The sequence below is a fragment of the Hippopotamus amphibius genome, chromosome 7 (assembly GCF_030028045.1).
Source record: "Hippopotamus amphibius kiboko isolate mHipAmp2 chromosome 7, mHipAmp2.hap2, whole genome shotgun sequence".
Lineage (NCBI taxonomy): Eukaryota > Metazoa > Chordata > Mammalia > Artiodactyla > Hippopotamidae > Hippopotamus > Hippopotamus amphibius.
This window is the reverse complement of record NC_080192.1, coordinates 91,409,132-91,553,310: the sequence shown is the minus strand read 5'-3', so window position 1 is coordinate 91,553,310 and position 144,179 is coordinate 91,409,132. Positions and strand designations below refer to the sequence as shown.

General features: G+C 38.8%; 3 protein-coding genes and 1 pseudogene across 3 annotated transcripts; 2 read left to right on the top strand and 2 right to left on the bottom strand.

Moving 5' to 3' along the window:
- Positions 1-21,132: 21,132 nt before the first annotated feature.
- On the top strand, positions 21,133-21,232 carry LOC130857898 (U6 spliceosomal RNA; annotated as a pseudogene).
- A 17,952-nt stretch (positions 21,233-39,184) lies between these two features.
- On the bottom strand, positions 39,185-65,917 carry DNAAF10 (dynein axonemal assembly factor 10). The gene is made up of 8 exons (XM_057743040.1): positions 65,631-65,917; positions 55,747-55,847; positions 53,129-53,259; positions 50,803-50,904; positions 47,783-47,898; positions 46,950-47,084; positions 43,821-43,918; positions 39,185-40,131 (listed from the first exon to the last, which is right to left on the bottom strand). The coding sequence occupies exons 1-8, from the start codon at positions 65,811-65,813 to the stop codon at positions 39,924-39,926; spliced, it is 1,074 nt and encodes a 357-aa protein (XP_057599023.1). The 5' UTR covers positions 65,814-65,917; the 3' UTR covers positions 39,185-39,923.
- Positions 65,918-66,282: 365 nt separating this feature from the next.
- Positions 66,283-75,650, top strand: PNO1 (partner of NOB1 homolog). The gene is made up of 7 exons (XM_057743014.1): positions 66,283-66,543; positions 66,779-66,928; positions 69,053-69,136; positions 69,326-69,386; positions 69,627-69,744; positions 74,114-74,184; positions 74,850-75,650. Exons 1-7 carry the CDS (start codon positions 66,337-66,339, stop codon positions 74,915-74,917), a joined length of 759 nt encoding a protein of 252 aa, XP_057598997.1. The 5' UTR covers positions 66,283-66,336; the 3' UTR covers positions 74,918-75,650.
- Positions 75,651-79,211: 3,561 nt separating this feature from the next.
- Positions 79,212-136,968, bottom strand: PPP3R1 (protein phosphatase 3 regulatory subunit B, alpha). Its single transcript, XM_057741078.1, has 6 exons — positions 136,393-136,968; positions 105,377-105,416; positions 88,377-88,553; positions 87,294-87,353; positions 86,007-86,191; positions 79,212-81,335 (listed from the first exon to the last, which is right to left on the bottom strand). The coding sequence occupies exons 1-6, from the start codon at positions 136,393-136,395 to the stop codon at positions 81,288-81,290; spliced, it is 513 nt and encodes a 170-aa protein (XP_057597061.1). The 5' UTR covers positions 136,396-136,968; the 3' UTR covers positions 79,212-81,287.
- Positions 136,969-144,179: the final 7,211 nt, after the last annotated feature.

Genomic DNA, 144,179 nt, shown 5'->3' with positions numbered 1-144,179 from the left:
TATGAACTCCAGATTTCCCTCATCAACTCCTGTCATCCTGTTACAACTTGTAGTTACACAGCTATTTCCTCACACAGTCTTCAACCATATTTTGATCTGCCTTTGGTGCTCCTCACCAGAGCTGATAGGGTCAGAACTTCAGCTGCCACAGTTTTCACTTATAAGGTGAGGCTGATAGTACCAACCATCCCAGGTTTGCTGTGGAGGGTAATGAGGTGATGCGTGAAAGCACCTAGAAGCATGCCTGGTGCACGTGTCCTGCAAATGTGGGCTTCACCCTCCTTTGAGCTTCTACCGATAGCTATAAAGGAGACGAAAATGAGTCTTTTCAAAGAGGCAACCTCTAAATGAACGTTTCCTAGAGTCTAGTATTTTGACAGCCTCTTTCAGTGGAAGCTTTCTGTGAGAATATTGTAAGTGAACTTGTATATCGAGAAAGTGGTGGTTTGCTATGGTAATGGATTGTTTTCCATCTTACAGACATAATCTGAAGCAGGCCTTTACAGAAGATGCAACTTAGGGCACAAAACCCTTGGGACCACTGAGATGGGCCAGATTGCATTTAAAGGGTTTGCCTCAAAGCTTTAGACATGAGACACTTCCTGATTTATTTACTATGAGCAATAAATTGGCGTAGTGGGTGGTAGGTTTTAAAAGCACTTTTTTCTATGAAAAATTTCAAACATGCACAAGAACACAGTAGTACCATGGAGGGAGTTGTTTTTACACAGCTGAAGTTATATTGCAACACAGGGAACAGAGTGATCAAAGGAAAATGTTTCAACCCTAAGTTTATGCCTCCAGTAATGAAGTAACAGCTTATGTCATAGTTGTAGGATTCCGTTTTAAAGTGTTGTATGATACTCTCTTTTGTTTTATTTTGCTTTTTGTATTGTACTCTCTTATCAGCAGTGATTATCATGAACCACAGTTAAAAAAACATTTTACCTCGTGATTCATACTTTATGTATGACCAAGATCAAAGTTTTCTAAAAGAATCCTTACCATTTGCAACGAATTCTGATTCATTTACTTATTCTTCTATTTGTTCAGTATACGTTTATAAGGTTATATAAAACAGATGGTGTAACGTCTGTTCAGAGCACTTGAATATAGAAAAGAGAACAAATACACCATTTGTCTCTTTTGACCTTCTTTCTGAAGATCCAACTAAAATTATCCAGGGGACATAATTTCTTTTCTGCCACAGACCAATAAGAAGCCCACAAAACTAATGTTCGTGTAGCCTGTTTACTGTAAAGGAACTTTTAAGCATTTTCATCACTGTTTTGAGAACTGGAGAACCTAGGCACATATGTGTCATTTAAATCCCGTGACCTGTCCTGGGTCAAAATGCATAATCCTAAACGGACAGCAGGTCTCCTGCCCCCAGGGAACAGCCTCCACTCCAGTACTCTCTGCTGCCCTCTCCTGGTGAGTTTTCTGCAGCAAGGTCCACATCCAGGCAGCTCAGAGTCCCATCCTAGACAATTAAACACATCTTATGCTTAAGCAGTGGGCAGACTACTTGAACTTCCATTCACCCTGGACCAAGAAGAAAAAAGAAAATGAAAAGAGTAAGGAAAAAAAGAGAAGGAAACGTGGATATGTCTAGCTTTGGTAATTCCAATTAAATTAGAATTATTCCTCATCTACCACTTAGTTCCTTATTCCTTTTTCTTCTCTCTTCCTTTTGTTCTCTTTTCAAGAAATAAACACAAAATAGCTCATCAAAATAGCAATGACTGAGGGGTTTGGAAGAAGGTGCACAAGTTTAATGTTGCTTTGTTCCTGACAGAATGAAAAAAAAAAAAAATCCAAAATCCAAACCCTATAATTCAATCCGACTTGTGGCTACCTTCTGATTAAAGCATTTTTTAAAATAACAGATAGGAAGTTGAGATCTGCATTGAGATAAGGATGGTTAGCATAGATCAAAAGAAATTGTACATATGTCAGTTAGATTAAGTGACAGGATATGGGGAAGTGGTGGGTCCCATATCCAATTACTTCATGCAAGAGTACATTTGCTGAATGCAGGTACTCTAATGGGAGCCACACACAGACGGAAACCAGGGAAATTAATGGAAGGCAATCTATAACAGTTAGAGTGTTTGTTCTAATACAGACCCAAGGCCACATTTCTCCTAATTAGTAATATTACTGTAATTTTTTTATAACTGTCTGTCTTGCCCTGCCCAGGGTAGTAAATTATCTTTGAAGCTTTCATCTGGCATTTCTGAGGGGGTCATTGTGTGGTAAGTACTCTGTAGCCCACATACATAAACGTAATCATTAGATATTGACAGACTATTTCCCCAAGCCTATTAGAAGGAAAAATATTTAAAATCCACCCCCTCCACACACACACACAAAGATTCCATCTATGGGATTTTAGGGAACAAAAGGGGCAAGTAATGTAGAAGAATATCAATGTCAATGGCTCCCAGAAAAGAATAGTCAGTTGGTTTTGGGGTGAGGTGGGGCTGGGGAGAGGAGAGGATGGGAAGGAGGAACAGTAAAATGGGAAATTCACACCATGGTTATTTTTCTGGCAGGGAAATTTGCAATAAAAGTGTGTTGCTAAAGAGCACAGTGAATGCCACATATTTCTTGGGGATGCCGTTCACACATTACATTTTATAATGAAGATAATCTTGGCTATCCAAAACCAGGCTATAAATCAGAGAAGTTAAAAAGCCATGTTACAGAAATTCTATGCAGTTTAACACAGGGGTTTTTCCTTATTTAACTTAGTCACCAAAATCTAAATTTCTAGAGTTGGAAAAGACCTTCTCATTTATCTCCATCAGGCTTAACTACCCCCAGCTTAGTAATAACCAAATCAAATCACCTTTTAGCTGAAACAATTCCACACCCTTGATAATCCAACAGGCTAGGTGAGGGGACTGAGGTCCTTGCCTTGGGCACAAAATTGAAGAGAGGTGCCCCAAACCTCAGTAATTGAGATAAATATTTTAACTTCCTCTACCCAAATTCCATCTCTGTTGGATGCTGTCTTGATTTAAAATTTTGATACACTGTTCATCATGAATTTGTTGCTCTGACTTTTTTTAAATATTACTTATCTTGATCACTGAGGTTTTTGACACAAATTATGCACCCTGAGGCCAGTGCTTCACTCACCCCACAGTTGTCCTGGACCTGCAAACCCATTCCAGTATTTATATAACTTCGGGTTCAGAAATTTCTTTCTTACATCTAACCCAGGGTTTCTCAACTTCAGCACCATTGACATGTCTGGCCCAGATAATTCTTCATTGTGGGAGTTTGTCCTGTTTATTGTAGGATGTTTAGCAGCATTCTGGGCCTCCACCCACTAGATGCTAGTAGCACTCTCCCTTTTCCCTCTCCCTGCCATCATTGCCAAATCACCCCTGGTTGAAAGTCACTGATCTAACCAAAGTCACCTCATTTCTTCCTGCTGTGTTTTCAGTAAAGACAGAAAGCAGCTTTTCATCATCTGCTAAATAACAACCCCATGAGTCTTTGCTTTGTAGAGTGTGTTTACTTTATAACCTGATTAGAGTAATGATAATCATATTAGCATGTCTAGACTTACCAGGGTCAAAACTCTGGCCTCTGTATCTGACATCTCAGTAGACCACTTGGCCATCTGAAGCAGTAGCTTCTTCCAGAATTTCAGAGATGCCTTGTAATTATAACCCCTTTGTCAAACTGCAAATTCAACTCTCTCATTGCATTAGTCTGGAGAGATGTGTTACCCACCCACCACATTTCACTCTCTTCAAAGTGAATTCCATCTTGGAATTTATCAGTGACTTTTTTGTAAGCTATCGTATCTTCTTCCATCTCAGAAGCTAAGCCTCTAATGAGTCAGATTACATTAAATAATTCGGCAGTTCAACTTCCTCTGTGATCTTAGTTTTGTAAGAACTGCAATTTGGGGAAGCCATTTTGCCTATAATAGTAGGAAAGATATGTAGTAATTTTTTCTTATTATTCAAAGGCCAAATTCATCACCAAATTTTTAAAGCAGAGTTAGACTTGGAAGTCAAATTACACTTGGAAGGTAAAAGTCCACCTCTGGATACCGGTTTTGTAACAGCACACTGAAAAGTCCCGTAGTTGTCCATGGAAACTACAACGTGAGTCATAAACAGTCAGATCAATGAGCTAGAGATTGTTCCCAATGACCCACCATCTTCCAACTTTACACTCCAATCTGTTGAACTCTCACAAAATTCTGGGTCCGTGTGTGTTTTTTCTTTCAGGTAGGAATGTTGGAGTCAACCTACATTCAAGATAATGAGTCTATATATTATACCAGTCAGGGTTTTTGACTGCAAGCAACAGAAACTAATTCAGAAAACCATTAAGGAGAAAAAAAGCATTTGTCAATGAGTTGTGAAATAGTTCCAGAACTTTCCAATGTGACTGGAATAAGGCTAGAAAAGGAGACCGGATGAGGGAAGCTGTGCCACAGATGGACCCCAGTCAAAACACATCACCTAACCCACCTAGTGGGGAAACCACCACCACTGACCCACCACTGAGAAATGGAAACTGCAGGTTGCCTGGCAACCACAGACATCCGACTTTGGATGGTGCTGCTCCTGCTACCTCCCCCTCAGTGCCTTTGGATTCTCCACTGTCTCTGCCTCTTTATGTCACCAGTTCCCAACTCAAAGTCTCTAGCAGAGGCAACTGTGTAGTCAAGCCCAGGTCACCTGCCTGCATTCTAGCTGCAAGGGAGGCTGGGACAATGTCTGGGCTTTTCAGCTTTTAAAGTAGGAGGCAGGTAGCCAAGGAAATGACAAGCATCCATTAGAGGTATGATAAAGGGAGGTCGTTAATAATAACAGGTGAAGTCTTGGGCTCTGGAGTCAGACTATGTGAATCTGAATTTATGCTCTATTACTAGCTATGTGACCGTGGGCAACTTGCTTAAACTCGTAATCATTTCTCTTTCCTTGCCTCTAAAACAAGTCCTTGTGAGGATTAAATTAAAATATCCACATAAAATTGCCTGATACAGTATATGGTACATAGTAAGTAGTTCTATATATCTATATGTGTGTGTGTATATATACACGTGTGTGTGTGTGTGTGTCTGTGTGTAAGCCAGCATGCAACATTGATAACAGAGATAGAATTTCCCCACCTCCATTCCCTTCTCCCCTTTTATAAACACCTACCAGGTACTGAGACAGTAATTGCCTATCTCAGACTTTTCATTGCAGGACTTAATGCAGGACAAGGCAACTCAGTTTAACTTTGGTCTCCACAGTTAAAGCATATGTAATCTAGCAGAGTGACACCAATGAAGATATAATTATAATTCAACATATGCTATAATAGCATGAAAATGAAAGTTCAGAGAAGGATAGGATTTTTATCTGGGGAGCTAGAAAAACCGCCTGCCTGGGAATATAAAGAATGGGTAATAAGACTTTTCCAGAGAGTAGAAAAAGAAGGATTTCTTCCAGGCAGTGAGAATACCCTCAGTACAGCCGTGTAAGTGCAGGCTGGGCCTGGGAATGGAAAGAGTTCAGAAGGACAAAAGCAAGGAATTGATGGGAAGGTGGGAAAAGATGAACTGGGAAAGATAGACTGAGACCAGATGGTCAAAACCCTCATGGTCAAACCAGAGTGGTATCTTTTCTTCTGCTGACACATATGCCAGCAAGGCTGCTAAGAACTGATCAAAAGCCCCAGCAGTGTGTCTCATCATTGGTATCAGTATCTTAGGTCAATATTTATTCCTGGTAAGATTTTTAATTCATTATTCAGAAGTTCAACCTGTCACCAGAAAAAAAAAAGCACAACCTGATAGTTGAGAATTATATTTTATTCGGCAAACTTGCTGAGGACTTAAGCCTGGGATACAGCCTCTCAGATAGCTCTTGAGGGACTGTTGTAAAGAGGTAATGGAGGAGCCGGATATATAGGAGATTTTGCAATGAAAAAAACAGATGGTCAGAACATCAAAAGATTACTGTTAATTAAAGAAAAAGCAGACATCTCAAGGTAATGAACTTAGCACTTTTCTACATATGGGAAGAGGCAAGAGTATGAGATCATTGAAGTCATTCCTTTGATATGCACATTAGCTATCTAGGACCAATGTCCTGCTTTTCTCCATCCTGAATCCTCTCAGAGTGCACAGTTGTGGGTGGCTGCAGTGACTGATGGCTTGATGGCCACACCATCCTTTGTTTTACTGATATGGCAGGTGACAGTTTCCATCCACAAACCCCAGGGATTAAGGTTGGCTTAAGTGAAACAGGGGAACAGGCAAAGCTTGTCCTAGTCCTTCATTTTGTTGAGTCTCCCTGTCCCTCCTAACCTAGGTCCCCAGGCCCATCTGGAAGCCTCTGCCTGTGCAGGACACCCAATGCTATACTGCCCGTGGATTCAGGCCCTCACTTGTGCTCCCAGCCTCACGCCCTGCCGTTCTTCTCCCCCCACCACTCATCAGAGCCCCGATTTCTGTTTAGGGTGAAGTTAAGAACGGGCCAAACAGATAAACCATCCTTCACTGCCTGCCTGGACCCTTCTTAGTAACACATTGTGTCGCAGGGGACACGCCAGAAACACCATGAACAAACAGTTCCCCACCCTCAGTTTCTGTTTGCTTCTAGACCTACATTTTTCCAACCTCTCCACCCCCACCCCTGCCACAGTTAGAACATGTGTTTTCACCAGACAGAAGAACTTCTGTTGACCATAGAATAAGGGTGCTCAAAAGAGTGTTGTTCCAGAAAGCCTGAAGAAAGTGGTTGCTTCTTCATTTCTTCTCAGGAAATAGAAGCAGCTTTGGGCTGGAGCTGGATCCTCTCTTTCCTTCTGACCTAGAGTTTGGTCTCAACTTCTCCAAGCCCATTAACCCAGGGATCTGAGCCCAGCAGCTCCAGCCTCCACAGGACAGGGAATGGAAAGGTTTGGCCCCTTGCTTTGGAGCGGGGCTTCAGCACACTGATTGCAGAGCTGAGTGGATTTATTTCAGCTTTTGTTTCTTTCATCTGCCAAGACCCTAGGGGCTCATGTCCTGTGAGAAGTTCAAGAATGTCAGGGAGGTGGGGTCAGCCCAGCAGAGGCAAGGAGGCCTGGGGATGAGGCCCATCCCACAGAGCTGAGGCTGAGAGGCCTCCCTGTCTCGGGGCCAGCCTCTCTAGTCACCTATTCTGGTAGGACACGAGGGATGGATAAAAATGAGCAATTATACGTGAGACAGATCTGTTCCTCCAGTGGCAATATATTTTCCTCACATGCTTTTCTCTTCACAGCAAGTAAACGCATGTGAAGCCAGTGACTCTGAAGTCGGTCATATTGAATTTACTCAGTTTTCCTCAAGTCTTCAAGCGTGAAGCGTTGCAAACCTTCATATGTACACAGAGGAAAGAAAGGATGAAAAAAAAAAAGCTCCAAGGCAAGGCCTAAGGAAAAGCCTGTGAAAGAAAACGGTAAGATAAAGCAACACAATTTCAAATCTTTATCTCTTGAAATGGTGCCTTGAAAGCTGCACTTTCCACATTTCTGAGTGGGGCCTTCAAAACTCCGTGTCAAATCATGTTATAACCTTGCTTCTTATCTGTTGTGAGAGCTTTCAAGGGCCCGTAATTCCCCCAGATGTGGCAGAAAAGTTCACAGTAGAGATTTGCACACTTGACTAAGCTTCCTGCATTGCTTTTTGTGGAGGGCTGGTGAAGGAGAGAGATTTATTCTCCCTTTCAGGACTAAATCATGCCACTACCAAGGACACAGTCTCAAAGCCGACTGGAGTCACTCCCTTGGTCAGATAATCTCCAGGACGATGGCTTAATATTATATACTCTCTGCTTTGGTCCAACAAAACACATAGCCGAGGAGAATGCCCCTGCATTTTTTTTTTACCAGTAAAAACCAAGAGATAAGACCCCATCTATGAGGGAGGCCTTTGGGTATCCTCTCCCCAGACACTCTCCTCTGGCACCCATCCCATAACCAGTGATGGCCTGGATTTGGGGGCACTGGCTGGAGGCTGGGGTGATGCCAACGCAGAGGGCTTAGGAGAGAAGAGTCACAGGAACACTAATAGCTGTAGAAAGAAGGTGTCACCTGCCGCAGGAAGGGTGGGGGACAACTTACTTTCTTTTCTCCTCTACCCACCTGATGGCACTCTGACTGGCCTGAGGCTTCCACAGGAAGAGGCAGGCGTGATGAGCTCTGAACAGCATCCTCAGGACCAGGGGTCACCAACACAAGGGTCAACTGGGGCCAGGCAGATAATGTCAGTGAGTGACTCCCCTCAGTCAGTGACGTGTAAGGGTGTGAAGATGCTTGGGGTCTAAGAAGAGAAAAGAAAAAAAGACCCCATCTACTATGTTATTTGTTTGTTTTTAAAAATAAAGACAACTTTCTGAAACAAAACCAAGATTAGTTCCTCTTGGCAAACTAATAGGCTTTCTTGTATTAGGCATGACTTTTGTCATTCCCTTTTCCTCTTTTATTTTTTTATTTTTGGCTGCTTTGGGTCTTTGTTGCTATGCCCGGGCTTTCTCTAATTGCAGTGAGTAGGAGCTACTCTTTGTCGTGGTGCATGGGCTTCTCACTGCTGTGTCTTCTCTTGTTGTGGAGCATAGGCTATAGGCACATGGGCTTCAGTAACTGTGTTATTTGCATTTTTGGTATTCAGCTGCATAAGCTGCTTGTATATTTTAGAGATTAATTCTTTGTCCATTGCTTCATTGGCAAGTATTTTCTCCCATTCTGAGGGCTGTCTTCTAGTCTTGTTTATGGTTTCCTTCACTGTGCAAAAGCTTTGAAATTTCACTAGTTCCCATTTGTTTATTCTTGATTTTATTTCCATGATTCTAGGAGGTGGGTCAAAAAGGATCTTGCTTTGATGTATGTCATACAGTGTTCTGCCTCTGTTTTCCACTAGGAGTTTTATAGTGTCTGGCCTTATATTTAGGTCTTTCATCCATCTGGAGTTTATTTTTGTGTATGGTGTTAGGAAGTCTTCTAATTTCATTCTTTTACATGTTGCTGTCCAATGTTCCCAGCACCACTTATTGAAGAGGCTGTCTTTTTTCCATTGTATACTCTTGCCTGCTTTGTCAAAGATAAGGTATCCATATGTGCTTGGGTTTACCTCTGGGTTCTCTATTCTGTTCCATTGATCCATATTTCTATTTTTGTGCCAGTACCATACTGTCTTGATCACTGTAGCATTGTAGTATCGTTTGAAGTCAGGAAGCCTGATTCCACCAACTCCATCTTTCCTTCTCAAGATTGCTTTGGCTATTCGGGGTCTTTTGTGTTTCCATACAAATCGTAAGATTTCTTGCTCTAGTTCTGTGAAAAATGCTGTTGGTAATTTGATAGGGATTGCGTTGAATCTGTAAATTGCTTTGGGTAGTACAGTCATTTTCACAATCTTGATTCTTCCAATCCAAGAACATGGTATGTCTCTCCATCTGTTTGTATCGTCTTTGATTTCTTTCATCAGTGTCTTATAGTTTTCTGCATACAGGTCTTTTGCCTCCTTAGGCAGGTTTATTCCTAGGTATTTGATTCTTTTTGTTGCAATGGTAAATGGGAGAGTTTCCTTAGTTTCTCTTTCTGCTTTTTCATTGTTAATGTATAGGAATGCAAGAGATTTCTGTGCATTAATTTTGTATCCTGCTACTTTATTAAATTCATCAATTAGTGCTAGCAGTTTTCTGGTAGAATCTTTAGGGTTTTCTATGTATAATGTCATGTCATCTGCAAAGAGTGACAATTTTACTTCTTTTCCAATTTGGATTCCTTTGATTTCTTTTTCTTCTCTGATTGCTGTGGCTAAAACTTCCAAAACTATGTTGAATAATAATGGTGAGAGTGGACACCCTTGTCTTATTCCTGATCTTAGAGGGATTTCTTTCAGTTTTCACCATTTAGAACGATGTTGGCTTTTTGTTTCTCATATATGGCTTTTCTTATGTTGAGGTAATTTCCTTCTATGCCCATTTTCTGTAGAGTTTTTATCATAAATGGATGTTGAATTTTGTCAAAAGCTTTTTCCGCATCTACTGAGATTATCATATGGTTTTTATCCATCAATTTGTTGATATGATTATCATATTGATTGATTTGCATATATGGAAGAATCCTTGCATCCCAGGGATAAACGCCACTTGATCATGGTGTATGATCTTTTTAATGTGCTGTTGGATTCTGTTTGCTAGTATTTTGTTGAGGATTTTTGCATCTAAATTCATCAGTGATATTGCCCTGTAATTTTCTTTTTTTGTGACATCTTTGCCTGGTTTTGGTATCAGGGTGATGGTGGCCTCGTAGAATGCATTTAGGAGTGTTCCTCCCTCTGCTATCTTTTGGAAGAGTTTGAGAAGGATAAGTGTTAGCTCTTCTCTAAATGTTTGATAGAATTCGCCTGTGAAGCCATCTGGCCCTGGGCTTTTGTGTGTTGGGAGATTTTTAATCACTGCCTCAATTTCTGTACTTGTGATTGGTCTGTTCATAGTTTCTATTTCTCCTCGTTCAGTCTTGGAAGATTGTGTTTTTCTAAGAATGTATCCATTTCTTCCAGGTTATCCAATTGATTGGCATATAGTTGCTTCTAGTAGTCTCTCATGATCTTTTGTATTTCTGCAGTGTCAGTTGTTACTTCTCCTTTTTCATTTCTAATTCTGTTGATTTGCGTCCTCTCCCTTTTTTTCCTAATGAGTCTGGCTAATGGTTTATCAATTTTGTTTATCTTCTCAAAGAACAAGCTTTTAGTTTCATTGATCTTTGCTATTATTTCCTTCCTTTCTTTTTCATTTATTTCTGATCTGATCTTTATGATTTCTTTCCTTCTGCTCACTTTGGGGTTTCTTTGTTCTTCTTTCTCTAATTGTTTTAGGTGTAAGGTTAGGTTGTTTATTTGAGATTTTTCTTGTTTCTTGAGGTAGGCCTGTATTGTTATAAACTTCCCTCACAGAACTTCTTTTGCTGCATCCCATAGTTTTTGGGTTGTTGTGTTTTCATTGTCATTTGTTTCTAGACATTTTTTGATTTCCTCTTTGATTTCTTTAGTGATTTCTTGGTTGTTTAATAGCATATTGTTTAACCTCCATGTGGTTGTATTTTTATAGTTTTTTTTCCTGTAATTGATCTCTAGTCTCATGGCATTGTGCTCACAGAAGATGCTTGATATGATTTCAATTTTCTTGAATTTACTGAGACTTGATTTGTGACCCAAGATGTGATCTATCCTGGAAAATGTTCCATGTGCACTTGAGAAGAAAGTGTATTCTGTAGTTTTTGGCTGGAATGTCCTATAAATATCAATTAAGTCGAGATGGTCTAATGTGTCATTTAAAGCTTGTGTGTCCTTATTTATTTTCTGTTTGGATGATCTGCCCATTGATGTAAGTGGGGTGTTAAAGTCTCCTACTATTATTGTGTTACTGTTGATTTCCCCTTTTATGGCTGTTAACATTTGACTTATGTATTGAGGTGCTCCTATGTTGGGGGCATAGGTATTTACAATGGTTATATCTTCTTCTTGGATTGATCCCTTGATCATTATGTAGTGCCCTTCCTTGTCTCTTTTAATAGTCTTTACTTTAAAGTCTAATTTGTCTGATATGAGTATTGCTACTCCAGCTTTCTTTTGGCTTCCATTTGCATGGAATATTTTTTTCCATCCCTTTACTTTCAGTCTATATGTGTCCCTTGGTCTGAAGTGTGTTTCTTGTAGGCAGCATATAGAAAGATCTTGTTTTTGTATCCATTCAGCTAGTCTGTGTCTTTTGGTTGGAGCATTTAATCCATTTACATTTAAGGTGATTATTGACATATGTGTTCCTATTACCATTTTCTTAATTGTTTTGGGTTTGTTTTTGTAGGTCTTTTCCTTCTTTTGTGTTTCCTACTTAGAAAAGTTCCTTAAGCGCTTGTTGTAAGGGTGGTTTGGTGGTGCTGAATTCTCTTAACTTTTGCTTGTCTGGAAAGCTTTAGATTTCTCCATCAAATCTGAATGAGATTCTTGCTGGGTCAAGTATTCTTGGCTGTAGGTTTTTCTCTTTCAGGACTTTCAGTATATCCTGCCATTCCGTTCTGGCCTGCAGAGTTTCTGCAGAAAGATCAGCTCTTATCCTTATGGGTTTTCCCTTATATGTTATTTGTTGCTTTTCTCTTGCTGCTTTTAATATTTTTTCTTTGTGTTTAATTGTCGTTAGTTTGATTAATATGTGCCTCAGTGTATTTCTCCTTGGGTTTATTCTGTATGGGACTCTCTGCGCTTCTTGGACTTGATTAATTATTTCCTTTCCCATGTTGGGGAAGTTTTCCACTATAACCTCTTCAAATATTTTCTCAGACCCTTTCTTTTTTTCTTCTTCTTCTGGGATACCTATGATTCAAATGCTGGTGCACTTCATGTTGTCACCAAGGTCTCTGAGACTGTCTTCCATTCTTTTTATTCATTTTCCTCTCTCCTGCTCTGTGGCAGTTATTTTCCCCATTCTATCTTCCAACTCACTTATTCATTCTTCTGCCTCAGTTATTCTGCTGTTTATACCATCTAGAGTATTTTTAATTTCAGTTATTTTGTTGTCCATTACTGTTTGTTTGCTCTTTAGTTCTTCTGAGTCCTTATTAACTGTTTCTTGTATTTTATGTATTTTGTTGTCGAGATTTTAGATCATCTTTACTGTCATTACTTTGAATTCTTTTTCAGGCAATTTTCCTATTTCCTCTTCATTTATTTGGTCTTGTGGGGTTTTTACCTGCTCCTTTGCCTGCATGATGTTTCTTTGTTTTCTCATTTTGTCTAATTTATAGGACTTGCTGTCTCCTTTCCCTATGCTGCCTAGTAGTAATTCCTCTTGTTTCTGCCCTCTGCCCCCTGTGGTGGGGTTTGTCCAGTGTCTTAAGTAGGCTTCCTGGTTGGAGGGTCTGGTGTCTGCTTTCTGGTGTGTGGCTCTGTGTCTTTTCTCTCTGATGAGCAGTGCCGTGTCAGGTGGTATGTTTTAGGGTATCTGTGAGGTTAATATGGCTTTAGGTAGTCTGTGTGCTGATGGGTTGGTTTGTGTTGCTGTCTTGTTTGTAGTTTGGTGTGAGGTGTCCAGCACCAGCAGTTGCAGACAGTCAGACGAAGCTGAGCCTTAGATTCTGATACAGGGCTCTGTGAGAGTTCTCTGCAGTTAATCTTCCCTGTGTCTGAGGACTCCTTAGTAGTCTAGCATCCTGGATTCAGTGCTCCCTCCCCAGAGCCTCCTACTTGACTTCTGATGGAGTAGTCCAGACTTCAGAGGTTGCTTGTCCCGGCAATAAAGGGCTTTAAAGAAGACTGTCCAAGCCCCAGACTAATTGCAGAGTGTTGAGTCAAACAACTACAAAGTCAAGGAAACACATACATGTATAAGACACACAAATACTGAGTCCAATAGTACATAAGGCACTAAAAAGACCTGACAGAAGAACCCCAGTATGCCATCAGGCAATCAAAGAGAAAACCAACAGAAATTCAAAATCAAAAAAAACCCAAAACAAAACAAACAAACAAACAAAAAGACAGAAAAAAAAACCCCCCCACACACAGACACAAATTCAGGGAGATTTTGAAAGCTAGGATCAAATATAATAAAGAACGAGAGTACCACCAGACAGACTGAAGATTCTCAGAATGAAATCAGACAATTATACTAACAATTAAGATAAAGACGAAATCTAAAAATAAAAACCAAAGCAGTGTGTCATCTGGAGAGTAAAGCAAGCAAACAGAGCAGACCGATAATATTGCTTATAAGTATATTAAGATAAAATAAACTAAAAAAGGATAGAAGACAGGGCAACAGAAGAGTGTAGTGTGACTGGAAATATGAATAGAAAAAGAAAGAAATAGAAATGTATAAAAGATAGAGATGAAAAGAAGGTAGGAGAGATACAGTCAGCACTACAAAAAACTTAGCTAGAAATAGAAATATATAAAAAGGCTAAAAAATAGAATAAAAAATAGAATAAAAAAATATGTTATGAAACATGTAGATCCCTGAGGACTACAATCATAATTAATAAAATAAATAAAATAAATAAATAAACTAGAAATGACCCCAGAATGGACCAGATCAATAGAATTAATATTTCTGTTTCCTTGCTGTCTCAGCTGTAAGTGACCTTCTATGCACCTTGGGCTTTTTGTATTATTCTCCGACCAGCAGAGCTTCTTTTATTGTTCATCTGTAAGTGCTGGTATGTGGGGAGAGAGAGGGTACAATAGTGGCTCCTTCCCCTGGGAGTGAGTGAGCAGTGGTGTGCTGCCTTGGTCACGGCGGCTCAGGCACCTCTGGCCAAGAAAGCAACTCCAACCGTGGCTCATACCCCCTGCTATGACTCCGCTGGTGCACCCTGCCTGGGTCACAGCAGCTCAGTCGGCCGTGGCAGTGCCTGTTGCAGAGGGAGACCAGTGGCTCAGGTGTAAACAGAATGTCTCCAGAGCTGGGCCACTCTTCGGGCTTTTGGCTCTCGGCTGCAGGCACTGTAGGCCATCCCTGCCTGGGGACCTTTGTTATCCCTGAGTGCGTTAGTCAGGCCCAGAGGGGTCTTCCTTTGTCCTTCGCAGACTCCGAGAGAGAGGCTACACCTGTGGCTCCTCCCCGCTGCTTGAGAATCAGCAGTATCCAGCCACCACTATGGCCTCGCAGCTTTCTGCGGTAGGCACTCTCCACTGCAGATTTCTTCCCTCCTGTCCTCTCAGTCCATCTCCCCACTGCCAAAAGTGTTTCTCATCCTGAACCAGTTCTCCAGTTCCCACGTTCCAGCTCCCAGACCCCCTGTTCAGCTGTGAACCAATGTCTCAGTCCGGACACGCTGAGCTGTGGTGCGGACCCTCTGTGTGTTTCTCACTCTTTCCTGTCTGCCACAGCTCAGCTGCTTCACCCTCTTTGAACAGTCCCAAATGCCTCCCTTCTGACCCAGGGAAATTCCCCATTGGAGAAGGGGTTTCCCCATCAGATAAGGGACATTTCCCCAAATTTGGCAATCTCCCCTCTGTTTCAGATCCCCCTGCCCCAGGTTGTGGGACCTGTCCCTTTCCTTTCTTCTCCTCCTCTTTCTCCATTTTTTTTTCCCTCTGTCCTAAGCAGTTATGTTGGGATCTTTGCAGTCCTTTCTCGTGTCCAAGGTCATTTGCTGGTGTTCAGCTGGATCTCTGTGGGAATTATTGTGTCTTTTGGTGTATTCCTGATGCATCTGTGGAGAGGGATGAATTCCACATCCTTCTACTTTGCTGCCATCTTTCTTCTCCTATATTCTTTTTTTTTTTTTATAGTCATTTTATTTTATTTTATTTTTTGGGGGGGGTACATCAGGTTCAATCATCTGTTTTTATACACATATCCCCGTATTCCCTCCCTTCCTTGACTCCCCCCCTCGAGTCCCCGCCACCCTCCCTGCCCCAGTCCTCTAAGGCATCTTCCATCCTCGAGTCTATATTCTTTTTTTATATTCTCTTCCTTTATGGATTATTATAAGCTATTGAGTATAGTTCCCTGTGCTATACAGTGGGTCCTTGTTAGATATCGATTTTATATAAATAGTAGTGTATGTGTGTGTGTATATATATATATTTAGTGTGTATATTTTAATCCCAAACTCCTAATATATCCCTCTTCTCTTTCGCCCTTGGTAACCAGAAGTTTGTTTTCTATAACTTATTTGTAAAACATAAATAGACTTACAGACATAGAAAGGAGTCTATGGATTAAGAGGAGGAAGGTAGAGTGAAAAGCACTGCTAACAGTTTTGCCTGAGAAATTATGCCCCTCCTGCCCTCCCACCAAAGCCAGGGCAGCCCACAGCCAATGAGAGCACAAGAAGCTCACCCCCCTCTTCTCAATTCTGACCTGAGGTTTGTACTCCAGAACTGCATTGTCCAATAATATTCATTAGTCATATGTAACTATTTACATTTTAATTTAATTTAATTAAAAATTGTATGTCATTTACACTAGCCATATTTCAAATGCTCAATGGCCCTATGTAGATAGTGATAATTGTACTGGATTGTGCCAATTATGTAGAACATTCCGCTCGGTGCATAACTTCTACTGGACAGCACTGCTCCAGAGTCTACCCCTATGGATCACACATAGGCCTGTCCTGCTTGCCTATCGGACTTCCCTGCCTCCCTTTTATTTTTTTAATTTATTTTCTGAAGAGCACTCCATCAATGAGTCATAAGCACCCAAATCCCTGAGTCAAGCTCTGCTTCCAAGGAATTCTATCCAAGACACCATCTATATTGCTTTCAGCTCTAGACTCATTGTAAACCAACAACTAAACACTAACATTTGGAAGCCTTAGATGTCCTTACCCTAAAAGATACTGATGCGTGCTTGCTTTCTAAAGCATAGGCCTGTAGGGTCAATAGGCCAGGCTTTTGTAAAAGGAAAAGTGTTCTGGGATGACAGTGAAGTAGTTTTAAATTGCCCAAGATTGTGACTGAGGAGTGTGAGTCTCTACAAGAGGCATGAAATGCCTGGATGTGGGGGGTGGGGGGCCTAGATGAGCTGCACTGGTGGAGCAGAACAGTAAGTGCCCTGGGTGTGCAAGCAGATAACTTGAAGACGAGCCACACTCTCAATGTCAACTTTTTCATCCCAAACAGGAACTAAATATCAAACAGACAAAATCCAGTATCCCCTGCTCTTTACTGAAAGCTTGCCCGCTGTCATTTGGCATGACTTTTGCCTCCACTTTTGGTACCTAAGTCTTCCCTTTGAGTCTTCAAATGAGTGGTTTCCTCTTCCTGAATATTTCAACACAGAGCTGTCTGATAGAAATATAATGCAAGCCACTTATGTGATTTAACATTTTCTGGAAGTGACATATTTAAAAATAAAAAGAAACAGGTGAATTTAATTTTAATAGTGGATTTTAGTTAACCCAATATATCCAAAATATTATCATTTCAACATGCAATCACTATAAAAAATTATTAGTGAAACATGTTACATTCTTTTTATCATATTAGACCTTCACAATGCAGTGTGTAATTTACATTTAGCATACAGCTCAGTTCAGAGTAACCACATTTTTTTTTAATCGAAATGTAGTTGATTTACAATGTTGTGTTAGTTTCAGGTGTACAACGAAGTGATTCAGTTATACATACATATTTTCTTTTCGGATTTTTTTCCCTCATAGATTATTACAAAATATTGAGTATAGTTCCCCAGACTATCCACATTTCAAGTGCTTGCTCTCACTGTATCATATATTGCAGTTCCAACCATGGCCTTAACTCAAAATCTATCCATCTGTCAGTATATCAGGAATTAGTTCTGTGAACAAGGACAAATAAGTTTGTCTCTGGGGCCTCATTTAGAACTACTTGATCTCTAAAAACTTCTCAAGCTCTAAAATTCTTAAGTTCTGGGATCTCTATTTCCAAAATCTCCTCCAGCTTACTTAACCAGTGTGACATACTGTCTATCAAACCAGCAAGATGTGAGGTAGTGAGCGATTCATTTGTGTATGTGTTTGGGCCTGTGTGCAAAAGGCCTGTTTTCAGATGGCATAGTCTGTCTGCAACTGGGAAAGGAGACTGGCCTGTGAAAAGAGAACAGTTTGGTTCATGGCTTTTAAAGATAATTGAATTAATTTTAAAACTATTTTTTTAAAGATTTATTTTTTTATTTATTTTTGGCTGCGTTGGGTCTTTGTTGCTGCACACGGGCTTTCTCTAGTTGTGGCAAGCAGGAGCTACTCTTCGTCATGGTGCAAGGGTTTCTCATTGCAGTGGCTTCTCTTGTTGTGGAGCATGGATTCTAGATGTGCAGGCTTCAGTAGTTGCGGTGCATGGGCTTAGTAGTTGTGGCTCACAGGGTCTAGCGTGGAGGCTCAGTAGTTGTGGTGCACGGACTTAGTTGCTCCAAGGCATGTGGGATCTTCCAGGCCTAGGGGTCGAACCCGTGTCCCCTGCATTGGTAGGCGAATTCTCAACCACTGCACCACCAGGGAAGCCCCTAAAACCACTTTTTAAATTTAGTTTAAAAGCAATGAGCTCTATCCACCTATGTGTGAAATTTAATTGTATATCCACACACATATTAAGTAAATATACACATACACACAGAGATATTCATTGCAATAGTTTTTAATATAGCAAAATATTGGAAATTAATTGTGTCTACCCAAAGGTAGCTATTTAAAAAAATAAAATAAGATGCAATTCTATAGGGACTTCCCTGGTGGCGCAGTGGTTAAGAATCCTCCTGCCAAGGGAGGGGACACGGGTTCAAACCCTATCCAGGAAGATCCCACATGCCGCAGAGCAACTAAGCCCATGCACCACAACTATTGAGCCTGTGTGCCACAACTACTGGAGCCCGAGTGCCTAGAGCCCGGGTTCCACAACAAGAGAAGCTACTCAGGCACTGCAACGAAGAGTAGCCCCCACTTGCCACAACTAGGGAAAGCCCAAGCACAGCAACGAAGACCCAATGTAGCCAATAAATAAATTAATTAATTAAAAAAAAAAAAAAGAGGCAGTTCTACAAACTAGTGGTTACCAGTGGGGAGGGTGGAGGAGTAATATGGGGTGGAGGAGTCGAAGTGCAAACTATTGGGTGTAAGATAGGCTATAAGGATGCATTGGACAACACAGAGGCCATAGCCAATATTTTGTAATAACTGTAAATGGAATGCAACCTTTAAAAATTGTATTAAAAATTGAACACGCATTAAAATAAAGCCATAAATCAACTAAGAAAAAAGTGAGGCCATTCTAGACTGAAGTGGAAAGATCCCCAAGAAATTTTATAAAGTGAAAAAAAGCTAGATTCAGTACAACATGTACTCTCATGTATGAGGGGAAAAGAATATACAGACACATTGCAAATGCATGGAACAGTTCTAGAAGGTTCCAAAATCAACCAATAACAGTGAATGGTGGATGCCTCTGAGGAGGGCAACTAGTTTCCTAAGGAATAGAAAAGGGAGGAGATTGACTTACTCTTGCTGTATACGTCTTCATACCTTTAAATTTTGTGCATGTATTATCTACACAAAATAAAATGCAAATGATTAATTTTAAGTGAGGTTAGAAACAAAATAATTTAGAACAAATGTCTCCAAACAATTAAACGTGTCCACCTTACAGGGGATTTTAAGGTCAAATAATATTGTTCACGTGGAGGCCCTGCACAGCCTGACGCAGAGTGGATGTGAAATATATCATCAATAAGCTTGAATTAAAACAAGAACAATTGCAGCTGCCCTCATGAACGTTACATAGCAAGTTGGTTTAAAATCTATGATTTTCCAACTGTCATGACACTATTTCTTTGGAAGGAGCATCACAGGCTGGAAAAAAGAGGGCGGTGGGACAGGAAGGCTGGACTGGAATCTCACTCAGCTGCTTGCTAGAAGGGTCGCTTTTGACAAGGTAATTCGCTTTCCTTTTAAGCTCCACACCACATTTGGGGAGAGGAGGGGGGGGCGGGGCGGCGGCGGTGTGAAATCTGCCAATTTTTGGCTTAACCCATTCTGTGCATGGGTTTAAAAAGATAGAGCCACATATGGAAAATCTCACCCTCTCTTAGGAAAGCCAAACTGGATACACTTAAATGTTTTCAACCTCACCCAGATACACGCTCCGTTCATTTCTCCCTCTTGCTTTCTCCTACTCTTCCTCAGTGGCGGTCCTTTGCCATCAACGGGGCATCCAGACTGGGGATTTGTATCAGAACACTACGCTTCATCCATATGATAATGGCTAGGTTTGTCTGTGGAAAGAAGGAAGAAACAGGTAAAGCAAGTGCGGCGAGACAAGGAGGGCAGTGTAGAACCCGAATTATCTGGACAAAGAAACTTCCTAGTCACCAGCCCAGGAGAAATGAAATCTGGATAGGACAGTAATGAACTCTCCTTCTACAACAAAAAAGGGTAAAGAAAAGCCTCTGGATTCTCTTTTGCGACCTAGTGAACAACATTTCATATGGTTAGAGCATCTCCACTGGGATCGTCCCCCAACCACATCACAATGGCCCTGAAAGTGGCCCAGGTGTGAGGAGCAATCTCACTGCCAAGGCTCTGCCTGTAGACTGGTCCATAAGGTCATGGAAATAAACATGTTTTTCAAAGGCTGTGGTCTGAGACCATACAGAATGCAAGGTATTCAAAAATTGGAAATAACATGATAAACTTTAAATAAAAATAGATTAGTTACTTTTTCAAGAATCAGCTCAGTATGTTTTCAGGTGAAATATCTCTAAATTTAAAGCAAATGAGCCCAATTCTTAATCTGAAAAAATTGCAGTAAGAACTCCATTTTTTTATGTTTCTCAGACCTTTTGAACACCCTTAGGACTTCCTGGAATGTATTCCCTGTAGTCCCCCCCTTATTCATGGTTTCTCTTTTGAGGTTTCAGTTACCTCAGTCACCTGAGCTCTGGAAATATTAAGTGGGAAATCCCAGAAATAAACAATTCCTAAGTTTTAAATTGTATGCCATTCTGAGCAGCATGATAAAATCTGACATCATCCCTCTCCGTCCTGCCCAGGGGTCCCCAACGACCACCATCTTCTGCTCCTGCCATGCAAGCATCAACATTATCATGTCTTAATGATCCAGGATCACCTAAAGTCATTGATGTATCGTCAGAAGGTCAATAGTAGCCTAACGCTCCGTCACAATGCCTACATCCTTCACCTCACTTCACCTCATCAGGTAGGCATTTTGTCATCTCACATCACCATGAAGTAGAGTAAGTCCAGTACAATAAGATATTTTGAGAGAGAGACCACTTTCACATAACTTTTATTACAGTATATTGTTATAATTGTCCTACTTTATTATTCATTACTGTTTTAATCTCTTCCTGTGCCTAATTTATAAATTAAACTTTATCATAGGTAGGCATGTATGGGAAAAAGCATGTATCATGTATATATACGGTTTGATACTATTCACAGTTTCAGGTGTCCACTAAATAAGGGGGCTATATTACGTTTTTTTCAGAATTGAGTTGAATTGTTGGACGCCCAGCTGGTGTCTGGAGCATTGCTTGGTGGTGTGGAGGAAACCCCCTCCTCATGTTGGAATTGGTAACAGAATCCCTTTAGTAAATTAACAGTAAGTTTATCCTATAATTCCTGACTTTGCAGATATCCTATTGAACCGCTTGGTTAAAAATGCAGACTCCTAACAATACAGAGATTAGCATGGCCCCTGCACAAGGATGACATGCAAACTCATGAAGCGTTCCAATTTAAAAATAATAATAATAATGCAGACTCCTAGGCCCACTCCAGATCTACCGGAAGCAAGTTTCTGGGAGGGTAGAAATTTGCTGAGACTTTCACCACGGGCTCCCCCCATTCTCACGCCTTTGGGTTGAGGCTGGAACTACCCCACCAGCTCTTCTGGGCCTCCAGCTTGCGGAGGGTCGATGATGGGATTGTTCAGTCTCCATAATCATGTGACCCAACCCTTCATACTACAGCTCTCTCCGTCTCTATAGATCCTATTAGTTCTGTTTCTCTGTAGAAACCTAATACAGACGTCAACGTGTCTTTTTAACGGGACACAAATCAACGCTTCATTACGTGATGCCGTGGCAACCGCCAAAGACGAAAATCTGAGGAAGAGTTGGGAGCTGGCAGCCATGGACAGAGAACCACCTCAGGCATCAGGCATCAGGCTGTGGACCGAATTTCCTGAAGTTAAGGGTTTGGAGGAGAGTGAAGGTGGCTTGATATGAGTGTCTCTTTCTGTCTGTCTCCAGCCAAGGAAGCCAACTGCAATTCCAAAGAACACAAAGGGAAGGGCTCCAAAACTTGCCACAAAACGCCCAGTTCCTGAGCCAGACGCTGTACCGGAGCTAATAAAAAAAGAAGAACGCGGGGGCAGAGGGTGGCTTCGTACTTACCCTCCTCCAGTCCCAAAGGCACAACGAAAACAGACAGTTTTAGCTGGAGACTTTTGCTGCTGAGATTCTAGCAAGGTTTGTCAAAATACCCCGATCAACTGTGCTTCCATTATTACTTGGGAATCCCAGTTTCTTAGGCATTTTCCACAGCCCATTCAAACCCCATCAGTAACCAAATCCTCCTAGACGGATGTATCTTGATTTTATTTCATCAGAGCTGAATGACCTGGCTGGAGCCCTCAGGATGCATCACTTAGACATTACGCATTCAGAGTTTCATAGAAGGCCAGAGAGAACCATCCAAAAACATTCTGAAGCACAAGCCACCTCTGCTGGGCCTTAACACAAAGATTCTGGCCTTGCATACTTAGGATTCCCTTCTTAGCATCCATATACGTGCTTTTAAATGCTCTGTCGGACAAGCCCTGGCTATCCCTCATGCTGATATTTGTGAAGGGGGGCGTGGAGAGGAGGGGGTCGGGATGCAGGCATTAAAGCTGAGATGCACTGGGGCCCTGGAGGTGAAAATGAGTGAATTACACCCTGACACATGATCATCAAGGAACTTGACTGCACACAGTGACCAGAGGGAGGGGATATCCAGAAACAAAAGTAATAATAATAATTGCTCCTTACATTTACTGAGCATTTACTAAGTGCTCTGCAAGTAGTATCCTATATAAGCCTTTAGGAGATAGGAACTTATTGCCCCCATTTTAAGGATGAGAATATTGAGGCTTGAAGGAGCTAAGTGATTTACCCAAGGTCATACAACAAGTTAAGTAGCAGATTCAGGACTGAAACCCAGGCAATCTGGCTTTGAAGCCAGCCCTACTCTCATTATTTTTTATGCTATAATAATTGATACAACGTATATATAAGGTACATGTGTTACAAAGCATAATAGTAACATAAATACTCATAAACCCACCACCGCAGCTTCAAAGATCTGTCACTACCAATATCTTTGAAGTGAACCACACGATTCCATAAGCCCCATCTCCTGCCTACCCACCCCCCAGCAGAAACCACCATTCTGGATTTTGTGTTTATCACTCTCTTGGTGTTGTAAAATAGCTTTTATCTAATAGGTAAATATCCTTAAAATTATAGTTTCAGTTTGGTTTTGAGCTTCAAGAAAAGGGGTTATTACTTACACTCTTTTATGACTTGCCTTTTTTCTATTCAACATTATGTTTCTAAAATTCATCGACATTGTACCAGTTAGCTGCCCTTTCCTCATTCCCACTGGTGGGCTCCATTGGTGTAAATAGACCACAGTTATTTTTTTGGATGAATAAGTGTTTTATTCACATTTTTAATTATAATTCACATTTCACTGCATGGAGAAACAAAGATCTTATAGTGAGAAGGATAATTCAGAATTACCTGCTTGAAACTAATTTACTAAGTTCAACCTATAATCTCTATGCAATTTCTCTTCTTTATTGAAGTACAGTTGATTTACAATGCTGCTGTTATACAGCAAAATGACTCAGTTATACACATATATACATTCTTTTTTATATTCTTTTCCATTTTGCTTTATCCCGGGGTATTGAATATAGTTCCCTGTGCTATACAGTAAAATCTTATTGTTTAGACCACAATTTATTTATGTATCCTCCTATTAAAGAACACTTGCATTGTTTCCAGTTTTTGCCATTACAAACTATGCTGTTATGAACATTTCTGAACTTGTCATCAGGTATGCAAATGCAAGAATTTCTCTAGGTAATTTAGGGCCAAATTATCTTCCAAAATATTCACATCAATTTACACTCTTCAGAAGTGTGTAGGAGTCCTTGTTTGTCCACATTTTCACCAGCGCTAGGTACTGTCAGTCTTCTCAGTGTTGCTAAGTTAGTGGGTGTGTATAATGGTATCTCATCTGGTTTCAATTTGTACTTGTATGTTATTATTATTATAAATCATATCCAGACAATGTTTGTTTACATTTACCTCAGTTTAGCCTTCATGTTTACTAGGTATTTTTTCTCCTCACTCCTGCTTATATTTCTGACCTTCCTACTGAGATAAATATTTCTTCTTCTTGCGTTATATCCTTTAGAAGTTCATGTTGTTAGAAGCCATTGGTTGTAAATCCTCTCATTCTTTGTTACTCAGAAGATGTCTCTATTCCTTGTTCTTAAAAAAAAGAAGGGCTTCCCTGGTGGCGCAGTGGTTAAGAACCCACCTGCCAATGCAGGGGACATGGGTTCGAGCCCTGGGCCGGGAAGATCCTACATGCCATGGAGCAACAAAGCCCGTGCACCACAACTGCTAAGCCTGCACTCTACAGCCTGTGAGCCACAACTACTGAGCTCACATGCCACAACTACTGAAGCCCGAGTGCCTAGAACCCGTGCTCCGAAGCAAGAGAAGCCACTGCAATGAGAAGCCCACGCACTACAATGAAGACCCCATGCAGCCAAAAAAACAAAATAAAATAAAATAAATAATAAAATAAATCTTAAAAAGAAAAGAAAAAAACTCTCCTGGAACACAATCCTATTTTGATAGTATGTTAACCCACTTGAAGATATTCTTCTATTGTCTTTTTCCCTTTGTTATTATTGAGAAGTTTGCTATCAGCCAATTTTCTTTCCTTTGTGAGTGATCCTTTTTTTCTCTGGCTATTTTTGAGATCTTCTGTTGGGCTTTGGTATTTTGTAGAATCATATGAAGATGTGTCTAGGGTAGAATTTTTTTTATTCTGCTTGGTATATGCTGGTCTTCCTGTAGCTGTAGATTTGTGGCTTTCATCATATTTAGAGATTGTTATTCATCATTACTTCAAATATTGTCTCCTCTCTTTGCTCATTCTGTCGTCCATATTGTTTGACTTACCTGTCAGACTTTTCATCCCTCCATGTCTCTGTACAGTATTATAATTCCTTTAGCCCTTTTCTATATTTTACCAATTCTCTTTCAGCTGTTTCTAATCTGCTGTTTAACCCATCCATTGTGTTATTAATATCAAGATTATAACTTTCTATTTCTGAAAATGGATTCCGTTTTTGATTTCCAGGCCACTTTTTATAATCTGTTCCATGCATATTTTTAAAGTGAATATTTTTATCTTTAACTTTTCTTTCAAATGTCCAGTATTTGATCATTACAACTTCTGAATTCTTTGGTTGGAGGAGGGGCTATACTTCTTTTTAAGTTCCGCTGACTCTCACTTTGTATTACATTTCTATGACTGCTGTAACAAATCACCACAAAACTGGTGCCTTGAAACAACACAGATTTGTTCTTTTAAAGTTCTGGAAGGGACTTCCATGGTGGTGCAGTGGTTAAGAATCCGCCTGCCAGTGCAAGGGACACTGGTTCGAGCCCTGGTCCTGGAAGACCCTACATGCCGCAGAGCAGCTAAGCCCATATGCCACAACTGCTGAGGCTGCATGCTGCAGCTACTGAAGCCCATGCACCTAGAGCCCCTGCTCCGCAACAAGAGAAGCCATCGCAATGAGAAGCCTGAGCATGCAACAAAGAGTAGCCCTTGCTCTCCACAACTAGAGAAAGCCCATATGCAGCAACGAAGACCCAACACAGCCAGAGGTCCAAAATCACTGCCAAGGCTTCGGAAGGGCTGGGCCTCCTGGAGCTGCCCTCATTCCTTGGCTCAGGGCCCCTTCCTTGTGTCACTCCAACCTCCTGTTTCCGTCATCATATGTCCTACTTTTGTAGTCAAATCTCCCTCCTCTTCCCTTTTATAGGGATACTTATGATTACATTGAAGGTCCACCTGGCTAATCCAGGATGCTCTCCCCATCTCAACATCCCACATGATGGCTGCAAAGTCCCTTTTGCTGTGTAAGTGTAAGGTAACATTCACAGGATCCAGGGAATGGGCCCTGGATATTTTGAGGACCCATTATTGAGCCTACCACACACCCACTATGTCAGAGACTGCTGGTTGCCATAAATATCCCTTCTCCCCTCCCTTTCTAGTAATGAAAATACTAATTTTTATCCAAATTTCTTGCTGGCCAGTTAAAACTCCCTAGTTTTTTGGCTTGTTTGGGGGTTTTTTTGTTGGTGGTGGCCATTAGAATTAAAATTTTGCCAATAAGTTGTAAGTGCTAATGTGTGAAGCTTCCAGCATATGTTTTTAAAGAGAATAGGCATGCTCTTCATGCCCTTCCACTATGACCTGAGCGTACGTGTCTGGAGCTCCAGCAGCCACTTTGGATCACAAGAACAAGGGCGTTAACTGAGATCTCAGAGGAAGCATGGACTGGAAGGAAGTAGGTCCCTGACAAATTGGTGTTGAATCTGTTCTGGATACTTGCTTGCTGACTTCTTTTACATGAAAACAAATAAGACCATGTATGTTTAAGTCACCATGATTTGGTTTTTCTGCCATGTGAGGCTAAATTTTGTCCTAAGTGGCATAATCATTGTGTCTCGTTTCCTTGTGTATGTGGTTTTACATATTCTTTGGGAATCCTGAAAGCCTGATTTAATGACACTTTCTTCCAAAAGGGATTTGCATTTACTTTTTCCTGGAGTCGTGTGTGTTCTACCAACAGGGGATGGCTTTAAACTTCTTAATGCAGGCTTGGGCCGTGGGAGCAGGATCAGGGCTTAGGGCTCAGTAGTCATGGCTCGCGGGCTCTAGAGGGCAGGGCTCTAGAGCTTCCAGATTGGAAGCTCAGGGCTTCCAATCCCTGCATTTGGGGCTGACATTGGCACTGATTCTCCAAGCCTTGCACTTTGCTTCCTCTCTTGATTCTAGTTTTAGCCCACTGTGCATGTATGTGTACATTCTATTATTTTGTTTATTGATATTGGAAATTTCCCTCTGTTTCTTATGAGAGTTTAATGTATTACAAAGCATGTTATCATTTAGATCTAATGCCATTGTAGCAGAATATTATATCAGGGCACCATTCTGCCAGCAGTGTCTCAGCTTCACCCTTAAGATGTGCTACAAAGCTTTCATATCTAATTGGCCCATCCAACATTGTGGTGCAAATTTGGTCCAAGAAGAACTCTTCTGGTAACCAGGTTGGTACCACTTTCTCTGACCACAGACTTGATTCTTTTATTTGTAGCAAGAGATCAGCTCACAGTCATTAACTATGATTTTTAGCATTTCTGGCAGCTCTTTCAAATTACACAGGCTCATATCTCTGTCAGCTAAGACTCTGATACATCTCCAAGAACATGTGTAATGAAATGTTACAAATGGGATTATACTATACTTATTACAATATGTATCAATATAATGTCCTGTAGCTTGCTTTTTGATTTAAGAACATATCCTAGGGACTTCCCTGGTGGCTCAGTGGTTAAGAACCCACCTGCCAATGCAGGGGACACAGGGTCAATCCCTGGTCCAGGAAGATTCCACATGCTGCGGATCAACTAAGCCCGTGCGCCACAACTATTGAGCTTGCGTTCTAGAGCCCAAGAGCCGCAAGTACTGGGCCTGCACACCACAACTACTGAAGCCTGCGTGCCTAGAGGTTATGCTCTACAACAAGAGAAGCCGCTGCACTGAGAAGCCCGCACACCGCAACGAAGAGTAGCCCCTGCTCACTGCAACTAGAGAAAGCCTGTGTGAAGCAACAAAGATCCAACACAGCCAAAAATAAATAAATTTTTTAAAAAATGAACATATCGTAGTCCATCTCAATACTTACAGTCACCTCATTCTTCTTTCATGTCTGCATACTATTCCATTGTTATCACAGTGTTTTGAACAGTTGGATAATTGATGGACATTTAGGTTGTTTCCAATGTTTTGATACTATAAATAGTGTGTGCTGTAATAAACGTGTGTGTACACACCTGAGAGTAATCTATACAAAGGATTTCTAAAAATAAATTTTGGCGGGACTTCCCTGGTGGTCCAGTGGTTAAAACTCCATGCTCCCAATGCAGGGGGCCCAGGTTCGATCCCTGGTCAGGGAACTAGATCCCGCATTCCGCAACTAAGACCTGCTACAGCCAAAATATTCAATAAATAAATAACTAAATAAAATATTTTTAAATAAATAAATAAAAATAAATTTTTTGGTTCAAAGAGCATGAGTATTTCCCTTTTTGATGGATGTCACAAATTCGTCTTCCCCAAAACCATGTTAATGTGTAATAGAAAGTACTAATTCAACTCAACATTCATTTTTCCCTAAACAAAATAGAGATTCCCTGTTTTGTTTCAGAGTGGCGGTATGCCTAACTAAAAACTGCATTTCACAGCCTCACTTTCAGTTAATTGTGACCACATGACTACCTTCTGGCCACGGAACTGTGAGTATAAGTGTTGTGTGGAACATTCTGGAATACTGCTTACTGGAAATTTTGCCACTTTTTGGCGCTTCTGCTTTTATTCCTCCTTCCAACCTGCTTAGTGGTTGGATGGCTAGCATCCCAGTAGCCATCTTGGACCATGAGGTGATCTTGAGGATGGAAACCATGCACTAGACTTTGTAGAGAAGAAGGAAAGCAGGCGGAATCATGGCGCACTGCCCTACGACCCTGGACTGCCTACAACTTGACAGCCGTTGTATTGAGACTAAATCCTGGATTTTCTGGGTCTTTGTTACATGCAACTGAATGCAATTCCTAAATAACGCCATTCCTTCCAACCGTGTAACCCACAAGCCAGTCTTTGCTAGGTACTTGCTATCAGTCTAGTCATGTGCTGTGGGTTATCACCACAGTGCTCTTGCCCATCTCCAAATCAGGCCGTCCTTCTTGGAGGGGTCAGTGCACCCAGCTATGTGACCTTGTACACTGACTTCTCATCTCCTCATCCCTTCTTCCCCAAAGGTGATCTCAGTCCACGGACTAATTGAGCAAACTTGACATTCCCGTCTTTGGTTCAGATCACCTAAGGAAATCAGTCTGTGGACACATGCACACACACACACACACACACACACACACACACATCAGTGCATACAGAAAACCAAATAGCTTCTCGTAGGATCCACAAAACTTCCTTGTCTTCCAGTCTAGGAATTTTCCAGAATAGCCCATCGGCCCTCTTTAAGATACATCCTGCCTGATGAAATGTGACAGCTCTGTGGATAAGAATTTGCGGAGTTAATAATTCAAAATCACTATGAAATCAATGTGCTTCTTGTTGCTTTGTCACTATGGGCTTTTTCAATTAGGCAATTTTATTATCGTGATGCATATCAACAGCACAGTTAAGGGACGACTGTTCTAACCTGTGGTCGGTTTTGCCTCACAACCCATATTTGCTATTGAATCAGTGTGTTGTCCGCGGCCTTCTGAAGACTGATGGGCCTCTCCCGTCCCTGGTGAGAAGCAGGTAGGAGTGACTTTCCTCACGTTTCCCCGTGGGATCCTTCCTGACGTTGTAGTGGCCCATCACCACCCCTGCCTCCCAGGGTCCCCTATCCCCCATGTCAGGAGCCCCCACCCTGCTGGAGACATGTCACAGACTGTGCCTGGCAAATAAGCTCTGAGTCCCAAACCAAATCCCATCTTTTCTGGTAAATAAAGATGGCAAATAAAATTCCTTTTTAATCTCCTTGGGGTCTTGTAGAACTTGTCAAATGGCAGTCATTTGAGCTCACAGCCGCCTCAATCAAACCCAGGGGATCTCTGTTCTGAGTAAATGCTTCTTTGTCACCTGAACCATTTAGCCTGGTTTGTAGGGGAAGGAACATGGATATGGAGCCAGAAGTCTGGGGATCGAGGCTCACTGGCCTGGCTGTGCCCAGGCCCTCCTGAGCGAATTGGGATGGTCAGGGATGGTCAGATGCTCCCATCTCATTCAGGTTGATAAAAGAAATGCTCATAGACTGAGGTCTGGGGAAAGTCATTCTGGCTTATCCATGAGTAAACTTGAATTTTATGTCAACTAAAACAGCCTGTTTGTGACCTATCAAGTATACAGTGCACATCTGCTTTAATTACTAAAGAAAAGGGTACGTAAAGAATGTCCATGTTAAAAATAAAGATTAAATGCCTCCCTTTCTGGGGCACCAATGCTGGTCATCCTTCTATGATAAGACTCCTTTCCCAGGTGCCAAGGCCATACTGACTCGCTGTGTACATGCTGATCTGGCGTTTTTGAAACCTCAGTGGCATGTATCCCTGACTTGTTTAATGCTCTTTGTTCTGACAAGATATAAAACTGTGCTGGAAACCATGCTTCTCCGGAGCAGTTCCTCTGTTATCTGAGAGGCTGTTTCCAGGCTACAGTCCTCGGTTGGCTCCAATAAAACTCTTCTATCCCTATTACAGATTGTTTATTGATTATTTTTGTCCACAGGGTCCAATCATGGGCCCACACATTCCAAGCAAGGTGAAGGTTGGGGTGGTCCCCACAGTGAAGACAGGCTACATCGTCAGAGAAGCAGGCTGGCAGCTGGGTGGCCAAGACCACAGATGTGTGTGGAAGGCTGGGTCCCAGTCTGCCCTGTGGACACCACGCTCCAGCATCAGACCTGAGGACAGTGGCCTTACGGAGACTGCCTAACCAACGCCTACAATTGCATAAGGTCAAATCCCTGTAATGAGCCCGCAGTGACTGCTTCCCTGACTGAACACCAACACCCACCCCAAGTCCTCCTAACAGAGTCCTCTTTAGTTGAGTCATCTGGAGTCTATTTCTGTTGCTTGCAGCCTCCAAATCCTAAACCACACACATTGCATAATGCATGTGAAAATGTTTTCAAATTACAAAGCCCTACACACAGACATATTCCTGTTCCTGTTGCTAGTAGAGACCGTGCTACAAAGATGAAAACTCCAGGGTCAGATGGACTAACGCAAATCTGAACTCTTCCAGGAAATACTTGTGTGACTTTTTCTCTTTTGCTTTTTGGGTTTTTTTGGTTTGTTTGTTTGTTTTTTGCTGCACTGGGTCTTTGTTGATACACTCAGGCTTTCTCTAGTTGTGACAAGCAGGGGCTGCTCTTCGCTGTGGTGTGTAGGCTTCTCAGTGCAATGGCTTCTCTTGTTGCAGAGCATGGCCTCTTGGTGCCCGGGCTTCAGTAGTTGTGGTGCACAGGCTCAGTAGTTGTGGCACACGGGCTTAGTTGCTCCATGGTATGTGGGGTCTTCCCAGACCAGGAATTGAACCTGTGTCCCCTGCATTGGCAGGTAGATTCTTAACCACTGTGCCACCAGGGACATCCCAATACTTGTATGACTTTGGGTAAAGATATTTACTCTTTCTGAGCCTGAGTCCCTCTTCGTAAAAAAGTGGGTGAAAGTTAGTAGTTAGCACTAGTATCCATGCATACAAGAAAATCCCAAACTGTCACTGGCTTAAACAAGAAACAAGTTCATTTGTCTTCAGGCAGAAGCAGTTAAAGTAAACAGGCTGGGGCAGGCCTGAGGGCCTCTGGTCATCAGGCCCCAGGCTGCTCATGCTCTAGGCGCTACCATCTTCCTCAGGGTCCCCTGCTCCCCGTGGTGACCTCACCTACCTGCGGGGGAGGCTGACAAGTGTAATCTCCATTATGTGCTGTAATGAAGACTGGGCTCCTGTTATTGAGGAAGGAGGAAATTGTGGGCTCAGGCTGTCGTTAGGTGGGTAGAAACTGGTGGCCAGCCCATCCGTGAGGGGTAGCTTTCCTTCTCCCCTCCTTCCCTTACCATGCTCTCCACTCCCTCCTGCTCCCACCAGAATCCCTCCCAAAGTCTCCCTTCACTTTGATAACACTTTTTAGTAGGACTTATATCCTTAAGTTAAATGGCAAAATTGATGGGGGAAAAATGCACTAACAGCTTCCACCTATAAATCAAAAAGGTGAGGTTCAGAGTTTGGGTTCTAGAGTTGGACAAACCACATTTCTACTTCCAGATCTCCTGCTTCCTGGCCGTGGGGCTTTGGGCAAACCTCCTGACCTCTTGGAGGCTGTTCCTCAGTTGCCGATGTCCATAGCAACAGTGCTGACCTCAAAGTTCTGTAGTGAGGATTGAATAATCTAATGCAAAAGGGGAGACACTTAGTATAGTGCCTGCCTCGTGGTGCGCAGTAAATATTACCTGCTATTATTGTCAATATTATTATCTTTATATATGTTATCTTGGTCAAGTCTCTCTAGAAACAAGCTAATGGTTTTCCCTCTGGGTTCACCCTTTGCAGCCTTCTTCAGCTTCAGCAGCCTGAACAGTGAGAAAGAGAGTGAGGCTTCTGACGTTTCTCCTAAGATTTATTGAGCAGATTTGGGAAATCCAGAGCAAGCCTGACGGCTCTTCTCGGATTAGTAGGGACTCCCGTCCTGAGACTTCTGGGTTTGTCCTCTTAGCCTTGACCCCACCCCACCCCCAGGAGTTCAGGGCCCCCTGGGCAGGTGCCAGGACCCCCTGGGTGGTGCTAACAGTTTCCCCTCACCTACTGTTCCCAAGTCCATTGTTCAGAGGCCGTTGTCAGTATCTGTGAGGACCAGGCCAGCTCCACTCTTACCGCAGACACAGGCTCCCTCCAGTGTGAATGTTCTCTCACCAGATAAGGGATGTGCTCTGCCCGGGTCAGACAGTTGCTTACCTGCGGGGTGCTGAGAGCCAAGCCTCTGCTTCTGTTTCTCCAGCTCCTTTATTTGCTCATCCTTATCGCCTCTGGCCTCTGACCATGGTGTGGTTTGCACACCTGATCTCAGATTCTGGTTTGTGGCCTGAGAGGTGTCCTGCTTCTGGGGACTGGAGTGTGGAGTGGCCTCCTGGGATGGTGCAGGAAAAACAGCCCTGGGTCAGGGGTCAGGACACGCAGCACCCAGTCTGTCACCAAATGTACGACTGGGCTCAACCGTCTCTGACACTTCTAGAGGAAACATTCTGATTTACTACCAAACGCCCAGTGTGAGCATTCTTAGGACCTGTGGAGGAAGACTGTCACCTGCCATATCACTAAACAATGGATATTGCAGCCATCAAGTCATCAGCTACTGCAGCCACCCAGACTGTGCATCCTGAGGGGATTCAGGATAGAGTATAGGTGCATTTTAAAGGAATGATTTCAATAAGCCCAGAGGTTTGCATCTTCCTATACCAAAAAAAAAGTTCTAACTTTGTTAACTTAAAATGTCTGGTTTTCTTTAATTAACAATGACCTTTTGATGCTCTGACAACCTGGATTTTTGTTGCAGAACTCCTGTGTATCCTGGCTCCTCCTGTACCTCTTTGGAGCAGTCCTTCAGAGCGGCTGAGAGGCTGCCTCTTGGGTTTGAGTCAACAGGAAGTCCACCAAATAAAACATAATTCTCAACTTTTAGGTTGTGCACTTTTTTCAGTCGACGGGCCAAAGAAGAAAAGTTGAAGATTTAAAATGAGGAGCAGGAAGTGTGTGTTTTCAGGCTCCCGGTGAGGGAAAACCATGAGCTTCTCTTGACTGCACTGTTGATCTGATGTTGCTTGTTTTAGCTGGGTGGTCCACGGAGCCCAAAGTGGGCGGCTGGAGGCCTCCTGCTCATTGACTTATTCATTCAGAAATAGCTTGTAGGGAAATTCCCTGGCAGTCTAGTGGTTAGGACTCGGCACTTTCACTGTTTGGTGCAGGTTCAATCCCTGGTTGGGAAACAAAGATAGATCCTGCAAGCCACAAGACATGGCCGAAAAAAAAAAAAAGAAAGAAAGAAAAAGGAAAAAGAAATAAGTTGTAAAAACAATAACTATATCACATGCAAATCCTCAAACAAGGAAAGTGAGGGAAAATTCTAGAAGGTTTGCAGGAAGTTAAGTAATGGCATAAAGAAGTCCTTACTTTAAGAAATACTTCACGTTACAACCAGCACTTATAGAATAAACTGGTGGTGGGCGGTGGAGGCATATACTATTTTTTAAACTTATTTATTTATTTATTGGCTGTGTTGGGTCTTCGTTGTTGCACACGGGCTTTCTCTAGTTGCAGCAAGTAAGGGCTACTCTTCGTTGTGGTGCGCAAGGTCCTCATTGCAGTGGCTTCTCTCATTATGGAGCAAGGGCTCTAGGTGCACGGGCTTCAGTAGTTGCAGCACACAGGCTCAATAGTTGTGGCTCATGGGCTTAGTTGCTCCTCAGCATGTGGGATCTTCCTGGTCCAGGGATCGAACTCACGTCCCCTGCATTGGCAGGCAGATTCTTAACCACTGCGCCACCTAGGAAGTCCTGGCATATACTATTTATTTACTTAAGATGATTCCTCACTTTATAAAAAGCCAGATGTCTCCTCGTGGAAGTTAGCTCTCATGGTGCACTAACAGTGAGGTTGACTCTGTAATGAAGCTAATTAGACAACTTTTAAGTAATAAACCTATTGTGTAAAACAAACATAGCCACGCTACGCAGTGTTATATACAAAGGGTTTTTTTTTAAATAAACGCACTCAATTTGGGGGATAAATTTCTGTAAGATAATGTCTTCCTCAAGGTCCAGTGTGACTTGCGTACCTACTGTGAATTGAACTGAGGATTTTTCAGCTCCGTTTGAAGGCAAAATCCATTTTCTTGTGATGAAAGGTCTGCAATGCCCACCTTTTTCCACAAGGGGGCAGTACGCCACAGGGTAGTTAGTTAGCAAAGGCCTGGGACTGAGAATGCACAGCCTTGGGCGACAGTACAGCCTGCCCAGGGGAAAAGAATTCACTAAAAGTTGTGAAGAGGCAGATCTATCAGTGCCTCGGTATAACAGAAAGCCCTACGTATTTGCCAGGAACCTTTTGGCTGTTCTCCTGAAGAAGGATGAAATCATTTCATATGACAGACAATCTTTAGACATTGACAGAAACATTATTTTTCCTATATAAATACAAAATTTGTCCATCTAAATCGTCAACAAATGGGATTTTAGGTAGGTATCAATACACACTGGGTCATAAACATATTATTTTCCTTTCAAGTTTCTTTTGTGAGTTTATAGAAATGCATGAGGTAAAATAATTCATTCATGTTCTACTGCTCGTGTCTTTGAACCAGCCCTGGATGGAAATCGTGCTTAGGATTTGAAGTAAATTATTACTGAGCAAAAATAAATTCCCAAGAAAAGAAATCTAGGATAGAAAATTAAACTTTGTTTTTGTTTTGCCTTGTTTTAGGGGGAATTTCCCTTTCCTATTTTTGTACTGGGCTGGGCTCCCACTGGATGTATATATAAAGCATAATAAACGTCATTCATCAGGTCAGGAAGACAAGTGATTCTACTGTGTCTTGTTTATACCAGCTGAAGGAGAAATCAATGGGTCTATTGGGTGCCAAGACCCAGATCTGGCCTAAAGCAGCATGAATTGATCACTCCACAGTTTTCACTTCATGGGAGAACTTAGCCAGGGGCACTTTATGCTTAACTATGTGGCAGAATCCACTTATGTCTCCTAATACCCATTTCCCTGTCTTCCTGGGTACCAGAGCTCCCAGCTGTCGGTTGAGTATATCGTTGCACAGAATAAAGTCTATGTTTCTCAGACTTATTCTGTGACCAAACTATGGCCAATGGGATGAAAGCAGAAGTGGTGTTCTTTAAAGTGGCAGGGCATTACTTTCCTAATGGCTGAAATGTGGATGTGATGGTTGGAGCTGGAGCAGCCATATTGAATGTTGTGGAGAAAGATGGCTCATGAGGAGGGTGGAGAAACGAGACAGAGAGAGCCAGGTCTCCCATCATCATGCAGCCATCATAGCAGCCTGGACTGCCTAGAGTTTTATAAGAAAGAAAAATACAAATATTTTGTGTTCTCAGTCACCTACAGCTGAACCTCTATATCGATAGGGGTATCCTGAGAAAACAGGTCAGAGGTAAGATGGAATTTTTCACTAGTTTTGCCATTATTTCATAACTTTTTAAAAATCACCAGTCAACACTAAATTACACATTGTGTGAAGGACAACACGGGGTGATCTGGTGTTATCCTTAAGGATAGAGCTGGATCAGGACACCATAAGGAAAGTTCAATTGTTTAAAAATCCTTCATGAAAATTGCTCCAGCACTACTGTATAAATGCAGCTGTATTTGGTCACAGCCATAGCTGTTTCTGACACCTATGTTTTCCCCAGCACTACTGTATAAATGCAGCTGTATTTGGTCACAGCCATAGCTGTTTCTGACACCTATGTTTTCCCTGGGAGCAGAGGTTGTGTTTATCCTGAATTTCCCTTTGTGATTTAAGAACACAAAGTCAAAATCTTGTTCCTGCCTTCAAACCTGATATTTGATGCAAAACACACAAAACCCGTGGACACTGCGTTGACAGCCCTGGAATTGTGAGGCCAAGCTGCATCTGCTCCCTCTGTGCTGTTCTGATTAAGAACCACTTTTCTGGGACTTCCCTGATTGTCCAGTGGTTAGGGCCTGGCGCTTTCACTGCCATGGCCTGGGCTCAATCTCTGGTCGGGGAGCTAAGATTGGAAAGCTGTGCTGTGCGGCTGAAATAAACAGATCCACTTTTCTGGTTCAAGGTTGAGGACAGGCAGGTTCTTTTCCCTCGAGATCCCTGCACAGCGTCACAAAGTTTAGATAAAACATTTTTCACGCCACCCCTTGTCCATCTAATCCCATAGGGAAGGCGACGGGGGGAGTCCACGGGCCAAACGATTTCTCACCTCTCCAGGCAGCCCTGAGTCCTCAGCAGGCTGGATGAGGGACAGGACCTCTGTCAACAAGTCCCAACAGATCTGAGAGCAGCATGTGCCCAATGCCCCAGGCTCTCTCAGGAGCAGCACAGGCCCTTTTAGGGACTTACTATACAGCTATAGGGACTGCTGGGTCCAGCCCAGCTCTAAGGGAGAGCTCCGTGCAAATATGGGCCCAGCAGCCTCATCTCATCCAGAGTAACGAAGTGAGGTGGCACAACACGACGAGGTAGCAAGACACTCAGGGATGGGGGCTTCCTGGGCAAAAATAACCAACCAATCCCTTTTAGACACACCTAAAAACCGATGGCCCACTTATTTTCCAAACTAGCCATAGCATCTGAGTGCAGATTGTGGTATTACACTCACGTTGCACAAGCCAGCTTTATAAAATCCAAAGCCCACATGCTTCACCTACTTCAGGGGACAATCTGGTGACCAAAGGAAAAACATTTCTCTATGAAGTAGCCCTTGCCTGGAAAGGCCTAGGTTCCACGATGAGAATTATTCCTGGGATTCCTGACCAAAACGGTCCATACTTTACCACCACACCTAGCAAAGTGCCAAAGGTTAACACAAAAGAAGAGTGGACACAAACTTGCAGTAAAAATGTGCCCAGTATCCAAGGGACTTGCTGCTCTGAGTTGCTCTATTTTAGGCTTCACTGAGGCCTGGATGGATTCTTTCTAAATGCTTTCAAGAATGTCTGTCTCTAACTCCACACTCGCAGGAAGCCTCCAGAGCAATACAGCACCTCAGAGACGTTGACACAAAAAGGGGAAGGTGCACCAATCGACAAACCTAAGCACTGTGGTACCTAAGAGACTCATCCCTCCTTGTAGATGAAGGAAGTGCCATTCTGGTTTTTGCATGTTTGGTTTATACTGGTCTAGTGCAGGAGAGCCTCACCATTTTCGGGGGGATACTCACAAACAAAGCTGAGGATCAAGGTGGGTCCACACTAAGGTAATGATGCCTCGACCAGGAGGCTCGCTGGCCTCCAGAGGGCAGCACTCTCTAGACTCAGGATAGGAAATAAGTTTGGGCTCACCTGCCAACAGCAGGTGGCTACTAGTAGAGAGTGATAAAGTCTGTGAGTCTCAAGAGAAAACGAGTACAATGACTGGTTAATAAAGTCTGCAACAGGTTAGGGCCAGGGAGGGGTGTAGGCAGATGAGTGGGATGGGGGAATCCACATTACCAGTGATGAATTTCATCATTTCTAACAAGCACATCACCCCACCCCCCATTTTTAGGGGTGCATCTTATAATCAAGTGTGCCAGACTGTATTTTCAAAAATGGACACGATATTTCAGTTCCTCACGTGTTCTCCTAGAACCTAGCCAAGCTCCCATCAGGACGTGGAATTTATGTCCCCTCCCACTTGGCATGACTGCCTTAACCAAAATAATAGTGTGGTAAAAGTGATGCTAAGTGAATTATGAAGCTAGGCCATTAAAAATGATATCGCTTCTATCCGGCCTTCTCTTTAGGGATGCTCACTCTTGGAATCCAGCCACCATGCTCTGAGGAAGCTGGTGCCATATGGAGAGGCCCCTGGTACTCAGGCCCAGCTGAGGTCCCAGCTGACAGCCAGCACCCACTTGAGTGCCACCTTGGAAGCAGGTCCTCCAGTCCTGAGGAGGGCTGCCTGACTGACTCTGTACTTGGAGGACAGAGGAACCTGCCCTGCTGAGCCCTGCCCAAACCACCGATTCATAAGCAAAGCAAATGACTGTTACTGTTTTAAGATATTAAGTTTTGTAGTGGTTTGTTACACAGTGACAGACAACTGAACCAACTGCAGTAAGTCATGCAGCAATGGTGACAGCTATCACAGCCTGCATGTGTGCACCAAAACTTGTAGAATAAATGTCAGTTAACTGAAAGAAAACCCTGAAGACAATAGAGACACATGTTTTAAAGAAGTGTTACATCACCAACAATTTTTATAGTACAAAGGACAATATTATAAGAAAAAACATGAACATTAATGACAATGCAAAAATTTCTTCCTCTGAGTAGGAAGAAATTTGAGGAATACCATACCAAATATATTTTGTATGTATTTTCCTTTTAAAGGATATATAATGAAAAACATCTATATCTAAATAAGTTTAAAAGAACATTATGAACAATGAATATTAAAGAAATGCTAGGTGATAAGACAGCATTATATCAGTTTCATTGGCAACATTTTTCTTTCTCAGTGGTATAAGATAACCTCACAATCAATGACATCTTAGATTTAATGAAATTCAAGTATTTATTGTTTCTGACTTAAGCTTCTCTAATTATATCACCAAATATAATGTTCTAAAAGAATTTCACAAATTTCTCATTTTTTTCTTTGAAAATTAAAAGTGGAAACAAAACCCATCAGGGACAGGATTTTTTAGAGTTCAATTTAATTTCTACTTTCATAATTATGTCCATAGCATTGTTCTATAAACATTTTGGGAATTTTTTAAAAAGTTTAATTTTCTGAATTGAATATTCCAAACAAGTGACTTTCCAAGAACCCCTGAAATCACATGAATTTTATGAATGCTTTAGGTGGTTCTGTCTCTTGAATGCAGAGGGGGGAGGTTTAATTAAAGTGTGATGAAGTCAATTCCTCTGAGCTTAGCTACAAACATGGTGGGCATCAGAGAAACAAAGTGACTAAAAATGTACTTATTAAGCATTTATAAAGCAAAAGAAGGGATGCTGTTGGCTTTATTACTTCTGTCAAAAGAACCAAAACTTCTACAGATTTCAAAAACAAAATTTATTCACAGAATATATTAAAAAGTTTGACAAAAAACAAGGCTACAAAAGCCCCACGATCTTATATACTTCAACCAACATCACCACAGTCAACAACTTGTCAGTTGTTGGCTGCTTTTTAAGTTAAAAAAGAGGTCTTTGTCAATCATAGTATTTCATACTCTGAGTTAAACTGCTGAAAACAGTGGCCTAAATCTCAACTGATCATGCCATTTTGGTATTTTATTAATAAAGTAATGTTCTTTACAGAGATTTACTGACACTGAAATGTCTCAAGTTGTATTTATTTATGAAGGTTAATTCACAATAGTCTTACCAAAGCAAACTATTTTAAACCAAATTAAGTCACTACTACAAAATTGTAAACACTAAAATGCAACACAAGCGTTATTATAGAATATGGAGCTTTGAGGATACAGAATGAATTTAAAATAATTAAATATAGAAAAGTTTCCATGTTTTTTTTGAAATGGAGGGGAGAGGAACAGAGTTGGTGCTGGAGACCATGGTGCGCTATGCGCAACAGCAAACCACCATCCAGTCAGGTCGCCAGACACACCGAGTGGCCTTTCACACACAGAGAGAGGCTGGCCCAGAGGTTTGCATCTGGGATCTTTTTTCATCAGTCAAATCCCACTTTGTTCAATGAGAATCAGAGGATCCCAGAATGTATTCTAAATTCTCTGAGTGTTGCTTTGGAAGCTTTCAAGTCCAAAGTCTTCAGATCAAATTTTGTGGAGTTTTGTAACAATTAGTACTCTTACCATTTGATCAAATGAACTACAGATGCACAGACCCCTCTTATCTGGACTCCAGTCCAGACTTGAAACGGGCTGGGTAGACAACGTAACGTTCTGTAGAAGGCTGACCGAGCCCGCGACTCCCATCTCTACACCCTCGGAATCTTTCTTTGACCGCTGAATTGGGTATTCACTGAAAACAAGATCAAAATGGTAAGAGGAGATAAATCTCAGCATTCGTCATTTTATTCTTATACATATACTCCAATAACTATTTTTGTTTCTCACTTGACTACTGGAACTGATAAATACTTAAGGCATCTTTCTAATGTTGAGCTGTATGGAAATAAGAAGACAATATTTCATCTTCAATTCAAACCCCCAAAAATCTCATTAAAAAGCATTCATTTTCTAAAAATGTTTAAACACCATTTCTGTTCAGCATGAGTAAGTATTTTCTCTTTTACTATGAAAGTACTAGGTTGATCTAGCATTCTTCAATAAATCTACTTGGTGCTCTAGATATCATTGCCTCAAAAAAAAAAAAAACAGTGATTCCTAGAACATTCTATTTTCTGTGAGCTGAAAATATAAATGTGTAAAATAAGAGCTGAAAGTTAACAACTCAAAAATACAATTTGGTCTAAATTTGAGAGAGGGAAAAATGAAATACCCCTCCCCCATGGAAATGAGTTCCTAGTGAAATAGAGGGGTATTCCTCCTCAGAAGGTCTTTTAAAGCCTGTTAGGTATCAACTATGATACGACCTTTATTTCAAAAGTGCTAATAAAGGCCAAGACTTTAAAAGGCATGAAGCAGGGACTTCCCTAGTGGTCCAGTGGGTAAGACTCCATGCACCAAATGCAGGGGGCCCAGGTTTGATCCCTGGTCAGGGAACTAGATCCCACATGTGTGCTGCAACTAAGAGTTTTGCATGCTGCAACTAAGATTCCACATGCCACAACTAAGAAGTCTGCATGCCACAGCTGTGTCCACATGCCACAACTAAAAGATCCTGCATGCCACAACAAAGATCCCACATGCCACAACTAAGACCCAGCGCAGCCAAAATAAATAAATAAATATTTAAAATAAATAAATATTTTAAATAAATAAATAAAAGGCGTGAAGCTACTAAGAAGCAGAACAGAAACAGAAGTAGTGATGAGCTGATACCATTCTATTCCTTGCTCCTCACAGACCCTACACCCTCTTTTGATTTTTTAAAAAGAATAAAACATTCAGATAAATAAACAGGTTACAGACCATTTTTCATGTCTCTTGGCAAAGGCTGCAGTTATTTAGTATTTGGAAGATAACATAAAGATTTTTTTCCTAAATCCTCCACATCATCTATTAAAGTTTTAAGAGCTCATGAAAATTAACTGGAAACTGGCAGAAGGGCTCCTGTACAACCAAGGCTGTAAGAGAGATACACATATAATTGGGAAGGGAAGAAAAGTCAGGACCTGTACCCCTGGTAGGGGACTCAGAAAAAGGGAGAATACACAGGTGGACACCTGCCTTGGGGAGTGAGTGATGAGACCTAAGGGCTGGGTGTCCCCAGCCCCCAGGTCCTGTGTTGGGAGATCAGCGCCCTCGGCTAGCTGAGGGCCGCGGGGACTAACAGGACTAACAGGACTAACAGGACTAACAGGAAGGCTGTAGGAAGCCTAGGATCTGTTCATGAGAAGCGCGCTGGCTTGCTCCCAAGGCAGGGTGGAGAGGTCTGCTCCAGCGGCTGCTGGGTGTCCTGCAACTGCCTCTGCACGCGCCCCAGCCCAAGACAAGTGCACACTCCAGCCCCACTCACTCCACATCACAGCATGGCACTGGATCTGGGGCAGCCACAACCAGAGAAAAGACTCATCTTGGAACTCAGATGTTACTGATCCCAGGGCGGAGCCTGGGCGGGGCAGCAGTGCCCACTGCTGGCGCTTACTCAAGCAGCGCCTCAGAAGCAACCTATATCCCTGAGGCGGCTGCTCCACCACACAGCTCACCCCTCCTGACACAGGCCAAGAGTCCACGCAGGCCCCACCTGCCCTGCAGTGTGGCTCTACAACAGGGTGGGGGGCAGAGGTGGCTGGGGACAGTGACGAGCTGTGAGGGACAAAGGGGACCTGCACCCACGGCCACATCTGAACAGAGAAAGGGAAAACAACGGCGGGCGCCTACACCACACAGGCAGCACATCAGAGACAGCCTTGACCTTTGTCCATGGCCAACATGAGCCGACAGCCCGCGTGGGCTGCACCTGCTTCACAGCACTTTCTCACTCTAGGGCAAGGGTCCCAGTGGAGAAAAAAACACACTTAAAGGGAATAAAGCTAGCTTGGGCCGACACTCTGGCTTCTGTTCCAGCAACTTGGGATCAGAACGCTGCCCTGATATGGCAATAATGGCCACTGAACAGAAGGGCTCCAGCTCTAGCCACACCTCCTACCAGGGTGTCAGCTGCCAGCACACCCCAAAGAACGATGTAACTTGTGTCCATGTCAAATCCAGCTCTCTCACCAAAGGCACTGAGCATGTGCAGTCTCTCACATAAGAACACCCCTTTAAGACTTAAATAGGTAACTATTTCAACTAAATTCAGAGGCAGAGAAAGTTAAACAAAATGAAAAGGTGGAGGAACTGTACTCAATTGAAAGAGCAAGAGAAATCCCCTGAAAAAATAATGAAACAGAAATAAACAATTTACCAGATAAAGAATTCAAAGCATTGGTAATAAAAATGTTAACTGAATTAGGGAAAAGAGCAGATGTACACAGTGAAAGAACTAGAAAATATAAAAAGATCCAATCAGAAGTTAAGACTCAATAGGTAAAAAAAAAAAAAAACATGAGAAGAAATGAATAGCAGACTGATACAAAAGAGCACATAAATTATCTAGAAAATAGGATAATGAAAATCACCCAATCAGAAGAGCAAAAAGAAAAACAAATTTTAAAAAATGAAAACAGTTTAAGAGATCTCTAGGATAACATTAAGTGTACAAACATTCTAAAGGCAGTAAGAGAAAAACAAAAAGTCATACACAAGAGAATCCCCATAAGGCTATCAGCTGATTTTTATGCAGAAACTTCACAGGTCAGAAGGGAGTGGCATGGTATATTCAAAGCGCTGAAAGGGAAAAATCTGCAACCCAGGATACTCTACCTAGCAAGATTATCATTTAGAATAGAAGAAGGAGAGAGAAAAAACTTCTCAGAAGAGCAAAAACTGAGAGTTCATCATACTAAATCCTACCTTAAAAGAAATGTTAAAGGGTCTTTTCTAAGTGGAAAAGAAGAAAGAATCTATAGGAAAGGGTAAATCCCACTAGGAAAGGTACATGTATAGTAAGGGCTGATGCTCAAACACAATGACAAGGCTTCTCCTGGAGACCAAACAGGGTCCTCGGGCTCTGTGTCCGTTCTACCATAATGATGTTACCTGAACTTGGGCAAGTCAACAATCAGGATCTAAAGCTAAGAATTTCAACCCTTTTCCTTTCTTCTAGAGGTACTGTTCTGATGACCGAATAATAATATTTCACAAAAGCCTTTGGTCAAAGTTTTCCTATTTTTAAAAAAAACTAGCAAAAACCACGATTTCAGATCTGTGAAAAGAATTGTTCATGAGCTACTCTAATATATGGAAGATGCCACTAAAAAACATATTTGGTGTGTCAAAAGAAGCTTAATATTTACAAAGTATAAAATAAGTACATTAGTAAAAAAAAAAAGCTTAGAAAGTAATGCTTATGTAATACCATGAAATTTAAAATCATATCAAAATGAACTAAGTCAAAGGAGGAAAAACAGAAAGTTCAATTGAATCCTACTTTACACCCACAAGTAACTTAAAAAGGAGCACTGTGCACTGGTAGAGACTTACTACTTCCAGAGGTGCAGGCTGCCGGCGCCTCCCGCTGTCAGGAAGAGCTCTCTGTTCTGTGGTAGGTGTCGAACCTGCCACACAGTAGATTTATGAGCCTGAACAGAACAAGAGATACGCAAGTAGTTTATAAGTTTTTATGATAAAGACTATCATACATAGAGAACACACTTGTGGTTGCCAAGGGAGTGGAGGGGTTGGGGGAGGGAAGGAGTGGGAGTTTGGGATTAGCAGATGCAAACTATTATATACAGGATGGATAATAACAAGGCTTCACTGGATAGCACCGGGAACTATATTCAATATCCTGTGTTAAGCCATAATGGAAAAGAATATGAAAAAGAATGTATATATAACTGCATTACTTTGCTATATAGCAGAAATTAACACAATATTGTAGATCATAAAATACATTAGAAAAATAAATAGAAAAAATACATAATAAAATAAATTAGGAAAAAAAAACTGTCCTAGAAGAGAAACCTGTAAAAAAAAAACCATTTTTACCTCTATCACTTCAATAACAACTTCAACAACTTCTATCTTTTCAATTATAATTACTGTTATAAAAGTAATTATTAACTTGAGGACAAGGCAGAGGGGTGGGGAAGAGGGAGGCTGGGACATACTGAGAGAGTAGCACTGACATATATACACTACCAAATGTAAAATAGATAGCTAGTGCAAAGCTGCTACAGAGCACAGCGAGATCAACTCTATGATTGGTGATGACCTAGGGGGCTGGGATAGGGAGGGTGGGAGGGAGGTTCAAGAAGGAGGGGATGTGGGGATATATGAATAAATACAGCTGATTCACTCTGTTGTGCAGCAGAAACTAACACAACATTGTAAGGCAATTATACTCCAATAAAGATGTATAAAAAGTAACTATTTTCTGGCACTTCTCTTTATAAAATGGCTACAGAGATTTATAGGGGCCCATCAGAAATTAGGAAAAGAACCATTCTTCTTTACTGTTTTACCAAAGTTCTGCTTGATTAAAAAAAAATTATCAGATTAAAAGTGTTAACATTTAACCTTATAGTATCATACAAATTATGCAAATAGATTTTATACATTTAAATATCTCTAGCTCACTCTAAGCAGGAAAAAAACGCTCAAAATACAAAAAAATACTTCTTCCTAAGGGGAAAAAAGGATAGACTGATCTTTTTAACAGACTTTATTTTTTTAGAGCAGTTTTATATTCACAGCAAAACTGAGTGTAAAGTACCAAGAGTTCCCACAAACAGAATGAATTTTAATGTAAAGCTCCTAGAGTCTTATCTTCAATTTACACCATCTGACTTGTCTAGTCTTCAAAATAAGGACCAGGAGGACTTATAGACAGTGTTCATGGTTATAATAAGCTGAGGCCCTTTACCAGTCATATTAAACAAAAAGATAGAAATGGCAACTGGATGAAGGTTAAGAGCTTGTAAATCAGTCCTAATAGTGCTATATTCACTGTGGGGAACTCGATGAGAGAGGGAGAGAGGGAAAGGCGGGTGGTGGGGGAGAGCAGGGGTGGATGGAGGGAGGAAAGACTTCTACTTTGCAGAAGCAGTGAGATCAGCCAACTTGATCTAAGCCACACATAAGGCACTTTCGCATTTTAGTTGATGATCAGTCATGACATCTGATTTTAACATTCTTTTAAGAGAATTACCATCAGCAGAGAAAAATACATATCTCAAAACACACACTTTAAGTGTGTGAGTCCTCAAGTGATCAGGTTTTAAGCTGTTAAATCTTAATTTGCTTTGTAGCTTAAACTTCTCTTTTTCTCCTGGAAGTTGATAAAAAGCAAAAAGTAACAGGGGAAGTGACTTGTTAAAATACACCATTCATCTATTTGACAGATTTAACAATTACTGGATTAACTAAATGTAACAAAAAAATGTTGGAGACACACTATAATTTCCAGTTAATGAGAAATGTGTTACAATTGTATTCGGAACAATTTAGTATGTGCTTTATGTTGGGGATAGATTCTTCTGAAATGACAAAGGCAAAACAACACTGCAGTGTATATAGTTAGTTACCTTAAGATATAGTTCATCAGGCAGTAACAGTACAATTTACATGCAATAATAATTATTTTAATAATGAAATAAGACAAAATAGGAAGGTTTGGGAAGTACTACTAAGTCCATGATAGAGGGAAAGGGAGCAAGGGAGTGAATTTTTATTTTCTGAGCATCTTATATATTTTAATCTTATGGAAACTACAAATCTGTAACTGATTTTTCTTTATTTTTACTCAAGAAAGCTCCGGTTGACATTTCCAACCCATCTCTTGCAAATGACAGGATGCTTCAGCATGAGTTTTATGGAATTCCCTTACTCCAGACATCAATTTCATTTTTTTAAAGCCGTGTTTTTCATCTGTGTGGCTTTCTTCATCAATTTTTCTAGTGTAGTAATACCAAATGTTTCCCTCTCAGCTACCTCAAATGCTATCTGGAACAAGGCAAAGTATGCATATATGTATGTATGTATGTATGTATGTATATATGAATAAATAAATCCACTTTATATTTATATTACTACTAGGTACCAATCACAGTGATTAGCACTTCAAATAATCTCATCTAATATATCAAACTGGAGCATAAAACAAAATGTGATGAAATGACATAATGCACATATGTTGATATATTCTGAAAAGTATATAATTAGTATTATGCTAAGGTATTGATATATATTGGCATATACCTAAAAGTATATAATTAGGTATTAATACAAATATTATATATTTATTAGGAAACACCAGGATAGGTTTTGTTGACCAAATTCCTAAAACAGCTAGTTTTCTTGTGACTGCTCCTAAACTACAAAATAAGAGTCATTACCAACTGAGGACTTTATTATAATCAAGAAGTCTAGCAGAGAGTGGCACAACATTGTAAATCAACTATGCTTCAATTAAAAAAAAAAGTCTAAAATTGACAAACTTTAGGAAAGTACTCTGCACAGAAAAACTTGTGAAGATCCTTTAAGAATATATTAAAAATAGCTCCCTTCACGTAAAAACCTGGAAGGAACTTGGTGACTTTCTATTTATTAGTCTAAAACAAGCTACAGAGAACATTCCTTTTCACAGAAAGACATTTCCCTCATATTTACCTTTTCTGAAACAGAAGCAAAACCTTTGGTTGGATGCTGTGTTCTCATGTCAAAAACATGAAACTTTCCTTCCAGAGACGTAGCTACTAACTTATTCATACTTATGTCTTTTCTGTCAAACTCCAAGCTACATACCTGAAAGCAGAGAATATTTATTAGTAATGGTCTAAGGACTATTACTCAAGAGGTTCTTTCAGACTAAGTAAAATAACTTTATCGGCTCCTGTGAAATCATTTTAAACAATCACTTTATCTTTGAATCCATATATCAAATACTTGTAACTGTAAAAATTTCTTCATGGCTTATAAGATCCACAAAATCATCTAGGGTACCCTGATCTCGTGGGTACATTTGAAAAGCCATAATTTAATTTTTTACTGTTATTATGTGATTATTTTATAAAGTTAAGTCAAGGCTGACTAAAGAAAACAGGAGGGAACCACATTCTTCACTAAAGATGTACAACTTGGGAATCAAAAACCTGAGAGTACTTGGGAGTCTATTACAATTTCAAGCTTCCTAATATTAGCAGAAAAAGGCCTCTTACTAGCTCATTTTAATACCACACTGCATGGCCCACAGGAGTCCACAGATGGGCCACAGGGGTGGTGACCCACCTGGTATATCACACCACATCTGGGTATGTGTTCACTTTCTGAAGAGAGCATCCCTGATTTTTATCAGATCCTCAAAGGTTAAGCCCTAAAAGGTTAAAACCATCCACACAGGGGTTTTACTGAAATGAGTTACTAAAGGCGCTTTCCTTTTGTAGTAGTTCAGGGTGGGTGAAAACACATTCACAGAAACCGAAAAGAATCCAAATGTACAGTACCCCATTTTTTATATTTGTCTCCCACCGTAAGGACATATTTCTGAGATCAAACAGCTTGATATCTCCATTGTCATAACCAGCACACACGACACGTTCCTCTTGATTGTAAGCATTGCCTGGAAATCAAAACATGACATTTCAGATCTTTATAAATGCTGATCTGAAGACTGCTAAAAAAATTAAAAACTTTTGAAACTTAACAGATGACTTGTAGCAAATGAGGTGAAGGAATCACACTGGGTAGAATCTCATTTTATTAATCCTGACAGAACATGAAGATTATTAATTTGGTATCTAATATTGTTTATAAGACAAAGCTCATTCATTGAGATTCTATCCTCAAGGAAGATATGAAAGTGTTTACTGGGTTTTATTTATTTATTTATTTAGGCTGCACCAGCTCTTAGCTGTGGCCTGCATGTGGGATATAGTTTCCCAACCAGGGATCCAATCCAGACCCCCTGCATTGGGAGCATGGAGTCTTAACCACTGGATGACCAGAGAAGTCCCTATTGGATTTTAAATTGAAAGCAAATATTCTCTCTATACTCTATCTGCAAAGACACAGTTCAAACAGTAGTAGGATTTGGAAGAATAAATACAGTTACACTTCCACTGCTTTCTTTGGCAATAACTGTATTTGAATGCAAATAGAAACTACTTTAAACATTTATTTTGCAACATGCTGTTCTGGTGTTATGTCATCTTTGCAAGGAGACCTCAGATAAGTTGTGGTGCGCGGCGATATATTTTCAGGTGTACGGATGATTGCACCTGAAGTAAATCTATAATCTACAGTTAAACACATCCTGCTCAGATCCAGGGATATTTTTTTTTTCCCAGAGTCCCTTTTGCTGAGGAAAGTGTGTTGGGTGAGAGGGAAGGCCCTGTTAACTGTGCCAGGCTCCGTGGGCATCTTATCCCAGTGCTCCTGTTCTCTACTGTCTGCAACTTCCTTTTTCTTATGAACTGCAGCCCTGCATTTCCACTGTAGGTTCCACTGAGATGACACGATAGCATCTAAAATTCAACTCATGATGTCTAAAACTGTCCTCACCATCTTCCTTTACAGACCATCATACCCTCTGTTGTACTTCTTCAATTAATAACAGCATTCACCCTACAATCATCCTCAAAATTCAGTCACCTTGGACATAATCCTCATCTCCAAAAAACTGCCAAATTTTATTTCTTTTGCCACAATATTATCTTCTGAATCAACCCCCCCTGCTCCATTCTCATCGCTTCTAACCTACATGTTTCCTGGAATATTGCAAAGAGCTTCGGAATTCATATTCCCTCTGCCACTCACCCTCTCCCCTACACAACACCAGTTCAGTTTTCCTAAAGCTCTGAACATATCTCATCCTTGCAAAAGCCTTCAAAGGTTTACCACTACCTCCAGATCATCAAAATGCCTCTGGCTATGGCCTTGTCCCATCTTTAAGGCTATTCCAACCACCATTCTTTCTATGTACTTTCCTCCCAATGCTTGAAATCTCCTCCCAATCTCCATGGTTCAAATTGTACATATCCTTGGTCTGAGGTTAGTATGTTCTTCCTCTCCAGTCATCGCTCCCTTGGGATTACTTCTGCATTTATCCATGCCTCTGTGGCCTTTTATCACTCCTACCTCGTACTACAATTAATGTAGATAGCATGCCCTCTAGACTACAAGCTTCTTGAGGCAAGAATATGAGCCTGTTTCACCTTTGCATGACCATAGCTATGCACATACTCGGCATTTACCAAAAAAAAAAAATTCAAATCAATGGATAAATGTCCTTTCTTTAAATTTAATGTCCTATATTTAAAACTGCACTTATGTCCCATAGATCAATGATAAAATGGACCCAAAGTTAATGACTTTTTGATTATACAAATTCTTAGATGATGATTCTAAACATTAATTCTGAAATTTCTCCCCAAATATGCATGTCTTCAGTTTATGATATGGCTTATAATATATATACACACACATAGAATTATAATACACACACACATTGAACTTTCCCAATTTCAGTGGTAATTTACTTTTAAAATCGGAAATCTAAAACTTTCCTCTGATTAAATAACAATCCAATTTAAAAACAACATAAAAAACTAAACAGTTCACATATATTGTTAAATCTCACTTTTAATGTCTGTTATATACACTGATTATACTAAGAAAAAGGGGAAAGAAAATAAAGGTTTAAAATGAAATACAGCCCATATCCTTTCTTCCTTTTTTTTTTAAATCTTTGGCCACACTGTGCAGCATGTGGGATCTTAGTCCCCAGACCAGGGGATCAAACCTGTGCCCCTGCATTAGGAGTGTGGGTCTTAACCACTGGGCCACCAGGGAAGTCCTGGCCCAGATCCCTTATTAGCCAAAACGATTGTAGTCTTGGTGCTCAGTAAGAGCTACAAGGGCAAACGTCAATCAGTCCTACAAGATCAATATTCAGTTTAAGTATATTAATAGAGGAACATGGTTAGCAAATTTATTTATTTATTGTAATGGCATAACAGTTTTCTAGAAAATAAACATACTCTGTATAGAGTATAATGTAAGATTTGTTAGGTTACCAGTTGCATCTGAGGCTCTACTTAGTTTCACTAATGGCATTTGGTTTTAAACTAGGTCAATATTATCAAGTTAAACAGAAGTACATAATAATAAAAAATATTTTTGAGCACTTAATATCTAAGCAAAATTCTAAGCACTTTACATGTATTAACTCTGAATCCTCATAACAACACTATTAAGTAAATTCTATTATTACTTCCATTTTATAAATGAAGCAAGCAAAAAACAGATTAAGCTTGGTAACTTGCCCCAGGTCACACAGCCTATAAGTAGCACAGTGAGGATTCAAACCTAGGCCCCAGAGGCTGCCAGTAATCACCATGTCTAGCCCTGATAAACTATCAGATAATCCACAAAACAGACAATAAAGAGACTATTGGGACTTTCTTGAAGCACTGTGCTCTTTACAATCTGATACTTCAAATGCGAGAGTACTTCAGTAATTTACCAAATGCCACTGTCCAACAGTCTCTCTTATTTTCTCCTTGTACAGGTTCCATATTAGCAACAGGATCATCTTTCTGCCTTGGATCCCACACCTTCACGGTTCCTGACATGAAAAAAAGTGAGTTGGCAAAATTCAACAGTGAACGATGACATTTCTTTCTGCCTTTTATTCTTACGGCTTCCTATGTACATGGAGATATTATAGATTTTATAACATCTGAAAAATATTCACATTTTTCTGACTTCTAATTGGGCAAGTTGTACTTAATATCAGAGATATAACCCATATGTTACTGTCTGATTTGATTTCCAATTAATAGATACACACAAAAGCCAACAGCTGTTCCTAAGTCATCAACAAGGTACGACCGACAAGGCAAACACAAATGTTATGTAATTAAAATCTTGCCTTACTTTCTTGGTTTAAGCCTAAAACAAATGTAGTATTTATTTAGAATAAAACCATTGTCATTTTAATGTTTTTTCCTTACTATTCACATACATATTGGCATTTTTCTTATAAAGATGAAAAAACTAATTTTTACATCTATGATTTCTTATATGGGGTTTTAGAATACCATTTCATATACAATTAAGTTTAGTTTCCCCACGGCAATAAAGAAGAGGGAAGACGTTAATAAAAGTAACAAATAATTCTTATCAACTTAATTTCAGCTCCCTCATTTTAATGCAAATTACAGGACAACTAACTAACTAGTGTCACTGACTTCGAGAAACAGAAAGACATAATCAAATGGCTAAAAGGCCTAAGTGAGAATAGGAAAAGGGTAAAAAAATCCTTAAAAAGGATAATAAATCCAGGAAAAGGGAAGATATTCCACTAGATTTATCATCAAGGATAAAATAAAGTTGGTCATTAAAAAGGCAGCTTCGAGGAGAAATAAATTTCCTACAAATGTGACAAGAGTTATCATATTACTCTACAGGTTCATACAAATTGATAACATTCATAATGTTTGTAATAGTTAAATGAGCAAAGAACATAAAGACATAATTCACAAAGCAAAATTAACTACCAATCAAATGTAGAGAGAAGTTAACACAAGTCGGAATGGAATACCATTTTATTTCTAAAACTGGGGGGGCGGGAAATGGAAATCAATGCTGGTAGGGTAGACTGGAAATCTACCTCATCTACTATAGCCGATAAGGCAAAGAGGTACTTTAGAAAGTTTGACAATTTTTTTAAATCATAAAATACGATTATTCCCAAAGAGCTATATACGTGATGGTACTTATTTCTTCATTATTTTTAAGTCGCTCTCCCAAAACAATAAACAAAAACTTAAAGCAAACTGAATGTTCATTAACAGGGCATGGCTAAGCACACTGTGACGCACCCACAGGATGGAATATTATCAACTTACTAAAATGGTAACTATGAGGACCACAAGCAAACAGCAATATTTATGCAGGACAAAACATGAAATAAAAAGGTTAAGACTCTTTACGCAGGACAAAACACGAAATAAAAAGGTTAAGACACAAAATGTATTAACACTGATAACACATGTAAAATTGTATCTATGAATGGAAAGGAAAACAAACCTAATAGCTATGCTGGTGTAGCAGACTTTTATTTTTCCTTCCATATTCCATACTATTTCTATCATTGGAAAAAAATATTTAATTTCTAAAACACAGCTGCTCTTGAGAAACTATTAGAAAATTAACTTCCACTTTTCTTAGAGAACAATTTCCTCACAGTCTTGAGCAGCCAGTAAAAAACTAGCTGAACCAACTAAGGTACCAAATCGCTTACATGTCGCTTGTGAAGCAACAAAAATTCTGACTCTGCTACATTCAGAATAGCTCAGGACACTGAAAGACATGTTCCTTGTCAGTCAGTCGGGGGAAAAGCAGAGCTGGCGCCCTTGGAGCTTTCTACAATGCTCAGCGGAAAGACCACAGAGCTGCAGTGTTCAACCAGCTGTCAATATGACAATTTTCACAAGTACTAATTCTGCTTTTTAAAAAAAGAAAATGAAAAGCTGCCGCCCACATTATATCGTCAGCTGCCTCAAAAACCTGTGGAGGCATTTTAAATCCTCAAGGTTCAGAGGAAACTATGGCTGTTAATAGTTTGAACTAGCTCAAAACTAAAATAGTAAGTGTTATGCCTCTATCTCGAAATACCCCCAAAGTCTGAAACAACTGACGGATATGCAATCAAACCTGCCTGTCAAAAAAGTAGAATGTTAGATTTCGGGGATCAAGGATTGAGGAAGATTTCCACATAGAATATACTGTTGCACAGACACAGCTAAAAATAAAAAAGTTAAAGTACACAGAATGGTCTGACTTACCATCTCGGCTGCCAGTCACAATTTCAGGTGCCCCTTCCCCGATTCCGAGTCCACCTACACCATCTATAGTATTTATAATTTCTTTATGGCCCTTTACAGAATATACTGGGATCTCTGGAGCTTCCAAATTCCTAAACAACAGAACACAGCTTCTTACTTACACATGCCCCAAATGTTTAGAACACTACTCAAATTTAAGAATGCGTGCCATATTGAGATTTTTGTTTAAAAAGAAGGGTTTTGCAATTAAGGTAATTTACACATTTACTTCCAAATTTTCCTCTCCACTTTAGCTTCTTTCAAGGCCTCAATGAGGGCTGTCATCATTCAACTTGAATTCTAAATCCTGAGCCCATTTTACTCAGTGGTCCTCAAAGACAAATCTATCTAGGACCTCTAAATTACGACGTATGCTTGTTAATAAAAGCAGATTCACAGGCTCCTCTCCAGACATAATGAATAAGTATCTCTGGGATGGGGTCCCAAACCTGCTGACTTCTCTGGTACAGTGAGGTCTGATAATCATTGCTTTAAATACAGAGTAAAAGCAAAGTGATTTAGAATGTTTCCAAAGTAGGCCTTGGTAGTTTGATCTTGGGATCTTTCGAGAGACAAAATATGAGTAGTATTTACTTTGTATACATTTCTTCCTTAATAATACATTATTTTCTCACTGAGTTCCATACTGATTTTCATCTAGTTATTTTTTCAGTTTATCATCATGCCTGTCACAATAAAAATTACAGTCAAACTGGCTGAAGTCTGTCTAATTCTAGGTTAGTTACATGAAGGGAATGCAGGAAAGTACCCAGTCCTATGTATGTCTGAGTCTACACATGGCTGGGTGAGGGGCTCAAGTAGGTTATGCTAATACACCCCTCTCTTGCCTCCCCCCACCCTTTTGCTTTTCTACCAGAGCCTCTATCCATATTTCTTTTTAACCAGTCAGTTTTCAATAACATACTTTTTCTTTTTAATGAACTTAGCTCTTCATGACACGTAATCTCAGTTTATTACTGGGTGCAGATTTATCAGTAAATCTTGCAAATCAAAATTTGAGAAGTTCAACCTAGTTTAGAGATGATGTTTATCTTTGTGGCATAATTGTAAAAGCATCGAGAGACTAAACAGGATCGAGGTTCTATTTAAAAGAACTCTTTTACTGTTTTTTTTACAGACTTTGAAACATCACTTCTTTTAACTTGAAATTATGACTTACCAATGAAAATAAAGCAGTAATACGTGCACTATACTAAGAAGCTCTATTAGGAAGATAGTCAACTGTTATATTTGTTGTGTATTCTTGTGCTGAAATATATTTATTTTAAAAAATAACACTCAAATTGGTCTCTCCCAAGTTCTCTGAAAGTTTATGACAGCAGATAAAAACTAATGCACTCTAATAAATGCTAACTTAATTATTAAGTAGTTAAAACAAGGGGAATTAAAATAGCTTCATTCTATGTTATATTATGATTCTAAGACAGATTATGTCAAAGTAATTTAATTACAAAGTAGCAGATTCTAAGTTAGAATCAAGAAAGGTCACAATAGAAAACATACATAGGGAAGACAGTTCCTCTAGAACATTACTGTATGCTGTATACTTTACATCTTGAAGAGTAATTACAGAGGAATTTCAATTCACTCAACTCTAATTTAAATATGAGAAAATAACTCTAGGTAAAACACTAAAATTAAAAGCACTTGGCACAACTTTGATTTTGCTCATTCAAAACACAGTTATCTTGATTTACTCAGCAGATGTGTTCCTAAGAAGCTGTGCTCAGGTAAAGCACACACAAAAAAAAAAGTTTAATGAATTGAAAGTTCTATGTTAAACAGTTAAAACATACAAAACTAGTGTTTCATTCTGTAATGCCAAATATCTTCTTAAAATGTAAATATCTAATTTTTTTTAGTGTTATACATAAGCATTTTTATATATTGTATCCTTCATGCTGGAGGGAAATGGTCCTTTATTTACAAATATGGATATTAAACACTAGCACCAAATGGCATGTGTAGAAATAAATATTAAAAATATTATTTGAGGGACTTCCTAGGTGGCTCAGTGGTTAAGAATCTGCCTGCCAAAGCAGGGGACACGGGTTCGAGCCCTGCTCCAGGAAGATCCCACATGCCGCAGAGCAACTAAGCCCGTGTGCCACAAGTATTGATCCTGTGCTCTAGAGCCCAAAGGCAAAACTATTGAGCCCATGTGCCACAACTACTGAAGCCCATGTGCCTAGAGCTCATGCTCCGCAACGAAGAGCCCGTGCACCACAATGAAGAGTAGCCCCCGCTCACTGCAACTAGAGAAAGCTCGAGTGCAGCAACGAAGACCCAAGCAACCAATAAATAAATAAATTTTTAAAAAATTAAAAAAAACAAAAAAAAAACATTATTTGAAATAGCTGAAGAAAAATGTTAGTATTTTTAAATGGATTTTGAACATGAAATCTAACAATATATAATAAAAGGTAATTGTCATATTCTTATAAATAGTTTAATTCAACAAAAAACATTTCAAAGTTAGAATTCTTTCAGAGGAAGAGTAACATGACTATCAAAGAAATTGCTTATCTCATGTCTTAACACTGATGAAATAATCTTACCATATATGAAGGTTTCCAGCAAAATCTCCAGTAGCTAAATATCTCTGCTGTAAAGATGTTGCACCAAATGTTCCACATTTAATGGGTTTGGCCTTTTCGATCTTGACAGAAGGGAAGGAGGGAGGATACATTATTTATGTAAGCAGCTATTTATAACCCATGATATTTATGGCTCTGTTATGGGAATTAAATAAGGCACACAATAAAAAAGGCAATTAAATTTTCTTCTGATAAAAAATTATCATGTTTTTCCTTTAGTCATTTTTGTATAGTTTCAAAGTACAGGCAGACCTCAGAGATGTTGCAAGTTCAGTTTCAGACCACCACAATGAAGCAAATATTGCAATAAAGCAAGTCACATGACTTTTTTGGTTTCTCAGTGCATGTAAAAGTTATCTTTATACTACACTGTAGCCTATTAAGTGTGCAAAATCATTATGTCTAAAAAGACAATGTACATACCTTAATTAAAAAATACTTTATTGCTAAAAAATGCTAACCACTTTCTTTGTTCATCCGTAAGATTCAACTCCTTATCCATTAATGTTTTCCCAGAAGATTGCAGCAATTCAGTCACATCATCAGGCTCCATTTCTAATTCTAATTCTCTTGCTATTTCCACCACAACTGCAATTACTTCCTCCACTGAAGTCCTGAACCCCTCAAGGTCATCCATGAGGGTTGGAATCAACTTCTCCCAAACTCCTGTTCATGTTGATATTTTAAACTCCTTCCATGGATCACCAATGTTCTTAATGGCATCTTGAATGGTGAACCCTTTCCAGAAGGTTTTCAATTTACTTTGTATGGATCCATCAGAAGAACCACTATCTATGGCAGCTACAGCCTTACGAGATGTATTTCTTAAATAATAAGACTTGAAAGTTGAAATTCTCCTTGATCCATGGGCTGCAGAATGGATGTTGTGTTAGCAGGCATGAAAACAATGTTAACCTCACGGGTACATCTCCATCAGAGCTCTTGGGTGACCAGGTGCATTGTCAATGAGCAGTAATACTTTGAAAGGCATTTTTTTCCTGAGTAGTAGGCCTCAACAGTGGGTTTAAAATATTCAGTAAAATATGTTGTAAACAGATGTGCTGTTATCCAGGCTTTACTGTCCCATTTGTAGAGCACAGCCAGAACAGATATAGCATAATTCTAGGATTTTCAGAATGGTCAATGGGCACTGGCTTAAAATTAAAGTCACCACCTGTATTAGCCCCTAACAAGAAAGTCAGCCTGTCCTTTGAAGCCAGTCACTGACTTCTCCTCTTTAGCTATGAAAGTCCTAGATGGCATCTTCTTCCAATAGAATGCTGTTTCATCTACACTGAAAATCTGTTGTTTAGTGTAGCCTCCTTCATGAATTATCTTAGCTAGATCTTCTCGAAAACTTGCTGTAGCTTCCACATCAGCACTAGCTGCTTCATCTTGTACTATTATTTTATGGAGACATTCTTTCCTTAAACCTCATGAACCAACCTCAGCTAGATTCAAGCTTTTCTTCTGCAGCTTCCCTACATCTCTCAGCCTTCACAGAATTGAAGAGAGTTAGGGACTTGTTCTGGATTAGGCTTCAGCTTAACGGAATGTTGTGGCTGATCTATCCAGACCACTGAAACTTTCTCCATATCAGCGATAAGGCTGTTTCACTTCCTTACCATTCATGTGTTCACTGAAGAACTTTTAATTTCCTTCAAGGACTTTTCCTTTGCGGTCACAACTAGGCTAACTGTCTGGTGCAAGAGGCCTAGCTTTTGGTCTGTCTCAGCTTTCAACATGCCTTCCTCCCTGCACTTAAACATTCTTAGTTTTTCATTTAAAGTGAGAGACCTATGACTCTTCCTTTCACTTGAACACTTAGAGGCCATTGTGGGACTAATTTCAATAGTGTTGAGTCTCAGGGAATAGGGAACCTGAGGAGAGGGACGGGGAAAGGCCGGTCAGTGGAGCAGTCAGAACATATACAACATTTACCAATTAAATTTGCACTCTTGTCAGGATGTGGTTCGTGGTGCCCCAAAATAATTACAATAGTAACATCAAAGATCACTGATCACAGATTACCATAACAAATATATTGCGAGAATTACCAAAATATGACACAGAGACACAAAGTGAGCAAGTGCTATAGCAAACATGGCACCAATAGACTTGGTCAACACAGGGCTACCAAAAACCTTCAATTTGTAAAAATGCAGTATCTTTGAATGCAATAAAGAGAAGTACAATAAAAGGAGGTATGCCTATATGTCAAAAGAATGAGTTTGGCCTTTCCTCTCATCTCGCTAATGAGATATTCAAATGCTGACACCTTTAACATCTCCACTGGTTTGCAAATATGCAGATTTCAGCATTTAATGGGGTATTCTTCAAGATCCTCTGAAAAATAAAGATGTAATAAAGGTATTATTCTTTCCGAGTGACTAAAGGAACAAGAATGCTTACGTATCTCTTATGGTTTTCCCTTCAGAACCCTATAAACTGAGAATGGTTATGTCCAATTCTGAGGCCCTTTCAGTGCACAGAGATTTGTATACTCGTGTGCACCAAACGCACTGCTATCAGCATGGACTGGCCAGTCTTTTGAGGTTTCTTTAATTTAAAGGACTACTGGGAATTCCCTGAGGGTCCAGTGGTTAGGACTCTGCACTTTCACTGCCTGGGTTCGAACCCTGGTCGAGGAACTAAGATTCCACAATCTGCACTGCACAGTCAAAAACAAACCAACAAACAAAAAAAAACCCAGTATTATATATAATAGTTGACCCTTGAATAGCACAATAGTTAATGCACATATAACTCATGGTCAGCCCTCTGTATCCAAGGTTCCTCTGCAACCGTGCATTCAACGACCCACGAACCGTGTAGTACTGTAGTATTTACTCTTAAAAAACACCCAAGTGTAAGTGACCCATGCAATTCAAACCCATGCTGTACAAGGTTCAACTGTAATCACATCAGTAAAACAACCACATGCAAACTCCACCTGCTCAAGTCACCGACATCTCTCTTGGAGTCCACCTACCCGGCTGCCTTGGTCCCTGGAAACTCAAGGAGATATGGAATTGAGGCCTATCCTACACCACACTCCAGCTGTATAATAGCACCTTCCATTTACTATCGGCCTCAACAGGGCAAAACCATTTCTCTTATTTAGTCTCTTACAATCTTTAATTTCTTTTATTATTAACATTTACAAAAATAATACGTTCCCTATAACAATTCAAACAAAACCAAAGACTGAAGGGTGAAAAGTAAGTTTCCCTTTGACACTCCTCAGAAGTAATCCCCATCCTTCTAGACCCTTTTCTACCCATTTACAACCACATGTAGATTTGTCTTAATATAAAGAGGGTCATAATATATAGTTTGTGATGATTTTTTTCACTTAGCAATATATCCGGATGAATTTTCTTCCCCTCCACAGAGTTCCCCAGTTTCTAAGGCACCTCCTCTTGTAACCTTTCAGTTACTGAGCCAATCTTCAACCCTCCCATAGGGTCAGCCTGTTTCATATACTTTGTGAAAATAATTTCCCTCCCACTTCCAATGTTTGGTTGGGTATTTCCACATAGGATATACATAGCAATTTTCAAAGAAGAAAAAAAAATTCACTTAACACAAACTATAACTGAACTTTTCTTTCATGATTCAAAAGATATCAACATATGCTCCAAGGCTGTGGAAACTCCCAGCTTGCTGAGCTTTCTCACTGTTTAGGATCTGGATAAATTAGCACTTATTATGTAGCCTGGTTTAAAATAAAGCATTTGCAGCCTCCTTGGAATTGTCCAGTAAATTTGGATTAAATTTTGTTTAATCAGTCACCTATAATAACATGGTTGTAAAAGACTCTATTGATGAGAAGCACAGAACCACAGAATGTTATTTTTCTCCTTTTTGATACATAGGTCGTCCAAGAAAACATCAGTTATTCACTACATCAGAAAACTGATATTCATTTATTTCAGCTATGTTTCCAATTTTATGAAACATATCTTACAATGGGGTAGCATGGAGGATCAAAATTTTGTCAATTTAATAAAGCAGACTGTTTCCGACTCCAAATCACTTATGTCTTCCTCACCATCCCCTTCCCCCAAATAAAAGTATCTGAAATAATATATTAATAGTGATATAGCTAACTGCCCTTAATTAACTAATTAATCACTGTAGCTATTCACCTAATCATACTATTAGAACACAATGTCTATGGCTAAACTAATTTAGACTTCCAACTTAGGCCAATTGATGAAACAGCTACCCACCCTTTCCTTCCATTTGTCTCACACTGGGCCTGAGTCTCCCCCAGCTCCAAGTCACTGAAAACAGCTTCCATGGTCTAAGGCAGAGGGTGAAGACGGGCCTCTCAGGTAAGAAACAGGTGGGCCCTGATGGATGGGAATATGCTTCCATGGATTCCGGTATTAAGAGCTGCAGGAGGGCCTGCACCATATATTGATATAACTCTCTGGGAAAATTCCCCAAATAGCCCTGGGAAGACTGGTCACCCATTTTCTTCTCTTCCACCAGCTAAAGCATTCTGCTTCCTGTAATTCCACTGTTATCCCTGGGAGCCTCTGATGGGGTCTCTATTCTTCCTAGTTGATGGAAGAGATAAAAGCTGACCCCTACTTTTCAGTCCCTACAGTAAGCACACAGTTCTAAGAGTTTACTGCTGCTAATAAAAAACTGGGAAGAAAAGGCTTTCCTCTCTGTTATGGCTTTACCTAACTTTTGCCTTTAGGCCCTTTGGAATAGAGAAACCATGTAACTGGAACCACTGATCTTCCAGTACCAACGTAAATACACACACACACAGAGCTGATGGGTATATTTTACACAAATTTAAGTTTTCTTCAATAATTTTTTTTAGCTTGTCTATTAGGAAATACTAGCTAATAAACACCAATAAGAAAACCTGGAAATGAGGACTAAAATTTTTATGTATGGTTATTTCTTGTGATCTAAAGATCAGAATATGTATAATACAGTCAATTTTTCTAATGGGGAAATTCTTTCTTGGGCAGAAGTGGAACGGATTATTGCAATATTTTATGGTGTTCTAAAAACAGCACCATGATGTCCAGATGTTCTGACACCTGAACACATCTGAGAATTCCTACCTGAGGAGAAACCAAACTGGGAACCACTCTATTACATAATGGGCCCTATACTAGACAGTTTCACGTTTGTCATTGCAGATTCTAAAAGTGGGTTTTACCGCATATACAAGGAATGGAATGAAACAAAACGTATCTACTTTTAGAGGCATAGACTCACACCAGCAGCACCAAAGCCTGTGATATATACAATGTACAAAGCCCTCTGAAGTCTGGCCTTGCCTGTCTCTTTGACATCACTTCCTGCTTCTCCCCCTGCACCCTTCAGCCACACCTGCAGCTTTTTATTCTTCAGATTCACCAAAGTCATTTCTACCTCAGGGCACTTGCATTTACTGTTCCCATGGCCTGGACTGCTCTCCCCTCAGGTCATCATGTCTTCTCCCAACTCAGATTTCAATTTAAATGTCACAACTTCACCTCTAAGAGGCCTTCCCTACCTTTCAAATTTGAAGTGAAACCCCTAAATCACTATCACTTGCCCTATTTAATCTTTTTTATTTCACTTATCAACAAAATTCTTTTATTCATTCAATTATCTATCTCCCCCCTTTCTAGAATGAGTACTACGGGAACAGGGCCATGTCCAACTTGTTCAACACCTAGTTGGTGTTCAACATTTGTTAAATGAAAGTATAAATGAACATGGGTTAATCTCTCAGTCCTAGAGCTGAGGAGAGAGAAACCACTGCCGGAGGTCATGTTCCTATTTCTCCCACCATGTTTTCACCGACAGACCATACAGTTTCTGGTGTCATTGATATGCAATCATGAAAATGGCATCCATATATGGAACACCAACATATCTGATACTATTCTGGATGCTCTTCTGTACTAGACCATCCCTTCTCTTTCCAACACATGCAACTGCAAACTAAGTGTCTGGGACACCCCTTTCCAGATGAGGAACAGGTTCAGAGGACTAAGTAACTTGCCAGGTAGATTTCAAGGTCTTTCTACTAAACTCAGCTGCCCCCAGGCCTATATGTAAATCAATTAAATAAACATTTTCTATGTAGCCCCCATTCTGTAAACCTGAGTCATTAGACATACCAAAGAAATGTTCCAAGCCTGAACTAGACTGGTGAAGTAAATGAGGCCTATTTGCAGATTTGTGTCCTTTGGTTTTACCTTCATTCATGTTTTTATAAGATATAAATATACGGTATTTATGCTTCCCTGATTGTCTCTTTCATCCTTAAATCTAATCGCTTTTATCCTTGTATATTTATATCAGATATATACGTACTAGTGGTCTGTTGTGCAAGAATCAAATTAATCTCAAAATACAGAAACCTACTGAAAAATAAATGTATAAACATATCTGCACTGCAGCAAGGGCTGCACTTTGCTCAGAAAGGCTGAGCTGTGCTGGTAAGTGAACTTAAAAAAGCAGAGGTGTTTGCTCTTTCCTTAGACATTCAAGGAAATCATATAGTAGCTAAATTAAGAGGACATTGAAACGAAGCTAATTTTTTTTTACAGTTCATAAAAGGGTCGCTTCCCTGTCCCTGTTAAATGTTTTACCTCTGGAAAAGAAAGGATGCAAAGAATTCAGCGGACGCTTAAAATTTTTCTTGCTAGAAAACTGGTTAAAAAAAAGATCTATTTTGCGAAATTTGTTCCACAAAAAAATATTAGTATATATTAACTTTTGCTACACAATACTGAAAATGACCGTCAATGACGAGCATATTTGACCTAGCTGTTGGTTTTCTCTTTGCTCTAATAAGTTAACGTGATTAAGGAAGCCCATGATCGATAATTCCCAGCAGAGCTATTTCTGTTCTGTCTGTGGGTGGGTCTTGTACAGCCTGTCAGTGTTTCCTCCTCCACATCCTGGCACTACTTAATTAACATTAAAAGGTTTAGTCAACCAAATGTTAACAAGCAGTGAATTCAGTGGCACAGGGGCTTAAAAAAGCAGAACTTTATTAGCTTCTTACTGATTTTCAAAGTGTAAACATCCCCAACTGTGATTCCACTTTTCAGGGCCACCCCAATCCTTTGGGCCAATTAGAAAAAAAGGTGCCCTCTATAGGCTGATGGAAGTCTCACATACACAAAGCTTGATGAGAGAGAGAGAGAGATGGATTTCGGTTCTCACTTGATCCCTTGGCCAGATACCTGTGTAGGGTTCAACAAACTGCTCAACTGTATACGAAGGCCCTGCCCTCCTTCCCTATCTATCTGCTTGGTGAGATAGGAGGCACCAACACAGACCCATTTGCTTCCTTCATTTTTATCTTGGACAAGGCTTGAGGTAGTTCTACAAGGATATAATCAAGTATGTTGCCTAATATTTTAACAAATAATTCAGCTAACCCAATGATAGTCAACCCTACTACTCATTAGAATCACCGGATGGAAATTTTAAAAAAATACCTATAACCAGGACTCACTCTAGTCTAGAGGCAAGAGTCCCAGTGTATCAGAATTTCTAGGGGTGGGACCAAGGCACAAATATTTTAAAACACACACACACAAACACACAAAACAACAGCAACAATACACACTCAGGTGATCCTGATGCACAGTAAGAGTTAAGAATCACTGAGATTGTACTTAACCTATATTCTTTTCCACTGCATCATCACAGCCAAATATAATGTAAGCTCTCAAATTTGTTTGTGCATTTGTTTTAGCCTCTATCTAGACAATAAGCTCTTTAGGAGGAAGGACTTTTCTTTACAATACCGTTGGTCCTTCCTTAGCATAGTACCTTGAAATGATAGGTTCTCAATGGATAGTTTATGATAGAAAAAGAGAAGAGCCAAAGGACACTGGCAAAAATATAAAAAGTGGTTATTCCTAGTGTTGAGGTGGGCAACATTAATTTTCTTCTTTTCCTATCTATATTTTTGGTATAGTCTATCATAAACACACATTACTTTCGTTAAAAAACAAAATTATTAAAAAAAAAAATACCTGCTAGAATCTTCCAGAATCTCTAGAAGAGACAAAGAGCACTATTTCTCTTTACAGAATAAATGTATTCCTGAAACGTACACAAGTCATATAGCCTTATAAAAAAAAAAGTCACAAGTCTGGAGATGCTCTCTGGTTGAGCTTTGACTAGTACTTGTTTCTAGTAATCCACCTTTAAGCTTCTTTCTGCAATTTCAATGTTTCCTATTTGTTCAAACTCCCGACCCCAACTGATTAATGATCAATAAACCAATATTTAAATGTCCCAAGTTATATCTTTTTACAGACATATATTTACTCATTCTTTTAACAAGTAATTTATTGAGCAGCTGCTCCTTACACACCACACTAAAGAAAAAACCGCCCTTACTCTCTGGGAGCTTACAATCTAATTAGAGATACATGGGACAGAATGATATATTTCCAGTACAGATAATAAATACCATAAGAATACAGTGTAAAGAAAAGTTACTTTGCGTGGGGATCCGGATAGAATGTCATTAGTTAGATAATCTGAACTGGATCTTAGAACAGCAACAGAGGACTGGGGGCTAAGTAATGAATAACATAAGGAAAGGTAGAATAGAACAAGCCACGTTTAGGAGTACAGTGCCTGACTAGAGAAGGCAAACTGAACAAGAGAAGTGGCATTCACAGAAATTGAGGCTTTCCGTACCTTCTAATCTAACCTTTCCTATTGAAACTGTATTCATCCTTTACCTATCAGTTTAAGCCGTAACTCCTCCAGGCAGATTCTCTCCACAGCTTTTGGTCCCTGAAGTTACAGACTTCCCTGTAGTCTACTGCAACTCTAAACATCTGAGTGTTATTTTTCAGGCAACCCAAATAAAGGCATTTTAAAAACTGTAAACGGGTATAAAAATGTTAGTTAATATCGTTACTCTCCAATTCTTTCACTAGTAATCTTTACAAAACTTGTAAACCTGATCTTGCCAAACTCTGCTTAAAGCCCTGCACTGATGTCCCATTTTTCTTACCAAAAAAGGCATAAATCTTTTAAATGACGTATCGCTCTTGCAACATCGGGTCCCTGCTTACTACTCTTTTTGCTTCTAAAGGAGATAATCTCTCTCCCATCGCTGAGCTGTTTCCTCTGGAAATCTCCTCTACTCCTAATTTGGCCTACTTAGCTTCTACTCAACCCAAATATGATTTTTTGTGTTTGTTTTACTCTCAAAGAACCGTGTTCCTTTATGTTAGAGAATTCATCTTGGTTTGTGTTTTATGTATTGGTTTGATTAGATTACTGACTCACTCTTCCACTAGAGAAAATAAACTCCATGATATCGGGGACGTTGTCATTTACATGCCTGGGAACATCAGGCAATCAAGTTATTCTTGCTGAAAGAATAACTGTGTTAGGTTGCCTCCTCCAATTACATAGCAGGCATCCCAGTGCCTGCTTTGGCTCTGCTTGTATGAAAAAGCATTTTACTCACTTGTACCTATTAAGAGACTCTCCACAAACAACTATGCACTACCCAGAAAGGCATCAAATTTAAACACGAAGTCGTAACGTCACTTCCAGGGACCTCGCGCGGGACTGGGAGAGTGGCTCGGGGGCGGCTGGAGGAAGGGACCAGCAGGGCGCGGATGAACTAGCCACAAGAGAATTCAGGTCTCGAACCAAAGCGTTCTACGCCCGAAGCATTCCTCAAACTGCGGTCAGTTTCGAGCCGCGCTTTGGGGGGGGACGCGGGACAAAAGCCTTGGCAAAAAGGAATGCACACCCACCCCCAAGATCCGCACTCGCCCCTCAACAGCAGTCCCAGATTTGGAACCGGGCAGTCTCGACCCGGCACCCACCTCCCGAAGCAGCTTTAGGTCCCCCTGCTGGATCTCGTACAGCTGAATGACGCCGGTGCCCCGTGCGAAGTTGCCCATGGTCACAAATTTGGCGCTGCAGGGCACCCACTTACAGTCGAACACTGTGTAATTGAGGCCCTTCTGGATATGGGCGATGATCTGAGGCTTCTCGAAGGCCGACATGGTCCAGCCTATTGACTTTGCCTCCGCCAACCAGCACACCAAACCCCCGACAAACCCTGACAAAACACTAACTTGGAAACCAGAATCCAAACGTTAGGGATAGTTTGTCCCTCCCGCTTGCCGTACGCGCTCCCAGACGCCCTAGCAAGTTGGTTTTAGGTGTCTAACATAATGCCGGATGAGCTACGGAAAGCACACAAGAGTTTTCTTCACCAACAACGCAAGCATGTTTATGATTTTACCTTTTACCTTACATATACAAATGTCTTGTAAGACGTTTTGGCTGCGAGTGGCGGGGGCAGAAGGCGCCCATAAGCATCAGGCATATTTTAGGACAGCCCGTCCCCCTCTAACAAACACACACAAACTCCTGTTTCAGGTCCCCTGCCAGGGACGTCTTAGGAAAGAGGGCGGAGCCCTGGGGCAGGTTGGCGAAGGCTGGGTCCTGCGAGATGCGCCTGCGCAGTGCACACCCGCACGTGTTCGCGCCGGAAGCTTTCGCTGGGGTTGGAGATTCTTGAGAATGGAAACCCAGATGGAGGTACAGAGCTCTTTGGCCGAGGACGGCTTCACCCAGGTCACCCGCAAAGGTGGCCGGTGGGCGAAGAAACGACAGGCTGAGCAGCTGTCCTCGCCGGAGGAGGGCGGCGACGCCGACCGCATGGACACCGAGGAAGCCCGGCCCGCGAAGAGGCCCGTCTTCCCGCCCCTCTCCGGGGACGGGTTCCTGGTACTGGCGGGGACCGAGGGACAGGAACGGGGCAGGGGCCAGAGGCGAGTCAGAACGGTGGCCTCTGGGTGATGTTGAAGTATCTTCTGGCGTGAAGCTCTTAGGTGACTCTCCTGAGGTTTAATTCGTTCAGTTAAAGGAGGGTTTTTCAGCATCAGCTGTTATTTTACATCTCCACCCACCCCATCCCCCATTCCTCCAGACAACTCCTGAGTTGTGTTTTTTTTTATCGTAGGGTGGGAATGCAGAAACCAGGAAAATTCCAGTCCCAACCAACAGATACACGCCATTAAAAGAGAACTGGATGAAGATATTTACTCCTATTGTGGAGCATTTGGGACTTCAGATACGCTTTAACTTGAAATCGAGGAATGTAGAAATCAGGGTGAGGAGAATATTAACCATTTTCAAATGTTCTGCGGTTTCTCTCTCCTACGGGGATGAAAAAGCACGCATAGAGTTTTCTTAATGGGTCTTATTTTGTTGAATGATTTTCTTCCAGTTTTCTAATATATTTTAGTGTTTGAACCTCTCAAATGCCTTCACAATCTGCATTCAGCACAATTATTAGTTGAATTCATAAGTTGAGCCTGAAACCTCACTAAAATACCAGTTATGTTTCAGAAGATTTTAAGTAATGTCCTGTTATGATTGAGAAAAAGCTTAATAAAGAGGTTGTCATAAACAGAAGTAGGTGTAAATGTAAATTACGTGTGAACATATTTATTTACTTATTCATTCATTCCATGATGTCATCTAGGAGTTAGATAATTAAAATGAATAGACTTTAGGGGTTTTTTTCTGGTTGCCAATTTTGTATCAAAATCAGTGACTGAAATTAATTATATCTTCCTTTTTAAGGATTCATTATCAGGGCTGGTATGGACTTATCTCTGTTGAGGGACTAGAATAATGGCATAAAGCAGAGAGGCACTGGTCTAAATAGTTGACAGAGTTTAAAATACAGAACTTCACAGTAGAATTCTTCTTTGTTCCCATTGTCAGTTTTATGATTTTCTGCCAAAACTTTGTTTGCTTGTAAGTTTCCTTTATTTCATTGCTTTAAGTCTCCTTTCACCACTCCATGCTCTATGCCAGAACCGGATGAATTTTCTCAGACTACAGTGCTTTTATTGATAGCTTGGTATCTTCAGTATCTCTGAAAGGTAGAAGCTTTTGACTAAATTTGCCTTTCAAGTAGGAGTCTCATTCCTCTTGAAAGTTCTCTCACCATCTCTTTGAACATTTTTGTGTCCATCCTTACAGATGTATTTGCTCTCTAAAGGCCCTCTCCTCCCTGCTCCCTTTTTCTTCCTACCTCAGTTTCATCATCTTTCAGGGTCTAGCTCAAGTTCTTTCTAGCCTACCATCAGTCCATTTTTCAGTCTTATTTTCAGGGCCTAAACGTTTATTGTGCAAGTCTTATGTATTGCAGCACCATACATTTGGGTTCCACTGACATTTGTGGATACTGCTTTATGCCAGACACATAGCTGTGCTTTGGCAGGCACTACATCATTTTGATCTTGAGCACAGCCCTATGAGGTAGATGACAGATTCTATCTCATAGATGTGAGGAAACTGGCCAAGGAATGTCTTGGCCAAAGTCATCAATGTTAGTAGGGACTCTTCTATTTCAACCTCCCTATTTTACAGATGAGAAAACTTAAAACTTAGACCATTCATGGGACTTGCCTGAGGTCACATATAGAATTGGGACTGGGATCTAGTTTTAAATGTGCCATTACACAACCCTGTATGGTTTCAAATTTGTCAAATATGTGGTCTCTTCAACTCAATTGTGAGTCTGTGAGGGACAGTAGAAATGATGGTTTGGGAATCAGATCCGTGTTCAAATCTTTTTCAGTTTTTGGTACTTGAGTTTCCTCAAATGTAAAAGTATTTATCTTACTTAAATTTAAGTTGACATAAAGATTAGAGCTCTAGTGTGTCAGGCACCTTTGTGGTACATATCATTTACAGGGGTGGCCATTTTATGAGTAGCACTTATATCTGTGATTATCAAATAAACTCTTTGAGGGCAGGATCCCTGCTTAAACCATTCTTGGTAATTAGCACTAGTTGTTGCTTTGGGAAAGAAACATCAGCACAGGAATGCTGGTTGAAGTCAGAAGATTAGATCAGGACGCCCAGGGAAACTGCATTGAAGGAGAAGAGAAGAGGACCAGCTCCAGTGGAGTTGGCCCGAGGATGGAGGTCCTTCAGAATGGGAGCAGTTGGAGGACTCTTGCTCATAACTCCAGAGTCAGATCAGCCATGGGGTCATTTGACAGTTTTTGAGGGGCACTGCCTGGTTCTGGAGTTAGCAGAGTTTTGTTTTGAAAATTAAACACGGTACTTACCTCATCAGAAACTAGGTCATAGCAAATGTGTTGGGGAAGGGTGGTGGTGAAGGAAAGGTGAATCCTAGTCGTTTCTAGAATGTTATCTTTCTCATTCCCAGCTATAATTTTTGCCCGCTATCCCCCCCCCCTTTTTTTTTTAACAGACTTGTAAAGAAACCAAAGATGTTAGCGCTCTGACAAAAGCAGCTGATTTTGTGAAAGCCTTTATTCTTGGGTTTCAGGTAGAGGTGAGTGATTTCATGATATCTGAAATGGGGGCTCAGAAAATATGCCATATGACTGTTTTGATGGATTTGGACATTTTTTTGTTTTTTTAATTTGAGTGCTGTAGTTCTTCAATTTATGAGAGTCAGCTCAACACTCATTCGCAGGTGCCTGAATGGAAGAGCTTCACAGTATGTATTTCTGTATTATAGGATGCACTTGCCCTCGTTAGGTTGGATGACCTCTTCCTAGAGTCTTTTGAAATTACAGATGGTGAGTGTATGGTGGTCTTTTCATATGAACTACTGGACGGTGCTTTTGTATTGCTGACTTTGTCTTGTGCATGACTCTCAGCTTTCCAGTAACATCAGTTGAGTTGTATTATTAGTAGCTTTTTCAAAAATGCATGTTTTGTGTCTTTTAGTAGGGAAATTTGGCTAATGATTAAACTTCCTGTGGAAGTGGCTAATGCTGGGATGGCTTCCCTCCTGAGGTCTTGCTTTTCTCATTCAGTTAAGCCCTTAAAGGGAGACCACCTGTCGAGGGCAATAGGAAGAATCGCTGGCAAAGGAGGAAAAACCAAATTCACCATTGAGAACGTGACACGGACAAGGATAGTTTTAGCTGATGTGTAAGTATGTGATCTTGAGAAAATTATTGTCATAATTTATTTTTTTATTTTTTATTTTATTTATTTATTTATTGGCCACATTGGGTCTTCATTGCTGCATGTGGGCTTTCTCTAGTTGTGGTGAGAGGGGGCTTCATTGTGGTGCACAGGCTTCTCATTGCAGTGGCTTCTCTTGTTGAGGAGCACGGGCTCTAGGTGTGCGGGCTTCAGTAGTTGTGGCACACGGGCTTAGTTGCTCTGCGGTGTGTGGGATCTTCCCAGACCAGGGATCAAACCCGTGTCCCCTGCATTGGCAGACGGATTCTTAACCACTGCGCCACCAGGGAAGCCCCTATTGTCATAATTTATATTTGATCATTTGCTGGTTTCAAGAAGTGATAAAGATTGTATTTTACGCATGACATAGCCACTAAATCTTTGTCAGGATATGGTTCTGGATGAACAGTTTACCTACTTTGAAAACAGATTTAGATGAAAAAATCTGAGGTATTATAGCTTTTTTTCTCAATGAGCAATGAAGGAAATGTTTAGAATCACTGTTAACAGAAATTACATGACAGGTGAAGATTTAAATAGTATCTCAGGGAAATCTGTTAAATCAATAGAGGAGATCAAGGAGTAGGTGTGTTAAACACCAGCGTGAGGCTTTCCTTTCAAAAAGAAAAACAAATGTATACACACACATACACACACTTATATATAAAGGCCTTTCATAAAAGGAAGCGTGAGTATTGCACATTGTGGGAGAAACTAGAGAGCAGTTATATGTGAACATCAATAAGATGATACCGGCTTAAAATAAGGGTGCAGGAAGTCAAGCTGGGATTACCCTTCTCTGCCGGCCGCTCCGTTGCCGGTTTGGGATTACTGGCAGATGGCACAGAGATTATACAATGCCGTGAAGTTGGGAAACAAGCAGGCGACTGAGAGGAGGAGGGATCTGCCTACTCCTAAATCCAGAAATAATTTTATTTAAAATCATCTCATCTTTGCTCTAAACTGAGGGGCTCACCATTATTTTCGAATCTAAATTTTAGACTATTTGTTATACTTTAAATAAAAAACTATTAACACTACATTGGTGGCCCTGTTCAACTAAAGATAGATGTGTTATAACTTTGACCTTTTATGACTTGAGCCTGGAGTTTGGAGTACGGAGCTATGGGAAAAGCTCTTTTGAACTAAAAATTTCAGACATTTTGAAATGTATACCAACTTTAAAATACAAACAGCTCTAAAAGTTTTCGTTAATTTAGAAGTTTTAAAATGTAATTAATTTGCTAGTCCAATTATGGTTAGTACATCATATTAAATCTATAATGTATAAATGTATATTTCTAAGGGTTAACTTAAAATTTACTTGTTGAACTAATTTTTTAAACAGCTGTATTACAGTGTGATTTACATACAATTAAAGTCACCTGTTTTAGGTATGTAATTCGGTGGGTTTTGGCAAATACTGTATAGTCTTGTGATCCCACTGCACTCAGTTCCGTCACCCCAAAAGTTCCTTGTGCATCTTTGCAGCCCCTCCCTGTTCCCGGACAGTCACTCGTCTCCTTGCTGTCACTGGTTTTGCCTTTTCCCAAAATTCATATAAGTGGAAATACACAGTATGTAGTCTGATGTATGGCTTCTTTTAATTAGCATGTTGTTTCAAATTTCTCCATTTTGTTGGGGTAAGCAGTAGGTTTTTTTCAGTGGCAAGTACTGGCAAAGAAATGTACTCTCTTGCAGTTTTTCTATAAATAGGCTCATTGGAAATCCACGTGTTCAGCAATTTACATTAATTGTGATATAACCATAAGATGGACGGTTATACACCCATAAATGTTATTTTTGATGAATTACTGAAAACCTGGCAAAGTACAGTAGGCTGTGAACAAAATATAAAACAAAAAACCATTTGTTCCAGATATATTCAGTAAATCAGATGGGAAAGAATGTTGCCTATGTGTCCTGAGACCTATATCCCATTCCAGCTGCTGCCCCATTACTTTGGTTGTTCTAACAGCAAACCTACTCACGCTGTATGTATTCTTGCTGCTCTCTTTCCTCACCGTGCATGCTCTACTTCACAGAATTGTGTTTTTATGAAAGTTAGACAGATACATACTTTAAAAAAATTCCTACTGTCTACTTCCATTTCTCTTTCCTCTGAGAGGGAAAATTTCAAGTCTTCAAGTTCACCGTTTTTAGCTAATTTGTAAAAATTATTTTTCCTCTGTATTTCCAAATGCCTTCATATACCAGCTTAATTTTTTTCAGATTCACTGTTGATCTGTTCCTGTGAAAGATGAAGATTTCACTTTTTTACTTCCCCACCTCCACCCCTACACTCAGCCTTTCTAGCAGTCTGTTTGCTTGTCCCTCCCTGTACACTGAGGGTTTTGTTCAACTCATGCGCAGTATTACCTGAGTATGAAATTGGTCCTCAGGGTGTTAACAGCTGAGCCGGGTGGTATACTGAGGTTACTTTATTTGTCCTTTGCAACTGTGCTGTCACATGAAGAAATAATTCTTCTGCGTCTGCTGTGCCTTCTTAATATTTCAGTTTACTAATTAAATAGAAAGCCATTCATTGTCTGTATCTCCACTAAGTGAATTCAGATGCATCAGACATTTTAGAAGTCTCTCCTGGAGTCTTCTGTTCCAGAAGTACTGCTACCCTCTGCCTGGCACACAGCTGCCATCCCGGCTTCTCCTTTCACCATTGCCCCTTTGGTGTTTGACTCCCTTGGTTCTTGAATTCTCTGTCCTGCGTCCTTCTTGTTTTGGCGGTATAGGTAGTCCTGGAGTTAGCCTGACACAAGAAGGTCATTTTGTAAGACCTGGTTGTGAAGGTATCTTCTATTCTGGCTGAGTATACAATTCTGTTGTAAATCATTTTCATTCAGAATTCCTTCCTGTAACTTAACCTTCTAATCCTACTATTCAGTTTTCTTAACATCCTGTCCTTGATTCATGAGTGCATGAAAATTGCTTTTCTAATCTTACTGGGTTTTTTTTTGTTTTGTTTTGTTTTTCTTCTTTTCTCCCTGCCGTTTTTGTTTCTGTACTGCTTTTTTTCCCCTTGCTGGTCGTGCCTTCTACTCTTTTGTATTGGATGCTTTCCTCAGATTCTGGTTCCTCAGTGTGGGCATCCCATGTTAAGACTGGGACCATAAAGAGCAGACTAGAAACCTTGGGCTTAGGGTGCTTGGGGGTGGGCTAGAGATGGGGGGCTGGTGGACTGTAGACTTCACTTAGGGTGACTGCCAGGCTGTTCTTTGGGGAAGCCCTGATGTCAGCGTCTTTAGTCTTTCCCATTGAGCAGGCGTTCCCCAGAGAAGTATTTTCCAGTCTCTCTGCTGACAGACTCTTGGAGCCCAGTTGTGGAAGACAGTCGGAAGTCTCAACACTCACCATGCAAACAGTTGCTTGACAGTGCCCCTGTTTTGTCATGGTGCCCCTACTTCCACTGTGCCTGGTGCCCCTGGTCAGACCCCAGGTCTTTTGCCTTCTCCAGTGAGCAGCCCCACCCCCTTAATTTTACCAGAGTTACAGAGGGGTAGTTGGGTGGTTGCCTGGTTGCCCAGAGTGGGGAGGAAAATCTGGGGATCATCTTGAACAGACTTTAACTAATTCTCTTGTTTTTAGCCTCACTTTTACCCCAATTTCAGAAACGCCTGAGCCTGTAGTGGGAGAGGATTCTGCTTGACATCCCCCCTGCAGATTTTGGTGTCAGTTTACTAAGTTTACTGATACTTTGGAAGATGGCCTTAGAAAAGCAAAATGCTATATTGTCAGTCTAATCTGAGCCATTCGGCCAGGAATGCCCATTAAAAAGGTCTGGATGATCCTCAGAGAGTAATGAGGAAATTTAAATAATCATTAGAAAGCTTTGCAGTTAAAATCCAAGTATGTTTTAACTAAGTACTGTATTACCTGCATCTGGGTACTTAATATTGCCAACTCTGCCAGTGTGTCATCTTGGACAGGTGTTTTGATTTCTAACTTCTTTCCTCATCTATAAAGTGGGAATAACTCCTGTCTAATAAAGCTCATGCGAGGATTAAATGAGAATGTATATATAAAGCCCTAGTGTATGGAGAGCATTCGGTAGATAGGAGCCATTATTCACCAAGAATCTTAAAGAACTGAGTTTTATTTTTAAATTTTTTATGTCTTTTCCTCATAATTTTTTATCGGGATATAATTCATTTATTCCCTTTCAGAGTGGTTTTCAGAATACTTACAGAGTTGTGCAGCCATCACCACCATCTTTATTTAGGAATCTGTATCTATCATGAGTTTCCATTTCTAGACCATGGGACTTAGTTAAGGAAATGCTTTTTGTTTCTAACCTGTCTCACTTTATCTCTTGCAGGAAAGTTCACATCCTTGGTTCTTTCCAGAACATCAAGATGGCAAGGACTGCCATTTGCAACCTCATCCTGGGTAACAGCAGTTTCTTCCTGTGGTGTTTTCTCTGAGAGAAAAGAATAGAGAATTTAGGAACTCAGATCACGTTTGCAGATCACTTTAGGGTCAGGATGATGATAGAGGTAGCAAGCAGAAACTCTTGGGGGTTGGCCAGTGTGGGCCCAGAGAGAAAGCAGGAATCCATTTGCTTGGATTCCATCTGCGAACCCGAGAGAAAAGGTTTATTGGATTACATTGCTTCCATCATCACTGCGTCACCGGATGCAGTGCACTGGGGAGCCCTTCCAGAATAGCAGGTTCAACCAAAAGGGAGCTGCTCATCAAGCATCAGACATCTTAATTGACCCACTTTGTCCCGTTTTCCGACCACGAAGTCCTGTCACTTGCGGTCAGAGCTGTGGGTTGTAGGGCTTGCTCCAGAAACACGTGGGATTCACCCAGGTGCCCAGGTCTGAACGACTGGTTGCTTTTCAAAACATTTTGACAACTCAGTGTCTTTGGCTCTTAGGATTTAAAATGTTCTTTGGAGAATATTTGTGTGATTTCCTTTTTGGTTCTCTTGTTGATTTAAAGTAGATCTAGTGGAAAATGTCCCTGTCCTATGTAGAGTTGCAGACCATTTTTCATGTAGCATCTGTGTGTATATTTGTGAAGATAAGCTTTTTTATTTTCTCCTGCAGGAAATCCTCCATCAAAGGTTTATGGCAATATTCGCGCCGTGGCTAGCAGAGCAGCAGACCGATTCTGATTTCAAGTCAGAGACTTTTTGTCTTGTCTTTGGACTCTAGAGAAAAAGTCTTTCCCCTCTACACGTGATCACCAGACACCGTGTGAAGAACTTTTCAGTCATGTGTACCATTATTACACTAGCACATTAAGTATAATTTATCATTTTTTCCATTTTAAATCACATGTAGCAGATTTGCATGGTTTATAATCCTCTCATTTGGAGGGAGACTTCTTATTTAAAAAACAGTTCTGTATTTCTAAGTTTTTTACTTATAAATTTAGTTATAAATAAACTTAATGTTTAAATTTTTAAGTGTTTTAAACATTTAAATTAAATGTTTAAATTTATAAATATTTCTTCTCTATGAGTTGTAATTAAAAGAATTATCTCAGAAAACCTCTCTGAATCATGACCCTCAGTACTTGGTGGTGTGTGAATATTTTAGACCCAGGTCATAAGCAGCAGTTTAAATTGTGGACCAAGAAATCTTTGTACCTATTTTTGCGTTTGTAAAATTAAAGGCTACATCATGAGGTTGATGTAAGAGTTTTAGTTTTTAAATGTTTTTAATGAAAGCAGTCAGACTTTACCAGTGTTTAGGTATATATCTTCTAAGTAGTAAAGGTGAGATATGATAAAAGAATATTTTTACCCCTAAGAATACTACTACATTCTGCAAATGCAATAGATTGTTTTAACAAGCATCTGCTTAAACATTCTCTGATTCATATTATGCATTTTTTTAATGAAAGGAACTCACTTCATTAAACTGTGACCGTGATACTATTCTCTTGTATATCTCTACAACCCTTGACCAAAACTTTAAACTTTAATGATGGGAGTATTAGAAAGTACATATAAGAACTAGAAAAAGTATTGCTGTTAAGCTCTCTGTCAGTTACATGTGCCACTGCCCCAAACTAGTTTGTGCATTGCATTGGGATTAGATACACTTAATATTACAGTGGGAATCCAGTGGAAAATTGCTGGAAATGTCCCAGCAATAATTTTTTTATCCTTTGGCAACACAGCAGCATGGAGAGAGTATGTCTACGATGATATCACTTTACTCATACCTTTTTGAAAAGAATTTGTTGGGGCTTTCTTATTCTGGAGTCTGCACAGACTTCAGGAGGTACTTGCCTACCCCTCAACTCTTTGTCTAGGAAGTTACATGCAAAATTGTGACTACTTAGGGTGTACTTTTCTGAGGAATGGGTCCACAGTTTTAATCAAGTTTTCAGAGGGCTTGGACTGAAATGAACCATTGCTAGGTAGCCATAAACATTTTGTGTTGATTTTTAAAGAAAGAGCATGATTTTGAGTGGGAAAACACGGGTTTTCTATGTAAAAGTGAAGTAATCTTTTGGTATTGTTTGCATTTCCGAAGATTTCTTACATAGTTAGAACTATCGGTAATAGAAGAAAGCAAATATATTTCTCTGGCAGTTGCTAAAATTTGGGATACTTAACTTTTACCGTCAGGTGTTTTGGGCTTCACCCCCTGGGGAATTAGCCATGCTTGGGGCTTGAAAGGGAAACACAGTGTTAGAGGAAACCCAGCTAACTCTTGGAATGGGATGAAGAAATAGTGGTAATAAATCTGACTACATCACAGTGATAGTTACAGTGGAGGGTGATCTTGAACTCGATCAAATCACTTCTTGAAATTCTTTTCTAAGGCCTGGACACTAAATCTAATACTGAAAACCTTAGCCATGCTTATCCATATTTCTATGGCATCTGTCATGCTCTCCTGTGATTGTTTTAGTGTCTGCCTCTCACCCTAAAGCCTCTGACCTTTGGATTCTCAGTATCTAGTACAATTTCTGACTCATCATGTAACAGTTTATTAACATGAATTGCTACATTGGCAGGGGAATGGACATGAAAGAGTATTTTCTTATGTATTCAGTAGGCTGATAGGAGAACCTGGTGTTTCCTCCTAGTCATTTCAGAAGATCTGGACTCCAATTCTCATCCTTATCTACAGAAGAAAGCTCATGTTCTTTGAGCATCTGGGAAAGAGACGTAATTTTCCTGATTCCAGAGCCATGGGACAGCATGCTTAATTGAGAGTGTACAGTGACAGTGTGCATAACCATCCTACAACTTGCAAAATGCTTGTATTATACAAATGTTTATTACTCATTTGGTGAAAGAAACTATCTTCAAAGACACCAGTTATCTTCTGGAGGTTTGGGAGAGCAAGGACTTGCTAATTTGACCTGGTTAGCTGATAGATTCATAATGCCCAAGGTTAGTAAAAGGTTGAAGTGGCAATGGACTTTAGCTTAAAATGTGAGCTAACATAATGAGAGATTTTTGAGCATGTGGGAATTTTTAAAGACTAAGACTTGTTTCAAGACATATGAGCTTGAACAGCATTTCTTTCTAAGTCCCGGAAAGTATCCAGAAAGATTGAGTTTTTCTGCCATCTTGTCTGCTCTTTGAAACTGTGATAAAATATACATGATTCACCATTTTAACCATTTTGAAGTGTAGAGCTCAGTGACATGAAGTACATTCTTCATGGAACGATCATCCACCATTCATTTCTAGAACTTTTATCTTACCCCCTCTGACACTGTACCCATTCAACACTAACTCCCTACTTCCCCCTCCTCCAGGCCCCTGGCTGCCACCATTCTACTTTGTCTCTATGAATTTGACAACTCCAGGAACTTATATAAATAGAATACAGTATTTGTTCTTTTGTGACTGGCTTTTAGCATAATGTCTTCAAAGTTCATTCGTATTATAGCATGTGTCAAAATTTCCTTTTATGGCTGAATAATATCCCATTGTACATATGTACCACATTGTGATCATACATCATGGGCATTTTGGTTGCTTTCAAGTTTTGGCTATTGTGGAAAATGCTGCTATGATCGTGGGTGTGCGAATACCTGTTCTACTCCCTACTGTCACTTGTCTTGGTTGAGTATCCAGAAGTGGAATTGCTAGGTCATGTGGTAATTCTGTATTTAATTTGAGGAACCATTATGCCATTTTCCACAATGACTACACCATTTGATATCCACATCAGCAACACACCAGCCTTCCAGCTGCTTCATATCCTTACCAACACCTTCATTTGCTGATGGCAGTACTAACGGGTATGAAGTGGTATCTTGTGGCTTTTATTTACATTTCCATAATGACCAGTGAGACTGAGCATCTTTTCATGTGGTATTGGCCATCTGTGTATCTTCTCTGGAGAAGTAGCTATTCAAGTCCTTTGCCTATTTTTTAATCAGATTCTTTGTTTTTGAGTCGTAGTTCTTTACATATTCTAGATATAGCAATCTTGTAGCAGATACATGATTTACAAATATTTTCTCCCATTCTGTGGATTGCTGTTTCACTTTAAGTCATCTTTTCTACTCTTAAGATCATTAGAACTAGGTAAAGAAAGAGCAACCTGGGGCTTAAATGTTATCTATTGGTTTAGGCTTAACTAACCTATAGTCTTAGTTTAAAGAGCCATAAAATCCAATGCATAGTACCTCATAACTAGTGCTTGCCTGACAATACAGGTGTTCTGGGTATAAAACACCAAGAGCCCATAATTTACCTGGGCCAGGTACATCATTTACCTGTCACAAGAATCTCAAGTGCTTATCACAGTGCCAGCATGGCATAGGAACCCTACAAAGTTGTTGCATGAATAAGAGTCTCAAAATAATACTAATGTGTACCTTTTATGAAGAGTGACAGGGTAGTGAATAGAGTTTAATATCACAACCTTTAGACACAAGGTGTCTCCCTATTGCCTAATTCACTGATTAAGTTATTGAGTGAACACTAGGAGCTAGGTAGAATCTAGACAACCAGGTCTATCAGTGAGCAAGGGACAGAAATCCAGCCCTTGGGGAGCTTTCATTTGTGCTATTTCGATAACTGCGAAGAGAAATACAAAATGCTGAAGTGAATCACATCAGGAGAGGTTAAACGCTATGGAAGAAAACAGACTGGGGTAAAGGAGAATCAGGTGTTATTAGTGTTTAAATGGTGGCCAGGCGAGTTCCTGTTGAACCAGGACATGGCTGAACCCCAAGGAAGCACGCCAAAGGCTTGGGGAGGCACAGGGAGGCAACGGAGGCTGGAAGCAGAGGAAGGGTGACAGCTGGATTCTGCAGGTCATTATGATGACTTGTGTTTTCACCCAGTGACAAAGCAGACTTACTTATGGCTTATAGTTATAGATCAAATGTCAACTTGAGTTTTTAAAAACTCCAAGGGAATGAAAAAAGACTATCCAATGGCTGGAAAAGCCTAAAGACCACTGTGAATACACTCAACCAAGTTTCAAATATTTTATTTTCTTATTCATACAGTATGAAGTTTTCTAAAGATCCCACAACATGATGTTTCATGCAGAAGAAAAACTAAACATTCAACATAAACCATCCCTCCCCCACCCACACACGCTAAAAAAAAAAAGAAAAAGAAAAAGAAAAAACCCTCATTCCCCAGTAAGGAAATAATGTTTGCACTATTTTTCTGTAACGCCAGCCAAGATATGCACAAGCAAGAGAAATAGAAAGCATTTGCTAAAATATTTGTAACAAATACTTATGTACAAAAAATTCACAAAAGACTAGTTCCCCCCTTGAAGCAGAGCACATGGCAGTTGACACTGGAACAGATCAAACCACTGGCTGGGATTATAAACCACGTACTGATCCAGAGGAAGAAAGTTACATGTAGTGGAGATTTTCAGTTTGAACATAAACATTTTCAAAGTTTGGCAACATTATGTTTTAAAATTATGCAAATTATGTAAACAAGAGGTACATTTTAAATCGATCTACATGCAAAACTCCAGGTCATGCAAGGACACCAAGCACCGGGATTTCTCTCACAGACAGAGCCCATGGCGTGCAGCACTCAGTTGAAGGAACAGCGATGGCAGGCGGGTGTGCCCAAATTAAGATTCTTTCACCTTGATTCAACCTGCCCTTTCCCACTCATGATTATAAAACCAGTTTTCTAGAAAAACTACAGAGGGAAAGACTACAGTCCTACAAAGCTAACCAGAATGTTTTCTTCCAGCCAACAGTACCTTTGCAGAAAAGAGAAGGGATAATATCAAGTGGTGGAACATGGTACACTACTTTTATATCACACAAAGTTATTAAGTTACCCGTTACATCTGTGGGCAAATCAAGAACACCATCATGCACTCTCTATGCCTTGTGGTAAAGAAATTTAAGAGAGATAAATTTGGATATAATTTTGCTCTCCTGTGACATACAGATTAGTAAGGTTTCTCCCATGTACGTCATAAGCATATGTGGGTGTATAGATACACACATGCACATTAAATATCACCAGTTTTTAGATTAGCTGCAAGTCTTTTGAAACAGAGATGGGATATTTATGGTTTAAATGTAAATTTAGTGACAATTTACCACCCACGTAATGAAACAAATAAATGGATATCCTAAAGCAGTTACATGATTATTTCAAGAACTCTTCGTTAAGTCATGTCTGAGATAAATCAGGATTGCCTCAGATAGCTTCTGTCCTTTACCAACAAAATCACAACAAACTGACACTTACTCAGGGACATCTAATGAATGTAATGGCTCTTAGTTATGAAGTAACAGAATGCGGCGGTGGTGAGCTCTGTGCAGTTACTATATGGACACAAGAACGAGCTCGTGGCAGCAGTGCTAAACTGTACTTTCTCCTCAAGCAGAGATGTAGTCAAAGCTGCTCAGCAATGAGACACAGTCCTTGGAAATATATCATAGGTATAAATAAAGTTACAAACTCTTTTGTTACAAAAATGTACTCAAGGTAAATAATAAGATGTTAACAAATGCTTTGTCAATCTCTCAAAGGAGAAAGAGCAGGAAAAGGAAAATAGCTGGCCTAACACCCGGCTCAAATTGTACAATCTTCGATCTATATATAAAACTGTGTGAAATAAAAGTAAGGATGTTGAATGTTCTGCTTGGCACTTTTGTACTCTATCATTTTGTTTCTGCATCAAGTATATTAAATTAAAGCCAACCTACTACACATATAGAAAGCTACATATATCTATATATAAATATTTACATATGTATATATAGATACTTTCTTGTTATAAAAGATGAAGAAAAATAAATTAAAAAGCCAACCCCTTCCCTTTCTTCACCACATTGATATGCTCTTTTCATGCTGCTGTCCTTCAGCTTTAAAGTGCTACACGGAGTTATTGAGAGAATAAGAGTTCAATAACAGTTGGCTTCATGAGGCTCATGTTGGAAAATGTGGCTTCACAGAGAAAAATACTTCCATTTAAATACACAGAGAGCATTGCTGGACGTCTTGAGCAGATCTTCAGAGATGGAGAAGAAAGCAAAAGTGTTGGGTGGTACTCTTTACAGAAGAGTCACACGTCTACCACCATCTTTTTGTGAATATCTAGGCCGCCTACAACCTGCAACAGACAGAACAAATCAAACTTGACCAGGTTCGAGGAACTCCTTTGTACTAGTCTAATCACCTTATCAAAACTACAGTTTAAAAACATACGTTAGCCATTTCCAGAAGCTTTTCTGCCTTTTTTAAAACTTATATTGCCTTTTGTTAGAATTTTCATGGCATCTTTCTCCCAGAATAACAGCATTTTCTTGTGTTCTAGCACAAGGACTGGCAAATTCTTCCGGAAAGGGCTAGGTAGTAAATATTTTCAGCTTTGTCGGCCATGTATAGTTTCTCTTGAATTTTCTTCTTCCATCCTTTTTTTTAAAACAACACTTTAAAATGTAAAAAACTTTTTTAGCTCAAAAACAAAACAGGCCACAGGCAGGATTTGGCCCACTCTTTCGTTTGTCGTTTCAACATGGCCTTTAGTAGTTTAATACTAAATGATAACCAGATGTTACCATAAAAATTGTCAAAAACCAAATGCAGGCTTCACTGTCAGGCTGTTCTAGAATGTATCAAAAAGAACAAATGAATAAAATTTTCTGCACATTACTTTCATGTGGAGTCAAATACATGTAGAGTTGCTACAGACACTTCTGCAAATAATGACATGGCAATGTAAAAGTGCAATTACCTGTATCATTATTTGAGGGATAAATTTTATTAAGTATAACCAACATAAAGAAAGTAAACCATAAATGTTCACAGCTTGATACATTTTCAGAGCGAACACCCAAGTAACCAGCACCCAGGGCATCACTGGAGCTCTTCCGCGGCCCCCTTTCCACACTGGCCACCTCCGGCCTCCCAAGCCACTGCCCGCACGGAGGTAGTCGGTGTCATGACTTAACACCATGGATTAGGTCTGGTCTGTTCTTATACGTTTTATAAACAACATCTTGCATGTCTGGCTTGTTTCACTCAGCATTATGTTTGTGAGACTGATCCATGCTGTTGTGCATAGCTGCATGTGTATTATTTTTAAACTTTTTATTTTTAATTTTTATGTGAAAAATAAAGCTTAAACAGCCAGTTAGTTCTACAACTTCTGTTATGAAAACAGCAGTTTGCTATCCTGCCCTCAAATTTCTTTTTACTTAGAGGCAATCATTTAGAATTTGCAGCTGATTCTCAGTATTTACCTACAGGTCTCCAAATAACAGTCCTACGTTGCTTTTTCTTGGATTTAAAGTTTTAAGGCATCATCCACCGACTTCCCACCACAGAAGGTGAAGATCTCACTTTCACACACACCTCTCCCTTCTATCTCCTATCCCATATACTTCCCACCTCTCCCACGCCTCAAACAGTTATCTTTTTTTGGTTACACAGAAATTCAGCACTTTATTTAAGAAAATACAGAATACTACCTATAGCAGAAGAGAGCTGTGTACTATGATACTTCTTTCCTGCACATATGTTTTGCTGCAGTTAATAACGGATCTTTGTCTTTGCTGAGTATTCTATGTATGTATCATTAATTCAACCCCAAACTTCGTTCCAAACACACTCAAATATATTATGTTATTCTATCAATTTTAATGTCCTGAAATCATTCCAGAGCTTTCCAACCTGCTCCCACCCAGGCCTGTCATCTACAAATCCACCTTCACCACCATCCCAGAGATGTCCTTCTCTCACCTCGGACCCTCTGATTCCCAGATCCCCCATCATCTTCTTTTTTTGTTTTATAACCTTTTTATAGTGGGACCACATCCTCTAGTAGTTTCCCAGAGAGGGAGGTCTTGCATACCTGAAAATGTCTGTGTTTCTACCATCTATTTTGAGTTGAGAGTTCTCACTTGGAAATAACTGTCCCTCAAAATCATGAAGGCAATGCTTCACTGTCTTCTAGTTCCCAACTTTGCTGAGAAATCTGCCACTGTTATGATTCTTGAATCTTTATATGAAGTCCTTCCCCTACCCTGTATCTTAACTCTTTGGAAGTTTGTCGAACCATCTCTTTGTTTTAAAATTTCATGACAATGTGCCTAGGCCCAGATTATTTTTATATACTATGCTGGGTACTTAGTTAAGTCCTTTTGGTCAAGGAAACTCATTACTTTTGATTCTGAGATATTTCCTTGATTTATTTTTGATGATTTCCTTCCCTCCACTTTCTGTTAGACCACCTACCATGAACTTCCAAGTTTACATTTCCTAGAGCTCTTTTACATATTGTTCAATTGTTGTTTCAAAGATCCAATATATTATATCTCTGGCAGCTAGACTTGTACCCTCCAGTCAAATGGTGGGAAAGCCCTCTTTGGGAAATCTGCTCTCCAGAAATGGTCTTACCCGATCACTCAAAGCACAGCCACAGGGAACCCCATTTTGTACGTACAGGGAATCAATCCGGTTAGAGAAGGCTGGAGGTGTCCAAATGCAAATATGCTTACCTTCACTTAATTCCCCCCCCCCCCCCCCCCACAGAGCCCTATTTCACTTTCTGCAATCTCCCACTAATGTGCAGGAGAGGCTGAACAAAGTCGGGAAGGAGATCTTGTGTTCTAATTGCCTCTATTTTATTTATTTACTTAGTTAGTTCTTTTATTTTTTTGGCCACACCGTGAGGCATGTGGGATCTTAGTTCCCCGACAAGGGATCAAACCCGTGTTCCTTGCAGTCAAAGCGCAGTCTTAACCACTGGACTGCCACGAAAGTCACTCTAATTGCTTCTTAAATTTTTAAGCAATTCTCCTATTAGCCTTACCTTCATGCCCACTTTTGGTTACATAATATCACCACTTTCTGAGCCTTTCAGGGATTCTGCCTTATAAGCCAAGCTGTTTCTCAGCTTTCCAAGTTGACAGCTTAGAATTTTTACTCCTGTCTGCTAAACCAATTAACCATTCAACTCTGTAAGGTGCCAAATCTAGTTACTATCCTTCTCTGCTATTCACTTGGTCCTTGTGGGTTTATAATCCATTTAATATCAGTGGAGTTTTGAGAGGAAGCAAAAGTAAATACGTGTGTTCAATCCACCAACTTTAATCCTGTCACTAATCATTTATAATATTTGTGTATGGTAAAGTATTCTGAAAATGTTAATATAGGTACACAGTATGTGATCTTTTAAAATAACTTCTCTTTTCTCTTTCACTGTTATAGCTTAAGAAATCAGAATAAAGAGAACTAAATGAAGCCAAAGTTATGAGCTTGATAAACGTTCCAAAAAGTTGGCTTAATACACAAAACATTTTTCTTCACTCCTTAACTATGCCCTCCAAAAATACAAGTAAAGGCAATTTATTACAAATGCTGAAAAACAAACGCAAAGCTTAGCTTATGTCTTCAGTGTAAACAGCATCATTTCTATACCTAGAGATGTATTTTAATTTCCTTCCACTGGTAAGTGATTTACATGTAAGTTTAACTTACAGTTTATATTTACTAAATGCAAGTTAGTCTTCACTTATATACATCCCTTCCATAACACTCCAGCCAAGAGTTCCCCATTTTTGTTTTGTTCCCTCAAGTCTTGAAATTTCTTTTTTACCCCTTCTTTTGAAAACTGACCGCTATCTATGATGACACTACCAGCGTGGTCTCATGTCACACATAATTTGATGCCCGTGCATGGGAGTCCTTCAGCAAGTGCTGGCAACAGTGAAGGGGGAGACACAGCAGAGGGACAGGACACACTTGCAGCAGTACCACCTGGCACCGGTTCCAAACCTCAAGGCTCAAGCCTATCTAACTCTCTTCCGAAAAGACCTAGCCTGTTTTTTTAAACTGGAGCACCACCCTACTTTTTGAAACAAAATGCAAAGATAGTATTCCCTTGAGATGAAGAAAGATCCTTAAAGGATAACGTGAATTTCTACTTAAATGCCTAAGTAGCTACTTAAGTCCTTATATAACACACAACCAAAGTAATTTGTTTTCCCTGGTGACATCTAAGTAAAAAATGAAAAGAAGAGGAGGAATATCTTTTATTGAAGCATCCAGTCATGACTGAAAAATTTCAAAATTTTTTCTTTGTTATCTTTGCCTTTCCTCTGGAGTGTCCATTATCTCTAGCTTACAGTTAAAACTGTTTATAACACATCAAAAAGTTAGTATCTTTGCTTTAGGGGCAAGAGTAAAGAAGAGAAGCAGTAAACTGGAAGTTAAACCGTTACCGCAGTTTCCACCTACAGCTAGTTGTCTACGGCTTCCCACAACTATAGTCCTTGCCTCTGTGTAGCCCTTGCCCCAGATTACAAGAACTACCCAGCAGTAATTTAGAAAACAAAAGGGGGGGGCGGGGGGGGGGGGCAGGGAAATCACCTTTTTTACAATGCCTAGCAGCTGAGTTTAAGACGGACAGGGACTCCATTTCTGTTGCCCTCGTGAAACCAAGCCTCTGGATTCCTAGCTGAAACTCATGACTCATATTTCCCACAAAAGTATTTTCAAATAACCCAGTTGTCACTTGGGAGGCTACCAATAATAAAGTAAAAGTTACTAGTACTGTTCTTGTGGTATTTTATCAGACAATCACTGAGAACATTAATTCTTGAGAATAAAATTAGTAACAATTACAACAGAACATTTAAAAACTCTGAATATGGGGTAATTAGGCAAAATCAAAAACAGAAATTTCTAAGGCAAAATAACTAAGGAATTCTCTTTTAAGTGGTATTAAAAATGTTTTTATGAAACGTAACTAATGAAGAACCAGTTCTTTTGTACTTACAGCACAGAATTCTTCAAAGGATATTCTTCCATCTCCATCCTTATCTGCATTTATTATGGTTTTGTCCACGATTTGCTGTAACTGTGTATCTTTCAGATTGTTCCCCACCATCATCTTTAGCACCTGGAAGAGTTCCCCATTGGAAATATAGCCATCTTTGTCCATGTCATAGATACGGAAAGCAACTAAAAAAAGAGTAAGGAAAATCAATGGCAATTATAAGGTAATCACAAACAAATACTTTCAATGAGAAAGAAAACAGTAAGCTGCCAAACATTTAGAATTCAACCAGGATGACAGCTCCTTCATAGAGATGTGGTCTTTAGGTGAAAAGAGTTGCTTGGGCCAATTAGTGTAGCCTAGAGGTAAAGTTATTTACCCTTCCTAAGCTTCAGTTTCTGCACATTTAAAATTGGGGCTAATAACAGTTCTAACCTCCCAAATACTGTACTGAATGAGAGATAATATACAATCAAAGACAGTATCTTACTACTATTATTCTCATTTATATCAAAAAGAGTTCATTTGCAAAGGATGTTTGCATACAGCCTGTGCCTCAGAGAACTGTTATTGAATACATCTTTCTAGTTAAGAGCTAAATGTTTTAAAAAGATATCAGATGGGGCTTCCTAGGTGGCACAGTGGTTAAGAATCCGCCTGCCAATGCAGAGGTCACAGGTTCGATCCCAGGAAGATCCCACATGCCTCGGAGCAACTAAGCCCGTGTGCCCAAAAAAAAAAAAAAAAAAAAAAAAAAAGGATATCAGATGTCCCCTATAATAGAGGCAGTCTACATAAACCAAAATAGTGGACTTCTGGCTAAATAATTCTGAATACAACAAGTATAAACAAAGTTAACCTAATCACATTAGGGCATTTCTTCTCACTTTCATGCCAATATTTTATAATAACTATAAATGGAATATAATCTTGAAAACTGTGAATCACTATACTGTACACTTGTAACTTATAAAACACTGTACATTGACTATACTTCAATTAAAAAAAAAAAAAACTCTTATCCAAGACATGTAGTTCATATGGCTGTTTCCAGTAGAAGGAAATTCTACTTTCCTTCTATCCAACTAAAAGCAAAACTGACACGTCATTAAAAAATACAAATTGCAAATGTCCAAAAAGGATTTTCTCCAGAATGTAAAATTTCTGTTATGTTTATTAAGGATCTAGAATAAAAGATATCTTTTGAAATATTTTAAAAGGAGGTTATAATGCAGCAGCATGGGGTAGTGGTCTAAGGAGAATGAACTTAGTGAGGAAAATACTTACACCTCAACTTCTGTTCCTTATCTCCTTTGACGCTGAACTGAGAGACTCCCTCAATGAACTCTGAATAAGAATAAAAAATGTTTATGAATCAGAAGTTTCAATTTTTTACAAAGAAAAACAATACACACACGCACACATGCTCACAAAAGGATTTTCTTGCTGCAGAAGAAAATATTACTAGCGCTGCTTAAAACTGAAAAAGCCAAGTTGGAAACAAACAAGGTTCTATATGTATTTTTTTAATCTGAACTTGGAGTTCTCTAAAGTCAAATCAATTTAAACAAATATTTATTAGTTGCTACAGAGCATAACACTCAAAAACATATTCTTCAAGCTATTTAACTCTTTCTTTCTTAGAATATGACTATAAGAGGGGGCTTTAAAAAAAGATTCACATTCCTTGTCAGAAAAAAAATAATTTTGGATTTCTGGTTCCAAAATTCAGAATCATTTAAATAAACTGTTGGAAGTTTCATAACAAATGGTCATTTTTCTTCACTGCCTGCTAAACACTAAATCATAACCAGTTTCAAAGCCCTTCACTTATAATTCAATCCCTCAAACTAAAATAACAAAATCTGTTGATTCCCTGGTGAAATGAAATATTTATTTACATTAAAGTACAATATCAAATGGTTAATATTAGCAAAAGCAGTACTGTCTTTGCAAAATCTAGATTAACTAAATTAATCCTTTCTATGATAATACTCATATTCTGCTTATTTTTTTATTGCTGACTTAGTATTAAGTCTCATTCTTTTAAAAAAAGGTTTTAAAAAATGTAGCTTCTAATATAAGTTTCCCTAAAGTGAGATTAACTTTCTAACAAAAATACTGAACCCCATTTTTTAGATTATCTTAAAGGACAACTTGATCATTTATGACCCAAAAAGTAAAAGATAAGTTCATTAAGGCTCATATGTCATAGATTTTCAGGTTTTAACGTAACCTATTATTATAAGAAAACCAATAATACAAAGGCATTCAAGAAAAACTAAATTTTTCAGACATTTTTGTACCCAGAACTGTAAGACTATTCACAGATTATCTAACTTATAGTTTTTAAAAAAATTACTTTCTTACCTTTAAAGTCTACCTCTCCATTCCCATCTGTGTCAAATATATCTATTACTCGCTGTACTAAGGGATTCTGTTGTAACTCAGGCAGAGACATGAACTCTTCCACACTCAAAGAACCAGAATTGTCCAAATCGAGCTTCTTAAATCTCTTTCCTAGCCTTTTAATTTCATCAGCATCAACTGAAAGGAAACAAAAAGAGGCAGCAAGATTTACCAAATGATTTTATGATAATTATAGGAAAAAGAATTCAGCAGTTATCCTACAGTTTAATTTCCAACTTAAGAGATGCATATACTATTGACTAATTTCTTATAAAAAAAAATCATAAAATTTTCTTTGTTACCTTTTTGTTTGTCTGCACCTGCCATAAACATGCAGGCATATACAACCATATGCATGCTGAGTAAGATATTACAGGACTGACAATGCTAAGCTGATCATGAAAGTCAGGTGGTTCTTAGCAGGCAGACTAAATCAATCTCTGCTATGTACCAAGCACTCTAATGTTCACTTATCTTTTAAATTTTTAATTTAGTTTATTTCTAACAGTTCATGTTTCAAAATTTGAACATGGTTTGAACACAGTTCAATATTCAAAGCCTCCCTCCAGTGTTGCCAGCTTCTTAAATATTCTTCTAAAGATAGTCTTGGCAAGTATGAGAAAATAAAATGCAGCATTTTTAAAATTTTAATTCTTTAAATTTTTAAGAAAAAATTTAATAAAGGTTAAATTTTTAAAGGTTACTTTCCATTTACAGTTATTCCCAATCTCCTAAAAATTAGGCACAGATCTTCAGAACAGATCAAACCCATCTTGGCAGCACCATTAAATGTTTTAGATACGCACTTAGTACAAGCTAAATACAAAGAATTCCAACTTTTGGCACCAACTTTCATCAAAGATTTTTTTTCTGCTACTTTGGATCACATTCCCTTAAAACAGATGAACAAGGAAAAACAAACAAACCTCACCCTTTTGACTCATCTTGTGACTCAGAGATACTGCTTTTCATGTTTTGCCAAGTTGAAACTCATGTTCTTTTTTCACTTTTTGTAAGGATACCTTTGGGAGGACTATCTTTTTTAGTAATTGAAAGTGCCTATATATTCAGTTTAATTTATATTACACAAAGTGTTATAATAAATAATCTTATAGTCATACATACATGTATGTCTCTAAAATTTAAGATATTAAAAACAGATATTTTAGTCTGAGTTTATAAAAATATAGGTATTACTATGGAATGTTTACATGGAAAACAGCAAATTAAATTGTTGAGACCTACCCAGATCAATGCACCCTTGAATATACTCAGGAATAAACATGAAATCTAGATGGTTACTTACTTTAACAAGTGACTTCAAGAATCTCATTAATATTACCACATAAAAGAATTGAGAAGTTGCTTGTAGAGAGCTCATGTTGCTACAGTGAATTTAAACAAATATTTTCCCCTTGGACCTATTAACACTAGAGAGTATATAATATTAATAGAGACAGAACGTTTCTTATTCATTCATCTTCTCAGATAAGAAATATTAACCACCTCTCCTTATTATATATTTTTTATCATTTAGAAAAAAAGAATATAAGAGATTCCCAATAGTAGCAAAGAGATGTACGCCTTTGGCTCTTCAAGGACTGTTATTGCTACACACACACACACCAAGCTGCTACTCCACTGTCAGGTGATTTTGAGGTTTCTAAGAATGAAAAGAAATAAGCAGAATGGTAGAAAAATAAACTTTCCTCAAATTTTAGCCAATTCCCAAAATGTGTATGATGGTAACTAGCGGCAACAAGACTATTCCTTCAGGAAATTCTTTTAATAGCCACTCTATAAATAACTTATTACCTATTATAATTAGCCCATTAATGATTTAAAAACAAAATAAAGCAAGTCTTATCAAATCCTCCTAGCAATAAATAGTATTTTCAAAGAAACGACTAAATGTAATATGGGATTCTGAATAGAATCCTGGAAAAGAAAAAGAAAACTTTCCAATTCACCATTTTTTTCACTAAAATATACAGCTTAATGGTATTGTAACAATGTTAATTTCTTGATTTTGATAATGATAACTGCACTTTAAGTCTCTGAGATGTTAATATCAGAGGAAGCTGCATGAGTGGTATTTGGGAACTCCATTATTTTTGCGACTTTTTTGTAACTTTTCCTTAAGTCTCCTCCAATTTGTGACAAGTCTTAACTTCTTCCTTGTCTTTCATGACTTTCAAACTTTTGACCCAGTATTTTGCAAAACGTCCCTCAGTGCGAGCTGATGTTTTTCATGAGGAGAAGGCTTTTGGGGAAAAGACACCACAGAACTGATATGTCCCTCTCAGCGCACTGTTACCGAGGGCTTCATGACATTAACATGTCCCTTCACTAGCGATGTTAATCTCGATCACTTGGCCAAGGTGGTTTTTGCCAGATTTCTCCACTAAAAATCTACTATCTTTCCCTTTGTATAAAAAAGTATTGGGGGGAATACTTTGAGACTATTCAAATATCCTACCTTCTCCTCAAACTCTGATCTTGTTTGCAAAATTGTATTACTGTGGTATTGCCTAATAATGATTTTCTTTCTCTCTATTATCAACTGGGCTGTTTCCGTTTAAAAAAACAAAAAACAAACAAAAAAACCTGTCCCTCTTCCCTATTTCTTTGTTCAATTATTCGCATCGGCATGGATTCACGGATACTTACTTTATCCTATGAGTTAAAATCCAACATCATTACCTGTTACTCAAATTACTCCAGCATCGTTCTTTAGGTACTACCTCAAGTTGGCTCCTGTGTGACTTTTCAGCAATCCCCATTTTGAGTATTTCCTTATTTTCTGGCACCGTAAAATGTTCCAGCCTCCTCCTGACTACATATTTCTAAAAAGATATTCCCCAATCTCATCTGTATGGCAGGATATTTGGAACTGTAACACCTCAAAGGTACCTGCTCCTGGGAAGGCACCCTTTCCTCCGTGGGCCTCAGCTCTGTCCTGGGCACTGACGACGACGACGAGGAGGAGTCTGAACACACGAACCGGAGGAGAAGGTGCAGTCCACCTCGTCCCCCTAGGCCACGTTCCCTCGAGGAGCTGGGCTAGGAGTAGGTGGATGTGGGATCAGACCTCCGCGCTCCCCTCGGCAGCACACAGAGGTGCTCGCTCAACCCTGTGCCCACCATGCCCAACGCCAGCACGACTGCAGACGAGGACTATGAATACATGAATCGGCGACGTGGCGGAGGAGGCCCTGGGGGGGATCATGCAGCCATGGAGGCCTGCCCAGCAGCTGAGCAAGGCTGTGAAGAAATGAGAGCTTCCCAGGGGCCTGTACACCATGGCCCCCAGGTCCATCATGCTCGCCTCAACACCCTACGTCGTTTAGAAGCCACTGACTCTGCCTCTGATAATCCTGATTACTGGCACAGCAGACTCTTCCCCAAGGCTAATGCCCAGAGAACGTAACCTCTGTTCACTGAGGTACTCAGGGAGCATCGGATGGCAGCTAGTGCCTCTGGAGGCTACCCCTCTTCTCCTTAGCCCCTCTCCCTCACAGATCTCAGCCCCATTTCTCAAGTCCCAGACAATTCCATTCAACCTCTGGAGGCCTTGACACAAAATTCTTGTGGTATTAGCCAGCTGTGCACTTTCTCCTCTTGCCCAGTCCCAGGAAAGCAGGTGGTTTTCCCTACTTTATGTGCTTTCCCAATCCCACCCCTCAACTTCCTTAGGGGAACTCCCTGGAGAGATGAAGGATCACTCCCCATGTCCCTTTCTCTTAGACTCTGACGTGCTGAGACTAGGCTTTAAAGTGTGCCTTTGTTTCCCATCAGACTTCTAAGGAAGAGGAAAAGAGGTGGGGGGGGGGGGGATGTCAGAGGAAAGTAAAATTTTGACGTATGACCCTTAATCCCCCAGAAAGAATTAGAAGCTTAAAATCTTGTGAAGAGGTTGGGAGTACATATTGATGATTACTATTAATTGAGCATTTACTATGTACCGAGAATCATGCTAAATTTTACCTACACTAACTTAATCCTTGACACCAATTCTGTGTGCTAGGTATTATCCTATTTTACAAATAAGGAAACTAAGCCTTAAAAGTGATTAAATAAATCAAGCAGCAGGTCCAGGATTCAGAATCTTACAATACACAAGCTCTTACTGTAAGGTATCAAGGAAAACTGATACAAGTTACAGCCCTTCTAAGGAGCACTGTCTTCTTGTTTTTGCACTGAATCAAGTCTAACTCCAGCAACTACAGCCTCCTGCTACACCCAGACTTCTTATCTCAGAAGGTGGGAGTAAGGGGGTGGTCAGAAGGAAAAATTCCTGGACATCTCTGTGTAAACCATAATGTACATATGCCATATATGATCTCCAACCAAGGGACAGATTCACAAGCGTCCCAAGGGCCACTTTTAGGAGGTATTCTCATCCAGTAGTGGGAAGCTTCCAGTTGGGATAGAAAGAGGACCCTGCTTCAGAGCACCATCCCCTTGGATGGGAAGCTAGGAGTATCTGTTATTATCCCTGAAGTTTTTTGTTTTGTTTTTATATGTCGGAATAAAAATGCCAAAGTTTTGCCAAAAAAAAAAACACCACAGAATGAAAACTACACATCCCTAATAAGGGATCTCAGAATCTCTATCTTACAGGTACTGTGGAAAGAGCCATCAGATATGATAAAAATTACCTATGGAGAAATATGTATTGAATAACTTTACAAAGACTACCACAAGAATAGAGCCTTATAGTGCTGTCAACAGAAGCCATTGGGTAGTTTTTCAACATAAAGACTAATTTAAAAATTTTAAAGTCTTCTGTAAAATTCATCTATGAAAGGAATGACTATTTCCAACATTATCCTAAATAAGAAATCAAAACCACCAGGGGGCGCAGTAGAGAACATCACAGACCAAACTTTCATAAGCAGCTCCGGAAAACCGCCTAATTTTATAACGACCTTGGGTATAGACTAGCAGTCTGATATTTATATTCTGCGCCGACTACTCTGATAACAGAACAAAGCAAAGAAAGCTCCCTATTAATAATGAGAATAAAAAATGCATATTATGAAATACGGACATTTGTGCTATGTCTTTTCCTTACAAATGAAAAACTTTCATCCACTTGAAAAGGTCTAGATTTTAGGGGTATATCATAATTTTCTAATGCAAGAGGCAACATGCTTTTAGTGTTTCTAGATTAAAATTTATTACACACTTTTAAAAATTATTATCGGGACTTCCCTGGTGGCATAATGGTTAAGAATCAGCCTGCCAATACAGGGTACACGGGTTCGAGCCCTGGTCCAGGAAGATCCCACATGCCGTGGAGCAACTAAGCCCATGAGCCATAAGTACTGAGCCCACGCTTCACAACTACTGAAGCCTGAGCACCTAGAGCTCGTGCTCTGCAACAAGAGAAATCACCGCAAAGAGTAGCCGCTGCTCACAACTAAAGAAAGCCCATGCACAGCAAGGAAGATCCAATGCAGCCAATAAATAGATTTCTAAAAATAAAAATTATTAATTATCAAATATACAAAAGCTAGACATCAACACCAACAAAAGAATTATAAAGTTGTAATCAAAATGCTAAAATATAAATTTTAAACCAACTTTGGGAAATAAGTGATATTCCAAAAATGCAATATTAAATCTATATAGTTCTATAGGTTTTGACAAATGTATACACCTATGTAAGCAGCACTGCAATCAAGACAAAAAAGTACGTTTCTATCACTCCAAAATGTTTCTGTGGGTCCTTTCCAGTCAATCACAAACACCCCACCCTCTCCCCACCACAACCCTAGGCAACCAGTGTTCTGCTTTCTGTAACTAAACTCTGCCTAGAATTTCATGTAAATGGGATCATACCTATGTACTCTATCTTCTTTTTCTAATTAAGTTTCTGACATTAATCAAGTTGTTTCACATGTAAGCAGTTTCTTCCTTTTTATGGCACAGGAGTATATACAGTCCATTGTATGGCTAAACCACCATCGGTTTATGCATTCATCTGTTAATAGACATTCCTATTGTTTCCTGTTTGCGACTATTAGGAATAAAACTTCTAAGAATATTATACTTATACTTACTCTTTTGGTAACAAATGTTTTCCTGGAATTGCTGGGTCATACGGTAAGCGTATGTTTGACTCTCAGAAACTGTTAAAAAGTTTTCCAAGGTGGAATACCATTTTACACTCCCATCAGCAAAACCTGAGTTCCAGATGCTCTACCTCCTTTGCCAACTCGTGATATTGTAAGTCTTTAAGTTTAGCCATTCTGGTGGGTGGCAGCAGTATGTGATTATAGTTTTAACCTGCTTTTCTTAAAGGATTAATGATCTTGAGCATTTTTTCATGTGATTACTGGCAACTCATATATCTTCATTTGTTAAGTGACTTCAAGTCTTTTAGCCTTTTAAAAGGTCCGTTGCTTTAAAAAGTTGTTTGATTCTCTCTTTATACTGGTTGGTGCAAGTCCTTTGTCAGGTGTAGACATTTCAAATATCTTCTCCCAGTCTATAAGCTGCCTTTAAAGAACAAAAACCTTCAATTTTGACAAAACCCATTTTTTTCTCTTATGATTCATGTTTTACAAACTTGTAATCTTTGCCTATATTGGTCGTGAAGATTTTCTTTGATGTTTTCTTCTAGAAGTTCCATAGTTGTAGCTTTTAGGTTTAAATTTATGACCCATGTTTTTGTATATAAGTAAGGGTAGAGGTAAACTTTTATTCCAGCTATTTTGTTCAAAAGGCTACCCTTACAATGGTATCTTTGATGTTTTTGTCAAAAATCAATTGACTGTACAAATTAACTGTACACCTTAAATGTACACAATATTACATGTCAAATATCCAATTAAAAAATTTTTAAAAATCAATCAAATACATACACACATGGGTTTATATCCTCTACTCTGTTCCACTGATTTATTTATCTATCTTATGCCAATACCACAGTTTTATATTTTATAATAAGTCTTTAAATCAGGGAACACTGTCCTCACATGTTGTTCTTTTTCGAAATTATGCCAGCTCTTCTAGGATCTCTGTTTTTCCATACAGAATTAACAGTTATTTGGTAATTTTTATTAAAACCCTGCTGAAAATTTGATTGGGATTGTTTTGAATCTATAAATCGATCTGAGTAGAACTGATACTTTAACAGTATCAAAGCCTTCCAATCTATGAATATGGTACTTCCCTCCATTTATTTGGGTCTTTTTTAAGTTTCTCTCAGTGACATTTCATAGTTCAGTGGACAGCTCTTACATATATTTGGATAAATTTACACTTGAATATCCCAATGTTTTTATTCTATTATAAATGGTATTTTTGTCAATTTCATTTTTTTTTCAATTGTTCACTGCTGTTTATAGACATTCCACTGCTTTTTGTACATTGCCCTTGTATCCTACAATCTTGCTAAATTCACTTCTCATTTCTAGTAACAGGATTTACACACAACCATGTCATCTGAGAATAAAGACAATTTTACTCCTTCCTGTGCAATCTGAATGTATTTTCTTTCTTCTACTGGACTTAACGTACTGGCTAGAACGTCTAGTCCAATTTTGACTATAACTGGTCAGAGTGAAAAAGTGCTTTTTTCCCCATGGAAAGCATTCAGTCTTTCATCATTAAATAAGTATGATGTTAGCTGTAGGTTTTTTTGTAGGTACTCTGTAACAGGTTGAGAAAGTTCCTTTCTATTCCTAATTTGCCAAAAGTACTTATCACGAATAGGTACTGAACTCTGTCAAAAAAATACCTTGCTGCAACTATTGAGAAAAATTTTTCCCTCTTTTATTATATCAATATAGTGAATTACATTAATTGATATTTTTAGTTAAAATCATACTCCTGGGATAAACCCTTACTTGACCATGCTTTATTGTCCTTTTTACGTATTGCTGGATTTGACTTACAATTATTTAAGGATTTTCACACATATTTCATGGTGAATATTGGCCTACAGTTTTCTATAATGTCTTTGGTATTGCTATCGGTGTAATACTAGCTTCTATTTTCTGACGGATGCTTCTATTTTCTGACGGATTCTTCTATTTTCTGAAGGATTCTTTATTTTTTTCCGTTAAATGTTTGCTAGAAACTACCAGTAAAGCCATCTGGGCCCTGGAGTATTCTTTGTGGGAAAAAATTCAATTTCATTAATAGAGATAACGCTATTAAGATTTTCTACTTCCTTTTGTGTCAGTTCCAGGAACAGGCATACCTTGAAGATATCACAGGTTTGGTTCTAGACCACAAGCAAGTCACATGAATTTTTTGGTTTCCCAATGCATATAAAAGTTATTAACTATGTAGTTTATTAAGTATGCAACAGCATTATGTCTAAAAAAAACAATGTACATACTTTAATTTAAAAATACTTTATTGCTAAAAAATGCTAACCATCATCTGAGCCTTCAGCAAGTCGTAATAGAAATAGCAAAGATCACTGATCACAGGTCACCACAACAAATACAATAATAATAATGAAGTTTGAAATATTGCGAGAATTATGAAAATGTGACAAACAGATGCAAAGTGAGCAAATGCTGTTGGAACAATGGTATCGACAGACTTACTTTATACAGGGTTGCCACAAACCTCTGATTTGTTTAAAAAAAAAGCGCCAAAAAACAGTATCTGTGAAGCACATTAAAGTGAAGTACAATGAAGAGGTCTGCCTGTACTCATTTTTTAAGAAATTTGTCTTGTTTCATCCAAGGTGAAGAACTTATTGGAATAAAACTGTTTATAAAATTCCCTTGTTATTCTTTTAACATCTGCAGGATCTGTAAGTGATTTCAGTTCTTTCATTACTAATATTGATAACTGTGTTTTCTTTCTTTCTTCTAGAATGCCCCTTCAAAATGTGAATGTACCACTAACTTCCTCCTACCTTATATAAAAGATACGGTCAAAAATGATCCACCACATCAAAACGTACAAGGGCAAATGAATATTGTCCAAAGATGTCACAAAAGAAGCCACACACTTAATCCTAAAAACACATTCTTTGAATTGTTTTCAGAGCACACTGAGTTTTAGAAGAAAATCTGTCATAGAAAAGCCATGTAATGTAAAAAGTTGGAAGAAACCTTGGAGATGAAAAATTCCAGATAAGGAAAAAGATCCAGAGAGTTACATAAATTACTCAATCTGTAAAGACTGATGGTAAAAGCTTGGGTGATGGGATTTCTTGAAATTCTTTTTTTTTTTAAAGAACCTTCATTGAGATATAATTGACATACAATAAGCTGCATGTATTTAAAGTGTACAATTTGATATTTTTTTCTTGTATTAACAATGTATACATGGCAATCCCAATCTCCTAATTCATGCCCCCCCATCTTAAAATACTTTCTAATTTCTTTTCCTTGTTAGTTCCATCAGAAGAGTTAACATAGAAGGTTAGGCTAAGAGATACTAAACACTGTTCTTCCTCAACCTGCACTCTGGGGCCAAGTGTGGAAAAAAAGGGAATGATAAAAATATTTCTACTTCAGGTAGATAAAAATCAAACAACATATTTCTAAGATGTTCTTGAACTGGTATATTACTGGCCTTCCTGCTGAAGGTGTCTGTATTACTGTTGTTTTTCTCCTTTTGGTTTATTTACATTATGGTTCAAATCAAAATATGCAATAAGATAATGAAAAAGCATATATTTGTAAGATCATAAAAACATATCTTCAAGTTTTCCCACTAAGTTTTTAATAACCCTGGTTTAAAAATCACACTTTTTTTCTTTTAACCTAAGTAAACTGTGTAGGTCAGTAACATCTTATTCAAAAATGTAGCTCTCAAAGATTTCCACTGTTTTGTAAGTCAAATCCAACCCTAACCCATTATATCACATTCTCCAAGCTTTCCTTTTATCTATTCCTATATGTTGCACTTAAACATGTCAGTTGCACTTTCCTTTAGCTTTCTATCACTCCCCACCACCAACTCCCCCCAAAATATGGTATTTTCACAAAAGCATGCATATTCAAGAGTCTTCTTTTACTTTTAGCACCAATTATTCAAAAGACTTATTTATGGCTGCTCCAGAGCTCAATCTGGTTTATCGCCGAGAGTGTAATACTGCATCCCCAGTCTCTGCTTTTTTTCCTTACTGACTTGCTTTTTATCTTAACATTTAGAAATTCCAGCATAAAATTTATATAATGGCTTTTACTTTTTTCCTGATGACATTTTCCACAGACAACTCTGGCTTCTTGCTCTGACTTGAACCACCTGCTTTCCAGGCCCCTGGCATAGTTGTTATCCTGGGACTTTCACTGGTGTCTTAGAAATTTTGTTTCTTGGATCATCTTTCATCATTTTTCTCTAACTTGTATTTCATTTTTCAGGGTACATATTCAAGAACTTATGAAAGGTAAACTTCCCAAGTCCTTAAATTTCAGGAAATGTCTTTAATTTGATCTCTCACCTGAGTAATCACTTGGTTGGTATCATATTCTGGATTTAGGAACTCAGAACTTTAAATTAATTGCCCTATTGCTTTCTAATATCTATTGCTGCTGCTAAGAAATCCAATGCCAGCAGACTCTTATTCTTTTGAGGCCAGTAAAAAGGAAGGGTTTTCTTTTTACTCGTGGACTTTTAATACTCTTGGACTTTTAAAATTATAAAAGAGGTGGATACCAAATGTAGATCTTTTTTCATCTAGACTTCCCAAGTATCAGAATGCTCTTTTAATCAGAAGATATGACTTCTCACATGAAGAAAATTTTCTCCTACTATTTCACTGATTATTTTTGCTTCTATTTTATGTTAATATATCTTTTGAGATGTCTTTTAGACAGATGCTTTACACCCTGTATTTGTTGCCCGAGCTCCTATTTTCTTGTGTATTTTTCCATATCTTTTGCTCTTACATTCTGAGAGAGATCCAAGGCTTTACACTTTTGCTAAATGACTAGCTAGGCTTTCTTACCAGCTGAAGAAAGACTTAATACCAGCTACAAAATTATTCAAATTAGTGGCAGACTATCAAATTACTACATGCCATGGACTTCACTGATGAAACTACAAATTTGTAAGTGCTATCATGATGCCAAAATTTGACAGTATGGGTAAAGAAAACAGAGCTAGCACTTCACTTTTCTTAAGATTACTCACCTAAAAAACCTGAAATATTCAGAATATAGTAGACAATCCAGGGATTTTTTTTTAAAAAGGTACTGTAACAGCAAAACAAGGTAGCAACTTCAAGCCTAGGCGTTCAAGTTCATGCACTATACTTCATTACTCAGCAATAAAGCTTTACTGAAAGAAATCAATATAATTCTCAGTGGACTAGGTGAAATAAATTAGAGTTCAAGATCATTAATTACAAAGTAAATGATAAATCATGGCTGGTAGATTGTTTAAGAAGCATGAATTATGTGATACATTTATGAAGATTTAAATCTAAAGTAATAAGTGTACAAGTCAATTTCAAAGTTAGTGACATAAAATTTTTATGGATATTAAAAGTTTCCTCCAAAGATTTCTGAGATGATCAATAAAGATTTGGGAGTGAACCAGAAATTACTCTTTAGAACACACAACACTGAAAAATTAAAGTGAGTTAAGCTAGTCCATGTAAGAAGGAAACATAAAGGACTGCAGAAATGAAGGAGGAAATCAAATTAACTTCAGATTTACTTTTTCTGTGAAAAAGTTTTGTTTTCAAAACAAAGAAAAACCCTAGTCTAAGTAAATAATATGAACATGTAAACCTTGTGGAGACAATCTGATTGTGAGCAGAAATTAACAGCACAAATTGAAGTCAATATCTCTATATTTCCAAGTCACTTGGAAATATTCAAACCAGAAACAAAACTGATTGAATATGAGACTGTTTACTCAAAATCAGAGCAGTGTCCTAATGGCTAAAGGTTTCTTCAAGGTTTCTACAGATAGTTCATTATGCAAAGGGAAACGTTCCTTCAGAGTCTGCCAAGCTCCTCTTGGGTCTCCTTCTAACGAAAGAAAATTGAGAAATCTCTTTAGATAAAGACTTCTAGTCTTTCATCTACATTCAATCAACAAAATAGGCCCTCTGTTTACCAATTTTATCAAAATTATTCAAAATTATACTGGTTTTATCAACAGTAAAAAAAAAAAAATTAGTTGAATCTGACTTTCCACTCACACTTCCACACGTGCTCCAATCTAGCCCTCTGCTGAACTATCTAACCTAGTATCTTGCACTCAGCCACTTTTCCAAGTTATCATGCCAAGTTACAACCACAGTCTCAACTTTGAGCAAGTCACCCCAACAGAGTATACATTTCCTACTCCAGACAGGTTAGCCAACAGACAGAAACAAAGTCACAATGGCCTAGAATCATTTAATTCAACAAAAGCAAACACTCATTAAGAGACCAAAAAAAAAAAAAATCAGAGAATATCTATGTCTTATGCAAGTCCAGCTTTGCCTAAAATCATTCAGGTAGACAAACATAACATTAACCTTGTAAGAGTTACTATAAGAGAAGCTGCACAGTATTGTGACTAAAAATATAACTCTGGAGCATGACTGCTTGAGATCAAATCATGACTTTGTTACTTTACCTACTGCTGTGTGATCCTAGGTCAGTTACTGATGCCTCTGTTATCTCATTTATACAATGGGGAAAGCAACAATACTTCTTTCATGAGGCTACTATGAGGAATAAAAAGGTAAATGTATGTGAAGTGCTTAGAACAGTGTCTGGCATGTGTTAAATGCCATGTAAGTACTTATTATTTATGAAAACAAATGGGGTGACTGGTAACTATTGGGTTTTTCTAAAGATACAGCCTTTAAAATGATCCAACTAGCTGTCTCTATAGTCCAGCTCTGAGCTCTTACTAGCTTATTCAGTCAACAGACACTTACTCTGCATCTGTTCTATGCCAGACATCACACTTCCACTTTCACTGTCAATGCTTCAGTTCTCTCACAGGTGAAAATGAGCTTAACTGCCTCTTATTTTCAAAGCTCACTGTGTTGCATGCCATACTTAACCATAATTAAATAATTATGTCTCCTTGATATTACTTAGTTATTTCCCACCTCCTTTTCCCACTCATTAAAAAAAAAAAAAAAAAAAACTTTATAAAGGAAACTTTCAAACACAAAGATTTAATTTAGAGACTCATATAATGAATCCCACACATCTATCATCCAGTTTCAACATGAGAAATCTTATTTATATATCCACTTCAATTATTTCAGAGCAAATCCCAGACATACCGTGTCCTTGTAACTGTTCAGTATTTATCACCTACCTCTAAGATATTCTTTTAAACCACCACAATATTATTACAACTAAAACATTAACTATTAATCATTAATTCCTTAATATTAAATAATCAGTGCTCAAATTTTTGCAAATAGCACAAATGATTTTACAGGTTTTTTTAATTCCATCAGATTTAGCAATCAGGCAATGTGTCAATAAAATGAAGGTGACCATGGGAATTCCCTGGTGGTCCAATGGTTAGGGCTCGGTGCTCTCACTGCCAAGGGCCAGGGTTTGATCCCTGGTCAGGGAAATAAAACCCCACAAGCCACGTGGTATGGCCAATAAATAAATAAATAAATAAATAACATGAAGGTGACCTTAATAATAACAGTTTTAGTAAAGTAGCAGACGAAAGCCAGATTTGAGCAGACCAAGAAATCAACAGAAATAAGGAAATGGAGATCATTGTATATGCTCCTGAGAAGCTCAAATATGAGAAAGAAAGGAGAAAAACTGGGAGGTAAATGCAGGGTCAGGATCAAAGGGGAACTGATTTATGTTTATAAACTGAAGAAAAATGAAGAAGCTGAAGACAGGTAAAAATGGAGAGAAACTAAAAACATAAGTTCCTAGAGATGAGAAGGGATGAGATCAACAGCAGAAGTGCAGAGGCTGACCTTGAACAAGGGCAGTATAACCCAAACTCTGATATTGAAAGGAAGGAGTTATTAACATGAGTACAAGAAGGAAAATTTCTGTCTGTGGCAGGCAGGGGGTGATGGGGTGAGGAGGTAATGAGGTTATTAACACAAAAATGTTCTCAGTTTTCTTAAAGAGACAAAAATCACCAATTAAAAGTAGGGTACTAGAAAGGATTATGCAGAAGATTTAGATACAATGCTGAAGATCTGGATGGAATTTAAGGAGACTGAAAGGGATAAATGATCAGACAGGTGAAAAAATCAATCAGCATTCAAATTCTATGTAGAGTTCAAAAAACAATTTCAAACATCACCCCTTTCATGAAGCTTTTCTTAATTTTCTTAAGCAAAGGTAATTTTCCCTCCTTGGAACCTTTGCTTTTATTGCTCATAATGGTTTATTTCCACTGTAAAAATTAAAGCATTTTTTTTCCCAGTAGCCACACTGTAAGCATTCTGTGGGTACTTATTTGTGTCACAGGATTAAAAACAGTACTTTACAGCATACAATTTAGAATCTTATAACCTTTTTAAAAAATAGCATAATTTAAACACTAAAAGAACAAAAGAGACTAAGTACTGAAGAGGTAAGAGGACTACCGAGAGCCTCACAGAGAACACAGACCTGAGCTAGATCTTGAAGGGAAGAGAAGGCACAACCTGAAAAGGGAAGTGTAAAAAGTGAAGTGCCTCAAGAAGTGGTTTTAACATTCTACACATGGTAATAGCTGTCTGCAAATAACACTAGGCTCTCCCATTAATAAAGAAGTTTTGCAAATGAGCAAAAAAAGACTTACTACAATGTGTGGATAGGGAAAAAAGTGGTGGTTTTAATGTGGATAAGTTCAAATTCATCCAAATCATGCATAAAATATAAGTATATTATATTCTAGTGAACCAATTAGGAAACAGAGGAAAACTACGTTTTTACTGGATGACGGAAGAATTCAGACAAATTCATATCTAGTTGAACAATCACTGACAAGTACAAATCTTTAGTGACAAGGCTCAAGTTTCATCAAAGCACAGATGAAGTCATAAGAAAGAAGGCTTACTAAGTTCTGAGGATAAAACTGAAAGAGACAGCTTTAACAGTGTATGGAATCTATTTGAAATACTTAGTACTTAAAAAAAATTTGGCTTTCACCATCCTGGACGTACCGAAGGGAACATCCGTCTTGCCTTTTGCCCTGGTACGTTTTTCTTTGCAATCAGGTAAATGACCCTCAGTCCCAGACTGAAAGGGAGAGCAAAAGATAAGAACCTGGGACGTCCTGTCCCCTTAGGACCTCTGTTTCCTGACCAAGAAACAAAAACTAACCTCCTAGTACCTCATACTTTTCAGAGCTGTACTCCCAATAGCCTACCCCAACTCTATCTGCAGCCTGAATCCTAGCTCGTTACAGGCTTCTACACCTCCTCCTTGCCCACTAGCAACAGGAGGAATAAGTGCACCACAGGCTCAAGCTGACAGTAAGTGGCTAGGCACAATTTTGAGCAGAACCTTTCATTTCTAAAGAAACCATGCAACTGACATGTCAACTATGGCACAGACAAAATTATAGATCTAGCTGACACTCAGAGCATTAGTCTGTAAGTACTCTATCCTGACCACATTTCAGAGGTCAGACAAAAACAGCCACAGACAATATGTGAACAAATGGGCATGGCCGTGTTCCAATAAAATTTTATTAACAAAACTCCTGGTAGGCAGTAGTTTACCAACTTCTGGTCTAAAGAGTCATAATTGGGTTTGGTTTTGGTCAATTCTAATACACTGGATACAACATTTTATCTTCATGTTTAAAACAGAAATATACACCTACATATGATCAAAATTATATAAGAAATTCATAAAGGAAAGCCTGGGAGGAAACAGTAAAATAAAATGTAAATAGTGGTAGGGATGGCCAAATTATGGGTAACTGGTCATAGAGTATCACCATAAAAAAAAGTTTAAAAAATTGCATAAGTTACAAAATGGAAAATAAAACGAATTAAGATGAATTAATAAACAAGTAATTTAAGCTTATGGTAACCTCTATAAAGAAAATAAACAGGGTACTACCCATGTTAGAAAGCATCTGAAAAGAGCACATAAAGAAACAGAAAACATCTCCAAAGAGGGGATGTTTATAGGCGACATTTACACTGAGATCTGAAAAACAATGAAGCCAGTCAAGAAAAGAGCTGATGGAAGAGCATTTATCCAGAGCTCATAAGCAAGCAATGGTGTTGATGAGAATAAAAGAAATTGACACGTGTTCTAGGAAAAGAAAGGAGACTAATGAACAATGAGCAGTGGGGAAATGGTTTTAATAAAACAAAAAAGAAGAGACATCTCACTGCAAAGTAAGATGTCTCCAAAGAAGGCAGGACCAGCTTCATCAAACAGGGATGGCAGAAAGGGCAAGGAAGGTTCAGAAGAGTTTAGGAATCCTGGGACCTCAGGATGGTATCTAAATTTACCAAGGGTCCCCATTCCAATTCTCACGGTCTCCCTCTGTCCCAATCACTGTACTTCCACACAAGAGACCTTTTGATTTTTACTTAAGTTCCCTGTTCTTCTGTTTCTTGAATCGAGAATTCCTAAGATTTTTTTCCTTCTTTAATGTTCTCCAGCATAGTCAGAAATAACCAGCCCACCCACACTTCTTATACTCATTCTCCCCACAAAGGTCTTGTGCAATAGCTGCTTAGTCTACCAGAATTTTGCCTCCAAGAAGTACTTTATTTTACGTAACCACAAGTTAAACAAGTTAACTGTTTACTTGAAGCTTTGTTAATCTGAAAAACTTTTGTTGCGTTAAGCCACTGAGATTTGAGGGTCAATTTGTAATTATGACATAGTGCAGACACTAATAATAAAGAGGTCTATTAAAAAAAATCTTTTCCTATTCTGGTAACTGAGAAAGACTCTAAGTCAAATTCACTACCCATTTAAAATGGTTAAGAACTAACTTTGCTATATAAATACATAGAGGTGTATGATTTATATACATAGAGATGTGACAATAAAAGAAGTTCTTGATAAGAATATTTGACTTACAGTGCGAGCACATTTCCAAAGGATAACTTGCCTCATTTCCCTGGAGAAAAAAAATAATAATAATTAGTCACAAAATTGGCACAAATGTCTTTAAAAGAGTGAACTTAAATATTGTAAGTCACAAAACACAGGAAAATAAGCCATAAAACAAATGTGTCTAGATCTATAAATTTTTTTTGATTTAAAAAATTATACGATAGAAAGAGCTCTTGCATCAAATAGGCCTGAGTTGTGGCTCTGTCACTTAAGACTTATGCAAACATTTGATTAAAATTTATTTTAAACATTTTTGACACCCTAAACATAACGTATGTCAAATTTTAGCACACTACGCATTATCAATGCTCTAATTTGTCTTACTGGAAGAACTCATTTTTGGGTAGAGCTCAGAATAGTTTCTCCTGCCATTTCTATTTAAGAGTTTACTGAGGCTGCAAAGCTGTTAAAAAACAAAAATCCGTTACTTTTTATACCTGCACTGAAACAGAATTTTCTATATGCTATGTAACTAAAATATGAAAAATATTAATAGGAAGGTAGATCCAATGTAAGACAGCCAGCCATTTGAACTCCAAATTTTTCTTTTCATGAGAAGTCTTATCTCATAGATAAACTCTAAGGTAATATAATTTACCTGAACTCCTACATTTATAAAAAATTTATTTAAGGAAAAAAGTGCTGTAGAAAAACTACAGACCTGACCCAATGCCTACATTTAACAATTCTTGATGACTGGGTCCAGGGAGGTCAAGTAAGCTGGTGAAAGATCACACCATTTGATTAGTATTGGTACCGGCGAGTAGTTCTAAATCTAAAACTGTAAAAATTCCAAATATAACAGACTCACACAAAGTAAAAATCATAAAGAAAATCTTTTTAAAAGTCTACAGAATTTAAAGTAATACAAATTGCATTTTTAAATTTCAGCAATAAACTGAGTACACCATGCATCCTATATCCCATCTAAATCTTGACCATGTCCAGCAGTAAGTGTACAATAGGATTAACATTTAAATATTGATATTTGAATACATCTATGTATTCTAAGAAGTTATTGAAAACAGCCTGAAATAAGAAATACCATTTTAGTCTGGCTGGCTAGCTTTTAACCTCTTAAAAGTACCTCTTATTCCGAGGAAACTTAAGGTCTAAGAAAAGTTTATCAGTAGATTAGCATCTTTAACTCTTCTCTTGCTGACATCAGTCTTTTCCTTGAAAATTATAGCAGATAACTGATTAATCTAATTTTAGGTCACTTGAAACATCAAATATATATTAAAATAGAGACAGGAGTAGCAAACATTAATAAAAATGACATTACTAATGAGCAGAAACGGAGTGCTACTTATTTTGCACCTTACTTAACTGACTTAAGATTCTTACCATAATTCCTATCTTTTACTGTCTCACATATTCTTTCATGTCTAAATTTTTTAAATACCCTTTAAAAAAATATTATTCCACTCTACCTTACAATTTATGTTTCTTATGAGGCTCTCAGAAAAGTATAATGATCCTTAGATTGTCACTGTGAGGTTTTTTTTGTTTTTAATAATGTTGTAATTGTTTTATAAGTGAGGGCAAAGGGTTATGTGGTAGTTTCAGGGAGGACTTTGAAACCAGGCCCTTGTTTCTCCAGCCCACTGACCTTTAAGGTGTTATTAATTCTTTATAAATCATACATCCATCATCTGCCTGTATCACTCCCTGCTAGCCAATATCCACAAGACCCAAGGACCAATCCACCTTTAGGGCTTCTCAGTGCTTTTCCATCAACAATGAATGCCTCATCTCTCTCCTAAACTTATTTCAACCTCAAACTGTCTAATTTTATACCTGGAAAAGATATGTTTCAAATATTAAGGTAAACTGTTTTTCCCAGATAACCAAAAACTAAAAAATTTAGACTCTAATACACATGCACTATAAGAAATGTCAGAAGAAAATTCTTCAGGCAGAAGAAAAATGATACTAGATGGAAATTTGGGATGAAGATTACCAGAAATGTTAAATACATAGGTAAACATAAAAGACATTTTCCTCACTTTTAAATGTCTTTAAAATATAACTGACTAACAAATGTAACAATATATTGTAGGGCATATAATGTGTAGAAGTAAAATGTTTAACAAAAACAGCACATATGTAAGACAGAAAAATTGATATTTTATCAAGATCTTACACTATGAGTGAAACATTACAACATTATTTGAAAGTACAGCATGATGTTGAAGATGCATATTGTAAACTGTAGAGCAACACTTTCTAATAAAAAAAATAAAATGGAATCATAAAAATATTCAATCCAAAGAAAGGCAGATAAATAGGAAGCAAGGATCAAAAATCAAATGAGAAAAAAAACAGAAAGCAACTAAGCAAGATGGCAGATTTAAATCCAAGCATTTTGAGAATTATATTAATTATATTTGATGTAAATGGTCTAATAACTCCAATTAAAAGAAGATGCAACTATATGCTATCTACAAGCAAGCCTACTTTAACAGGCTGAAACTAAAAAGACAGATATAGCACACAAGTAATAATAGAAAGACACAGTGGCTAGCAATGCTGGACAATGTCAAATTCAAACAAGGACCATTACCAGGGATAAAGAGGGCTATTTCATAACCTTAAAAGAGTCGATTCATTAGGAAGATATAGTAATCCTAAATACACCGTGATATATCATGAGAAATATCCTCGGTTCATTTCTAACACAAGAGCTCCTTAGAATGTCTTCAGTGAGGAGAGCTATAAAGATTTCTTTTGTTATGTTAATGAGGTGACTATAGGTAAAGGGCTAAAGATAGGTCTGTTGGCCAGATTAGAGGTTAATGTGATTAGAGGCCTTACAGTCCCACCTTCCAATCTCCAGAAGAGAAAGGGGTGGGGGTTAAACCATTCATCAATGGCCAATGATTTAATCTGGACTGGAGACTGAGCTCAATCACCATTGGTGAGTGATTTATATCAATCATGCCTATGTAATGAAGCCTCCAGAAAAAACCAAAAGGACGGGTTGAAAAGGTTCTGGGTTGGGAAGCACTGGAGATGCAAGGAGACTGGAGCCCCTGGAGAGGGCATGGAAGCACCACACCCCTTCCCACGTCCCTTGCCCTACGCATCTCTTCCATCTGGCTGTTAATGAGTTACATCCTTTTATAATAAGCCAGTGATCCAGTGGGTAAAATATTTCTCTGAGTTCTGAGTGGCACTAGCAATCAATCAAATTCAAAGTGGAGGCTGCTGGAACCTCCAATCCATAACTGGTCGGTCAGAACCCCAGTAACAACCTGAACCCCAGTAACAACCTGGACTCGCAATATGCATCTAAAGGGGGGGGGGGGGAAGGGCAGTCTTGTAGGACTGAGCCCTTAACCTGTGAAATCTGATCCTATCTCTAGACATACAGGGTCGGAATTGAGTTGAACTGTAGGACAACTAGCTGGTATCCGAGAAATCTGCGGATTTAAAGGGAAAAACACCTTGTAACTGGGTCTCAGAATCCTTTCATATATAGTTATCCCTCAGGGGACTGGTTCCAGGACCCTGGCAGATACCCAAATCCATGGATTCACTTGGATCATGTAGTATCAATGCTATAGTATTTACTGAAAAAAATCCCTGTATTAGTGGATTCGCACAGTTCAAACACGTTGTTCAAGGGCCAACTGTATATGTTTAATAACAGGGCTTCTAAATTAAATGTGTCAAACGCAGAGAACTGAAAGGAAAACAGACAGTCATATTTGGATATTTTAACATTTCTCTCACAGTAACTGACAGAAAATAAGTAGACTGAAGGAAAAAATAAAGTTGTGGAAGATCAGAACAGCAAACTATCAACCAAGATGTCCTAAAACAACAAAATATTCTTCTGTAGTGCACATTAACATTCACTAAGACAGACATTATCCTGAGCCTCAAAAAAGAAGTCTCAATAAACTTCAAAGGTTTGAAATCATACAGAATATATTTTTTCATTATAATGGAATTAAACAAAAGAGGTATTTGGAAACAGGCAAATATTTGAAAATGAACAACACAATTCTAAATAACCCACAAGTCACAAGAGAAATGATGAAAGAAATCAAAAAATATTCTGAACAGAGTGAAAACTGAACCTATTAGAATTTAAAGGATGCAGGTTAAGCAGTCTTTTGAGGAAAACACTGTTGCAAGAGAAGTACACAACACAATGACCTGTTCTCACCTTAAAAAGCTAGAAAAAGAATAATTTACACCCAAGGCAAGCGGAGAAAGAGAAAAGCAGCAGAAATTAATGAACTAGAAAGTGGACAAACAGAAAGAAAAGTCAGTAAAACCAAAACTCATTTTTTGGAAAAGGTCAATAACTAACACCCCAGGCAAATCACTACAGATCCTACAGACATTAAGAGAAAAATAGATATTTAAAAAAAAGTGTGAAAATAAATTTTATAACTTAGGTGAAATGGACAAGTTTCTTGAAAACAGAATCTACCAAAACTGACTCAAGGAAAAAAGAGATAATTTGAACAGCTCTATTGCTATTAAAATAAATTGAATTTGAGGGGGAAAAAAGAAAAAAAAAACCTTTTTAACAAAGAAAACTAAAGACCTGATGGCTTCACTGGTCAATTCTATCATATATTCAAAGTCCAAAAACATACCAATCCTATATAAATTCATTCAGAAAGCAGAAGGGGAAGGAATAGTTCTTAACTCATTTTATGAGGCCAGCTTACAGACAGCAAAATCAGACAATGACATTACAAAAAAGAAAGCTATACTCCAATATTTCTTCATGACCATGGATGCAAAAATCCTTAACAATATTTGAGCAAATTAAACCCAGAAAAAAAAATTTAAAGAATAAAAAACATGACCAACTGAGGATAATCCCAGTAACACAAGGTTGGTTTAATATCCAAAATTAATGTGATTCACTACACTAACAATAAAAAATAGCATACTTATTGTCATCTCAACAGATAGAATAAAAACATCTGACAAATTTAAACACCCATTCACAACAAAACGAAAACAACTCAATAAACTAAGAATCTTCCTCAGTCTATAAAGGCTATCTACAAAAAGCCTACAACTAACATCATACTTAATATCGTGAAAGAATGCCTTCTCCTCAAGACCAGGAACAACATAAAGTTATCTGCACCGATACAATAAGGCAAGACAAAAGAAATAAAAGACAAACTGGAAAGAGAGAGTTAAACTGCCTTTACTTGCGGTTTGTGTACATGTACACAAATTCTAGACAAACTACAAAAATGATATCAGAACTAATAAATGAATGAAACAAGGTCATAGGATACAAGGTCAATATATAAAATGGAACGTATTTCTACATTCTGGAAGAAATGAAAAATGAAATTAAGATCATGTTCACTTAGAAATTCATCAAAAATACAAAATATTTAGTAAAACATGTGCAAGGATTGTACAATGAACACCATGAAACACAACTGAGAGAAATTCAAGATGATTTAAAGAAACAGAAAGCTATACCATGTTCTCAGATCAGAAGACTCATTAAGGTGGCAATTCTTCCCATACTGACATACAGATGGAAAACGATCACAATTAAATTCCCAGTTAAATATTTTAAAGAAGTCAATAAACTGATTCTAAAATGTATATGGAAATGCAAAGGATATAAACAGCAAACAATGTGAAAAAGAAGAACAACGCTGAAGGACTTAAATTGTCTGACTTGAATTATTATAAATCTAAAGTCATCAACAGACTGATAGCAGTATAAGAACAGACATAAAGGTCACTGGAACAGAATAAAATGGGGAAAAAAAAAAGATACACACACAGAGTCAAGTGATATCTGACAAAGGTGCGTCCAGGTAATTCAATGGGGAAAACCTCTGCAACAAGTGATGCAAAAACAAATGGACAGCAATATGCAAAAACAAAAACAAAACAAACAAAAAAACCAAAGATCTGAATATTTTTACAACAAAAGATATATACAAAAGCACATGAAAAGATGTTTAACACCATTAGATATTAGAGAAATGCAAATTTAAACTACAATACCACTATATGTGCAACCAGTATATATATATATGGCTAAAATTTAAAAACAGAGATACCAAGTGTTACTGCAAATGTAAAACAAATGGTTGTGTGCTGGGCAGAATCCCAGGATGGCCTTCTGAAATTTCCAGCCTCTGGTATATAAACATCTTCTCCCAGCTATTCAAACACTAATCTAGGTACTGCTGCAAAGTGATTTTGTACATGTAAATTAAGGTTCCAAAACAGTTGACCTTAAGATTATTCAGGTGGATCTGTTCCAATCACAAAAGCCTTTTTTAAAAAATTATTATTATTATTTTTTAATTGGAATATAATTGCTTTACAAGAGCCTTTTAAAAAGATAGAGGGGAAGTCAGATTCAAAGCATAAGAATTCAACACCAGGAGATGGACTGAGCCTCTGAGAGCTGAGTGGCCTCCAGCTGGCAGTGAGCAAGGAAACAAAGACCTCAATCCTACAAGAGCGAAGAACTGAACTATGCCAAAAACATAAATGAGCTTGGAAACAGAATCTTCCCCAAAACCTTCATATGAGAATTCAGTCTTGACACCTGGATTTCAGCCCTGTGCTCTGTGAAGACCCCATGCTAAATTTCTGACCTATAGAACTATGAAATAATAAATAGGTTCTGTTTTAAGATACTAGGTTTTTGGTAATTTGTTACTCAAGCAAAAGAAAACTAACACCCAGAGATACTGTACCTGTGGCTAAAAGGAAAATGTTGACATATTAAGTGTCAACTAAAAATGAAACTCTTATACATTGCTGGTGGGAACTAAAATGAAAACATGGTCACACAAAGTCCTGTACACATATGTCCATAGAAGCTGTATTGTTAATTGCCTAAAGGAGACACAACCTAAATGTCCATCAACTATTAAACAGATAAACTGTGGTGTATCCAGACAATGGAATGCTACTCAGTGATGAATAGATAAAGACTACTGATACACACAACATAAATAAATTTCAAAAGTGATGTTAAAAGAACCCAGATACAAAAGGTTACATGCCACATGATTCTATTTATAAATCCTAGAAAAGGCAAACTATAGCTACTGAAAGATCAGGGGTTGCCAGGGATGGGGGCGGGGGGGGGGGGATGGGGTGAATGCAACGGGGTGACAGAAATGTCCTACGTTGGGAATTCCCTGGTGGCTCAGTGGTTAAGAATCTGCCTGCCAATGCAGGGGACATAGGCTCGAGCCCTGGTGCAGGAAGATTCCACATGCCGCAGAGGAACTAAGCCCGTGTACCACAACTACTGAGCCCGTGTGCCGCAACTACTGAAGCCCGTATGCCTAGAGCCCATGCTCCACAACAAGAGAAGCTACCACAATGAGAAGCCTGCACACCGCAGTGAAGAGCAGCCCCTGCTCCGCCAGAACTAGAGAAAGCTGGTGCACAGCATTGAAGACCCAACACAGTCAAAAATAAATAAATAAATAAATTTATTAAGAAAAGAAATGTCCTACATCTTGATTGTTGTGATGCTTAAAAAACTATATACATTTATCAGGACATGTTAACTGTATACATGAAATTGGTTACCTTTATTATATGGCAAGTTATTCCTCAATAAAGCTGATTTTTAAAACTTAATAAGGAGTCCCAGGTATAATGGAATTGCTTCATAATACATAAATTTAAGTCTCTAGTTAAGAAAGATAAAAATCATCACTTTTAAAAAAAATAAGTTTCCTGTCATACTATTCACAGTCCAAAACCATATGAATTTTTATTTTTATAAGATACACATGCATTTCAAGATAGCAAATTACATATTTTTCAGATTATCTTGTAGTATCATGAGAAACCAGAAACTATTTATTAGTAATTTGACCCTTATAGTTTTTTTCATCCTTTATTTAGACCCTTTCTTAGATTATAATGTCCATGAAGGCAACAACTATTTTATTATCTTTTGATATCCCTTGCCAGATTTAACACTATCCTAAATTTATTGAAGGAAGAGTTTTATAGGGGCATGTAAAAATCTACATAGCCTTAAGGAACTTGGTTTAAGTGGAATTTTAAGCATCGAGGTGTTGAACAGTGAGCCTGTCACTTCAAGGAAAATAACTGACACATGAAACATGAAAAATAGAAAACCTCAGCAAAAAAAATAAAAGATATTAAGAAGAACCAAATGGCAATTTTAGAAAAGAAAAACAACAACTGATACAGCAAACACAGTGAGTAAACTCAACAGAATAGAGCAAAGAGTGAGAAGAGTGAGTTAAATGGCAGATAAAGAAAAAGACATTACCCAGTCTGAACAAAATAATGGAAAAAAGACTGAAAAAAATAATCTACAGGGCCTCAGGGAACTGTGGGACTATAAAAAAGATTTAACACATATTTCTGAGAATAAAGAATATCTGTTTTAGAAGTTATTAAGATGATCTGACTTTATCCTACACAAAAACTGATTTGTGGGAAGTTGGCAAGCTCTGTCTTTGAACAAATAAAGACATCTGGACTGAGTCTTTTTCCTCATGTCCGTATTATTCAGCATTTATAAAATAAATTTATTAAGTATCGATTTTGGTATACATAAAAATCAGTAAGAATACGAAAATATTTTCTAAAAAAATTTTCTGGCGAAGAAACGAAGAAAATAGTTTTGGATCTCTTTTATCTCATTTTGTTTAGAGTTACTTTGATCCTAAAGTGTCAAGATGTGAGAGAACAAAAATAAATTTTATAGATGCACACTGTAAAGTTTAGAGTATTTTCAAAGGGCATGCTGTCAGAATATTTAGACACTCATCTATATCTAGCAGACTTTAAGATGTGACAGCATTGTCTTATTTGGCTACAGGTTCTTGTGAACTATATTATTTCAGTATTAAGAGTGCTGTTTGCTTATCTGAAGTGCATATAAAATGCTGAAAAGATAACCAGTATGAAAAGTAAGCATCGAGGAAAGTAAAAATCTAAAGTTTGTTAACAACTGAACTTCTGAGAATTTGGTTCTCCCAATATGCCATTAAGGGTAAGGTAGGTTTTTACAGATGTTCCTTATCCAACTGAGTTAATTCTCCTTAAATATCTTTTTCCTAATTTTGTTTTAAACAAATCACAAATGGGCCCGGAATTTTATCAAATGCTTTTTCTTCATCAACTGGTATGATCATAGGATTTTTCTTCTTTAGCATGTTAATATGGTGGATTATATTAGTTGATTTTCAAATTGTGAAGCAGCCCTGCTTCATCCTTGCAATGAACCACACATGGTTATGGTATTTATAAAGTTTTTTTTTTTACATATTGCTTAATTCTATTTGCTTATATTTTGTTAAGGATTTTTGCAACTACACTGATATAGGAATAATGACCTATAGTTTTCTTCTTTGTACTTTTTTTTTTTTTTTTTTGGTATCAAGGCAATAGGGCTATTTAAACTAACTACTTCATATTGGGTGAGGTGTGGTGGTTTGTATTTTTCAAGAAACTGGTCCATTACATCCAAGTTGTCAAATGTATGTGTACAGAGTTATTCACAGTATTCTCTTTATTATCTTTTTCATATCTGCAGGGTTTATGGTGATACCTTCTATTTCATTCCTGATACTGATACTTTGTTTCTTCTTTAATTTCTCTCAGTCTTGCTAGAAGTTTGTCAATTTATTGCTCTTTTGGAAGAACCAGCTCTTTCTTTCATTGATTTCCTTCACTGTTCTGTTTTCAATTTCACTTTTATCTTTCTTTCCTTTGGGTCGATTTTTTTTTCTTTTTTCGGTTCTTTTTTGGGTCGATTTTTCTTTCTCTTTTTTTCAGTAGGAGCCCTTTTTCTTCCTCTCCCAGGAATCCAATGACAGAAGTGTTAAATCTCTTTTATAGTCCCACAGTTTCCTGAGGCTCTGTGGATTATTTTTACCTGTCAGTTTTCTTTCTGTTGTTCAGACTAGGTAATTTCATTTCCTCTATCTGCCAGTTTACTGATTCTTTCCTCTATTTTCTCTTGAGTTTACTCACTGCATTACTGTATCGATTATTGTTTTCCAGTTCTAAAACTGCTGTTTGGTTCTTCTTCATATCTTCTATTTCTTTGCTGAGATTTTCTATTTTTCATGTTTCGTGTGTGAGTTATTTTCCTTGAAATGACAGGCTCAGTATTCATTTTTGAGAAATGTCTGTCAAATACTCAAGGGTGAATGACCAGATTCTGTCAGTTGTTTTCAAGTAATTTCAGTGTTCTATGAAAAAGACAGCTAGTTCAGCTTACAAATCACAAAAGAGCTTGTTTTTCCTTAAAACAACCATCATAACTTATGTATAGAGTGATGATTTATACATATCATTCCAGCACACAGAATATTAAAGATGCATGTACAAAGTGGTTAGAATTAATAAAACTAATACTTTTTAATGCTTTACCAAAGATATTAAGTGAAACTGGTGTTTTTTAAAACTGCAGTTGCGTGGCAGTGAATACAATGACTACTGGTACAGTATAGTGCCACTGTTCTGATTCATGCTAAGGCATCAGCAGTTTCACCAGCCAGTGCTTTTGCACCATCAGTGCAAATGTAAACAGACTGAATAAAACAAATGCTATTTTTGTGTTACAATGAAACAGTTCTGACCTTGTGGACCCCCTGTAAGGGTCTTGGGGATTTCCCAGGTATACATGGACCACTCTGAAAACTACTGATCCAGTCCAAAGATCTTATTTAAATTTTGCCAATTGAGAGTATCAGCAGTTGAAGAAAAATTCACCAGTGTAAAAGAAAACAATCCAATACAGCAAAAAAAACCCCAGCAGACTATGGATCTATTCTATTTGTTCTGATATTCTACTATGGTTCCATAATAATATTCTATGTTATTCTACAATACATAAATATGTCCCAATAGCATTCTTTATAGAAAAAAAATCTTAGATCACATACTGTATTCAATAGCCATGTCTCTCTTTAGCATACTTTAAATTGAAACAATTCTTCAGTCTGTTTGTATCTTTCATGCCTTTGACATTTATGAAGAATACTGGCCAGTTATTTTGCAGACTGTCCCTCAAAGGGTTTACCTAATGCTTCCTCATGATTTGATTCAGATTATGCCCCTCTGGTAAAATACCAAAGAGGTAGTAATGTGTTCTTCCCAGATAGTGGGAAGAAGATAATGTTGGTTTCTCTCATTACTGGTAATGTTAACTTTGATCACTTAGATAAGCTCTGCCAGATTTCTCTACTGTAAAGTCACATTTTCCCCTCTGTACTTAGTAAGTATCTTGCAGGAAGACATTTTTAGTCTATGTAAATACTGAAGTTACTCCTCAAACTTTCATCCACTCATTTTCACACCCACTGATGATTCTTCTCTGAGTCAATTATATTACGATGGCTGCTGGGATAGCCAGCCTCTAAGATGATCCCCACCTCCTGATATTCACAGCCTTGTATAATCCCCTTCCCTTGTATAACTTGCCTTTACCCAACAAAGTATGACAATATTAAGGGAATGTCACTTTGTGATTAGGTTACAAAAGACTGTGACTTCTACCTTGTTAACAAGTCTCTTTCTGTAACTTTCTCAGCTTGTACACTTTAATGAAGCTCACATAGCAAGAAACTAAGGGTGATCACCAGCCAAGAGTCCACAAAGAACTGAATGCTGTCAACAACCAATGAATGAGTGTGGAAGTAGATCCTTCCCCGATCAAGCATTCAGATGAGACCACAATACCTTCATTTCAGCCTTCTAAGTGACCATGAAACAGAGAACATAGCTAAGCGCAGAGAAACTGTGAAATAATGTTTATTATTTTAAGCCACTACACTGGGGTAATTTGTTACAAAGCAATAAGTAACTGATACAACTGCCATATGGTAGCTTCCTAATTTCATCATTCTTTCAACATTTACTTGGCTTCCTGCTGTAGGAAAAGATTTCTTTTTCCTCCATATCTATATGTACTTATATATTTCAGTGTGGACATAATGGATTTCATTTCAGTGGGTTATAATCTTTTATCATCATTATTTATTTAATGTTTAAACTGTCCCACATTTGGTCAGTGGGAACCTTCCCCTTCAGGCTGGTTCCTGTGTCCTTTTAATATATTCCTACCATTCTATGGGCCCTCCTTACGTTCTAGTACAAGATGTTCCAAGCATACATCATACTTTCCCTGCCCCAGTACTGCAATCAGCTATTTCTCCAAGGAGCCCAAGATCCTTTTAGTGGAAAATGGTTAATGGTACCACTTGATGAAGAAAAGTTCTTAATTTTAACGCAGTCTAACTTATCCATCTCTTATTTTACACTATGACTAATTCATAACATACCTGATTACTCTTTTACTGAGATGTCTGAATATGTATAACTTTACTACATGAATTTGTAACTGTTTATATTGCTTTATTAATATTCTGAAGTATTTTTCTGCACCTAAAGAGTCTGCTATTTGTACCCTTTAATGGAGCCATTAGTGAGGAGGGGGAAATGCCCATCCATGTGTAATACAATATGCTAGGCATGATCAAAGTATAAACACGGCAGACTCTTAAGTCCCCCAAACACACAATTTTGAAACTGTAGAGGTGCTATGGACATCCAGGTGGATACACCCAGTGAGTACAGAACCTGGGCTCAGGGGAAAGATTATGACTAGAGGTACGATTTTGGAAACCATCAGCATACAGAGAGTAGCCTTTACCACTCAAAGGAGAGTTCATTAAAAAGGGAAAATGAAATGAAAAAATAGAATACTAACACTTAAAAAATTAGATGAGAAATTCACTAAGAATAAAGCAAATTATTAAATACAGAAGGAGAATCAGTAGAATATGGTTCCATTCTAATAGTTTACTATTCCACTATGGCTTTATCATAATCTATATTATTCCATGATGTTTTCTTAGACTATAATAGAACATACATAGTATTTTGGTTCTATTACAGATTCTATTCGAATATGGTTCTTAAAATCATACAAGGAAAAGTTTTAAGATGGAGTTAAGAGTCACAAAGGGGACAAATAACATTCCAATTTTGGGGAGTAGGTTCAGACTTTATGTAAGTCATACTATTAAAACCAAGGTGTAACTTTAATCTGATCAATAAAAACTCATATTATGCAGACTGCTACACAAAGAGTAATTACTAACACCAGCCCTACAAAACTATCTCTAAAATGATCTTAATGGGTGGCTCTTTTCATCTGGTTTTAGTCTAACAATAAAATTACTTTTCTTCAAATTAAGACAATTTACATAAAGTTCTAAAATCCTTCAGATACTTTAAATGTACTAACCTAAATTTCAGTAACTACTTTAGTTCAAACTAAATATGCAATTAGGATTGACATGTACACACTGCTATATTTAAAATAAAATGCCTTTCCATGAAAACAAACTAACATGCGATACAATAAATGTTGTTACTTTGTCAAGTTCTAATGAACTTTTTTTAAAGGTTAAAAACTGATGAATCTAGAAAATAATCTTTAAAAGTTAGGTCTGTGAATATAAACATGGGTGGAAAAAGGAAAGTTAACGGTACAGAGAGAGAGGAAGGAAGGAAGGGAGGAAGGGAGGAGGGGAGGAAGGAAGGAAGGGAGGAAGGAAGGAGGGGAGGAAGCCAGGCTGATTAGTTCCTGGGTACTCTGTTAGAGACTTTACATACCTTATCTGATTTATCCTGCAAACAATTTTCTGGGTAAATGGGGTGTGAAGGTTAAACAGTTTGCAAAAGGTCACACAGCTGGTAGCAGCAGAGATCAAATTTGAACTCAAGCTACTATAATTCCCACAGTATTCTTACCAATGTATCATAAAGCCACACCCTTTCTGCATTATACAAGAGAAGAAGGAAGCTAGTGAAACCATTTTCATCCCATCTTAGAACACTTAAATTCAAGTGGCTTGTCGCTGACAACTCACACTAGCATTGCAATTTAAAATGTGTTGTTCATATATCCAACACAGTAGTTAAACAATCACAGAAACATGACAATGAGAGGGTGTGAGATAGGTGGAGACAGCTGAGAAGAGGAGTAGTAAAGGGATGGAATACTTTACGTGGAAACTCTCCAACAACTTCTTGTAGAGAACAATACTAATTTGGTACTATATTTTAACTTAAAAATACACACAATCCCAAATCAAAACAGAAAATTCTAAAGTCATATCATTTTCAATAATTATATTTGAGAAAATAATCTCAAAACAGAAGAAATAAAGTCCTAGCAGTGGAAGAGTTCTGGATTATCGTAAGAGACCACCTTGCCCATGGCCACAGGATATAGTTACAGTAGAGAGAAAGTACAGGGGGTTATGGAGAAAGTCAAGGTAACTAAAGCAAGAGTGTACATGAAGACAAAGTAATAGTGGAATCTAGAGGGATGATATAACACAGGTACTTAAATTCTGAATGAAAAATTGTAGTATCCAGAAAGATGTTAGATGATAACGAGAAGAAATAAAGGAAGGTTCAGTCAGATAGAAGGAAATGATTTTCCAGGAGAAATTAGAAGTAATCATCTGTTAGGTAGCCAAATCAGGCCTTCCACTTCAGGTATTTTTTTTTATTGAGATATAATTAATTGATATATAACATTATATTAGTTTCGGGTGTATAACACGATTCAACATTTGTATACACTGCAAAATGATCATCACAATAAATCTAGTTAACATCCAACACCATACATAGTTAACAATCTTTTTTTCTTATAATATGAACTAACATCTACTCTCCTAGCAACTTTCAAATATGCAACACAGTATTATTAACTATAGTTGCCATGCTGTACATTACATCCTCATGACTTGTTTATTTTATAACTTGAAGTTTAGACCTTTTCGCACCTTTACCCATCTCGCCCACCCATCACCCCTTGCCTCTGGCAAACATCAACTGTTATCTGTTATGTGTAAGTTTGGTTTTGGGGTCTTGTTTCTAAGATTCCACATATAAGTGAGATCACATGATATGCTTTTCTCTGACTTACTTCACTTAGCAAAATGCCCTCAAGGTCTGTCCATATTGTGGCAACTGGCAAGACTTCCTTCTTTTTTATGGCTAACATTCCATTGCATATACAAACATATATACCACAATTTCTTTAACCATTTATCCATCCATCAATCCATCCATTCACGGGCACTTAGGCTGCTTCCATGTCTTGACCACTGTAAATGCTGCAATGGATGGGGATGCATAAACCTTTTCTAGTTTTTTCATTTCTTTTGAATAAATACCCAGAAGTGGGACTGCTGGATCATACAGCAGTTCTATTTTTAATTTTTTAAGGAACCTCCATACTGTTTTCCATAGTGGCTGTAACAATTTACATTCCTACCAACAGTGCACAAGGGTTCCTTTTCCTCCATATCCTTTTCAAACTTGGTATCTCTTGTCTTTTTGATAAGTCATTCTAATAGGTGTGAGGTGATACCTCCCTGTGGTTTTGATTTGCATTTCCCTGATGATTAGTGATGTTGAGCATCTTTTCATGTACCTGTTGATCATCTGTATGTCTTCTTTGGGAAAATGTCTATTTTGATTCTCTGCCCATTTTTCAATCAGACTGCTTTCATGCTATTGAGTTGTATGAGTTCTTTGGTCTGATGTCAAGGAGCTTATCACCTGTTTTCTTCTAGGAATTTTATGGTTTCGGGCCTTATGTTTAAGTCTTTAAACAATTTTGGGTTGATTTTTGTGTATGGCTTAAGACAGTGGTCCAGGTTTCCCCAACACCATTTACTGAAGAGACTGTCCTTTCCCCCATTTTATATTCTTGGCTCCTTTGTTATAAATTGACCATGGATGCATGGGTTTATTTCTTGCTCTCTATTCTGTTCCATTGGTCTATGTGTCTGTTTTTATGCCAACACCACACTGATTACTACAGCTTTGTAAGTGTTTTTTTGTTTTTTTTTAATAATAGCTTTATCAAGATACAATTCACATTGTACAATTCAACAGTCTAAAGTGTACAATTCCGTGGTTTTTAGTACATTGACAGAACTGTGCAGCCATTACCACAATTAAATCTAGAGCATTTCCATCACCCCCAAAAGAAAGTCCACATCCACTGGAAGTCACTCCCATTTCCCAGCTTCACCCTAGCCATAGACAACCACTAATCTAACTTTCCATCTCTTCTATATAGTTGCTATTTTGGATACTACATATTAATAGAATCATACAATATGTGTTCCTTTATAACTGGTTTCTTGGCAGAATATTTTCAAGATTCATCTATGTTGAAGCAAAAATCAATACATTTCTTTTTACTGCCAAATAATGCTTTGTTGTACGGCTATAAGACATTTTACTTATGTATTCATCAGTTAATGGACATTTGGACTATTCCCATTTGGGGGGCTATTATGAATAAGGCTGTTATGAACTCTTGTGTATATGTTTTTCATTTTATGACTCATGAGTAAATACTTAGTAATGGAATTACCAGGTCTTATGGCAACTCTATATTTAACATTTTGAGGAACTGTTTTCTAAAGCAGCTACAATATTTACATTCCCACCAGCAATGTTGTGAGGGTTCCAATTTCTCCACATCCTCAACACTTACCTGGTCTTTTTGATTACAGCCATGCTAGTGGAGTGTTAAGTGGTATATCATTGTGGTTCTGATTTGCATTTCCCTAATGACTAATGATACTGGGCATCTTTTCATGTGCTTACTGGACATTTGTTTATCTTCTCTGGAGAAATGTCTATTCAGATCTTTTGCCCATTTTTTAGTTGGGCTGTCTTTTTATCAGAAGCCAGGTACAATTCTTACTGCCAATATTTCCATCAAAAATCTGTGACTTTTGGGACTTCCCTGGTGGTGCAGTGGTTGAGAATCTGCCTGCCAATGCAGAGGACATGGGTTCCATCCCTGGTCCAGGAGGATATCACATGCCATGGAGCATGTGATATCCTCCTGGACCCATGCACCACAACTGCTGAGCCTGTGCTCTGGACCCTGCAAGCCAGAACTATTGAGCTTGTGTGCCACAACTACTGAGCCCACGTGCCACAACTGCCTAGAGTCTGTGGTCTGCAACAAGAAAAGTCACCACAATAAGAAGCCTGTGCACCACATCAAAGAGTAGCCCCCCATTTGCTGCAACTAAAGAAAGCCCACACGCAGCAACCAAGACCCAGCGCAGCCAATAAATTAATTTTTAAAAATCTGTGACTTTTGTTCAGAGTACCAAATAAAATATTGATGAGGTTATTTTTAGTACTATAAGGCCTATCCTCTGGTGATGTAAAGTAAGCTAGCCAGCTAATAAGAATTTAGCTTGCCTGAGTAAGGAATTTGGTCTTTTTCTGGTATGCAAGAAACATGGAAAACACTATGACACCTAAGAAAGAACCCTGCTATGAGACTTGCAAGAAAGTTTTTCCTCTCTAATAGAGACACTTGAGGAAGTGTTCCCCACTCTTCTTCAGCCAGATAGTAGTGTCAAATTATGACAGCCCTCTCCTGACATGCAGAGCTTTAAAGTACACTGGACCTACGTCTCTGATGAAACTGAAGAACTGCTGAACCACCCTGTAACTGTCTGGCTCTGGGCTCCTTATTCTGTGAAATAACACATTCCTTATCATTTAGGCCACTTTTAGTTGGGAGGGTATTGTCACTTGTAATCCAAAACATTCTGATAAATTTTCTACTTTATCAATAAGCACATTACTGGACAGCTATACTGAAATTAGAATGCAGTGATTTCAAAACCTAGATCTGCCTAGAATGCTGCATACTAGTTTTCAGTAGTTTGATTTTTAAAAATTTAAATAGTATTTTGCACTTTATCAAGCATCTTAGGTAACTAACTTACCCAGTACCAACCAGAACTCTAAATCAGGCAATCTTGTAGCCATTTCACGGATATACATACATATATATATTTGTATGTATATATAAAAATTCTCCAGTATAGGTCTTCCAATTCTATATTCCATGCTTTTCCCACCACATCACAGTATGTCTCACAGCATCAAATAAAATGCATTAAAAGCAACATAATTGACAAACCATAATGAAAAGAATATAAAAAAAGAATGTCTATGTGAGTAGTATAACCGAGTCACTTTGCTATACAGCAGAGATTGGCACAACACTGTAAATCAACTATACTTAAAAAAGGCAATATAATCAACAGCAAAATGATTACAGTACTCTTTCAGCACTTAACTGCTTGACATTATACAACTCTATTAGATAAGTAATATGACTTAAATGAATAATAAAATGTCTAAAGAGCTGCCACGTTAAGTTTAAACTGGGCAAGCCGAGTGACCAGAAGTAATCCAGCACCTTCTAATAGCTCTACTGAAGCACTTACATTGTATTAAAATTTCTCCCTCTACATGCCTGACTCAATCTACGCTGTGAAGTCTTTGGGACTATGTATTTTTTCCTGTCATCTCTGCACCTAACACTATGTTTGATACATGTAGTAGGTGAACATACACGTTTGCTAAAATAAGAAATCAAAGATTTAGAGTCACAGGCCCCCTTTACCAGCTGTTCTAGAATACATCTAGAAAATGTTAAGATATATCAGTTTAAGTAAAAACTAAATGTTACTTATAAATTTTGAATGTTATTTATGAAAAAGTTTGCTTACCATTTAACAAAGGAAAGTAACACTCTCACATATGACTGATACTTTACTCAGATATGTAAAAAGAATCTTACAGCATAAAAGAGTCCTGTAACTTAGAATCGATAGCAGCTTCCTTTTTGGCAGCTTCCCCATTGTGCCTAACACACTTGTGTTTTCTACCGGTTTATCCACAGGACTTTCAAAGACCTCCCTAGCCCCTGATGACAGATATAACTAATTCAGCTGCACCTCAGTTAGCTTCCCAAGCCAGCGGGACAAGTGCCTACCTACCCATCTCACATCAGCATTTACATTCCATGAGAGATACTACAAAGGGAACTGGCTTTACAAAGATGAATAAAAATGCATCCCCTGCCCACAGGTTAGGAGGGGAGGCAATGAAACACAATGAAATAAGGGGTGTACTACAATGAAAGTTACTTACAAACGGCCATTAATTGCCTGGCAGAGTAGGGAAATGCAATTGGAACACGATCTCCATGTTTGCCAGACACAGAAAGCATGCAGAAGGACATTGCAGATGGAAGAAAAAGTACATACAAAGGCACCAATAAGTGAAAAATGATGAGGCATTTGAGATCCAAGTAGTCTGACTTGGTTATAGCATAAGCCTGGCTAGAAATAAGGATTAGAACATGAGTGCCACGCAAGGGAGTTTAAATGTTTAATTCTGGGAGACATGGCATTGACTTTTAAAAAAGGTAGTGACACTAGATTTCCTTTTCAGAAGAAAAACTCTAGAGGCAGCATGGAAGACAGAATGAAGAAGAACCTGGAGGCAAAAAGAGCAAAGCATCAAGTAGGCTATAGGAATAGTCTGGATGAGAAATAAAAAAAACTGCAATGATGCCAGTGGCAGTGGGGATAAAGAAGACGTTGATTCAAGAGATATTTGGGGGTCTAAATGACAGGACACATTTACTATAACATGCTACTTATGTTCCTGAAAAATCTCATGTTCTTAAAGTTATACATTAAAACAAACATACATTAAAAATAACATGGCTTAAGGAAAAAACCTGGAAGGAAGACACTCAAAGCCTATGCAACTCTGTAACCAGAATATTAACAAAACCAACAAGAATCCTAATAAGCTGAGAACCTACTGTATAGCACAGGGAACTCTACTCAGTGCTCTGTGGTGACCTAAATGAGAAGGAAATTCAAAAAAGAGGAGATATATGTATACATATAGCTGATTCACTTTGCTGTACAGTATAAACTAACACAATATTGTAAAGCAACTATACTCCAATTAAAAAAAAAAAAAGAACCCTAATAAGCATATTAACATAGTTAAAGATGTTAATAACTAATAAACACAGCACTTTCCAAACGTATAGCTCAAAGTACAGTTGTCCCTCGGTATTCACAGGGACTGTTTCCAGGACCCGCCACAGACACCAAAATCCACAGATGCTCAAGTCCCACAGTCAGCCCTCAGTATCTGTGATCTGCATCTGCAGATTCAACCAACCCTCACTCTTGCACTACTGTACTCATTGAAAAAAATCTGCGTGTAAGTAAGTAGACACACGTAGTGCAAAACCCATGCTGTTCGAGGGTCAAATGTGATAGAAAAAAAGTATAAAGGGTATTTGAAGCTAAGTTACAGATACAAAGAAAAAATGAACAAACATCTGAGGGAAATGTGCAATAATTTCTCCCAATACAGATAAATGGCCAAAATCAGTCAAGAGGAAGAATGTGGTATGTGGATAGAGTATACAGGACTCTGCTTTCAGTATGTTAGTGTATTTTACATTCTGCTGCTGTTACTGATGGCAGGAAGCATTAATATGCTGGGAACATTGTAAGTACATTTTCCTCTCTATGGACAGTATGTGGGCCAGACCAGAATGCCTCAAAAGTCCCTTGAGTGAGTGACTGTGCCTCCCACCCCAACTAGGTCAGGTAGTGTCCTGTCATACTCTTGCACTACAGACTGAAACTGATGATTGCTTTGGGTAGTAGTGAAGGGGAGTGAAAGGTATATACCAGGTTTCCAGATAGGAGTGAATAGCCCGATACTGTTTCCATTAAGAAAAATTATGGAATAACGAAGCATGAATATGAAGATAATATAATGAATGTGGCTTTAGTTACATTGAATCTGAGGTACCTCACAGACATCCTTATTTAGATAAATACCCAGTAAGCAGCTGAACTATGGACTAGAGAAGAGAATGATGTGGGCTGAAAATATGAATCATCAGTATACAGGAAATGAGGAAACTTTGAGAATAAACAAATAATTCATGTATTTACTCAAGTCAGTCTTTTAACAAATATTTACTGAATTCCTGTAATGATGAATTCCTATGCTGGCGGCAGAGGTGTATAACAGGGAGAAACAAGGCAGCCATGATGCCCACTCTCACAGAGCTCACCTTATATCATGAGGAGACAGAAAACAACCAAATCCCTATAGAGCTAATCAATCATGTGCTACAGAGACATAAAAAGTACTAAAAGAGTACAACACAGGAGCATGGCCTGACCTGGCATGGGGGTGGGAGGCTCAGTCACTCACTAGAGGGACGACTGCGACATTCCAAATGCAGTCTATGCAAAAGGCTCTGACAGTACAATAAACATGTGGAAGAATAAACATAACATAAAATACTGAATAAAAATATAACAAGGTTTAACTGGTTATAGTACAGAGAGAAAGCAGAACATGGTTGAAGAAGCTGAAGTAAACAACGAGCAGAACCAATGAAGTCTATGGGCTATGCTAAGGATTTAGTCTCCACGATGTATGAGATTTTAAATGGGAAAGTGATACGATCATATTTAAGAGGGCCCTGGACCAAAGCCAGATGAGAGGCAAGCAACAAAGATCAAAAATGTTCAGAGAGGTAGAGGAGCCACTAGTAGAAAACCAAAAGCCAAACAAGCAGAGAATTGGAAGAGTTCCCTACAAGGTCCAACATGACAGAGAAGTAAGAAGAATGAAGAACCGAATATATTTACTGAGTGATTTCCAGACACTCTCTATTGTCATCACTCTCTCAGGCACTGTGATTCCCATTTTACACATGTACTAAACAAGGTCTAGAGTTTATGGCATTTGTTTGAGGTCACTAAACTAGAAAATGACAAAACCAGAACCTCAAGTCAAATCTCTCCAACTCCCAATCTCATGCTGATAATTAGAAGACTACTGCCAAAATAGTAAGTTTTAGTGAAATGCAGACACGTAATCATTCTAGACCAGCACTATCTAACAGACATTTATGCAAGAATAGAAATCTTCTGTATCTGCACTAATGCAGTAACCACTAGCCTCAAAGCAGCTACTGAGCACTTGTAGATATTGTGACTGAAGAACTGAATTCACAATTTTATTTCATTTTCATTCATTTTAAAGTTTAAATAGCCACACGTAGCTAGCAGCTACTGAATTAGACATCACAGATCTAGAATGTAGCAGACTGAAAAACAACAAAATGAGCAAATAAAGATGAGTCAAAAGTATGATGGTAAAGAGTGACAGCTAGACATGAAGGTGCGGCCGAAGTATACCTGTTCATTCACAAATTCACTATTTGAGAAAGATTATTATGAGCTAGTTTATAATTCATGAAATTCTATGTTAGGAAAATAGTTGCAACATAAGCACACATAAAATCACGATTTCCCTATTTTCCCTATTTACCTACTAGCACTTGTTTTTCCTGACATTCTAATGTTTATTAAAGATGGCCTTACAAGCAAATAATACTAGAGGATGCCAGCTTATTGCATGTCTATAATAGGAGGTTGCTTGTGGCACTGCACTCAGGAAGACATGCAAAAACCATCCCTGAGACATCCCAGGTGGTGCAGTGGTAAAGAATCCACCTGCCAATGCAGGGGACATGGGTTCGAGCCCTGCCCTGGGAAGATTCCACGTGCCATGGAGCCCGTGAGCCACAACTACTGAGCCCATGTGCCACAACTATTGAAGCTCACACGCCTAGGGCCCATGCTCCACAACAAGAGAAGCCACTACAATGAGGAACCTGCACACCACAATGAAGAGTAGCCCCCGCTCGCAGCAGCTAGAGAAAGCCCGTGTGCAGCAAGGAAGACACAACGCAGCCAATAAATAAATAAAATAAATAAATAAATTTATTAAAAAAAAAACCATTCCTGAAGATTAAGCATAAATAAAATAAAAGTGCTATCAGAGAGCTCTAATAATGCCAATGGTAAAGGTCTGACTTTTTGTAGCTGGCTCCGCTCCACACTCTCATCCCTAGGTTTCACACTGCATACCTAACTCTAATAGACGAGTAAAAATAAATTCTCTGTACTGTTCACAAAAGTCAAAAGAGACCTGGCTAGAGCACAGATGAATTTACTAATGCTCCCACAAGTCAAAGTGCTATCTCATTCACAGAAATGTTTTCTGGGAGAGCAATGGGGCTACCACGTGGCCCTCCAGATGATACCGGTAAACAAGGGCTGTAACTAACAAAACTCTAAGAAAGTAACCTGTAAGAACCTTTGACTTGTTGAATTACCTGTGCTAAACTTCAAAGGATTTCCTATAGGAATCTTCAAACGTTTTAAATATTTTTTAGTACAAGACTATAAAACATTAATTAGTCACATTTCATTTCAAAATTTTATTCCTGCACCAAATCTATGCATTAGCTATAAATACTGTCAACCCATGACCACAAAGAGGATATGGGAGACCAAGGAAAAAATCAGGAAAGGGAGAGAGTGAATATGGATTGTTGAATTAAAAGTTTATTTGGAAGGGTAAAAGTGAGGAAGAAATGTTAATCTGGCAAGGCTTGAAATAAAATAGATGCCTTCTCCACTACACTTCAGAGATCATTTTCTCCTTTTAATTCAAAAAATTGTTATTCATGTTGTTAATAAGGTGCTAAGTGGGAAAAATGAGTACAAAAAATGTTCTAGTAAAATATTATTTCCCCCAAGAGTAATTTCATAAGAATACTGTCATAGTTCAGATCCTAGCTCAACCATTATGAAATTGCCAACTAATTTAAAAATTATGCTCAATTGTTTTTGACTCAATGCTTACATTTGAAAGATGGTTAAAAACCTTGGAATAAAACTGACTGTAATGAGTAAACTAGAGCATGACATCATTAAAAATCTCTTTAAGTCTGACCTTTGTAATCTTACTTAATAAAAGCTAAAGTATAAAAAAAATTAATAAATCCACACACTGGCATAGCTGGAAAAAAACGGTGGGGAGGGGAGAGAATACCAAAAAAACTTCTTGGAAGAACATACAAGAAACTTAACAATGATCAACACAAGGAGAAGGCTGGCCAGGAAAGGCTGACTTTACACTGTACACCTTTCAGTATGGTTTCAGTCTTTAGAACTTTAAAAAAGTTTTAAGAATATTAATCTACAACTAGATGTTCCCCTTACCATAAAACCTGAACTCAGAAAACAGTTCCTTTGAGCACTATGTAATCTGATCAGAGGTTACTAAGGCAAAGACTGACAAAGTATTAAGCTCTTTTCTTCTTCTTTTTTTTTTTTTTTTTTTTTTTTGGCACAGGGGCTTAGTTGCTCCGTGGCATGTGGGATCTTCCTGGAGCTAGGATCGAACCCGTGACCTCTGCATTGGCAGGCGGATTCTTAACCACTGCGCCACCTAGGAAGCCAGCTCTTTTCTTCTTGAAACTTCTGTTTCCTAGATTAATTTCCTAGGTCCTGGCTCTACCCACTATTCAATAAGATTTACTTAATACCCTGTTAACTGCCTATCAAATCTTTCAAAATTGGTATTATAATTGCTTCTATACTCCTCACCCTCAACCTCACCTCATTTACCTCAGCCTCAAACTATCTCCAGTTGCTGAGATGACTTCAGGTGACCTGGTTTGAGCTCCATTATTAAAACATACCTGTCATCATGGCCTACTCTCCTCACCTTGTTTTTTTTCCCTCTTTTTTGATGTGCCTCCTTTCTTTTTATCCATCTTCTTTCTACCATTTCCAGGGCTCATTCTGCTTATCATCCTCTTTCTCACAGATCCCTCTCCTGGCTTCTCTTCTAACTCTAAAGAATACTGACATCTCCTATCCTGCAAAGAATTACCCCAACTGTAAACCACTCAAGTTAACTTTTCTTTGTCCATTTTTCCATAAATGTCTCAAAAACTGAATGGATACTCATTGGCTCCACTGTCTCATCAGCATTCACTCCTTTATTCCACTTACTCCTCCACATATTCCTTCCTCAAACACTACATAATATCTATCATATATCAAGTATTGGGACTTTAACAACGGAAAGACAAAGACGAGGCCTCTACATTCTCAGTTTACATTCCCTTGCAATTTTATTTTCATTGCCTAGGGCTTAATTGAAGCTGCTGTCTTAAAGATTATGACCTCTATAATAGTTTTCACTTTTATCCCCTTCTCTCCCACATTAATGGATGAGAAAAATCTCTCTTCTTGTCTAAGGAGACTCATATTCCCTCCTACATCCCTGGGGCCCTCAAACTATTAAGAATTCCATCTTTTCTCTTTGAATCTTCAACTGCTCCCTCTCTCCTGGCTTGTTCCCTTAACCCTCAAAGTAAATTCTTCCTCAAACCTAAATTTTCTAACTTTCATCATCTCTCCTTAAGTCAAAGCATTAAAGAATAGTCTGTACTCAATCTCTGACCACCCGTTTATTCCTCAACTCACAGCATCCTGGCTTTCCTTGCTACCAGTACAAAATGGTGTTTTTCTGCACCACTGCCAGTCACTGGAACTCTCCTGACCCCTCCAAAAGACACTTTTAAGTTCTTCTTCCCGATGTCTGCAAAATCTAGACACTGCTGACTCCCTCAAATATGACATCACTGCTAATGTTCCAACTACCTCTCTGGCTATCTAGTCTCAGACAACACTGACAGGTTCCTCATCTTCCACCTGCCTCTTAAATGCAATGTTCTTTAGAGTCTATCCTCTTCTCATCATTTTATATCCTCTCTATAGGATTTCACTCAGTTTCATGGCTTTAACTACTACCTAGAAGAAATACACACACGCTCAAACCTTTAATAAGTCCAGATTTCTCTTCTAGATCCAGATATAGCCCATGACCTACCTGTTGGCCATACCCACCTAGGTGACCCATGACTACTTTAAATTCACCACGTCCAAAGCAGAAATCACCACCACTCTTCCAAATATACTTTTCCTGTATCTCCTAGGCAGAGAATGTGCATTTCTGACAAGGTCCCAGATGATGCAGATGCTGCTAGCTCAGGATCCGTATTTTAAGAATCACTGCTCAAACATATGCTGCCTCTTCCTACCTCCAGGCTGTCAAGTTCCTTCTGCTATCTCCTAGGCCGTATCTATGCAGCAGGCACTGCTAATACTTCGCAGCACTCTATTCTATTCAACTTAGACTCTTGCAACATAGCATTCTAAGCATTAATTACCAAATGATAAGAGAAGACTGGAGATGAAACAAAAGTCATCCCAGAAAGCTGGATGTTTCTCGAGGATGGAATAGCATTCTAGTGTATCCCTAGAATCAAATCTTACCCAAGTATATAGGCTCTTGATAAATATCTGTTGAGTGGATGGCACTATTATCTATCCAGTCACCCAAGTGAGAAGCCACAGCAAGATTCACCCCTTTCCTCCCCCATAATCCAAGTCACCAAGTCCTATCTTCTACCTCCTAAATGTGTCTCATACCTGGTTCTTCCTCTCCATCTGCACTATTACTACATTCTTTCATGTCCTTATTCCTCACTTTACTGTAATAATTTTTTAATTGGTCCTCATGTCTACATTCATCTACCCTATTTTATCCACATGACCATCAGATTGATCTCTAAAAAAGTAAATGAGACAATGTCATTCTCCTGCTTGAAAACAATAACTTCCCACAGGCTTTAAGGGAAAAAAATGTTAATTCCTTCATGTGGTATGCAAACCCTTCTATGATCCTGCCTCAATCTACCTGACCACCTTCTCTCTCCATTCCACTCTAATCCCCTACCCTCCAGCCATGCTGAACTGGCTTGTATATTATTGCCTCAATGGCTTTAAACATAAAGCTTTCCTACCTAAAGTGCCTTTCCCACTGGCTAAATATTCATCCTTTTAAGACAGCTCAGGCCCCATCTCTTCCAGGAAGCTTTCTTTGAATGACATTCATCTCTCAGTCCAATCCCCACCTCAGTTTGGATTACACGTCTCCCCTGCCATGTGCTCTTACAGCACCCTATGTTTAGTTTGTTAATAGCACATATCACACTACATAATAATTGTCTTGTTCACCGAGTTGATTAAGTTCCTTGGAAACTACAATTATGTCTTCCATCTGCATAATCAATGCTAGGTATATTAACACTCAACTAAAATTTAAATAAATACATTCCAAAAATACATACACACACACACACATACATTCCATGCTATTCTCTAAACAGTGGCTCCCAAAATTCAGCACAGATCAGAGTTACCCAGATGGTATATAAATCGAGACTGCTTGGTCTCAGCCCCTGAGTTACAGATTCAGTTGGTTCAGGGTGGGACCTAACAAGTTCCCAGATTATGTTGATGCTGTCCAGGAATCACATTTTGAGTGTCAGTGCTCCAAATATATGTTGTCTCTTCCTAGCTCCAGGATTTAGAGTCTTTTCCTAGCTGCCTCCAACTCTGCCTACTGCAATCCTAATGTTTTTAGACAGAGCTCGATTGTCACCTCCTTCATAAAGCTTTCCCTAATAACAAAACAAAATGATCTCGCTCTTTCCTCAATTTCTACCCACCTTTGTGTATATTATTCATATGGTAACTCTTGCTAACTTTTTTTCACACCTTTTGGCAGTTGTCTCATGTTCTTTACTTAAATGAAGGGAGGAAACCTGCCTTGATCATTTTGATATCCTGCACAACCTAGCACAGTAACCAGTGAAGTGCCGATGAAATCTACAAGTATCCGTTGATATCAATGAATCCCTGCAGACTGCCCAGACTCTGGGCCCACAGTCTGTCTGACTCGCTCAATCCTCCTGGCTCATGCTGACTTCTTACACTGCCTTGTACTGTTGCTTGCCTTACTACCTATGACAGATGCCTGATCCTCCCACACTTGTCTGTCCCTCTCACTGCTGACTGACCCTTAGTCAGCTTCTTTACCTTGTACTCTGAACCTTTTTATTTCTTAACCACTATGGGGTATAGTAAGCAGAGAAACTTTCTTTTTATGATTGACGTAAATTTTAATTCTGCTGGCCATAAGACAGGTTGCTTGCTTTTTTTTTTTTTGGTCAGAGAATCCGAACTAAAATATGCTGTATACAACTCCAAGTGCAATTATCGTAGACACCAATAAATGTGTTTTAGGTTTCATTTACAGATGGTGGAGACAATTCTAATAAAAAGTTTAAAAACACAAAAACATAGAAAAGGTAACTTACGAAATGTAAGGTTGGCCTAAGAAACAAAACTTAACAGAATAGCTATTTATGCACTATGTTCATGTATGCATACAGAACAAAATCTATATTACCTATTTCAACAGAAAAAAAGACACCAAAAACCTGGTCATATTTCTGAGTTACACCAACAACTTAGTAAAAACTAATCTGAGACATGAAAACTTAACTGTTTCTAAAAATGCCCCTACAAAATTGAATCCTTCAAAAATTACTCAGAGACTTTTCAATCACACCAATTTAAACATTCTACTTGATTCTTTTATTTTTATTCTATCTCTGCGTGTCCGTAACACTGAAGTACTCTAAAACTATACATGCCTACCTCGAGAAAAAACTGTGATGATATATAGTTACTTCAATAAATAAGTATCCATTTATTTATTTAATCATAGACAAGTGACCATTTACGGTTCAAAAATAAAATCGTAGGAGCTCAGTGCTCACATTTTTATATGCATATGCATACTTTTCAGCCCACCTGCTCAACAGTTTAAGACTCAAATAGAGATGAAGGGATGTACCAGGAAAAAAAGAAGTTGGCCACTTTTAAGGTAGCAACTAAAATTAATACCTGTCAAAAAAGATTCTTAATAGGTTCAATTCAATCTGTAAACCTTTTTACTTTCCCCTTACTTGAATTAATCACTGATATTCATAAATTAACTCATAAATTTAAATCTGTTGACAAAAATGAAAGTATGTTCATGATACTCAGTAAAAGAGTTATAAAGATTTTCCAAAGGGAGTGAAAGTTTTCAAAACTGTATACACTCAATTAACATGAAAAATGAACCAGACCACTCCAAAGTCCGATTTATTTGAGTTAATCAATATTCCACACAGCAGACTTGAGCTACAGCCTTCACTTTCAAACCAGTGCTATATTCAGCAGACCAACATAACCCTAAAACTTGAGGAGCCACTGTCACGACAAATCATGTCCTGAAATGGCATTGAGAGAACGGCAGGAAAAAAAGCCAAGAGTGAAGCAGAAAATAAATACTAAAAAGGAAACTGTAAAGAAGAGGGAAATAACCTGGAAGAAACAAATATCGTATAGTAATTTTAAAATATTTTTGAAAGATAAGGAAACACTGAGTATCAGGAAGATAAATTTAAGCGGTAAAAGAGGATTTTCCAAATTCAGCCTGTTGTTCAAGGAAAAAAAGGGGGGGGGGGAGTGAAGAGGATGCACCACATGGGGGGAAAAACTATTTGGAAACCAGATCATTCGCCTATACACTATACAAACAACAAGACTAAGTCACTGTTCCTCAAAATGTATCGTTCATAAATACAGGTGAAACACACTTCAATATTCGGACCTTCAGGTAATATACACGTATAAGAAAGCTGTATTAGAGCACTAAAGTGCGATTCATAACTCCAAAACCAACCAACCAACCAAACAAACAAGCCAAACAAAAAAACTGCACTATGAATGGCTCTGATCTAACTTGTTTTCTGTAATAGTCTGGAAAAGCCTAAGTGTTGACTTTGAAGGCCAAAATCGTCTCTGAGCTGCCTCCAAAGTTAGCAGGGAAGAACTTCCTCCTCCTATCAAAATCACTAATCATTTATTAAGTCTGCTCCTAATCTGAATTTTAAGAACATTAATAGATGCACTTAACTTTTAAATAAAAGCTAACTTACTTGACTAATGTCATTTTCTTCCCTCACAATCCCACAAATTGATCTCAAGTTGCAATCCACAGAATTCCCCTCTTCACTCGCCCACCACCTTATTTTGAAATACTTAAATTCTTCATACAAGGTGAAATACAATACAATTATAAGGTACACGGCATTACTCAACGCCAAGCAATCAGTCGAAAAATCTTCGGACAACTGTTTAAGGACTCTTAGAAAAAGCCTAACGACCAAATCACCTGCTTGGATATCTGATATAGATGAAAACGCACTGCAAACTTTTTCTACCACGCATGCAATTCTTGATTACAAAGAGGAAACGCCGCCGGCTAACCGGAGCGAGAGAACCGGTAGGGTAACAAGCTAAATAAAAGGGCGTCGTTGATTTCTTGGCTACAGTGACAGAGGCGGGAGACACACCCCTAGCGTCGGTCTGAAACACTACAGCAGTGAATTCTACCTAGGGATTACTGCGAGGGTAAGGAAAGACAAATTTAAATCGCCATGATTCAAAAACAACCAGCAAAGCAGAGACTCACGAAGGTAACAAAGGAAACGAAAAACCCCTGGCAGTAAGTAAGCACTTTAAAACAAGTATCTCCGTTTATCACGAACCGAGCTGAGACTTGTTTTCATGAATCTACACCTTAGACCTTTCCGGTTCGCCACTGCAGAGTGCAAAGCAGCAGCGAAGGAAAAACAAAAACAAAAAAAAAACACCACCTCGTAAGGTTGCAAACAGCCGCGAAATACACACTCACGGGAAAGGGGGAAGTAAGTGGCAGGATTCCTGCCAAGGCTCGTTGCTTGCAAACAGAGAGAGTGGGAGAAAGAGCAGCCCTGGAGAGAAAGTGGATCTTATATAAAGAACCATTTGCCACATATGACTTTCACAGAATTCTGGGATCTCCCCGAACTTGGCAGAGTGAGTCTGGGGGTGAGGGGGCTCCACGTGGAGGAGGCTCCGGAGAAAGGGAAATGAGGCCGAGCTGGGGAAATCGGGACAGTGCCGGGCGGAAGGCCCGGGCAGCGGGGGGTCGAGGCCGGAACGGAATCCCGGGGGCGCGGGGGAGGGGCGGAGGGGCGCCCCGCCGAGAGCCCAGGGGCGGGAGCCGGGGCCCCGCTGCGCTGTCAACCGGCCGCCCGCAGCCCCAGGGCCCTCTCGAATTTTCCACCGGGGGAAGCCGCCCGGGGGCGTCCGGGCTCGTCCCCGCCCCCGCCCCTGGAAGCGGCGGGCGGGGAGCGATGGTGCGTGGGGCAGCCGAGGGCTCACCATTTTGCTGGGCGGTCGGCGGCTCGCTCGCACGGAGAAGAGTGTCGGCGCTCAGACGGGCTCCCGCAGGAAGCTGCTGCTGCGGCGGCGGCGGCCCAGCGACGCTCGGCTGGGGCGGCTGCGGCCCTCGGGACGCCCGCGGGGGAGGGGGTGCGGGCTGGGGGAGGGGAGGCGGCGCCGCGGGGACCGCGCCGGCCGGGTGACTGGGCACGCGGGAGCGGGCGGGGAGAAGAGAAATTAAGGTCGAGATTCAGAGACGGAGAGCGCGGGAGGAGAGACGGCGAGAAGGGGGAGAGACCGAGGGGGGAGGGGAGGCGGGGGGGAGAGGGGGCCAGGCGGCTCGGGGGCTGCAGCCTCGCGCTCGCGCCCGCGCAGGAGCCGTGATGGACTCACTGCAGTGGCTCGCGCTGACCCGCAACCTCAAGGCACGAAAAAGGGGGAGGGCGGGAGAGGGAGGGGAAAGCGGAACGCAGCGGCGCGGAGGGCGGGGGCGCGCGCGGAGCCGGCGGCGGGGGCGGGGCTTCCGCGAGCGCCGCACATCCGGGAACCCGCGCGCCGCCTCGGCGGCGGCCGCCGCGGCGCTCTGGCAAGCTCTGGTTGGGGAGCGCGGAGCGCGCCGACCACGTTCGCCCCTCCGCCGGCCGCCCCCTGCGTGCGGGGTGGGAGGGGAGCGCGGGGGCGGGGGCGCGGACGTCGGTGACGTCGCCTGGCGGAGCCTTTCCTGTCATGTGGCTGGAGGCGGGAGGGCGGTGTGGGGGGGGGGAAGGGGGTGAGGCAGGGCCGGGAGGGGAGGGAGGAGATACGAGGGTGCCCCGGGAGGGAGGAAATGCGAAGGGTGGTGGAGCACCGCGCAAAGGGAGCCTTGGGCCCTGAAGTGGGAGCCTCGTCGGGGGAGGAGGAGCCGATGCGCGGCCCGAAGGTCGGAACTGCCCAGACTTCTCACCAAAAAAACAAAAACAAAAAACAATCCCAGCCCTGGGGCTAGTGGGGATCCGTTTGCACTTGAAAACAGGTATCTTTGCATGGGTGTGATGGCCCGGACACCCTGCAGAATGCTTGCCGCATCCAGACAATTGTCTCCCCGGTGCAGCAGCCGCTGGCCTACACTGCGATATGGGTTGGCTGTCAGGAGCTGGGTTGGAAAGACAGACAAGCCAGAGCTGGCCGCAGCTTGAGGCGCGGAGGGTCACAGGACAACCGAGTAGCGGGGCTGCTTCCCACTGCCGCGAAGCCTTCCTCACCCAGCCCTAGATTTTCCTTAAACCCTCCAGGGCTACCTTTTGACGCGGAGCGGCCGTGTTTGTTTTGGAAAAAAACGTTTAAAAGACAGATTGCCCACTTGTCCCTTCAGTCGGGCTGTATCCACTTTGGTGGCAATTACCATTCCCGGAAAATTCAGACTGCAGTAGGAAATGGAGGCCAGAAAAGCATATGGAAAAAAGTTATGTTAAGAGAAAAAGAAAAAGAGCTGCCAGGAGAGGTGTGATAAAGATCATAAAGAAGACATTTTGCAACAGTTTTAACCAGTTACTCCTTGTCTACATCTTGATAATCTCACGTCTGTGTGTGTGTGTGTGTGTGTGTGTGAGAGAGAGAGAGAGAGAGAGAGAGCGCGCGCGAGCGAGCATGAGATGTTTACTAAGTGGTCAGGAACTCATCGACAAATCCTTTTGAGTAGTTTTATAGAAAGCTATAGTATTTTTAAAGGCAGTCTGTTAAATGAGAGTTTTATGCTTATGCGCTTATCATTTTTCTATGTGATAAACACTCATCTTTTGTAACAGAAGCTCAGTGATGTGCCCTAGGTCTCCCCACGACCCCCCTTTTCTTTAAGGACTACTTTGTTTCCGTGTCAGAATAAATAAGGAAAAGTAACTTTGATGACAACGTGTATCACACAGGGAATGTATCAAGGAAAGGCCAAGAAATGACCCTGTTTCTTCCACCATTTAATAGTCTTGACTTAGATGTGTTGCTATTTAGGTTCTGAAATGTATTCCAAAACAGGGGGAAATCCCTAAGGCAAATTGTCGTTTAAGTTTTATAGGTATATTATTTTTCATTAGTTTTTCATCATATAATTAAGACAGGGTCATTTTTTTAAAGTACAGTGTTTAAAAAATTCCTCCCCCTCAACTCCACTTCTCAGAGATAGTCACTGTAACTGCATTTGTGTGTGTGTGTGTGTGTGTGTGTGTGTGTGTCCCTCTTGGATATATTTAGTGAAAATCAAATTACCATTTTGACTGAAAATTAAATACTAAGAAGGAATTTGACCTATATGGGATGCAGTAGGTTTGCAGTAACCCATAATTTTGTCATGATTTGAGCCAATCAGACTATAATCATTCAGCAAATATCTATTGTGAACCTAAATCAGGAATTCAGGAGCTCAGCGCTGTGAAAGATTGGTTAGCCTCTGTGACAGCTGGAAGCAGGAGACCCCAAGGCCAGTTCACTTGTTTCTCCCCATCTTGCAAATCAACCAGGGTTCACTACTTACATTCTCCCAGCTTTGTGTATACTGCATAAAATACAAACATGTAGCAGGTAGCATCTCTGACACTGAACCAAATTATTCTGAATCCATTTAGAGAGGTAAATCCAAAATGCTTTAATACCCATATTTCCCCCCCTGAGGTCAAAAAAGAAAGTATGATAAATACTCATTCTCCTTTTTGTCTTTTTCCACTAACGGAACAGGTACCAAACAGTCCTGCCAAAAACACACGTTTTTAAATAATTAGAAAAGTGAAAAGGCAAAGGACATATCTAATAAGGGGATTATTATTCCTAGAAAACTTACCAACCAAAAGATGATTGTTGGAGAGTATTATGGAGGTAAGTTGGAGGGAGAGACACTTAAGACAGATACCAGTTATAAGAATGGTAACTGCTAGGCATGAGATAATGAGAAGTACCAATGGCAGAGAAAAGGAAAGTGTCAATAAGAAAGACATGGAGTAAAAATAGACTGACCGCAACTTAGCGGGTGTAGGGAACAAGAAGAGGGATAAATAAAAGATGACTAATTTTACTTTGGATGACAGAAAATAATGATACCATTGAGAGAAACAGAGAAGTCAGAAGAAGTTTGATTGCTGAGTGAAAAGAGATGAGACTGGATTTTAAAATGCTAAATTTGTGTTGCTGGTGAGATATCCTTGTGGAAGCACCCAAGTAGAAAGAAGCTGGAGGTGAAGGGTAAAAAAGGGAGAGGGGTGTGGGAATCAACTTCAAAACAGATCGAAACTGAAACCTTCAAGTGTCCCCATATTTAGTGATAAGAAAAAGAACCCCAAAATCGTAATAAAGCTGCTAAGTAGGAAAAAAACATTCAAGGTTTTAAGAAAAAGAGTAATGTTTACAGTCATATTTGACCATAGCAGCTTTAGGCTTCAGTGTCTCCACAATTATCTTTAAGAAGTTAGATATGTCACAGGTAATTTTACCAAGATCATTGTGATATCCAGAAATCTGCCTAATAATAAAAGTCTGATTGCTGTCATTTACTTATATATCATACATGAGTGGCAGAAGAGCTAAATTACCATTTGTGTAGTTGTTTAAGACATTCCAGTGTAGTGTTAACCCACAATACCCACCCTCATTATGATTATGTTGACTAATGTCAATGAGAAACCACATTTAATTTTATACTCATACGTGGGAAGAAAAAGAGACTCAATTAAAATAACTTGCAAGTAATGTCTGTTCCATTTTAGTACACATATGTTAACATACATTCAGAGGAAACATCCACCTCTGCTCCTACATAAAACATATATGTCCCAGCTCGAGAAGCCAAAATTTAAGAATATTTTGTACCTTTCCGCCACCCAGTTTCACACAAAATTCTCTTTGCTGTGGGCACCAGGGTTGCATGGGGAATAGATCGGCTTCCTTCCCAGAATCCCTTTTTATACCGAGAAGAAAGCAGGGATGCCAGCTAGCCCCCTGCTCCAAGGTGTGGTTGAGGAAAGGTTCCTTGGCACCTGAGATGGCAGGCAAGTGGCTAGTTCCCCTCTTGCTAAGCAGCAGAAGTATGAGCCAAGGATTCTAAGTTCCGTCTTGAAAACTCATTTCTCCATAGAAACCATTTCACAAAGAGTTCTATAAACAATAGCCTTCTTACAAAAGCCTGCTTAAATTATAATGTAGCTGAAACTCTGTATTTGCTATTAACACAATGATAGAAAACAAAGCTGTTAAAAATATATAGCTTTATGAATTAATGAGTTTGAGGGAAATGTATACCAAATGCTCGATGGCATTTTTTTTTAATTTTAGCATAACTACTTTTTAAATTATGCAGTGTATGCAACTTTTCTAATTCCCATAATAGAATTAATATTGAATCTGTTCAAAATAAAACCTTATATCATTTACTTTTCAGATGAAACCCAGGTTAGAAATATTTCTTAATTAGGAAAAGTTTCCAAAAATTATGTGGTAAATTGGCTATAGAAGTTATTTCTGTATTATATACTGGATCAAAAAGAAAAGGGGGTGAAGGAGCTTCCTGAGATTTATTCCTGAACCTCTTAAATCTAATTCCATGTGTTGAAAGAAAAATCCACAGTGCTGTAGTTTTTTTTAAATAAATTTATTTAGTTATTGGCTGTGTTGGGTCTTTGTTGCTGCGCACGGGCTTTCTCTAGTTGCAGTGAGCGGGGGCTACTCTTTGTTGCGGTGTGTGGGCGTCTCATTGCAGTGGCTTCTCCTGTGCAGCACGGGCTCTAGGCACGTGGGCTTCAGTAGTTGTGGCATGTGGGCTCAATAGTTGTGGCTCACGGGCTTAGTTGCTCCACGACATGTGGAACACAGGTACTGAAACCTTGTCCCCTGCATTGGCAGGTGGATTCCCAACCACTGTGCCACCAGGGAAGTCCTCACAGTTTTTAAAGGTAATATGTTAACACCTTTTACATGATGAGCATTATTTCTATACTGATTATTTTTCTATGTGATAAGTACATTACAATTGAGTGACTATCTGCATAAAGATGATAGTTGAAACCATGAGAGAGAGGACAGAAATCTGAGAGCATAGAAGCAATAGGACAAGACCAAAGGCAGAACTAAAGGTAACATCTACATTTAAGTGGCTGAAAGAGCAGTGACAGAAAAGAAAATGGAATAGACAGAAGGGCAGGGGACCCAGCAAGGATGCTCAGGAAGCTGAAGGAGAGGGGTTCAAGAGAAAGGAGTGGTCCAGCAGTGTTGTCAAAAGGGACCAAGAAAGATGGAGTAGCGCAGGCAATTGGTTTACATTCGTATGTATCCATTGAGGTGTCCTAGACTGTGTCTTGAAATAGTTTTTCTGAATTAGAATTCTCACTTATTTCTTTGGTCTCTTGCACATAAAAATGAGGACCAAGAAAAAGCCATTTATTTGGACTTTGATAGTATTTCCATTTTACTAGTTTACAAAGAGTATTTACCTTAGAGCATTTACCTAAGCAGTATTTATATTAACAGAAAATATAAATCAAAAACAGATACAACACTAGAGAAGATCTGCTTGTCATACTTGCTAACTCTCATGTATACTTACATTATCCACACATGCTCCACATGAGACAATGTAACAGTAGAGTGAGAACCTAGTTCTAGCCCCACCTCTGGCTCCAATCCACTTCTGAATAAATTATGAATTTTCCATTTATGAATTTTGGATTGTTGTTTAAATCAAAATCTGTGCTGTGTAGTATGGTAGCCTCCAGCCACCTGTGGCTGTTTACATTTAAATTAATTAAAATTGAATAAAATTAAAATTCAGTTCTTCTGTCTCATTGGCTACATTTCAAGTGCTTGATAGCTATATACCTAGTGGCTACTATACTGGCCATCACAGAAAGTTCTGTGGAACAGCACTCATCGAAGTCCTTTACCGAAAATATACATCACCAACCCCTAAGATAATGTTTCTTATTATGAGAGTAAGCAAATTTCAAATACAAGTTAATCGAAACTAGCTTAGGTGCCCTTAGCATTTGACAAACATGTAATAGACACACACACACACACACAAAACAGGAAAGTATATTTGAACAAATGAAAATATACTAATTTCAGGAAAAAACTGCATATGTGAGTATATTAGAGAAAGACTGAAAAATAAAAAATTTAAAGATTATTGTCAATACTTTTACTGACAAAATGCATATATTCTATATTAAAATGTTTAATGTGGCTTTTTCAACATCTAACTGTATTGGAACCAACATAATAAAAATTTAAAATTTAAAAAATATTTTTAGCAATTGCATAGAATTGATAGTCAATTTACTTTGTTTTCACTAAAGAGGTTTTTTTTTGTTTTATTCTTTTACTATAATCTGATTTCCATATTTTACCTACAGCATTAATATAGATTTCAAGTAGCAATCAGGACACTATAGAGAAGTTTTAAAATGCGAAGAGAATGCATAAGGGATAAAATATGAAACCTGTCATCTCACAAAGATTCCTAAGAGATCTTTAATAAATAAGGGATCAGGGTTTCAGTTTTATATTCCATCTAAAAATAACATTCCTAAGTGCTGAATCAGGACTTTGAGCATGCAGCACACTGAATCCACTTCTTTCAATCATCAGGGTTTTTCTCAGGGAATTTTCAAGGTAGGCCTTGGCTTCCAAAGGAAAGAAAACAGGTAAACTGGCAAAAAAAAAAAAAAGATTGGTTTGGAATAGAATATCCATTCATTGACTTAACTCATCTGATATATGAACAGGTAGGCACACAAGGATCAGGCTGAGCCCTAGAAAAGGGAACAATATTTTGCAGATTATAACCCACAGGTACTAGGGATTAACTGTTTTCAGATGGCAGATCTCAGAAGTCCCCCCTGACTTCACTTGGCAGTGGGGAAGAAATGCAATGCCATTGCAGTGCCATTAAGGGAAAACAATACCCTGTTGGTATGAGAAGCCATACCTGGGGCATAGCTTAGAATGGCATTTTCTAGATCGGTGTGTGGAGAGTGGGGAATGAAGCTCAGTATAAGGCATTAGTAACCTGTCCTTTACCTCCATTGTTTCCACTAGAGGGAACTACTCTGAACGTTCCACTTTTGAGGAATCCTGGTTTTCTCTTTTGCCTGACACTGGACACTGGGTCTTTGTTTAGTGACAGAAATGGAAGAGCTTAATTCTAAAGGGCCCTTGGGGGAAAACCATTGGATCAGTAACATGGTTATTATAAAAATGTCTTAAATACAGAAAATTGCAAAAAAGAAAAATCATCTCTAATCATGTCCTCAAGAGATAATCATTGTTTATATTTGGATGTGTATCCAATCTTTTTTCTTTGTATATATACAGGAAAAAATTTATGTATATATAATGTAAATGTGTATAATATATTAATATATAATATATAAATATAATATATAAGTAATATATCTAAGACCTACTGTCTTAGAACATACTTTTCTACTTACTCTTTTGGAAATATTTCCCACATCTATACATATTCTTCAAGAATGTGACTTTTAATTTTTATATATTCAGTAATGTTAATGTATGCCATAATTTATTTAATGACCATCCTATAACTTAATTTTGATTTTGGTTGTTTTCAGTTTTTCCTATTACAGACAACAGTATATTAAACATCTTTCTAAATCATTGTGCACATCTCTGATTGTTTTTTTAGGATACATTCATAGTAGTGGAATTATAGAACCAAAGAGTATAAACATTTTAAAGGTTTTATAGCATATATATATACTGTATATAGAGAAAGAGAGAGAGACTCAGATTACTCTCAAGAAAGTTTGTAA

What these genes read in the sequence shown, in the direction of transcription:
- PNO1 (XM_057743014.1), top strand. Translation starts at nt 66,337, where the DNA reads ATGGAAACCCAGATGGAGGTACAGAGCTCTTTGGCCGAGGACGGCTTC. An exon ending in GTCTTTTGAAATTACAGATG is followed by an intron (nt 69,387 to 69,626) that starts GTGAGTGTATGG and finishes TTTCTCATTCAG; the next exon opens with TTAAGCCCTTAAAGGGAGAC. An exon ending in AGGATAGTTTTAGCTGATGT is followed by an intron (nt 69,745 to 74,113) that starts GTAAGTATGTGA and finishes TATCTCTTGCAG; the next exon opens with GAAAGTTCACATCCTTGGTT.
- PPP3R1 (XM_057741078.1), bottom strand. An exon ending in TTTGGAAATGTGCTCGCACT is followed by an intron (nt 88,554 to 105,376) that starts GTAAGTCAAATA and finishes GTTTCCTTTCAG; the next exon opens with TTGATGCTGATGAAATTAAA. An exon ending in TAAGGAACAGAAGTTGAGGT is followed by an intron (nt 86,192 to 87,293) that starts GTAAGTATTTTC and finishes CTCTTTTTTTAG; the next exon opens with TTGCTTTCCGTATCTATGAC.
- DNAAF10 (XM_057743040.1), bottom strand. Translation starts at nt 65,813, where the DNA reads ATGTCGGCCTTCGAGAAGCCTCAGATCATCGCCCATATCCAGAAGGGC. An exon ending in ACCTAAAGCTGCTTCGGGAG is followed by an intron (nt 55,848 to 65,630) that starts GTGGGTGCCGGG and finishes CCTTCTGTCAAG; the next exon opens with ATCGAAAAGGCCAAACCCAT. An exon ending in AGACAAATATAAAAAATGGG is followed by an intron (nt 47,085 to 47,782) that starts GTACTGTACATT and finishes CTCTGCTTTCAG; the next exon opens with GTATGTAGCTTGGAGTTTGA.